Source organism: Indicator indicator, chromosome 5, assembly GCF_027791375.1.
Source record: "Indicator indicator isolate 239-I01 chromosome 5, UM_Iind_1.1, whole genome shotgun sequence".
Taxonomy (NCBI): domain Eukaryota; kingdom Metazoa; phylum Chordata; class Aves; order Piciformes; family Indicatoridae; genus Indicator; species Indicator indicator.
In genome coordinates this window covers 19922265-20061190 of record NC_072014.1, presented here as the reverse complement: position 1 = coordinate 20061190, position 138926 = coordinate 19922265, and the positions used below count along the sequence as shown (strand labels likewise).

The 138926-nt window shown below is 38.4% G+C and overlaps 1 protein-coding gene across 2 annotated transcripts; it reads right to left on the bottom strand.

The window, feature by feature from the left end:
- Window positions 1–38771: 38771 nt before the first annotated feature.
- Window positions 38772–137433, bottom strand: OLA1 (Obg like ATPase 1). 2 transcript variants are annotated; one of them, XM_054381037.1, is made up of 11 exons: window positions 137414–137433; window positions 137016–137116; window positions 135188–135331; window positions 127254–127381; window positions 91900–92075; window positions 78205–78285; window positions 77820–77917; window positions 46218–46358; window positions 45431–45527; window positions 43212–43334; window positions 38772–39280 (listed from the first exon to the last, which is right to left on the bottom strand). In XM_054381037.1, the coding sequence occupies exons 2-11, from the start codon at window positions 137114–137116 to the stop codon at window positions 39179–39181; spliced, it is 1191 nt and encodes a 396-aa protein (XP_054237012.1). In that variant the 5' UTR covers window positions 137414–137433; the 3' UTR covers window positions 38772–39178. The 2 variants fall into 2 exon arrangements, with proteins under 2 accessions (XP_054237012.1, XP_054237013.1); XM_054381038.1 differs by lacking the exons at window positions 127254–127381; window positions 137016–137116; window positions 137414–137433 and having other exon boundaries at window positions 135188–135281.
- Window positions 137434–138926: the final 1493 nt, after the last annotated feature.

Below are 138926 nucleotides of genomic sequence, written 5' to 3'. Positions count from 1 at the left end.
GCGGGAGAGGGGGCCCGGCCGACACCGCCGCCCGCCCGCCCGCCTGCTAGCCCGGAACTCCCGCCTACGCCCGCGCGTTCATTGGTTGCGCGGAAGCGCCGCCGCTGCTCGCAGTGGCTGCCCGGCCTGCCAGTCAGCCGCCAAGGGCGGGAGAGGGGGGGTGCCCCATGCCGAGGCGGCTTCCTGTTTGCTAAGGCTTGTGCGGGGAACAATGAGCGGGACCCGCCGAGAGCCCGCGGCCTGCTCCGGCCCGGGTCTGCGCGGCCCCGCCGCCGCGCTCTCCCGCTGCCGCACACCGGCGACGCGGCCCGCGATGCCTGGCGGATCTCCCGCGTCGCAGGGGTCAGCGCAGAGGCACAGCTGCGCGGCGGTGGCGCTCGCCACCCCCCCGACCCCCCGGGCCGTGTCCCCCTGCCGCGCAGACGGCGCGGTGCGCGTGTGCCCCGGAGGCGCCGGGCTGAAGCCGAGCTCGTTTGAAATCAGTCTGATGTGGGTGTCACTGCCGGCTGGCGACAGCCACTGGTCCGGACGGCGGCTGAGTTATGCTCGGCGAGCCGCCGCGGATGCCGCCGCGCTTTGTGCCCGCTAGCCCCAAGGGAGCCCGCCCGCCTGGGCAAGGCCTGCCTGGCAGCAGCATTGCACCACCGCCGAGTGCTGGAGCCCACAGGGCAGGCCGCCCCTCTCCTGTGAGACCGAGGGTCCAGGTCAGCGCCTGCCTCCGGACGGCCGTGGTACGGCCCCAGGAGCCACACCTCAATGGCCGACCCCGTGGGCTGTTGCATAAGCGTTTTGGCCGTCGCCGGCTCGCACCTGGGTGACCGGGGCGCGCTAAATCGAAAAAGCTGGTTTGCCTATTCTGTAGAATAAAACCCATTGAGGATATGGCCACCACTGAGATTTTAGCGTGACACATCCTTCCAACAGCAGTGTCAACAAAAACAGAATGCTTTGCTCTTATCTGGGGAGCCAAACCGCAGCAGAAATCAAGCGTTTATGCCAGCAGGTTTTATTTTAGTCATGTTAAGGGAAATTACTATGATTACCCTCAGCGTCCATGTCACCTTACGCAACACAAAGGAAACTGGGAGCTGTTGGCTTGCTAAACTAAGGCACAAATTATGTTTAAAGTGTTATACAAGCATCTGGTGTTAAAAATGAGTATTAGTAGGGCCTATTTTATTTGCTAATCTATGTAGCTTTTGAAAGATTCCTGTAAAGGGGAAAACTTCAGCTTTCATTGCATCCAAATGACATGCAGTGTGATAGGGCAATGCACAGGCCAGGGCAGTGATTTTAACCAGTGTAAACTCCCCCGATCAATTAGGGGGTTTTGTTACCTTTCATGTGCTGTTCTAGGGAGTCAGTGAATGAGGCTGAAAAAGCATTGGACTGAGAAAACTGGTTTGTTGTTAAAATATTTACTGTAACTGTCATTGAGAATAACCTAGGAGATACAGTGAGCATCATCTCATATGTTTGTAGCTGTGCTGAGCATGGGAAGTCAGGCTACCCAGCTAAACCCCGCGGAGGAGTTAGTAATTTAGGAAACCCAGAAATATGGTCAGGATTTTCAGCATCCTGTCTGAGCAGAGAGAATAAACAGTGCTTTTTAATAAGTCCAACACTATGACCATGTAGTAACTGCCCAGGCTTAGCGTAGAACCTGTTGCCCAAGAGAAATAAAAACTCAGTTAGAAAATGTGAATTTAATATCAGAAAGTTGTGGGGGAGTAAGACTGCAGTATCTTCTCTGTCATTGAAAGACTGCCCTTACAATGTAGCGTGTAGTCTTTAAGCCCATTTACTTTTAGTCAGCACATGAACAGTGCCTTCAGGTGACTTTAATAGTAAGTTATAAATTAAAGCCAAAGCAGTTTATCACAATTTGGTTTTTTTCCAGGGTAGTTAAAACAACAACAAACAACCATAAACCCCATTTCTGTTTTTAAAATGTTAATATTTGTTTACATAGTCTCTTGTCATTCTACTTTAGAACCAGTTGCTGGCATGTTAAATAACATAGCCATAAAGGAGAAACTTATGTTGCTATTTTTATTTTAATACTGGAACAGTATGAAAAACAAATGTTCTAATTAGGAACAAAATTCACATATATTTTGGCATAATAATATGAGAAATTATTTTTAGCCAGTAAAAGCTAAAATACACAACCTTCAAAAATGAGTCAATATAAATACATAACAAGATTATGTTCTCCACAAGACTACTGAAGTATCTAAAAATCTGCAGCTGGTATAAAGTCTTCAATTTGTTTTGCAGTATCAGAAGTTGTTAGTGAAATCCATGTCATCCTTGAACCAGAACTGTTACAGGTGAATTTAGACTTCCAGTAACCTAGAAAGTGGTTCATGTCGAGATTAATGTATAACAAAAGAAATTCCTGTTCATGTGCTGGGAACGTGGGAATTATATTAAAAAACTGGCCCTTTCTGATTATCAGGGTATTGCCAAACATCCATCAGTGGCACTTTGGTTTAGGAAGATTATGTTGTTTGAGATTTAAACTATGAAAGGTGGTCTTATATATTTGGATGTATGTTGAGAGCTCTGTGATTTCATCGAGGTGTTGTCAGTAGAGTACTTCATGTGTATGGGTCTGATTGCAGGCTTGAGACCTAACTGCAGTGCTTTGGGACAGGATGATTTGAAATACCATTATTAAAGAGTTTTTCAGTGCAATAAAACTTGCATGTAAATAAGCTTCACAACACTAGCTGACCAACGTTTTTTTCTAGTCAAGTGCCTAAAATAATCTGGACATTGGTAATACTACATTAAAATTAGAAAAGAAGCAAACCATCATAGAATTATTAATAGACTATTAAAACATGTACTATTAAGACAGATTACAACAGAGGTACAACAAAGGTATGCTGTTATTAGAGGTATAAAGAAGACGCTTACTCAGAAATGTCACATAGAAACTGATTGGTAATAATAAAGTGTGTTTTTTTTACCACTCCCCAGTGGACATTAAGAACACAAAAAGCTAAAAAATCGAAGGAAAAAAGGAAATGAGAACAAACATTATTTGTAGCTTTTTAGTTATCAGTGTACCAGAATCAAGACGTTCACTAGAAAAATCCTGGATGATCAGGGAGATCATTGTATCCATACTGGATGGAAGTTCTGTCTGGTAGGTGGTGGTCTTTCTACTGAGTTAGTACTGTGCCGATTTCCCCACAGAGGCTGAGCTCCATGCCCAATTAGAAGAGCCATTGTTTCCACTTTCTTAAGATTACCCACCAGATGTACTGTATCAGTATGTGATCTGAATAAACTAACCATGACCAGTTTATTATTGAAGAGCCTTGTCTCTTTAAGCTCTTGCCACCTGCTTCTGGGCTGCTTGTGGTAAACTACAGGTCCTGGGATGAATTCTCAATCCATTTGCTGAAAATGTTTTGTAGTTTGAGCCGTGTAGATACAGAGAAAGCAACACCAATCTAAGAATACCTCCTCCAGCCACCAAAATACAGCTATTTTCAGAACTGAGATGCACCCTTTGCACAAAGTAGCAGTAGAGTTCAGGAGAGGGAGTGATGTGTACCAGCCTATGTTGAAACTTCAGGGAAGGTTTTGAAAGCTCAAGATGGCGAATTGGAAAGAATACTAAAACTTGATATCTAGCCTGTAGTTAAGTTGTAAGCTCAACACCACATTTGGCCACTGTAACTTGTATCTCATTGGTTTAAGTCTTGGAGCTCAGTCTCTGTGGGGATATCAGTTCAGTACAAATTCAGAAGGAAGTACGTCACCTAACAACTTCCATCCAATACAGTGCCTGCTATACTTGGAAGTATCTTTTCTGTCAATATACTCCTTTGAAATTTCTGAGTTATGACATACTATGTCTGTGTTTAGTGTTTCCTGCTATTGGTAACCCTGCATTTATTTAGAGAGGCGTATTATTTGAGGGTTGTCGGTATGTTGTCCTGTTCACTTTTGACATGCATGTTACTCTGTTCCTCTGTAAAGTGGGTTTTTTTGCCGTGCTGAAGCCAAGAATGCAGCTGGACAAGATGAGGGGGAGTGCTTTCTGCTGTGGTGTGCTCTGTAGCACTGGGAAGACTCAGATTCTGTTCGTTTAAAAAGATGGGTTTAAAATTACATTGAAGAACCAGTAGGGATTTGATTGAACAAGCTACCTTAAAATACAGCCTTTACTGGAGGGACAACAAGCAGAATTATCTGTAAATCTCATGCCTGAAAAAGTAACTAGAACACAAAAGCCAACAATTCAGAGGAGGTACCCTTCTGAATTTGAAGTACCTTCTTTTACTTTACTCATCTATTTACAATTTCAGTATGCCCTGGAGGACTGTATGTTTTGGTTTGTAATGGCCAAATATTTATTTGGTGCTACAAAAACCAAGATAACTACAAGGTTTTGAATCAGATCTATTAAACTTAGTAGAATGCAACTTCATTCTGAATTTAGTCCTTCCTTTCCCATTTATTTAAGTCTTAGGAGACAAGAAAAGGAATCTAGTCACTAGTCCTAGACATCACACTCTTAATTTCTGCTCGTTTGCTCAAGAATACTGGGAGGTCTTTACCTAGGGCCACAGGCAGGACAGACGGGTGGTTGTATTGTGAAGTTTCTTGAGTCAGCACATAGTAGCTGGAGATAGTTGCATGACTTGATTTCATCTCTTCAGAAATCAAGAGAGAAATGAAGCCTTACCTGGTGTAAAATCAAGGAAGCAGCAGTGGTCAGACAAAAATGTTGGCTGGCATCATGTCATCATCCCCCATAAAGCACTTCCTTATGCTGAGGTGAGTGGCTATGAGAGCACAAATTTTGCAAGGCGGGAGCAGGCTTGAGCAGTAGGTGTGGTTTGACCAGAAGAAGCTGAGCCAACCTAATAGCTTGTTCACCTTGCTATAATTTAATCAACTTGCACAACTGCCAGAAAACAATCCCTGCAAAAAACTGCTCCCCGCATATTGAGTCAAACTAGACACAGTATGGGGGACAGGGCTCCATGCATGGGAGAGGTAAGACTCCCTTCAGCATTAGCAAATAGATTAATTCAGGGTGTCAAGCTTGCTAGCTGCACAGGAACTTGCTTTTGGCTGTGTTTGTATAAAGTTCCTGTTGGTAGCCTGCAATTCTGAGCCTCTGGAGGAGCACAAACAGTACTTGAGAGCATCTGAATTACCAAGGCATTTGTATAATTGTCTGAGTAAGTGTGAAGGTATCCACATATAAGACAAATAATACTTACTAAAAGTTAAATTGGATTTTAAAAGAGCAATTTTTCTGCTTTAAATGGGAAGGCAATTCTAAAAAACTGGTGTCTGCCTGAATCAACTCGATTAAAGAGAGGTCAAAGAAATTTGTGGTACCTGGATCCAGCGGTTAGCAGGAGAGATACTTGGTTCCACTATCTGCTTACATCCAGTGGAAGCTGGGATCAGGAAAGACCTAGCATATTAATGGGCAGGACAGCATTCACAGCAAGAACATGCCAGTTCCACACACTTTATGCCCTTGTCTACTTTATGCAACGTAGTCAGAGAGAGCAACCTGAGTATAAGTAGTCTAGTAACCCAGTCAGTGCACAAATCTAAAGGCTTGTAACTCTCTACCAACACAGATGACAGATCTTGAAAGAACAGAGATGACAGAAAGTCTGTCCAAGCTCTGCATGTACCAGTGTGTGAGGACAGTCCTCTCAGAAGATTATTTCATACCTAGTCATTGTATTTAGGAAATTTTTTAAGCAACTAGGATATAAGTCATGTTCCCTTTTAGTCAGAAATTCTTGCTTGTTACATCTACAACTCTCCTTAGGTAATATACTTTTGCATATTTTGCAAATTGTCAAATTCCCTGAGGACATCTAAATTTGACTGGTAAACAGGCTCTGTCCTTAATAACATGTTAGAGAAAACTAATCCTGTTGTTTTTTCTTTCTCATGTTAAACTATGTGACTAAGACAGGAGAGTAATTTCAATATATTTGCATAAGGTGCTTTTCTCCCTCTCCCATTAATTGTATTGTCTTGTTTTGAGTTGTGTATACAAATAAAGAATATATCTTATCCGTAAAATTTGGGTGGTTTTTATTCTTACTCTAGGTACAAACTTTTTTCATTAACAAAATTTGTTTCAAACAAATTAATCTCATTTGAAGAGAGGTGGTAGGAAAAAGTAGATGAATACATAGCTGAAAACTTGCCCTTTGGCAAGTAAATCACTGTAGGCAGTTCTTTCATTTCACCTTGCTTAAATGAGAAATACTTCCTAAAAGTTACTGCCGTTGGGTCCCATCCATTATGCTGTTTGTCCACACTCAAGTCTTGCCCATCAAGTTCATCGCAACAAATACAATGTAACCATAATTGAAAAAAAATAATCATAGATCATTTAGGTAAGGTTAAGAAACAATGTTCAGAGGAAGAATTCCATAAGCATGACTTGCAGAATCAGTAATATGGCATCTAAGGATCCTTCTCTGTAGCCTGTCACTAAATTGGAATGAAAATAAATAAATAGACACATAGATGAGTTCACTTGAAAGAAAAAAAATGTGTCTTGTTATATGCTTCCTATCTAGCATAATTCTGTCTCTCAATTTGGCATTTTACTTTTAATAGTACTGATAGAAAAGTAGGCCATTGTGGAAGTGAAAGAGAGTGGCAAATTATATACATAAACACATGTTTACTGAAAAATTGAAAACTTAATAGCAGGAGTTATGTATTCTGAAAAGAAATATTTTTAGAGGGATTTAATTTTAGGAATCTCAGTCTGAATTCCCATTCCCATAGCAGGAGCAAGCAGGACTCTATGGCTCCCTCTAGGAGAAGGAAGTCTAGGGTTGCAGTCCAAACCACATCCTGTGCTCTCTGGCAAGTCTGCTTTCCAGCAGTCTTAAGGGGCACAGCGTTTTAAGGTGATCTGAACACTGATAGGTCAAGAGAATGCCCATTTTAGGAGATTCATAAACCTGGATGACACCTCCCTATTATTACATCTATTTAGGTGGGCTGTTTCTTTAAAAAAAAAAATCCTTGACAGAATTTGAAAGCAGGCTAGGGGGGTGCATGTATAGCAAAAGAACCTTCCCCTGAGGGTTAGAGGAGGCATGTACAGCAGGAGAAACTTACCCAGGAGGTACCTGATGCAGAAATATCCTGACATCACAGGGTTCTCTGCGTTTTGTTTTAGCTGGCACTAGGGGACTGCACACAGTTCAGCACATCCCTAGACTGGCTGGCTTGGATGCTCCCAAGGTGCCTCATCTACACTCACTCCTCTGTGAGGAACCTGAGTTGTTGATTTCTGTCATGTCCATGGTGGCATAGAAAGTCTTTGTGGGATTTTCTACAAACATAGTTCCACCAGACAAAAGCATTAAGAGCAACAGAGCAAATGAGGTTGGTGCCTTTATTAACTTGGAAAGAGGAGATGGAAAGTTCTAGTGTTCATTTCAAATTTTTCTGCCTTTGTGTTGCAGAGAAGTCAAAATTTAAAATTTGGACAAGACCATCATAACAGATATGTTCTCCTTACCTTCTTGCAAAATGTCACATACAAGTGGAATTGCACCACAACTACCAAGGAAGAAAAACTGAGTAAGAATTGGAATTCCAGTTCTGGTCACAGAAAAATCTGGATTTAAGGGAGAGAAAAATTATACTAATGAAAATTTATCTAAGAAATATCTCAATAAAAGGATCATCAATGTATTTCAGCTTAAGTCTGAAAGAGGCACATTTGAGGCTCAAAAATTACCATAATTAACACACTGATGTGCTGGCATAAAACACCAGTAGACATTGTTTAGCTGCTAGTTGACCTCTGGCTTCTATAGACCTCTAAAAAGTGCACGTCTTCATCACCATTTTTGCAGCTCACTAGCAATTGGATAGCTCACACTACTTGTCAGACCATACTGCAGATCGCTCTTGGTCCTTTTGACCTGTTATTTCAGCATTGCTGTGCAGCTTTCCCAATCTATGACACTTGCAAATGTCTATGCTTGCTGCAGGTGTCCTTCCTGTTTCTAAAAATTAATTAAGGGAAGTTAATTATTTTTTAATGTATTGTTTCTCTCTCTCTCATGTCAATTAATATCTGAATTATTGAAGTGGATCATTGCTATTAGTTTGTTTTCACAAAGTTGGAAAACTCAGAAACTCCACTATCATCTTAATTACTTACAAATGAAGGGTAAAATGCCTTAGTTTCATGGCAAAACTCCAAAAGATGCAATGGAGACAGGATCTCATGGCAAGCCTATGTCCCCTACACATGCCTTCAGGCTCAGCAAGAGGTATGCATGCCATGAATAAGCAGGAGCATGCAGTTCCAGGACAAGGGTCCTGCTACGTATTTTATTTTACAATAGTGCTGAATTTTCAGCAACACATTATGTTTAAACAGAGTGGTAATAGAATATTCTATCTGCTGCATAGGGGGAAAAAAAAAAAAAAAAAAAAAAAAAAGAGTTCATCCTCCTTTTCCTCTCCTAAAGAAAAAGCATTACAATACTTCTTTTCCTAGCCTGGATTCCTACAGAAATTAAAAGGGTTTTGAGATCATTATCTCTTCATATGTATAATAAATCTCTGTGTGTGTGCGCATGTGTGCACACATACGTGCGTGTACATGCTTGCACGTTGTGCAAGAGAGAGAACAAGAACAAACAGTAGCCAATTTTAACCACATCTGACAGAGCAATAAAAGGCTAAAAAATGTTACATTCCTATACATTTCATAAAAACAGGCTGCTAAGTAAAAGAAGAGAGACCCACTGCAGCTTGAACTAAACTTATTAAACACCAAGAAAGCTGCAAAGATGAAAGATGTTATGAATACCCACCCACAGCAAAAGCTGCAGTCAGAGCTGCTAGCTATGTAGACCTAGGAGAATCCAAACAAGAGATTGCCCAAAGGAAATGAAGGCCCATCAGATCTGTAGCTTACAAGACTACTGGTTTGTGCTGGATTTCTAATCTATCACTGTCCAGCTTTGAAGATGGCATACTCAGTTTTTGCCCTTTGACTTTGGGAAATAAAAGATTAGGTTTTTTTCATGTAGACTTCTTAAACCTGATGAGCTGAAACCCAAAATGAAAAGAAGAACCAGAATTTGTTGTTAAAGACCCCGTGGGATATTCTCATTAGAGTCGCCATGTGTAGCACACTAGACAAAGAGAAGATAGTGTCTTCGTGGTTCTCGGACCCTGGAGCCTGGAGAAAAACTTAGTGCCGCAGTAATCAGGATTTTGGTGTTAAATTAGCAGAGGCAGTGCTGCTAAAGAGCCTTCCATCCCACTCTGTAACCTGTCATATCACTGAGGTCCAAGGGTTTAACCATTCTCAAAAATTTGGTGAGGGACACACATCTTAAGTCTATTGACCTTCCTGATTTTTCTGTAATCCATGTGTGGTATCCATGAGGAGGACACAGCTGGAGGAAGGAGTAAGTCAGGCCTCTTGTCACTTGTCCTTTGCCACTGCAGTGCAGGGCCCCTGGCTCTGCTGAAGACACACATGCTAGCGTCAGGTAATCTTTGGCATCTCATTTTGATGCCAAAGGAAAATTGAAAGCAAGAGAGGGTCCAAACTGGGTTCTGCATAATTACTGGTAAACACACCACCTTCAAGACACTGACCCATGGCAGTGCTTGGCTCAGTCACATTTCCTCCCTGTTCATGGCTGGGGTGAATTTGACAAGGTTTGCTGATTTCACCCCAGGGTTGCATGTTCATCACCAATCAGTCACCCATCCAGAGACAAACTCTGGTACTCCCAGCATTCACAATCTCCTCTGGACGAATGCTTGCCTTTTTCTGTCCTAGAACTCATCTTGCCTGTATACATCTCTTTTACACTGTACACTAGACACACTCACATCTCTAAAAATATAATCCTGGAATTTTTTATTCTTCATGTTGTGTAGCAAGGAAACTTGGCTCTCAAGCTCAGCAATCTTGCTTGTAGGTGCTGAGGAAATCAAGGCACCTAGGCTGCCTTGGATGCCTGTAGCCATATCTAGCAGTGCCCTGATACCCCACACAAAGGAAAGAGATAATGAAAGAATTCTGCAGCCAGATCCTGCTATTCCACTTTTCTTCCCAAAGAGGTTTAACTCCCAGAAAAACACAAGTACCCATTCTTGTCACAGGGTGACAAAGGGCTGTGCGTGGCTTTATTATTCTTGCTGCTATGTGTATGTGAGGTTAACCTGAGGTATTCTTGATGATTTTTTTAAATTTTATTTTATTTAAATCTTCTGGTGCTCAGAGAGTAATAATTATCTAGCACAGTAATAAGAATCTCCCAGGGTTGGAGCAATAAAGTTACAATCTTCTAAACTAGCTACATTTTGTAATTTTACAGAAAAAGAAATAACTGTTCTCTTGAGTGCATTAATATACCTGTCAGTTGGTTTTCCCTACACCAATCTAAAATAAGTTAGACAAGTACCCATATCTTTGTGCTCTGTCACTCATTACTTAAGAATATAGAGAGGAAGTTAGAACAACATGTTTGTCAAATAAATGTTCAACAAATCAGTTGATTCATTTTAACAATCTAAGGGAACAGCATCATAAAAATCTTACTAATTTGGCAGTACTCTTAATATTTCTTTTTTAATGCAACCCTCAAGTTAGTCACTGGAACCATTTTATTTCCTGAATGAATAATAATTTGTATAGTAGGACAAATCAACATAAACATCTGCAATAAAACAGGTCAGTTAAATCTGCAAGGTAATTCTAGGCCAGAGTGAGAAAGTTGCTTTATTCTTATTTGCTATTTGTTGAGAGGTTAAGGCCTTGGGGCAGTAGGACTCTGCACGAATTAGAAGATAAACAGATGCTTGGGTTTTGAGTTTCTGTGACCCAGACCCTCACAGTTCTGTAATTCATTATAATGTTCCTAGTTGGAAGTGCGTAGTCAGAAAGCACTTCCTTATTTCCATGATTTTCAGGCAATGAAGGAGGCAGGCTGGGAAGTAGGTTTCTAAAGGCCACAGAAGACACAGGCATGACAATTTTAGAGGTTTCCAAATGGTCTGTAAAACTTCGTAGTCTGCCTCTGAGCCTTCCATGGGCAAAGGAAACTTATTGGCCAAAGTCAACATAAAGAGCCCAAATCTGGCATCTGTACAAAGTGTGAGTTAGATACTAATTTTGTCAGATATAAATTATTTTAACCATCTCCCATGAAGGCAGAGAGGCAGCCAACTCATGCAACAAAAAAGTGGCAGCCAACACGGCAGTGAGCTAGTGCTCCTTTCTCTTACTTCCTCCTTGGTTCTCCTACCATTTGTTGAGATTTGATACACAAGTCATCAGTATGATAATTATAAGCAGAGGCTTCGTAGGGATCATAACCATCTATGTCCCGTGTGAAAAGGCCTCAACCTGCCCAGTATCGCATGTTTAATTCAACTCCCTGTTCCAGTCTTTAGCAGACTGTTTGGGATATATTAACAGAATCTGAGAACTCCCAGCTAGTGACTATGCAGAATGTTTTCATTGCTGCAGCTAATCTACAAAGACAAATATTTTCATATTTACACTGTGAGAAACAAAATATCCTTATCTTCTGATACAAAACATTTGCTCTTTGTTGGATACTAACTCTCTTCATCTCCAAAACAGCTTGAAAGCCTGGCTTGTTGCTTATTCCATTATAGGAGGAAATGAGAGAACTCCCTCTGATAGTTTCTACCTCCCTAAAGACTTGGTCCATTGAGGATGTTCTCATAAAATCTCTCATGATCATGGTAGAGCTTATACCCATTTCACAGGCATGAGTGAGATGTGCAGGAGCATCAAGAGCCCTGCCAAAGGTCACACATGAAGTCTCATGGCAGAACTAATAAACACCCCTTTTTAAAAATCCTAATCTCCTTTTCACCATCTTCTCACTTCAAAGAAGAAGCATGGAGCAATATTCTTCATTATCCTGTTTTGAGTAAGAATCTTACTATTTGGCTTCTGCTCCAATTTGTTCTTTGGAAACTTTTTCCTTCCTGTTGTAGATTTTCCATATGCAAATGCCTTCACAATTTCAAACTGCTGCCACACAGCATCAGTTAAGGTCCCTGTGAAGCAGCAGGCCAGCTACAGATGCAGCTCCTAAGCAGCACCAGCACAGACTCCTCCTGTACAATTCATCTGTAGTTATGCAGAAGGAAAATGACTCAAGGCGTTCATGGTTAGAGTGTCTTTGAATTAAGCAGCAACTCAGTGTCCTCTTTGGTGCTTCAGTGTCCAGGTGGGGAATCTTGCAAATGGAACCCTCAAAGCTTACCTAGATCCTACCACTGCCTGACCTTGTCTCTCTGCTTTGCATTATTTCATTCATGCTTATGTGCAGAAAGCTTATCATAATAGCCCCTGGGTATTACATAGTCACCTTGAGCTTATCAGTGTGCGTATTATTAGAAGCTATTCCCAACATTTTGTCAATTAGTCCTATTACCAAGATATTGGCTGGAGTTTAGTTAGATCTGGTTTTCCCTTGTGGGTTTTGTTTTGTTTTATTGGGGGGGTTTCATTTGTTTGGGGTTTTTTGTTTGACTGTTAGTTTGGGTTTTTTAAAGGTTATAGTGTACTTTAAAAAAAAACTAAAACCAATTTTTTTCTAAGTCCACCTGTGCAGTATTAATAACTGTATCCTTGAGGAACAGTGCCTTTCTCTCAATCATCTCTGTACGGTTTTCAAGCCTTACCACCCACCCATCGAAGTTGTTAATTCTCTCTGACATTTCCCTGTACCTTTCTTCCAGCGAAGAAAAGGGCCATTGAAGAATATCGTGCAGAGTCTCAAGCAGCTCCTGAGTTGATCCCTCAAGTCTCAGGCTGGTGAGAGGGCAGCACAGCTGAGAGGCAGAGCCTGGCAGAGTTTGTTGAGGAACATTTGAGCCAGCAGCATGCTGCTTGAAAAGCCTTTCTCCTTCAGACAGATCCGTGGCTCGAGTCATTACCAAATATAGAATGTATTCTTTAAAAGATACTACTTTCCCCACATGAGGTATCTAAAACTGTTGAAAAAAGCAAAGCTGAAAACTACAATGATACCCTTTGCCATAGATGAAACATGATTAAATCAAAACACCTCCACAGCCTGACCTGGTGGTCACACAAACCTTCACTTTACTTGGCCAGGTAAGCACATGAGATGCAACCAGACTCCTTGGGGACATGCACACATTTGCACACACACACACACCCCACCATAGGCTGGGCTCTTTGCGTGCCACCGGCGACGTGACAGACTGTGCTGACACGCCTGCAGTGAAGCAGCCTGGTTGCTTGTGTCCACCAGGATCATTGTTAATAACAGGCAGATATAAAAGTAACCAAACCATAGAATCATAGAATCAGTCAGGGTTGGAAGGGACCACAAGGATCATCTAGTTCCAACCCCCCTGCCATGGGCAGGGACACCTCACACTAGATCAGGCTGGCCAGAGCCTCATCCAGCCTGGCCTTAAACACCTCCAGGGATGGGGCCCCAAGCACCTCCCTGGACAACCCATTCCAGGCTCTCACCACTCTCATGGGGAAGAACTTCTTCCTCATGTTCAGTCTGAATCTCCCCACTTCCAGCTTTATTCCATTCCCCCTAGTCCTATCACTACCTGATATCCTAAAAAGTCCCTCCCCAGCTTTCTCGTAGGCCCACTTCAGATACTGGAAGGCCACAATAAGGTCACCTCGGAGCCTTCTCTTCTCCAGACTGAACAGCCCCAACTCTTTCAGTCTGTCCTCATAGGAGAGGTGCTCCAGCCCTCTGATCATCCTGGTGGTCCTTCTCTGGACATGTTCCAGCATGTCCATATCCCTCTTGTAATAGAGGCTCCAGAACTAGATGCAGTACTCCAGGTGGGGTCTCACCAGAGCTGAGCAGAGGGGGAGAATCACCTCCCTTGACCTGCTGGCCACACTTCTCTTGATGCAGCCCAGGATCAACCAAAGCCATAACATCCCCTTGTCCATATGCACTCTGGGCCTCAGAGTTGCTGCTCTCACTGTCATCATATCTGGCTGTCCCAGAATGGTCTGTCCCAGTGTTTTGCCTCTGCCACATATGAAATAACATTACCAGCTCCTCCCCTTACCAGAGCTCCGGACTCAGGCGCTCAGTGCCCCCTTGGCCCCTTGTCTCTTGGAGCACTGAGCACTGCAGGGTAGTGGGTAAGGCAGTGGTGCACATCTGAAGTGAACACACTTGCCCAAAAAGCCCAGAAAGAGCCCTAGCAATACATTTGTGTTTAGATTTGAAGTGAAATCATACTGATTTTCAAACCTGCCTGGATGTGTTCCTGTGCAACCTGATCCAGGCAAATTTGCTTTAGCAGAGGGATTGAAGAGGCCCCTTCCAACCCCTACAATTCTGTGATACAAAAAGACAGTTTGCATGGTTTACATGTCATGTGCTTCCATGAGAAAAGGTAGTTCTCCAGAAAACGCTGAGTAAAAGAAAGACAGTATCCTTCCTCCTGGTACTTTTTAAACACCTTCTTGCTGTCTAAATTTCTTTTTCCCATTCCAGGAAACAGGCTTGCATTTTAGTGGCAGTTCTTGATCTAAAGTACGTCCTAGATTATTTCACACAGAGAAGAAAAAAAGGCAATTTGATGCTTGTGCTGGAAAGTTGTTTTAGTCCCAAAAACTGTCCAAAAAAGAGGGGTAATTCTCCCTCACTTTGTTTCTTCTCCAGTTTTACCCAGTCTTTGGTCTGGTCTGCTTCCCCTGTGGCTGTTCTCATCTCTGTGTCTTTCTCACATCTCTTGTGAAATTTCTCACTCCATCCATTACCCGTGTGTTTGACACACATTTATTTTCCACAGACATTTGCTTCCTTTCTGAAGTCCCAAGTGAGCTCTGTTATACAGCACAAACCAGCTGCCTATCAGGTGCCCAAAACTGTGGTCACCTACCTTGTGTGCCAGCCCTTTTTAGACTTTCTTTTCAGGTGTGTTCTCGATATCCTTCCCTACTCTTCAGGTAGGGATACAGCTTCAGCTTCTTGTAGCTCTTCTTCCAGTCATGCACAGTGTTCCAGGCTGATGGAGGCTTCCCTGTGGAGGCCCAAACCATTCAGACATGGTGGTCCTAGCTTTGCTCCTTTCCACCAGTGCTGCCCTAAATCACCTTAAGGCACTACACTCACCATGGAATGGTGACCCTTGAGCGAATACACTCACAACTGTTGCACCATAAGATGTGAAAAGCAAGATCACAAACACTGCTGTGGTAAGATTTTGAAGCACATTTGTTTCAATGTTTAGAAGCCCCACTTAATCTCAGGAGCTCTGACAGGCAGAAAACATTTGCCTTGGTGTTTCTTTCCCTCACCTGTAAAGACTAAACCACGTTAGCCACTGTTCAGGCCAAAACTGAAGGCTACACAAGCAAATGGACTGTTCATCTGCTGTGCAATGAATTGAGCCCTAAGAAAATGGCAGCCATTCACTGGGAGCAGCACTTTTAGAATTAGATGAGGAGAGTCATAGTAACACGATGCAACATACATAGCAGAAAAGCCAACGTGTCTGTGGCAAAATACCACCTAAATGCTGCAGTGCTAAGTGGTTGTGCTGTTTGGTTGAAAGAAGGGGGAAAAATGAAGGGGAAGAAGGAAAGCAAACTGTCACCACTCGTTGTGCTGGAATCCTGATAGTCTCCCCACTGGGTTGCTATGCCTGAGCACCTGAACGTTTTCCTGCTTGTACTTCTGAAACACAAACACAAAGACATCCCTTAGATGCTGGCCAGATGATTGCTTCCACCTTGCAATATTTTGCATATTCATTTTGGTATCCTTTTATTACAAGGCTGATAAATCCAATCAGGAATTGAGGAAGCAGGAAGACTCAGTGTTCTTCCACACTGACACTGCATTCCTAGAAGGTAAATCTAGTTACGACAAGTCTTACCCCCTGCAGGAACTGAAAAAGGCCCCACATACTCCTAGCTTACATCTTTGATCCACTGACTTTATACATGGAGCACAGCATGTCTCCCATGGAATTTTGCTGAGGGCTATTTTCTCCCTGTGCTGCCAGTGAGACCCCAGGAAGTACAGCATGCGTCTATTACAGCTGCAGGACAACAGCTGTGGGGGTCAAGAAAATCAGAGACATAAAGGGCATCACAACTATTTTCTGACTTATCACCAAAAGCAACAGAAGAAAAAAAATATGCAAAATCCTTTCAAGATGTTTTCATACTAAACATTGAAAGTTACACAAATGTGAAACTTACAAGTCATTCCCAAGTAAACAACTTTGCAAGCAGCTACTAGAATACTACGTGATTTGTAGTAACACTATTAAAGTCCCCTAAATATTTACAGTCTTCCCTTCTAACCCAGGGGTGTGCCAAAAATGCAAAAAACAATTCTGGTAACAAGAAGAATTTGAGACAAAATGGTCTTTCAACATTTCCCAAAATAGTGGAAATGCATTGGGATCCTGCTAGTTCACATATAGCCATCTGAGCAGAAAACGTCAGGTTTAAATATCACATCTTACCGTAGAAGAGGTGCTCTACAGCTCCTGCCTGCCCTCCAGCAGTGGGCATCTCCCACCTTTGTCTCAAAGAACTTAAAGGAAGCAAATGAAACAACGTGTCACACTATCCAGACCCTTATTAACTGTTTCTAGCTGCTGACTGTTTTTAGCTCCTGTAAGTTGTAAGTCTCAAAACAAACTGGAGTGATGCAAAGGAAACCAGTATCTGCTCAAAGATCAGTGCTCAAGGCTTAGCGCTAACAGAGAAGCAGAAGCTATAATCAATCTGTTTCACTATTACAGTGAGACCATGTCTGGGATTCTGGGAAACACCTACACGGCTTTTTCCTTTCCAACACAAGGCAAAGATCCAAGTATCTCCTAAGTGAACTGTGTCTTCGGTGCTGCCTTTTTAACTGCTATATTGTATTACCCATTAAAGGCTGCAAAAGTGTCCCATTCTGTTCAGGCCCAGTTGAGCAGGCAATTGCAGGACTACAAGAGTCATATCCAACTGGCCTTGTAGGTAAAGGCATCCCGATGGGGCTGTGCCATAGTCAGCATCACACTAAGCCAGACCAACAGTGGGTCATCCCATGATGTCTTATGGTTTCTTCTGTCTCACCCCAAAGTTCTTTCTTTACTTTCCTGTCCTACAATATCTTTTTTCTGTTCCATTGATCCCTAGATGTGTTTGGTATTTATAGAAGTTTTACTTCTCTTTTCTTCAGCTTTCTTAATTCCGATTTCTTGTTGTTTTCAGTATTTCCATCCAAAGCTACATTGTTCTGTCCTTTCAACATGCTCACTGTGTGAGCTCGGTACTTGTCCGTGCACTACCAAGGATGAGAGGGGCATTGAGTAGAAATGAGAAAAAGCAACAGGGAGAGAGGCTGACTTCTTGCAGCCACTGTGCTGCCTCTGAGCAAGGCTAGTCCTCCGCTGTGACTCTAAAGTCACCAGCCCACTTCATACCAAAAGCAATGACTTCAGCAACCCAAACATCACAAGGCTTTGCCTCCTCCTACCTGACAATCAGCTAGTGGAGGGCATGTGGGAAAGAACTCATCCAATAAAGTATCACCTTCCCTGGAACTTTCCTGGACCTGCTGAAATGCCAAGCAACTGCAGTGTTTCTGACAGTTCAGTGCAGAAAACGCATGGCTCCCTGGGATAAATCACCTTTGTTCCCAGCTCTTCTTTTTCTTAAGTTCAATGAATCCTGGTGGCCTTGATATTGCACCCCATCCAAGGGCAGTTCCACCTGGCTCCCTCCTACTGTGCCATTGCACTGCGACCTGCAGAGTAAGGGTCTATGGGACCATGAAAGGTCCCAGTGCCTTTACTATGCTGATGTGGGGGAAGCAGGTTCTTGCCTTTGGCCAGTGACTTCCACGTGCTCTTCAAAATCCCCAAGGAGATAAATGGGCCTTGTGAGCTCTTGCATACACCTACCTTGGTATGATTTTGGGAATTGTAGACTTCAGGGGAAAACCAGACCAGTTCCTCCCTTCGATCCCTTCAGTCAAAGTAGTCTTAGAAATTCCTTTTAATAACAGTAAGCAATTTTTAAATAGCTGGCACCTTTCAATACTGAGTGATAGCATGTATTCAGTGTCACAGCAAGGTTTTTGTCTTGAAAAAGCTTAATTTCCTGAAGCACATATCAAATTCCCACCCTCTGGATCCTTTCTGTGCAACAGACCTCTCCTTATTAAAATTCTGCACAAGCGAATTTACTCCCTACTCCCTCAGGTACCATTCTCTCTATGTACACTACAATAACAACTGAGCCTTTACTGAGATTGAACACAATAACCAGGTTTTTGGAGAGCATAATTAACAGCCAGCAGTGAATCTGAGCATTTATTCAATGGGGTATGTATGAGTTATGAAAATTCTTTTTTGCTGGAGAGGTAACAGGATATTGTTGCCTTTGCATACGCTTTGCCTCTCGCGTGATAGCATATTTATGGAGTTTACAATTTAAAGTCAGGAATACGTACACAGATACTATGTGTTTGTGTTCAGGCAGTTATGCCTCTATGTTTGCTTCTCTTTCTGTCATTAATGAAATCCCCACTCCATCTGCATCTAATCCAACTTCCTTATGTCCATTCTGAACAGGATGAGTAGACCTGAGCCTCTCCAGCTGTTCCTAAAGACGCAAAGGTTCATTTCTGGAATTGAATTTCCACAGTCTTATATAAACTGTGTAGATTAGTGCCCTCACACAGGGGACTTCAGAGTAGTGGGAGGTAAATACAATGACATTACACAGTTCTGAAATACTGCAGCCCCTGAATTTCATAATAGAAAACTGCCATGTTGTTCTGTACTACTGAATAGTTAAGTATGTGTTAAAAGCAGCACCTCCCATTTGGAGTAGTGAGGATATACAGAGCATATTTGTTTATGTATATATGTTATATAAATAACATACAGAAATCTCCACTGACAGACTGAAAACCAATTGTAGCACAATTTAAATGAGAGCATGGTAGAAATACTAATGACATGTATAAAGCCAAAAGGAAGAAAAAAATGTCCAGAGGCATAAATAAATAAACAAACAAATAAATAAAGTTTTCCTAGGACTGTTTCCAAACCCCACAGTTTCAGTTCTCATCGAAGCTACCAAGAGATGACTAAGAAGAGGGGACTCAGGCTGAGAAACACTTCCACAGCAGATTCACAAAACAGCTTTTCCCCATTTTTTGTGGAGCCCAAGAAATGGTAATGTTCCAGAAGGTACAGCAGAAAAGTGCTCTTACCTGGCTGTGCATTGCAGGTATGCTTCTGTGTCACCAGGGCGTACTGAGATGTGGCTGCTTAGGTACGGTGGCCAGACTGGGATGTAGTGAGCTTTGTCACTGCTGTTCCTTTGGTTTGCATTGCTAAGCACACAGGAAAAATGGGGAATGCTGCCAGAAAAAGAGCATTTTGATCTGACCTTGGGGCTGTGAAATGGCTCAAAAAGCAATAATGTGATTGCTGATATGCCAACAAGTGTGTGTCAGGCAGGCTGGGCTGGTGTAGGAGTCCCCCGCTGTAAATGGGCCACAGTGGGAAGTTCCCATCGCCTGTTTGCTAAAGCTGGAAATGGCCATGCAGGAGGCACTTCACACCAGCACTGCTGACAATGAACTTCACACCATTTCTGTAACTGTTACTGAATAGGTGGGTTTTTTCCTTCTTCCATACAACCTAAAAGTCCCTTTGCAGTCCAGCCAGACCTTCACATTGAAGGTATGTTTCCAAAACCATGATCTTAAGAGAGGAGGAGGAATAAAAAACATCATGGCCCTTGGCAGCAGCTCTCCAAGGTGACCTCCAAAGGCAGCCTGTGACCTCCCATGCCCTTTTTATCATATTTTAAAGGAGTCTTGAATGTTTTTGTTTTTTTTCATAGAAAATTAGCAGGGAGAGATGGGAGGTTCTGCATAATGGTTTGCTTGTTTATTTGTTTTCCCTTTGAAATGTAGGTCTTCTCTCTCCCAGAAGGGGTTCTGGCTAACTGGGCAACTAATGAAACAATAATATTGCCTGAAATGAGGGAGTAAAATTCTAGAGGGGAAAAATGCACTTTTTGTTTACTTTTTTTTTTTTTTTTTTTTTTTAAATCTGACTGCTTAGCATTCCTTCTTCCTAGGTAACATTTCTTGGAGTTCAGTCATCAACTGATATTTTTAAGAAATGAGTGTTTTGTAAAACATCCAAGAGCACCACGCCTCCTAGCAAAGCCTCTGTACTACACACACAGCTGCCAGCACACAGAGTGGCATTTCATGCAAGACCAACATTTAGTTCTGTGCACATTTTAGGGGTTAAACAAAGCATAAAAAGGAGAGTTGTCTTTTAAGCATCTGCCCACTGCCTTTTTAACCATCATGCAAAGGAAAACAATAAAAAGAAAAATAAGAATTGCTCTGTAAGTCACCTGTGGGCAGCAGACATGACAAGCTGGAGATATTTCGTTCATTTACAGTGGTTTCTTCTACACCTTGTAAAACATGTGCTCTGTAGGCTTTAGCTAACAGATCCCACATCATGGTATAAATGAATGTGCAACATTTTGAAGTGCTGGCCAGAAGGCCACTCAACAAGTACTGTACTTGAAGTTATTCATTGCAAAGATGAGTTAAAAATGAGTCTGGCATCTGCACAGGTGCAAAAAAACAAAAAACAAAACCACTTTTTGTGGGAAGGGGTTTTTGACATGAGATGAGGTGCAGTAGCTGATAATGGAGATGGTACATAATGATTTTGTAACTATGGGGAAGCAAAACACTTCTGAACCAGAAAAAAAAAAAAAAAAAAAAAAAGACTGAAGCTCTTTGCTGGTTCTCCCTGGCTGGCAGGAGTGCTGCCCACCCAGACAGGGAGAACCACAGCCCCGCCAGCTGTGCGGTTGCCTCCTGGGGCTGACAACACTCCAGCACCTCGCCCGGCTCCAGCACCCTCATCACCACGACAAGCACGAACACGGATTACTACACTGAACACGTCAGGCTAAGTCAACAGTTTAATAACCATTATTAGGGCTTTTCCAAATCCATTTAACAACTGTAAATTATTCCAAAATAAAATAGGCTCAGCCAATCAGCTGTGCAGTCACTGACCCACAACTATGTGCTTATTTCTCAATTAAGCAAATCTCCACACCCTGGATGGCTTTACTGCTTTTGTGGGTTTGTACATTGCAAGAGCCAGTGTATAAAATCCGTCCCCTGCCTGAGAGGCTCAGCTGGCTGTTTCCAGCCCAGGTACTGCAGCTTCATCCTCACTGCTGGTGATGCTGGTGCTGTGATAAACCTCTCAACTGTTTCATTCCCAGCTAAAGCCATACCCTGAAGACCTATGACTGCATGTGCAAGGAGAAGGGTGACTCACTGGCTGTGCAGTCCCTGAGCTCCCCAGGACTGAGCTGAAGCACCTGCCCTCACTTCTTGGAGCAGCATCTGAACTCCAGTTGGGCTCCAGGACTTGCTGCATCCTAGGAGCTCCCGGGAGCCCAGGTGGACAAGCCTCACTGCCTGGGAGGTGAGAAGGTGGAGGAGCACAGCGAGGCAGTGCTGTTAATGAGCCTGTGGCACCACTCGATCGTTTAAAGCCAGAGAGTTTATAGTAGCCAATCAGCCCATTGCGGGAAGCAGGGAGAGCCCATCAGGCACAGCAGGAATAATTGGAGGGAGCTCCTAATTAATTTGATAATAAACCTATCCTGTACTAACACACTCCACATGCAAAACAGGGTAAAAAGTGCCAATTAGCTGTGGAACTGAAAGGAAATGCAAGATGGAGACTTGGAGAGCTTTGCAGCCAAGGCCTGATGGCAGGCAGGTGTGCTGGGCCCTCAATGGCACTGTCTTTCCTCAGGCACTGGAGTGACCTGCTCACATCTCTTATAGCCTTGCATCTGCTATAGCCTGTCTCTCCCACAGAACTAGTTAGAACTTTTTATTCAGTACTCACATCCACCAACCAGACATAGATGGGCTCTCAACACATTTCAGGGCTGCTCTGAACTGTTCTGGTCAATTTTGCAAGACCAAAGACTTATCCTCCTCAAACACATGGGATCTGCTTGCCTGCAAGCTGTGGAACAAGGTACAGCCAGCAGAGCTGGCCTTCAGCTCCTTCGAAAGCAGGGCTGTAGCTGCATGGCTGGCTCGACATCAACACGTCTTCAGCCTTGCACAGACATTTCATTATTTATTTTCATTTTTCTCTCTATTCATCTAACCTATCATGAGGTGTGAGATGAAGAGGGCAGAACAGCCCTCCTTGAGATCCCCTGCCAAGCTTGCACTGCCGCTGGGGTAGTGCCAGCTGAATCAGCCCGGAAGCCACCTGCAAAATTCACAGAGAGCCAAGACCCCACAGGAACCCCTGAACTGCCCCTCACCCCCCACCACACTCATCACAAGTTGCTGCTAGTCTGTGATTCAGATGTAGGATTCAATTTCTAAATAACTGATACTGATGTTGGCCTGCCACCAGCATTTAAGATAGCCTGTTTTTAATTTTCTTTTATTAGCCCGTATCAAGCTGGTTTGTATTTTTACTCCTGGATTTTCTTAAAACTCTCAGAATTCTGTATTAGAACCCAATCCCAGGGCAAAAGTTTCAGAAATAGGCAACTCAAATCTAATTGTATATTGTCAAAAATTTTACCAGGTATCTCGTACTCACCATTTTTAAAGTTCCCATAAAGCATGCAGCTATAGCAAGCTCCAACTTGCTTTCTGGGCAAATATGAGAGAGGACTTTTTTACTAATATTTGTAAACACAGACAAAAGTCCATGGTTTGTGGACACTATTGTGATTGCTGGAACAGACAGGCAGAGTTTTACTTATTTCCTAGTTTGTGCCTTGCAAAGGAGAGGCCACATGCAGAAATGTGTGTATTCCAGGAGCCTCGCGATTCACAAAGCCAGCAAGTTGCTGCAGAGAACAGAAAGGCAGCGGCTACCAGCTCCTGTCAGGGCAGGAGCAGAGAAAGGGGACCCCGAGTCCACCAGCCTGTCTTACAGCAGCTCTGCATTCAGAGCAAGGAATGACATCCAGTCACTCAGTACTGAGCGCTTGCTTTCAGGCACAGGATAAAGACAATTGGGATGAAGTGGCTGCCCCAAACGCAGTGCTGCTCCACATCCCAGAATTAGTCCTCAGGGGCATCAGCCAGGAGATAAATAGACAAGAAGGTAGCTGTGGGGAGACTCTTGCCTGCATGTGATTGCCTGTGCCTGGTGTGCCAGCAGGGGCAAGCTGTGCCCCAGGACCCCTGGCACATCCATATGTCTTCAGCTGGGCTGAAATCAGGTTTAACAGAGCTTCAAAGGTACCCCCCACCCCTGAGAAGCCCCCTCAGCCTCCCTCGAAGCAAGACTCAGTGGAAGGAGACCAAAGTCACAGTATGGGCAACAGGGCTTGTACCTGTGCAGAGAAGCTAAGCAAAGATTTCCATTCTCATGCAGCAATGCCTTTAACATTATGGCCAAAAATTGGATGTAAAATAAAGCCAAAAAAAAGAGAACCCTCCTCCAACATTCATAAGCCTTTTTTAAAAACTTCAGTTTAAAATGAAAGAAAAACCTGGCACCTTGCCACAAAACTGCACAGCTTTTAACTGACCCCATATGTAAAGCCAACCTGAGGGAGCTGTTAATAAATACTTTAATCCAGCCCTCCAGCCCCCACCAGGCACCTTCCTCCCATGAACTCTGGAGCCAAATCTCTGCAACAGCAAGCTTTAAATCTGGAAGCATTAACTACCCTCCCATCTCGTTAGAGAATAAAAGCATTCAGGACACAACAAACAGTAAACCAAATTCCCAAGTCAGGGACAAGGCAGACTGTGTGTCTCATTGCTGTGGAGGAGGACCATTTCAAACACGCACAGCTTTGACACATGATCATACATCTCTCCATCTCAGGTAAAACTGAGCCCAGCTCAGACTCCTCAGAATTTACCTATTCCTTTCTCCTATAAAGCACTCACATTGGAAAGTGTTGTCAACTATTAGTGGTGACCATCAGTCACCCCAGAGTCTACCTTGTGATCAGACACCAGTATGAAGAGGTTCTCCCCTTCGTACCACAGGCAACAGAGGTGGTTTCGGTTGTAGAAGGCATCCCAGCCACTGCTGTCAGCTCCCAGCCATGCACATTGCATAGGAAGAGGGCTCTGCTCATCCCTCCCTGGGAATTTATTAATTTTAGACTGCATTGCAGTAAAGCAGGTTCAGCCCCCAATAGAAATAAGAACTAAAACACATTCCTTCCTTAGAGCAAAGAGACCAAACCTGAAGCATAGGGACATACTCAGTTGAATAAAAATAAAAAAACCCACACAACTTTGATGTATTTGATGCAGGAAATGGCATGGTTTCTCTAGCTGCATTGCTATGAAATCTTAAGTGAAAAATTGCTTCCAGCAGAACACTAAGGTTAAATCTGAAGAGATTAAAAAAAAAAAATATTTCAAGGCCAAATTAATTTTCTTATTGAGAAGTCAAGATGAGTAAGGTATTGGGAGCAGCAGCTGAGATGCAAGTCTTTCTCCTTGATTATGCTTCTGTTCATTAAGAAAGTTATAAAAACCAAGGTACAGGAGAATGAAAGGCTGACCTTTGATGTATGTGATATGCCATAAACTAGAACCAGTCCTCCAGATTTTTGCTTGTCAGCTTTGCCTTTACTAAACAGAAGTTGCCTTTAAAGATAATTTAACATGATTACAGGTCTCTCTACAACTGAAGTTCTCTTAAAACTAGCCTATATACATTGCCCCTTCTTCCTTTATAGTGTTAAAAAAAAAAAGAAAAAGAAAAAAGCCTGAAAGGCTTAAGAACCAATGCCACCTCCTTGTCTCTTTTTCTTGGCACCACAAATTCATGCATTCAAATCTCATCCTTCCTTTTTTTTTTTTTTGCTAGAGAAATTTGTAGATAATATGGACTTCTCCACATTATCATTGTGCAGTCTTTAAAGAAAAATAACTCTAGTAGGAGAAAGGCAGCTCATCACAAAAAGAGCTGTTCTTGTAACTGAATTAGTAACAATCACAAAAATGACAACAGTTTAGGTAAAAAACATTTTTGGGTGCTGAAGGAGGGTATTACTCACTTGGCAGAAGTGAGCCCAGACAGCCACAGAGCCTGACAGAACAGATGTGCCTTTTAAATGTTTAAAAACATACAACTGGAAACCAAAACCCTTTCCAAGATCTTCTTTACACAGTAATAATCAAGCAGCACATTATTTTCAAGGAAAAATTACTAAAAATAACTTCTGCAGAACTATGTTCCTAAGAAAATGTGAACTTCTGGGTTAAAAATTTGACTAAAAAGAGGGAAAACAGCCAAACCGTTCCCTGTGACATGGAATTTAAGTGACTTCTTCATGCCCAAATCAGTCACATACAAATTCTAGAACAAGGGGTTACCTAAAAAAATGAAGGGGATTAAAAAAAAAAAAAAAAAAAGGAAAGAAAGAAAGAAATCACCCAGGAGTAAAGTCAACTACACTGAGATACCAATGTACTGCAGGCAGTGAAAATTGTCTAACCCCCTGAAGTTTGCAATCCTCATCTAAAGTACTGTATACTCTGTAAGTAAAACCTCCTGCCCCAGAAATCCAAGGGAGGGTGAAAGAACTCACTTGAAGGTTTACCTCTTTGAAAAAGACCTGAGGAAAGAAAAAAAAAAAAGGTCCATTTCAGGGCTCACAGTATAAGTGTATTTAGATACTCCTCCTTAAGAAAGGACCCAGATGCAAGCAAGGTTTGTGCCATAGTTTAAATCCAGGTTCCCAGGAAAACTTGCTTACAGAAAGATCAGAAGATCTGAGGATCATTACTGCAGAGGATTCAGAGAAATTATCTCTTAATACACAGTTGAAGACAGGACTAGTCTTGGTCTCTCTTTGGCTTGAACCTCTGCTGAAATTTAATGCTGACAAATCAAAAAGTGGTATATCCAGAATCTGTAACCCTGATAAAAAATGGGAAATCTGTATCATCTTAATCAAAGGATATGCCACCCTGAGCTGGATCTGTGTCTTGTCCCTTGGCCTCATATGACTCCTGTGTGCTAGAGGTTAAGGGTTTGTTAAAGAATATCGGTTTTGATTAAGTGTCACATACGGTGTAAAACATCCTCTTTATCATTGGAAGTGAAGGTTGGGGGCCAGACAGTGCCTTTTAGTGAGCTTCTAATATAAATTAGGTGTCTTAGGTAATGGGTGGTTTTCAGACAGGATTGATCTTTCTATGGTCCAGTGAAAGTAGGTGTGTTTGGGGAGATGTCACAAAAGCGAGCTTCCTGGCACCTATACTAATGGGCTGGTTACCCCGTTTGGAGTAGGACTTGAAAAATGTAGCACAGGAATCCCCCCTCCCCCTTCCTAACTTTTTCATTTTCTTGATGTAATGGGCAAAGGTCTATATATCCTTTACTCCTTTGGTATTTCAGTCCTTGTATTTGCAGTATCACTCAGTGAATCTTAAGCCACTCATTCTTTTAGTCACTTAGAGCTCCCTAAACTTGCATGAACTTAAAGATGAAGCAGTTCTGAGTAGACTAGGTTACTTACCATTTTTATCATTGTACAGTCTTGAAAGAAAAATATATCAACTACACCATCACCACCACAACCAAATGATTTCTGTTCCCCATTAAGTCCTCCCTGGAAACTTTGATTGCACAGAGACCTAGGAAGAACTGTAGAGATGTTAAACCCTAAGTTCCCCTGCCTCAAAAATAAGAGCAAACATGCATTTCTATAGACATCAAAATGTGTCTGTATTTTCCTCTTTATAAAGCAGAAATTCTCTCAAGCTTTGTGCAAAGAGTGGCATGATCAAAAGCACAAACTGAGAACATGAGAGCCAGAAGCTCTAATGTGGAGTCTAACCATGGACCTCAGGTAAAGAGGGTATATACAAAATAAACCTTTCCTTTATAGTTCATTGACATGTTATAGTTAAAACTTTTCAGGAAAGTTTCCACAGATTTATGAAGAAGTGAAAGCACAAACGCACAGTCGGGGTTGCAGGCTCATAAACCCAGCCAATGAACAAAACCCATAAATCTTTAAATACTTATGCAAGAATATGTCACAAATTTTAATATTTCACTGTGTTTCCCCACATACCCACTCATCATTTGAGCACTGGTAAATATCAAGTTGGTTAAAAATACTTAGATAATTAAGATACAGAAGACTCTTCCAATTCTGACCCAGAAAAGCTTCCTTGATCCCCAGTTTAACTAACCTGGATAACCAGGATTTAGAGCACAAATGACCCTAATTTGCTTATAAAAATGTACTTGTCTTTAGACAAAGACTTAGGTTTAGCTGTAACTCTAAGCAGAGAATAGCTTCACTGAATACAGTGGGGTTATTATGATTAATGTTGCATTTGCCTGCAAACCATAACAGAACCAGCCTGAGACACTGTCTTCCTTTCTGGTTATTTCAGATACGAAGCATAAGAACTCTTCTGTTAACATGGAAGACCTAGACAACATTTTCTCTCTCCTATCTCAGGACTTCTTGTGCTTATTTTTGCTTAATCACTTATTGTTATAATGAGATAACTTTGTCAAATGCTTTTAAATGTCTTTTTTATGAGAGAGGTTTTCAAAAACAATTAACCAGTCAAGGTTTGTGGTTTTTTTCCAGTAGCAGCTAAAGAAGTTACATGCCGTGTTCCCAAACTGCTTCTTAGCTGCATCTTCTCACACTCAAAGGGGACCAGTAGTGTGACAGATGGGATCTCCTTGGTAGATTGCATACTGTGGGGACATCTAAGGAAAGAAACATATACCAGGCACTGGAGTCCTCAGCCAGGCCCCAGGCATGAAGATTTCTACTGCAAAGAGCCCCTAGGTTCTTGTCATCATCCCAGAAATCATATTGCCTATCCATGATCACCACAGCAAACTCTTGGGCTTTCTCTCACCTCCTTTCATCAATGAGCTTGTTATAGGCAAACTGAAGGGCAAATACCTTTGGGTTCTTGAGCTGGTCTTTGGGCCCCCAAAAGAAATCAGCTCTCTTACTTTGAACATGCCTACCTGGATTGTCAGAGATATGGTACATCTTTCTTTGTAACGTGTTTAAAGACATTTCCTCCCAATTAAAGACATCGAATAGAATATCAATAACACAGGTATTTTTACTTACTGCTGGAAATAACACATGAATGCTTCTAAGATAAATTTGCCATAGTAATAAAATGCAAGAGTCATATAAACAGACCTCATTTGCCTTGGAAAACAGAACGACTAATATCAGAGTGAATGTACCTATCTCAGAATGGCTGGAATGCCTAAGCCCTTCCAGACCACTCCAGGAGCTCTCTTAGGAAATAAACTTACATTTTATGAGGCTATCTTATAGAATACCTAATGTTATTCCTCATGGAAGAGCTGAAAAATATTTTAAAACTGCAGTTTGCCAAAAATAAGCCATTTGTCCATCAGAAGTACACCTGATGCTGCAGGAACAGCAGCCCAGTAGCGAAGTAAATGCAAAACTGAGCATCACTTAGCTATGCTAATTTGTTGCCATCATGCCATGAGGAGCACACAGGACATTTATCACCAGGTTTAGAATAGCTGATGCCAAAATCAGAGGAAGGAGGGAGAGCAGCAGAGCCACTTCAAGCTCTGCAAGCAACCCAAGCAACCATAGGTAGCCTTTCATATTGTTTCCTCCTACTCCCACCACCACCTTAATTTATTTTCTTTCAAGTTTTTTTAATGACTCAGACAATTTCAAGGTGCTCCTGTCTCCTAAAACTCATGTTGAATGTTAACTGTTTTAGCATTAGGCTTGGTATGGACTCAATGATCAATTCTATGATTTGTTACTGGACCACTCGCTTCTCACTGCAGAAACAGAGGGAGAAGGTGGGAAAGAGCACAGACATGCCATGCTCCCAGCTCCTCTCCCACACATTGGGCTGAAGACTGGGATGAAGTTACAAGAGGTTGCTGGTCAAGGTGCTTCTTTGTCCTTTGCCAAACACACTCTCTCACAGTATGGGAATTACCGAACAGGAGTGTTTCTGACAAGGACACACTAGTTTATTCCCAGCTCACCCTGTGTAAGTGTAAGACAGGAGTAAACAGGTGGTTTCTAGGACCAGAATGTCTTGAAGCCACAGCATGGGCCTCTCTGCTGCCCCATTTATCCAGCAGAGAGTGAAGCTTGCCTGAGATTTACCTTTCAGAGTCAGGATGGCAGCAGCATCACAGCAGGGCTTTCTGTCCTGCCATCGTCCATTTCCCACGGACACCATCGGTGGCCCAAACCTCCTGTGTGGGTCTGTGAGGAGCACAAGCCACAATCCAGAGAATGGCAGTCAATTTTCTGTGTGCCACAGCAAAATTACTGCAAAGACAGAAAACAGATACACATCACTGCTGCAGAAAAGCAACATAAAAATATTGGTGACATTCCACCTTATTTCACACATGGAGATCCTGTGCCTCCCTGGTAGTATTCACTTTGGCAGATAGAAGCACTAGAAGGGTAACACTGATCAGAAGTCGCCTGAAGGATCAGTTTTACATTTATTACTTTTTTTTTTTTTCCTGGGCTGATGGAAATATGAATTAATAAAAGTTTTAACCAAAAAAAAAAAAAAAAAAAAAAAAGAGAAAGAAAAGAAGGTGATTTGATTCCTGGGATTCCCTCTTTTATCTTGTGGCCATCAAATGGTAAGCATATCTCCCAGAAATCTGAAAGCCCTTGCCTGAGGCTCAAGAAAGGGGAGGTCCAGTCTGTTTGGGGACAAAGCATGGAGAGAGTGGATTTAAGGCCCATTGCCAAAGGGAGTTTGTGGAGCCCTGCTGGTGGTCCTATTAAAAGTGCAAATGCATGTCCTACTTGAAAAGCAGGTGATAGATGTGAACAAACATTGCTGCAGGATACCTAAGAGGCAAACAAAGTCCTTTGGAAATGCAAGGCTGCTATCAGAGCCCATCTACTTGAAGGGGTTATATTGAAATCAAGAGAAGATGGTTCCTCTTCCTTATTCTTAAATACTGATGTAACAGAATACATCTGAAACGCAATTTGATACCACATGCCTTCTACCTATTCCACTAGAGGAGCAGTTCTGCAGACCCTAATGGTGCAAAATCTCTCTGTACAGAAGTGACCCCTCAAGAGTTTGACAATTCTTCACAAGCAGAGGAGGCAAAAAATAAGGCAAAAAATCCTTGACCTTTAAAGAACAGACTTGTCAAATTCAAGGGACAATTTTCATGAAACAGAGTACTAAATTGTTCAGCATTCTCCCTAAGCACATTATTATCCTGCACCTCTGGTTTTAATAGTTTCTAATTCCTATTAGTCTTTCAGTGGGGTTTGTGTGCTGTGGCACCTCCACCTTGGGGACGAAATGGAGAACATCCCCACACCCATGGGAGCCCTGGCTGCCCAGCCTGCTCCCCATGCACTGAGCTCAAGAGGTCAATGCACAGAGAAGGTCCTCCTGAGCTTCCTCTGGGATGCCTGGTGCTTTGTGCCATCCCAGGGTGTGCCAGGCTTTGCCTGAGGCTCCTGCAGTGGCGAGTGACAGATGAGCCTGACAGCCTGTGCTGCAACCAGGTGACCGAGCATGAGCTCGCCAGCGACCGCAGGCGCTAAGTAAATCTCATTCCTAATCCAAATCACTTTGGATAAGAACAAAAGCTGTGTGCAAATTAATATTTCCATCTTATTTCAAATTCTAGGTTTCAACTGCAATATTAATGCTATTTTACAGTGTAATTTACTTGTAATAATATGTCATTATTGCCATTTTACAGTTTTCTCTTAAAGTATTGAAGAAAATGTTTTAAAAGGCACAAATAGCTGCAACACAAATCTCCATTCAGCCTAAGAATCCGTGCTCTCCCATCAGAATGGCACATAATTGAAAACAATGATATTCCCAATGGGCTAAACACTCCAGTCATTAGTGCATTTTTATTTTGGAATAAAAGAGCACACTTACAGCTTTTTTCCTAAATAGTAAATATAAATTAAACATTTCTCTTCCACTCCCAGAATGGTATCTGCCAGTGAAGCCAGGCTGACCTCAACACACCTTCCACAAGTGTCTCTCAAATCAACATGCTGGGTTTAGACATGAACCTCCCCAAGGCAAAGGGTTTCTTGTGACATGGCATGTAAGAGACAGCCTGCAATCAGAGAAGTTTCTTTATCTGGTGACAACTTCCTGTGCACCAAGTGACCGTAGCGCTGGATTGGGAGGCTACATGCAAAGGGGTGGAGGTGTCTCAAGAAGCAGCATCACACCACTTGTGTTTCCATCTCTCCTGTACACCTTCAGATGAAAACTGTTGTACTGTTAGGGCCCCTTAATGAGTGAGGGAACCTGTCCTAGAGAAGAGGTGACAGTCAAAGTCTTTGCTTTCTGAAAGACTCTACAAACATGAAGGGCAGAATTCCACTGATGCTCATTAAAAATATGTGTCAACAGCTGGGCTTCAGTATTATACATCCCTTGGTAGGAACTTCAAAACCCCATTGAGGTCTTGCCCACTATTTACATAGCTTGTGGTAGGAGGGATGGGAGCTGTGGCTGGCAGGAATGAAGATACAGCCACTTCTACCCCAGGGAAAAAAATTCCTTTGTTCTGTCTACAGGACATTCCTGTGCTGTGACATGGAGAGCTCAGACTCCAGGCAGCCCAGAAAGCCCCAGCCCTGTAATCTACTGGAAGACCATGAGTTGGACATCACTACTCCAGGAGTTTGACTGAAGCCTAATGAACAAGAAAGACTTCAGGATTGGCTTCCAGTCAGGAAGTAAAAACATCTTTGCATAAACTTTTTCACCCTAATGTGCCAAGTGAAGAAGGGACTTAAATAATTTACAATTTTTATTAGTCTTTATCCTTGCTTAGTGTACCTGTTTGCACAGCCAGATGATTGCAACCATTTTGATCATCAGTGTGGAGGCCAGGATCAGGGAATGGAAGCCTTGTGGGAAAGTCTGAAGACTACCACAAACTTCTGGTCTTTCTTCCACCACTCTTACCCCATCACAACATGCCACAGACAGAGTGAAGACTACTTGAGAACCAAGTGGTGAGGGAGGTTGCAGATTACACATCAAGATGTCTTCTGACCGCTAGGAGTTTATGCCAGCGCCAGCTTCTATTGAGCAGCTATGAGATTTGCTTCACATTCCCAAAAAACAAGATCGCTCAGTGTGATCTCTACCAAAACATGGTGGAAAACTATTTAAAGGCTGGCAAAACATTAGTAAATAAAAGCAGATCAAAAATGATGTTGTTACAATAATAGATTACATTACTATTCTCTATCCTTAGGAAAACCCTGATTAGACCAAGATCCTCACAGGGTCTTATGAATAAGTCAGGAACAGGCTCTAATGACCCTGCATAAGAGCTTGTGAGCTGCAGTGCAGCCAGCAAGGTGCCAGGTGCCGCTCAGAAACTGGCACTAGCCTGGATGACTAACAGCAGCTATCACAGAGCAGTTATTGATTTTCTTCAATAATTTGGGCCAGATTTTCTGCTAGCATAAACTAGCACTGCTCTATTGAAGCCAGGAGAATGCTGCCGATGTATACTGGCAAAAACTGACCCATAGTCTGTTTTTAATCCCTTAACCCTTCACTACTTTACTGAAGAATTGTACCTCAGATGGAATATTTCCCACTACAGGGACAGGCAGCAGACTTCTCTTATTAATCAACTTATGGGAAGCTCCAATAGTTGAAGCACCCTTCCACCTCTGCAAGTGCACCTAGCACTGGTTGCTGATCTTAGATCTTGAATTGCATAATTACTGAACTAAAAGAAAATTACTTTTTGCTTGTGAGTGTCAGGACAACTCTGAATTCATGAATGACTCACCCTCAGGCACTGGTGTTTAATTTATGAGCTATTTATCTCCTTGCACACACCCCAGCACAAACAATTATACTTAGTAATTTGTTGATCTTATCAAGGCTGTTTGATGTTACTACTGCTACCTCCAATAATGCTGTGCTTTGAAACTTAAACAGGATTTATAACCAAATTTGGATACTTTGCACACAATTCATATCTCAGAGAAGTTTAACTCTTTGGCAACTAAAAGGTTTTGTGTGCAATTTCAAAGGAGAAAAAATGTTTTGGTGGCAAATTTGGCAAGGTGGCCTTCCAGCAGCATCAGAGCCTCTGGTCAGAGCTAGTTCTGTCCTTGCACAGTGTGGGTGAGTGAGTTTTCCTAGCAGAAGACAAGAGAGAGGAATGGGTTCCTGTCCTGGGCCAGTGCACACACATCAGCTCTGTGTCATCTGCACTCCAGGCAGGCTGCAGTGCCTGAGTGCGATTAAATCCTCTGGCCAGTGTTCACAGCACAAGCTGTGGTGTCTTCCCTTGGAACCTGTCCTGCTTCTCTGGCTTGCTCCTGGGAAGCTTTTTATGTGGGCAACAGCCTTCCTCATTACTAAGAAAGGACTTTATTACCCTTTAAGTTATTACATATTTACCATAATTCAAACTTTATGAACCCTTTTGTGCCATCAAAATCTGTTGTTGGGAGTGGGTACCAAACCTGGGCCACATGTGCTTACCTCAGGCTATACTTCACATCCTCTGTGCATCTGTGGCCGTGAGGTGGTGAAGATCCTCACAAATGGGTTTCCCATGTCCCTCTCACAATCCTTTCCTCCTCACATGCTGCTGAAATTGTTAGGCACACTGAAATACAGCAAGTGAACTCAGAGCAAGAAGTACAAGCAGTACAGTGAGTTACCTCCCCACTTTCAAGTCCTGGCTTAAATTAGCCTCAGCTTCAGACCTGGAGGCTCTGTCACAGGCAAGGTGGGGGATTGCTGCTGGGGGCTGTGGTGGCTGGGGGTCTGCAGGCAGCACTCCCAACACCCAGCTCTGCTTGAGCTGAAGAGTCTTCGCCACTGCAGGTAAAAACATCTCAACACAGAACACTGCTTCCACCTCTACCCTCACCAAAATAGCCCTGGGTATTATCTATCTATGTTTGGTCACCCCACCTTAGCCTTTTCGATTTCCCCTTTTATGCAAATCTCCTGCCCTGCAGGAGCCAAAGCCAAAGACCTTCCCCTCCCACAGCAGCAGTGGAGCCACCAAGGGCAGGAAGACTACCAAATTCCTGTTCAGCCAGCCCAGGGTACCAGCCCACTTACTCTATGAGACTCAGGTGGATGTATTTTGCTCGTTTACACATCACACTTGCTCTTGCAGCAGCCACAGATTTTATTTTCTGTATGCTTTATTTATAAACCATAAATCATGTTTTTCTGTGCTAAGCACATACATTTTGCACATAGAAAACAAAGCACTACAGGCATTCTGTAACTGCACAGCACCATAATGAGCTCTGATGTGCAGGCACCTACCAAATCATCGGTGCAGGACAGCAGGCACACACATGTAACTGATTCCACAATATGCAACACGCTGCCATATGTGTCTGTCCCCATGGATCAGGAACGGGCACTACCTGTAGCGAGAAGCCAAGAAATAAGTGCTTCAAAGAGCCTTGAAATGCAGAATTTACTTTAAAACTTTCAAAGCCCAACCAGCACACCACTATTTCAATCTGCTGGGATACTGAGATGAATAACTACTTTGATTATTTTTTCAAAGCCTCCAATGTCATTCCTTCTTTAAGTGAGCTTTAAGTGAAATGGTGGATTAGCATAATCAAACATAAGAAATTAGCATGGGGGGAATAAAAAAATAAAATAAATTACTATTAAACATTGATTTCTAATGATTCCCACACCCCTTCTCCCATCCTCTGTGAGCAGAGTTCATGAGTGGAGACAAATGTTAAAATATATCTAAAATTTTTCACACTGAAAGCCTTGACCATACAGAGTGCTTTTTGAAAACGCAGTTTTATGATTCTACCTTGTACCTGGAAAAAGAAACTCTGTGTTTAAGTCACCTAGTGGCATGGACTATGCAGCATCACTGCCAATCACTACAGTAAGGACCAAAAGAGCTCTTGAACAAGCCTGGCAGCCACAAGAACATGAAGCACTGCAGCAAGAAAGCACGTTCCTGATACTTTTAAGCTATTAGGCTACCTGCCAACTTGCTGGTGCAGAGGTAAGAGGAGCAGAGCACGCTGCCACAGGGCTGAAATTCTGCTGCTTGTCTGGGAGCCCCATCTTGGCAGGGCTGCCCCAGCCCACAGCACCTATAGCTAGGCAATGAAAAACAGCATCAATAAAAGGCCAGGAGGCGTTCAGCTAAGCTATCCCAGCTACAGCACAGTCATGCCAACTGGGGACTTCTCCCGTGGGAGATGAGGAAGGAAAAAACAGCTTACAACATGGTATCTTGTTTACAGACTCCTTGACTAGTCAGACACTATTCTGGGAAAAGATCAGGGTGAATTTGACTGATGAAGGGGAGAAGGTAGATGGAAATCTGCAGCTGGTGAGAAAAGATGCTTCAGGAACGGTAAATCATTTAAAGCAATTCTGGTACATCTACCACCACTACAGTGCTGGACAAAGTCAATGAAATAACAAATAAACATGAAATTGAGAAACACTTGCCCCCGCCCCCCCCCCCAAAGATTTTAATATTTAAATGCAGAACCAGGAAGCACATTAAAGAACATGCTCTTCACTGATGTTTGAGGATAGCCTTTGAAGAAAAGTTGCTTTGGAGAGGAGGCAAAAATGATGGTACTGGGTCAGATCAGAGGCCCATCCAGTCCTGTATCCTGGGGTCTGACAGTGGTCAGCAGATAGCCTGGCAACAACAATGTACACATACCAGTTTTTCTCCCAGCATCCTGCAATTTCTGCCTTATGGACACTCCAAGTGCAGTGGTGATACCTCTGTCTCAGACAGCCTTTTTTTTTTTTTTTATTTCCCCTGGACTTTGTCCAAGGCATTTTTGAACCTTTACCAACCTTAAGCATCTACATCCTCTTGTTGCAAGAAGTACACAGCTGAAGCCATGTAAAATAAGTACTTGCTTTAGCTCATCAACCACATTAGCCTCAGCACTAAATTTATGAAGACATGGAAATACTACACCTCCTCTGTAGAATATTCCATCCTCAAAGATGCTGAAATGGCAGCTGAGAGATAGCCAGGTACACCTGGGTGGCTCTTATCACACTAAAATGTCTACTTCAGTTTTCAAACAGCCAGATGAACACACCTGAGTTTCAGGCAGTTAGTTTCTAGTTCCTCACTGAGCACACCCACTACCTGTTTAATATACTATGGACACAATACTGCTTTATCTGATATAATAATCCCCATCACTTTCAGGCACTCTCTTTTGGTCTGTGTGGAGGCAGGTAGCAGTGACTTAACTGTTCCACTAGCATGTGTTTAATCCCAGAAACATGCTGTCAGTGCCATGGTTATTAGGCACTGAGGAATGCAAGAGGAAGGATTAGTACTCCTCCTCAATTCCCTAACTTCCATATTTCTGAAGAGTAGTGCCTACAATGTTTTCTCACCCTTCTCCAGCTGGAGAAAAATAATGTCATCATCCCCACTGAGCACAGACCACTGAGTGAAAAGCATGCATTTCAGTTTCCTTTTCTTAAACAGTAATGTGAGTGGTATGGATATATTGCACCTGGAGTCACCTGTGCAGGTGGAAGTGCATAGGTAATGCATGCTCAGCTTCAGTTAAATGACAATTCTGTTTAAAACAAGCACTTGAAACTTGCTACATGTATCTACAAGTTTTTAAGGAGCTGTACATCTGAAATGCAGAGACCCACTGAGAGGAAACACAGGCTGCACACAGTTAATGCAGCAGTTGCCACAGTGATAGGAATAACAGAATTTATCAGATTATTCTCTCTCTTAACAAAACTGGTTTTATTCTGGAATAATTTATTAGCTTCAGCAGTTAAAAGAACTTTAGTTAAAACAGCTGAAACTATTCAAGTAAGTTAATAGGCCGAAACATTAAAAATATAGAGAGAGTTTTAACATGTGGCAAATATTTTATTTTCTATTTTCAAAAGACCATAATCACTTCAAACCCCCCTGTCTATCAAGAACAACTTAGTTCAATTTTTAATTATTTTTATAACAGGGAGGTATAACAAAGTGCACACATTCAAATCTACAAACATGGCTTAATAAATGGAACTGAGATGTAAAGACACGAAGCAATCCATGAACTGTGCTGTCCTTTCTAACAGCTTCTTCACTGACATGTAATAATTAGGGAACAGGGGAACATTTTGGAAAGCAGAATGGATTTCAGACAGGACAAGAGAACATGTTTTAGTGGGTATTAATGCAGTAAAGAGGTTACTTCTCTGTCACAAACACATACACTCCACTTCTCACTCACCTTTCATTGTGTCTAAAACCCAGCATGAGCCCTTCTCTGTTACTAGCACCTTGCTGACTTCCAAGTGAAACAGACAGGCTCTGTTTTCTTTTGGATTTGACTTTTAACACAAGATTTGGTGGCCTTAATCTTTTCTCAATTATGTAACATCGAAACAATGCCAAGAATAAATACTAGCTACACCAGGGAGATGATACAAAGGAGAATTTCAAGGGTTCTAAAACATCTGATTTCCCTGCTTTACAATACTCTCCCCCCTCCTGCCACCATGAGAAAAGGAGATGCTCTTTAAAACAAAATCAACAACTACGTATTGAAGTCATCTGCCCTCCCTCTTTCTCCTCAGTGCAATTAAAGGCAAGATGCCAACTTTCCAACAATGAGCCTCGTGGCTCTGGCTGACCCATGCCTTCATTCTTTCAGAAATGAGCAATGAAGCTCAAAGGCAGCATCTCAAGGCAAGCTGCAGAGCAGGACGCGACCAGCACTCCCGATGTCTTAAAACACAAGGGGAGGTTAGCCAATGGTAAGTTGCCTTTCCAAATTTATAGCAAGCAAATTTATCACAGTGATGCAAGAGGTCTGCCACACCAACAAGCCATAGGTAACATCAGCATCTCTCCCATCCCTAACGCCACTGAACTTGCAGCTGAAACCACAGGCACAGACCCTTAAGGAAAGGTCAAGCCTTTTTAAAATGCATTAAACACATTGCAAGTAAAAGCAGTGCTACAGCTTGCATTAAAAGTATAAACTTGGGTTAATTTTTGACAGCAATTTGTTATTCTGTGTTACCCAAAGAGATTAGCTCTCCCCCATGTTTAAAGGGGTAAAAAAAGTACTCACAGCTGTGATCTTATTACAGGAGAGCGACTTAACTATCCAGCATAGCTGATCTCTCTCCGCAACAGTGTCACCCTCCATTGGCATGAAAACCAGACCTGAGAGAACAACACGCAACATCAAGTGCTGCTGCTCTAGCCTCTACAATTTAATACTTTCTAGGCAAGAAGGAAGAAATTTTTCAAAATTATTTGAACTAAAAAAAGCTTCACACTCAACAATAACATGATTTTTCTACATATATTCCCTCTCTCCAGTAAAAATCATTTATGCTGCTACTATCATCTTTCAGTGAATGTCCATCTACAAATTCATTAACTTTTTTGAGACAAATCATTGGCATCCTAATCTTCTGATTCCCATGAAAGACTCACTTTTGAGATACAATTGCAGCTGCCCCACACTGCCAGTTACTGTATCATACACGTCTTAAAATTCTGTAATCAGCATCCACCAGGTGCCGTATCGCATTCAGCACACCACAGTCAGTCAATACAGACATCCCCAAACACACCAAGGCTGGTTTTGTCAAATGTTTTATTGAGTGTAGACATCTGGAGTACTGTAAAACATGCATTATCTGTAGATTCAAAAAGGAGCAAGCCACATTGTCCTCACTGTCAAACGTGTCAGGCTTGGCATACATGATGGAGATTAATGAAGTATCATGAGAGTAATATGGTTCCTGAAAAGCTTCTACAATTTGGAGTAGGGTCTTAATCGTTTGAAATGCAAAGCTGCTCACATTTAGTGAACTTGCATGTTTGCTGGAGGTGCCATATTTTAATTCAAAACAAACAAGAATAATTTCACTGGGGGGGGAGGGGAAGTTCCCTAGGTAGAAACTGTATGCTTTTTGTTTCCAGATATTCCACCCTAAATAAAAATTCATATGCTTTTTGAAGTAGCACAGTTTATTTCTGAGCAATGAGCAACATCTGATATTCATTTCTTCTTGGGTTGTTGAGGTGTATTAAATTTAAAGAAGATAATATCTCCATCCTCCACTATGTAATTCCTGCCCTGTTGTCTGTATTTTCCAGCGGCCTGTGAATAGAACAGACAAAAGGGAAATGGGTTATCTCATTAGACATTTTATAGCATTTTCAAATTATAATTATTTAAATACATTTTGGTAAAGAAATAGTGGTACCTCAGCCTCACAATTTTACAGCTGCATCACCCCTCAGTTTAACATAAATTGGTTTTGCATACGTAAAAATAAATACAAAATTAATTTAATCTCCACTCTATCAGTGGTGCTTAAATGGTATCTGCATTATACAGTGGTAAACCTTGGCAAATCTTAAGATAAAAGACACTATTTTTTTTTTCCTCCAGCTTTCAGGATTTCTTCTTTTCTTCATCTAAAAAACAAACACTGGTGGCAAGAATCTAAACTGGAAAGGGCAATCACAGCAACGGTCTGCATGATGGTTGCACAGCTATTGCTCTTGAGCAGCTAGACAAGCAAATACTGTCAAAACTGAAGATGGGCACACTATGCACAAGTCACAACTGTACATGCCCCTCATGCCTTGAGCAGGGCTCTCATCTGCTTGTGCACAGATAATGGAGGACTGAGGAACACAACGTACAGGCTCGAGTTTTCTGCCAGAAATTTCCTTTAGGACAAATTTGCTTCAGAAGGACAGATATAACAGCAGATACAGGGGGAAGCACAGAGGACCAAAGCAGTGAAAAGGGAATAAATTAAAAAAAATTTATAAAATTCATTATAAAATACTTGAGGAGAGCAGAAAATAGGCAAGGAATCTATTAAATGGCAGTATTATTCACATTAGCATTTATCCTTATCTTTTTCTGTCTTTAGCTCATTGTAATTAAATATGGTATTACAGAGGCTGCAGAGAAGCTGCAGCATTAGGACTGAGACTGGGTAGGTGGTGGTCTGCAGTAGCATTTATCTTGAAAAGTGATCTACAATATGGAAAAGTTGAGAGCTCCTGCTTTAGTTCAATAACCATTCCAGTTTTGAAGTTTCCTCCTGCAGGAGAAAGTGCTTCCATGCAAGACCTCACTGTGCCATTGTCGTGAACGACACTACCACAGTGGTGGCACACTAAGATCCTGTTACAGGAGAGCTGTTAACTAATTCAGTAGAACAGCTCAGACTAATGGTACATAGCTATCCTAGACACCTTTCTTTCACAAAAACCTACTCTGTAAAGCAATGTGTTTCCTCATATTGCTGTCTAGGAATTTACAGGCTCATTAAGGTTGTTGATGTCATTACTTATTTAAATGTTGTCAGGAGTGATGCCAGCCTACAGAAAACAGCAGATAAAATAGCCTCAACAATAAATACATAGTGCAATAGTAATTGACCTTAACCCATAAAACACTATTGATAAATAATAAACAGTACTTTGCAAACGCTTTTGTATTTTCCCCTTTGGAAATCTGTTTAGACTGTAAAAGGTTAACTTTCAAGTAGACTTAGTAGTTCTTCCCTTTGAAGATCCTAATAATGCTCAAAGTCAAGAGTAATTAGACTAATTGATGGCATAAACACTAATAAAACAGTGCTGTAAAAATCATCAGCAAGTGTAAGCTGCAGGCACAGGTACAGAGACGTTTTACAGTCGAATACATTTATTACTTAAAAATATTTGTTGAAAAAACTGACCTGCACAAAGTAACAACGTGCATTTTTTAGCACACTATTGTATGTTGTCAAAACAGCATAGACTTCTTTAATTAAATAAATTTTGACACACTAATGCAAGTTTGTGTATTTTTGTTACCAGTTTACAGTTAATTAAAAGTGACAGTGTTCCTTTAAATTCTCTAGAGACCATTTAATCCATTTCCATTGCTATCAGAAACACTGGTTGAAAAAATCAATACCCATTTGTGAATCTTGAGTATGTATTAAACAAGACACGTCTAACCAGTTCATTTGCACTTGAAAGCAGCCATCTGTAGAAGCCAGCTTTGCCTAAGCAGATATGATTGCTAATAATGTGATATCCCTGTAGACTACAAAGCCCACACAGAGCTATTCAGTGTATAGTTCACAGCACTGGCATTAAATTAGTTATGCTGTACTGGTGTTAGACACACACAAAATCAAACTTAAAAATCGATCAACTTGATAACATACAAAGCAAGCAACTCCCATTACCACTGTTATTTCAGTTGACTCCTGAAAGCTCCCAAATTTAATTTTGAAATTTACTAGCAATATAAAAGTAATTAGTATTGTGTATGGCATGAAACGTTATATTAAATGCAAATTAGGAAAGACTAGAGCAATATAACACATTTTTTGAAGAGCAAGGGGCTTTTTCTAACCTTGATTTAAAACCTGAGTAACAAATACAAATAATACTTGCTTTACAGATGCTTCAAAACAGTAAAAATGTAATCATTAAATATAATTTGAACACGGAAGCTTGGTATTTAGAATCTCACCGAAAGCCAATAAAAATATTCAAGCAAAATATTTGTAGATTAATAGTTACCAAATGATACAGGCTCTCAGGGAAAACACTTGGATTTGAGCATGAAAAAACTGTTGCTGGCAAAATTTGCATCTTGGTTACATAAAGTGGTTCCTGACTGCAGAATATTAGATTTATTTATAGCTGTGGTTTCACTTTACAACTACAACTCTACTTCCCTTTTCATAAGGCAGTTCACATGCCGCAACGAACCAATTATACTGGGATTTTTTTCCCCTCACTTCCTGGGGTTCAAACAAACCTATTAAAGTCCCGCTGCTCAGTATGATCTTCCTTAGTGATACCACTGAGAATAAGCTGAATTTGAAATCATAGTTTTGCATACCTTTCAAGCTATCAAATAGCAAACAATAAAGCCGAACCTTTTAAATTCTTTAACACATTGTAGTGTGTAGGAAGCTTCAAATACTGAGACTGATTAAATCAAACTAATGTGCTTCGTAATTGCAATTTTATAAAAATATAAATCTTAATAAAACATCCAAAATGCCAAATGAGAAACCAATGTGTATGACATAAAGGGAAGTTTTTCTGCTTAAAGAAGGTGGAAATAATGCAATTGCAACACAGAGGAGAACAGCTTCTCTTATGACATTTATTTGCCAGGTACAAGTTAATTTCTTATTCAATAAATTTAAATCAGATATAATTTGTCAGCTACAAGAAGGGCACAACTTTGGGCACCCAATCAGTCTCTGCCCTCTAGTGTTGAGAAAGCAGATAAAACTCTTTTTAAATAGAAGTGTCAATACAAAGAAGCATCAGCTCAAAAAAAAAGTTTTTCATTAAATATCTTCACTATCTATTCAGTAGATAGTAGCTGAGAAACTTCACCTACTGTAATATATTTTTGTGAACTACATAAAACTATTACTGGCACTCTGAAAAATCAAAATAAGGCATGGCATTTTTAACAAGACATCAAAGGGTGACTGAATTAAATACTGAAATAGTAGATTTTAAAATTCAGATTATGCCTATTAGAGCCTAGGAATGTTGAGGGGAAAAAAAGTTATGTTTTTAAAATGTAATATTTTCTTCACATTTGTAATACCTTCAATGCAAACTTAAAATGACATGTTATTAAAAGAAACAGATTTTCTGTGTTTCTTGCATTGCATTTACAGGTGATTCCAAAATAATTTATCTTGTCTTAAAAATTTTATTTTTCAAAACCAATTTCATTTTACGGCTTATTAAATTCTGAACACTAACACAAACAGAGAAAAAAAAAAAATCCAGCATACCATTTGGTCCTAGTGGTGACACTGCAGTCACAAACTGTCATATCTTGGACACTGAAACAGTTGCATTCCTGTCAAGTGGAGTTGCTGTATTTGTATTTCTTAAGTAAACTGATTTTAGTCTATTGCTAGAGGTGACTGTTAAAATTTGCTTAGCATCAAGAACTTATTCCCAGTGAAAAACAGACTTGAAACGGACAAATGGCACATGTGAAGGAAGGGAAAAGAAAAAGATGGGAAGCTCACCTTGACAGCAGCTTCTGAACCTCCTTCTTTAAAATCTTCGTATTTCATTACTTCAGCCATAATGAATCCCTTTTCAAAATCTGTGTGAATCTTCCCTGCTGCCTGAGGAGCCTTCGTCCCTTTCTGTCAAAGGAAAGACCGGAAGAAAATTAATTGCATTTAAGAAGATTGATTGCAGGAAAGAGGTTTCTCCTTTTATGATATGCTGTTAGGATCTCCTGAAAGTTTGTTTCATATCAGTTAAAATGTCATGCATACAGCCAGGTAACTCTCCATACTGGGACAACATAGATAGATGCCTTCACCACAGATAAACCAACTGATCTTGAAGAAGGGCAGCTTTGTTTTTCCTAATAGGTATCAGCAGCAGTATTGATTTTAGAAGCCATGATTGTGTTTTGTTGCGAGATTCACTTTGATCCCTGGCTAACCACACAGTAAGTGAGGAAAATAAAGATTTTTTTTTTTTTTAATAACTTTAAAATCTGACTTACTCAAGCCTTCTACTTATGTCCAAATAATTGCAAATAAATGATAACGAACCACACTGGCCCACCACATTTGCAATCAAAAATGATTTATGGATCTGAAGCCCTACATATTAGCTTATTTTTATTTCAAAATAATTTCAGTGAGTCTAATATAGAACAAAATGATGTTTCTTACCAAAATGTCAACAAATGAATTGTTTAAAAAAAAAAAAAAATCACAGCCAACTATTTTAAGATAATTTAAGTTTATGCAATAGAGGAGAATGCATTGTAACTGGCACGCTTTAAATTACAGGGACATACATTCTGTGCACATACAACCATGGAAAGAAATTTGAGAAATAATGGTGACCTAAAGGCTGCTTAATAAAGCATGTTAAAGTGCTAAGGAGTCTGACACTGTAAAGCACAGTTTTTACAATAAAAGATGTATTGGGTTAATATGGCTACTCACTGATGCTTACCTGACTAAATATCTTTGCACATTAAATCAAAGATACTTACAATCAGTCTTAAGATAAAACAGCTTTCAAATTTTCTAATAAAGAGCAAGCATTTCTCCTACTGAAAACAGTGGAATTTCAGAACGTGCTTTTAAAAACTATGGCAAGATTCAGAACAACAAAAACTTCTGCTTGTATATTATTTTGGTAGCTATTTCAGTGACCTTAGCAAGCAGTTAGGATGAAAAAAGAGATGAAAAGGCTAAAAAAAAAAAAAAGGTGCTTTTAGGAAAATAAGTTTAAAGTGCTAAAATAGACACACAAACATTTGTAGCAGTATTTATAAAAATATATATTTACTGGAAATTATGCTGATTAGTGAAAATAAATTAATTCCATTGAACGAAATTAAATACAGCACTGAAATTCACTGCACAGCACTAAATACACTGATGCAAAAAATAAAAGCTCATTCACAAATTTGCACCTCCAGAAGTTGATGATTTTAAATTTTTAAGATAGAGAATTTGTAATTACACACATTTCAAAATAGTTTTCAATACTAACCTTTATATTATATCATGTTTATATTCAAAGCAAACCACTACAGCTCAGCTCTTGCTGCTGTCCTCTGGGAATAAATTAGTCAACCTCTATGCCTATAATCATTCTACATCAACATTTACAATACATAGTATGATTTTAGGCATTACATAAGTTCCTGGATAAACACTTAAAACTTCCAAAATAAACTAGCTCTAAATATTGAAGACAGTAAAAGACCTGAAATACTGCACACTGATTTGAGGGTTTTGAGCCCAACTGTGTATCCATGAGGAATATAATGATGTTATATTGCTTTTATTGCTGAAAATGTAATCCGAGCAAAGCAAAGGAGGAATGAACCATCCGCAACCCAAACAAACTTAGTGAATACAAAATGAAAAGCAACATCAATTTCACTGCAGACAAACCCAGTCACACAGATTAAGCAAGCACAATACTGGTACGTCTTATCTCTGACCACAGGAGGAGGGTAGACAGATTCTACAGGATGAAGAAATTCAGACTATGTAATAGGCAGAATCAATTGTTACCTGCCTCAATCAATGCAGCTCCACTTTCACTGTTCAGCAGCTCACAAATAATTAAAGTTATCCTGGACAAAAACCTCATCTGTAATGACTAGCTAACCGCCACCATGACAAACTTCAAAGTCAGTGATATCAATCTGAATTCAATAGTGTGGAACTGGATATAGCTGATGAATAAGTATGAATCTTACCCTGATGGTCCATGCACGCACTTCATCTGGGCCTGCAGTGAAAAAGTATTCTAGTTGGAGTGCTGCATATCCAGCCTTAATGATCTTTGCCAAAGCACTGAAGAAAAAAAAAAAAGAAAGAATCCAATTCATTCCACATACACACATGAAACAACTAAATGCCCCAAGTAATCGATTTACATGGAAAGACATCATGTATTTTGAAGACACCAGGTCTACTTTTAAACACAGCAACAATCACAGTAACCTTTTTCTTTGAACTCTCTTCAGGAGAGGTACTTTTTTACTGCAGAATCATAACAACAGTATTTTGATTTGTTTATTTGGCAGGCTACAGAAATATGGGATAAATTTAAATCTCTCTATCAGGCAGCACTTTTGGTCTCATGCAATTTTCAGGATTCCAGGTCATGAAAGCATAACTGCTTGACTGAAATTCAGTATTGAAACAATTTATTATAGTTCTTCACACAAATTATGGCAAAATTTTCTCCACTGTCCCCATTCTCCATGGATGACGAAACAGTTTTGGTGATCATTCCTTCTCAAAAATATACATAACTAATACCTATGTTATAATTAAAACACTGTACAGAGATGACAGATGACAGTTAAAAACTTAATTTAAAATAAATCTTTTCACTCTGTCTCATGGTAAAGAAAGGAGAAGATTCTCTCTTTATAATGGTAATTACTCTGTCATTTATTATTCTATCAGCGCAAGCAATTAAATTACTGCAAGGAAATAGTTGATAATAAAGTGTAGGGAAAATGAATGCTAATTAACCTTTGTGTCATGTTCTCTTCCAGATACTTCTGTTTCTCCTCAGCACTCATATCTTGCAACTTGAGTTCCAAGGCCCCACTAAAAGGAATGACCAAAGCACCCGGGTCATGCTTGTCCACCCACTCTTTAATTTTTATCAACCTGTAGACAACAAAGGGCACAACATTATCTTGTAGTGCATGCATGGCTGTACCACATTCATTATTATCAAGTAGCACATACATATTCATAAGAATTGCACGGTTTTATGATGCCATCTTTTTGTGTATTGCTTTCCAAGGTCAAGGCATTAACAGGCAGCAATTGCTTCAGGTGTACTCCATTAACATTTCACTGTTTCTTGGTTTCTGTTTGGCATTTCATCTATCAGAAACAGGCATAATTTGAGACAATAACTAGGTTTTTGGTTGAGGTTAAATACTTGCCATCTAAAGTACTAACTGCGGAAAACTTTGTAGATATGTGGATGCACGCTTTTCTGAGACTTCTAAGAGTGATATTTATCAAATGCAAAGTAACTAGGGGCCTTTAGGTTTAGCTCTTTTTTTTTCCCCTCTCTTTTTGTTTGTTGTTTTTTTTTTTTTTTAAAGCAGTGTCTGTGGCAAGCTGACATTAGCAGATAGCAAAGAACACTCCACTCTATAAACTCCTGGATAGCAAGGAACAACCTACTTCTTGTGCTATTGATCTTGGAGTATGCCACAGCTAACAAATAAAGGGATGTTTCTACTAGTTTCTCTCACCTTTCTACCACCTCCCCAGGACAAAGCTTCTAGGCATTATATTCAAATTATTTTTACATAGACAATCAAATTTCCTATGTCTCTTAACCTTCAATAACTGGCAGCATCAGTAATAGTTTGCTGTACACCTAATACATTTTTGTTAGTTGAATGAAACTACAAATTGAGAGCTACAGATTTAAGGTCTTAGTTTTGAACAGCCTATTAACAAAATCTTTACAGCAGTAGCTGAAGTTTAACCCATCTTTACAAACAGGCATCGCTTTCATCCCCTTCAATTTGAGGGAGATATTAATAAATTACCTGTAAGGAGGTCAGTGTTATTTATAGGGCACTATCTCTGAACAGGTGTGAATGGTAGGAATGACAATTGTCTACACAAGAGGCATGGGAATTCTTCTTGTACACTAAGAATCAAAGTGAAAAATACAGTCCTTGGGGTGTCATAGATGTTTCAGACCTGAAGCACCCATCCTACAGTACTGGGTTTTGTGCTTGCTGGGTTCTTTTTCTTAGTCCTGCTAATCTGCAAGGTTTAGACTAAGGTTTTAACTGCTATTATACTAAAGTGCTTTGAAACTGTGGCTTGCAAACCTTTAAATAATCACTGCAAATGTCACTTCAGAAAACAAAAATTAACTGAACCACAAGTTCATCAACACACATTTGTCAAGTGAATAGCAGGGGATCAGAGCTATTATGAGATTAAGTGCACGGCCCACTGAGTAGAGTTTTAGATGGGACAAAGAATATAAAAGTTCACTAAACAGTTTTCATACATGTGTTATATAAGGTGGTCTTCCATCATTTACTTATGTAAATACCCCATCAGTGGTTTTCAATCCTCATTATACTAATCTTATTTCCCCCCACCCCAGTTATCCAATGGAAATACAGTTTGGTATCCAGGACTGATATTGAAACACCATTGCCTTCAGAAACATCTGAACTGAAAATCACAATTAAGGTGCATTTCTGAATGTGCCATGTGACATTTCACAGCTCTTCTAGAACTGCCATTTGTAGTTAACTAATTTATTTCAGCTAACAAACAGGATATCAAAGCTACAAATGCCGATCTTTTACAGAAAATATATACACACACGGATCTGCTATTCAGACCTGTACTTCAGTGTCTGAGCTTACTTTTTTTTGTATTTATTTTTAAGAAAGTATCTAGCATTGGTCTCTAGACTAATGAAATAACATGCCAAGTGAAAGAAAGAATGAAACATTGTAACTTGAAAAAGTGAAAGGAGCCTGAAAGTAATGTCAAAAATTGGATTCAAATTCTGTTTGGTAAATATGGTCATCGTAACTAATAAACTAAGAACTACTGTGGAACAACAAGATAAGAAATAATTACTTTGGCTAAAACACCAATTCAGAATAATAATAGTCTTAGACTGTCATTTTAACAGCTTTTCTATTGAGTCCTTAGAGAGATTATTTGCATTCCTCAGGTATTCTATTGTACAATTCAGATGAATAAAGACTTACAAATCATTCCTCTACCGCCAGTGCGAGACTTTGATCCAGTGAATACACCATTGTACCTTAACTATAATTGGCAAAAAACCTGACAGTGTAGAGCATCACAAGCTTAATAACAAAGGAGAATATCTCAAAGTGTTGACAGATGATCTTCATAATGCAGGAGCAGAGCTGGTACATTTTAGCAATAAATGAGCACCGAGGTCTAAAGGTCTCTAAAGTGACTGACATCAGACCTGCTACAGCCTCAGTTAAAGAATAAGGTACTGCATCCCACTCTGTACAGACAGTCAGGTTCTCTGCCTCAGTCTTTCACTTCTGAGACTTTCAATGTCACAGGAATTACTAAAAAGTACCAGGAATTCCCCTAATGGTGATCAAAATAAAGAAAACAACAACAAAAAGAGTAAATGCTCAAATATAAATAGATATTTTCTTTTTTGTTTTCCCCAAAATGAAAATGATTGACTAATGAAGTAATAGGTGAAGGTTTGCTTTCCTGTTAGGGCTAAGTAAGTCCACTAAACAGAACAAAATTCTCTTAACAAATGGTAAGCATTGAGTGAGCATTATGCACTTGTGTGCATAATTTTTCCACCATAATGCTGTGTCTGTATAAGGACAGCATTAGTAAACTTGTTTGGGCTTTTGCTAAGGTAAGGAAATACCGAAGTATGTCTTCATTATTGCATGCTGCATTTGGTAATGATGATGAAGGGTACTGGATTTTAGGCTAAGAGAAAACTAACAACACTTAAGAAAAATCTCAATTAAAACAACAACAAAAAATACACAACGGGACGGGGGAGGGGCAACACAACAAAAAAACACCACCACAAACACCACAAAAAAACCACCATACAAAACCACCACCACCAAAAACCCCCAACAAAACAACACACACTGAACAAAATGAAAAGCTACCAAAACCCCAAACAGGTATAACAAATACCCATGATTAGCAGCTGAAACTACTTTCAAGAAACAAGAAAATGCTCAAGATGAGCACTTGACAAAGTAAACTGAAAACTATGTGAAAACAGTGCACATGCTAAAAGCAATTAAAAATATCCTCTATCATAATTAGGTTTCTAAAAGTGCTGTTAATAGTAGAGTCAAAACTAAACTCTTGTTACAAAACAAAGCAGAAAGAGGAAAGGCTTATCCTAGTACTACTTAGTAGTAGGGAAGGATCTTCCTGAAGCATTTCTGGACATCTAACAGCCTTCCCCTATTGAGGTGGCTTGGTTCTTCCCTCCAGGTGGCTCTGTGGTGTGCCAATGGGCACAGTGTTCCTAAAGTTAAATTTTATTCCATTTCCCACAAATGGACAAAACATAATTTCTGGAAAAAATATAGACCATAGAGACAGTAAGACAAAAATTCACTCTGTGATAGCAAAAATAAAATGTTAAATACAAGTTGAATTGAAAATTCAATTAAAAAGACAACTGTAAAAACCTGGTCCAAGAACAAAACTGAGACAAGAATAAAACCAGATCTGAACAATTTGCAAGTGAAGGCAGCACTCAAAATTCTGACCCAAGAAAACGGCCAAGATGAACTAAGTTGCTTGCTTCCACCTAACACTGTTCTGTTGGCTGATGAGGAGATAAAGAACCATGTCAGTGTATCTACTAACAACTCTGGAAAGCTGTGAAGAGTAAGATGTTTTCTTGCCACTACTAGATTCCAAAATTTGACAAAGGCACCACTTAAGGGCATTCCAGTTTTTAATTCTGTATCAGCCTGAGAAAGAAAAATTAAACAAAAGAAGCCAGTGACTTCAAGTGCAGAGTTAAGCAGAACAACTACCAGAGTTAGTTGCATCCTGATACTAAATCAGAATGCAGAACAGACTTTGGATAAAGGTTTGAAAATAATGGCACTCACTGAGAAGGTCAATAAGCAAAGAGCACCAGAAAGGGCAGTTGTGCAGAAAGGAGTGCCTTCTCTTCAAAATGATGACGGTTCCTGAGGCAAAAGAAACTAAAGCTTACAGACAACCAAAATAAAGAGGTACAAAAGTTGCAGAATGTACATTAACTACAAATCGATATTTGACAGAGTTTCACATGAGAGATCCAGCTGGGAACAGAGACAGAGTTCAGATGGAAATCAGAAGTAGAGATGGAATAGTGAAGCTGTAAAGAGAACGTAAGCTCAGTGGACACCTGCAAGACAAAATGAGCTGAAAAACTGACCCCTGAGAAGAAAAGGGATTTGTTAAAGTGCACTTTTGTACAAGCAAGACCAAAAAAAAAAAAAAAAAAAATCTCCATCTAACTCATGGAAGAGAAACATTTGTTTTTCTGTTCTGTGTCTGAGCTGACTGGAAATCATCAGAAACAAAACAGCATGGAAGGGAAGAAGAAAATACCAGGCAGCACCATAAGAAGGAAAGAAGAAAATACCAGGCAGCACCATAAGAGGGAAAGAAGACAAGATAACACCAAATTAAGTGATCCAAGTACACAAAAAACCACTGAAAAAATATTCTACAGAGAGGAGTAATAAGAGGACCTAGCAATTCCAACAGGCTCTTCCTGTTGGCAGCTCCGGGCAACCCTAGATTTTTAAAACCTTCCAAACAATCTGTTTAGTGCTCTGCCCCTTACTGGTAAGTGGTTTCCATGTGTGTAGGCTAACCTGCCTTTATTTCCATAGAAATGCACTATTTTAACCGAGTCTGTACAATACAGCCTGGGAATACACACTCCCTACTTCTTTACAGCAGTTTTATGTACTTGGAAACCGAGGTGGCCTTTATTTTGAGCTTTCCTTGTAAGCTATATATTACTTCTAACTTTGAACCTTTTTCTGGACTCTCCTCCAACTGGTCTAAAAGCTCCTGGAAGTACACAATACACCATATATACACGTCAGAGTTCTCAACGATAATGGTTTATAAACATCAAAAATAGCTAGGGGGTTAATTCACACATTTTCCAGGTGATTCTCCTGTTTATAAAACCCAGTATAGCATTTGCTTTTTTGTGACAGTACTGCGACATCACCTCATGCTCAGTTTATAACTTACTGTATGACCCTTCTTAAACAGCTATTCTTAGTACTATATTTGCATGGTTGAGTATTCTTACATAAAATCCTTCTCAGAAATTGCACCTAGATTTCCTCCCCCACAGATCCCTTAATGATTTCTTCTACTTTTTGAGATGCTCCTAAATTTGAATTTTGTTCTACACACCTGGACATCTCCTAGGTTGAGGTCACCTACAGATTTAACAAGAACGTTCATCATCCAGGTCATTAATGGAAAAACATAACAGCATTCAACCAGCAGCCGCTTCTGCAGATCTTGTAATGAGGTATTCTGCCATTTGGAAAGTGAACCACTAACAACTATTCTCTGTGTATTATCTTCCTACTAGGCTTGCATACTCAACTTCCAGTAGTTACCATCTAGCCAATATTTCCTATCTTATTTATGAGAATGTTGTAAGACACCAAAACTTTTAAAGGCTAAATAAAAACCCCAATACGCAGTAAAATGTATTTTTTCCATGTATGCAAGACCATAAAATTATCACAAAATACCAGACTCATCTGACAAATTAGACAAGTAATAAATAGGCAACATATATTTGTGAAGAAAACCAGGTTGCTTGTAGGAGATTAAAATCTGCATTTGTTCAAACTTTTTTTTAATTAAAGTAAAATTCATGATCTTAAAAAATGTCTTGTTTCGTCTTTCCTCTTTGTGGGTTTGTCTTTTGAAGCTTCACTTGTTATTCACAAGTTACCTAAAACAATGACAAATCAGGCAAAAACTGTATCTTTGCCAGGCTCCAAAAACACTCTGAGTACCATGAGGTTTAGTTGTTCTGGTGTGATAGGAGAGGAAGATCTAATTTAACTAAGCACTAGTACTACATGACACAGGTCATAGGTGATGTCCTTCCCTTCTCTTCTGTTGGCATGCACAGACTTCACAAAGATCAGATCACACTGTTCTCAGTGCTGTACATATATATATATATATATATATATTCTATAAATGTATCTTCTATAAATAAGAAACATTCACAGCCTCAGTGAGCTTTCATTATAAATTTATACAATCAACAAAGAATGAATTGGTGAAAATGATGAAACCAAAGTATATAGTAACTTTGTACCACAAAATAGGTCAGTGGCAGAAGTTAAGAACAGGAAGCAGAAAACACAGGTGGTACTCTGCTGTAACAGATTAACATGTTGTAAGTCTTATTGCTTCCTGCCTTTTTTTTAGGGTATCCCTTTCTTCTTGCACTACATAAAGAGAAAGGAAGCCTAAACAAGTACCTTTTCATTCTTTAATGTTTTCCTTCTTCCCCACCATGACAGTCTGCTTTTTTATGAAAATGAGTCTACAGAAGGTTTGGCAGTACCTCTTACTGACCCAGGCAGTTCAGTTTCAAATCAGTGACATCTATGAATTTCTCTTTTCACTTCCTGTTCCCAGATGGTCAGAAGGAACATCGCAATCCTTATATTTCAAAAGGCTCCTTCCTACTCCCTACCTGCAAATACTTTCTAGTAACACTCCAGAACAAATGCAGTTCCTCCACACACTGGGCTTCTCCCTGGCCAGAAGACTCCTCTCAGCCCCGCATGACAAGAGCTTCAGGAACTCAGAAATTCAACTATCCTGTGCATCCTGAATGGTTTATGTTCCTCAATACCTTCCTACAGTCTGATGTTTGTATCCCTCCAGTGTTTTCTCACTGAATCCAGATGAACCTTACCAGAGGCCAACACAGAGAAACCAGCTCACATCTTAGACATCACTCACATCTCCAACACAGATTGACTTAAGCCTTGAAACATGCAGCAGGATAGTCCTTAAAATTCTTTACCACACCATCTTTGGGTACCTGTGACATCCCACGATCTCAGGAACCTTGTAAGTCAATAGGTATACAACTATCTAATTCCGCCAGATCTGCATTTCACACGTTTAAACTTCATTGTAATTTCGACTAATACTATAACAAGAAAAGAAGTTCCTGATCAGCACTGTCATTTGCCATTTATTGTAGCTTGGTTTATAACTTTCTTTAATGTTCTCCTTTGAAATGTAAGTAATCCCAGGCTCTCTGCCTCATGTGTGTCAAAGCAAGTTTTCACAGGGCCTTGATCTCTGTCATGGCCATTATCTTAAATCCTCCATAATTCTGCAAAATTATTTGCTAGATGGGGTGACCAATATTCCACCTATTTTATTTCATGTTGCACCCCAGATTCTAAAGAAACATTTTCATAACCTGGACATGAACTTCTCGTCTCATTCCTTATCCACCCAGATGTTACACTTGCTTTTCTGCTACCAGCTGCACATGGAGCTGGGACCCTACCAGAACTCCCTGCAGGCATCCTTGAGCTGCTCACCAACAAAAAATAGTCCAGCAAAAAGATGCCTGGGGAAGGAGGAAACGAGAATTAATTGCTTTCATGCCCACTCTCCCCCACTTTTAAGTTTGACCAATTCACTTTCTTGTGCTGGTTGTCCCAATATAACTAAAAGCAAAGACTTAAGGATGGGAATGCTTACCACCCCAAAAAAGATGCCGAGAAACCAAATTCAATCAGGAATTTTGGTGGTTACTATTAGAGAATGTTTGCATATGGCATGATGCTGGAGTAAAAATTGTCCTATATGAGATCACTTAAAACTAGATTCTTCAAGGCAGAAAGGAATTCACAGGGGCAGCGGGGAGGAACCAAAGCAATACTCTGAAAATTCATATGAAAGCATTCAAGATACAATTCTGCTGACGAACTGTCAGACAGAATGTGGTAGTAGTATACAGCTTTCAGTTATCTGGTCTAGAAAGCTACATGAGGTACTTGCTGTTTAATGGTATGTTAAAAACACAAGGCATAACACTTCACATCTTTATACTACTGACCATTTCTTGCATATATTTCTTATAAAGATTTGGCTTGACTGACATGAAACTTTCTTAGCTGTTTTGGGTTTGTTAGATGTTGGAACTGTGAAAGAAATAACACCAGCAAACATGGTATTGTAAATAAAGCACAGACAGTAGTTAATGGACAAAATACTTCTGCAACTAGGAGAAATAAAGTATGCATGGTAGAAAAATCAAGTTGATAAACTACAACCAAGTTTGAACCTAAAAAATGTCAAGATGGTAGAAAGACAGAAACAGTTAAAATAAGTCAGTGTGCCTTTTTTTTTTGCTTATCTATATAGAGGTCACAGTAAGAAACGATTTTTCAGTACCTTGTATAGTAAATCCCATCTGACAAAAGGTCAATCCAGGTAATCCTATTTTAAAATCGGTAAAAAGCATTATTCATGAAGAGTCTTCACATTCGTTTTTAAAGCATTTATGTCTGATCAAATTTTTAAAACTTTAGTAGTATCTCTTTATCCAAATTAAGGTCTCCATTAAAGTGATGAAAGCCAATTATGACTTAATAATGAAAACAGTCCTACACTGCTGCTGTAGCACCTGCTGGTACATGAAAGGCTCATAGTCTCTACTTCTCCTCGGTCTGCCAACTCTGAAAATTAATTCTGCCTTAACTCAGAAAACCCCAAACTGTTTCTGTCATCATGGATAAAGTAGTCAAGGCCAAACTACTGATGAAACTGTGTAACAACACAGACTGCAACAAATTATGCACATTACATTTCACAGTTACAGGCATAATAGGCTCCACCTGCAGCACATATACTTTGCTCAGGAAAGATGCCTCTGGAAAGTCACACCATGTCATTCCTTCTGGTATAATTCACATGCAGTTTCGAGAGGTTATCTTAAACTATACCAGATTAATTTAACAAATGCTTATTCATAAATCACAGTAGAAAGAACAAATCTCAGCCAGAAGACTTACATGCAAAATGATATGACTAAAATACTATTACAGATCAGTAGAAAGAATTTCTATTCCTTAGTCAGGGTAGCATGATAATTTTAACTTTTGTCTCTTGACAGGGCTTATGTCATAGAGAAAACTGTATTATTAAGGGTTCTGTACCAAAAAAGGACAATACATACAAACGCTACTAAAGTAGTCTCAAATACGTAACTCCATACAAAACTGTAAGCCATGCATAAAGAGAGTATTTGATCAAAAAAGCATGATGTCTTAACAAAAGAAGCTTTACATGAAATGCACAATGGACAACACTATAAATTTATATTCTTTGATTCGATGTACTCTGCACACATAAGCAAACACAAGGCCATATTCCCTAACACATGTTCTACATAAAAAAATAATAACAGTGAAATGAAACCAATGTGTATTAGCAACGCTGAAATTATGACCATACAAAGAGTAACTGGGAATACATTCAACTAGTGCTAATTAAAAAACCTACAATGAGCAACACAAAAGCAGACTGTAACATCTTAGTTTTGGCATTTATTCAATGTCATACAACAGTTTAATGAAACCTAAACAAACTGGGTCAGAATACTCCTCTCCAGATCTTAATGAAATACCCTTTCCTGCTCACAGATAAGAATTAGTCTTCTCCAGAATTAGGCCATGGGATCTTAACTGCAAAGCTTCTCCAGGCCACAGAATTCCTACAAATGGCTCTCTTCCTCCCTCCATCCACTGTTAAAAACTATTTTATTAATCAAATTGTAAGAGTCAAATATCATCACAATAACAGCATTAGGTTTAAAATAATGAACTCTGCTTATCTCCCCCATCCCACTGGAGCCTTATCAAGTGCTAGTACTTTGTGATCACACAATAGCATGAGCAACACTCTAAGAAACAATGTTAATGAGACAAGTAAGAAGAATCACAAAGTTGGTGATACTGGAATAAGTTGTAGGGGTATTTTGATGAAGAAAAGGTGAAACTTGTTATTAGACTGGAATTCTACTTGGTAATTCAGAAATTAACTTTGATATTTATCAAGAGAAATATCATTATCTAAGGTTTAACAATGAAAGACTTTAGTCAATGGTTAATGTTCAAACTACAGCACCTCAAAGAATGTAAAGCTTCTATTCCAGACACCTGACTTGGATGCCTAATCTTGCTCTGCTCCCTATCTACTTAACGAAGAAGGAAGGTGCTCTGAGTGCAGTTCAGAGCACTTGAATGAGAGCTCCCATTTTCACTTTCTTCTTAAAGCACCTTCCCTCTCCTCTTTTCACAGGATGCTTTAGGAACTAACCCTGCTCTTAAGTGCCCACACTTACATAAAATTATGTGGTGTCCCCCAGTCTTACCTCCTGATGATACACATCCCCAAAATACACTGCCTATTAAATGCGACAGCATACACTATACTGCAACACGAACATGTCCATGTCCAAGTAAAACACTAAATGAGTTTGAGATTTTCATGGTGTGCAGAGATGCCTTATATAAAATGCACTTCACTAATTTGAAAAGCTGTCACCAAAAAAAAAAAAAAAAAAAAAAAAAAACCCAAACAAAAAACACACGATTCTACAGACAGTCTGTTTACTATCTAAACTATGGGGAATTGGAAAACAAAAATAATGGCTGAATTATCTACTAAAACTAAAATTATCTACTAAGTGTCCTAGGGGAACACTAACTTCGATTTTTTTTTTCAGAGGTGGGAATAAGTGTCTGAAATCATGCTCCAGACAGTAACGGATTTGACAGACTGTAAAGTATCTGTTAGACATGAAGATTTTTATGGCTGAAAATGGGATGACAAAGTAGGTTTCTGTCAGAGATAAATACTCTTATTCTGTGGGTGGGTATGTACAAAATATTTTTATTTGCACACACAAAACTAAAATTTGATTTAATATCAAACTACTAGTTTACCTATCTTCATTTTCTTATAGATTATGCAGTTAGAATGCATCCAACGCCCCTAGCAATTTTAACAACAATTACTGACTGATAACAGTGTGCCTTGAAGTTACAGTGCCCTGTAGTATGTTTTACCCTTACAAACACTAGCATTTACAACAATAGGATCAAAAAGCAAAACCTAAAATGCAAGCTACTTTCATTTTCACGACTTATCCCAAAACCCATTTTTCAATAGAAAGTCAGAATATAAGCCCAAACCCATACTAATTCATGCTTAGCCTCTCCTGAGTAAAGAAAAGGCTCCCTGTGTGGCGGCATACATGATAGTTGTCAACATAAATGAAAATGGTCATGAATAAAAAACAGGCTGTATAAAGAGCTAATTATAATATTACTATCAGTTGCTAGCTTGCACTTGCAAATCTTTCATATCATATAAATGCACTGTTTTTGACATTCCTCTGTAGCTAAACATCACATCATTTCACTTTTTCCAAGTAGTTCAAATATGCATGGGATGTGGTCTCACCTACTGAAAATAAGAACCCTATGACATACAGTGCATTATCATTAAAAAGTTAATTTAAAAATTAATTTAAAATATTAATCCTTTCCCAAGTAAAGAAGCCCTAGACTTCTAACAACCTCTATAAAATTATTCCTACGTTCTCTATATTTTTCCTTTCTATTCAAAACAGCAGTAGAAAACACCCAATCATGCAGCTGAAGACTAAAATGATACAATGCAGCCAAAGCAATAGTGAAGTTATTCAACTTGCATCCAGATGTGTTACCATTAAAAACTCTCTTTAACTGCCTACAACAATCACTTACAACTCGTGCTAAAAGAGTGTAAGACAAGTTTCAGTAACCAAGGAAAAGTACCATTTCTATTTTAATGCTCCAATGGATTCTTCTTCTATTTCAGAAGTACCATAGGACTTCAACTTGGAAAAGGCCTGCTCAACAGGCGAGATGTAACAGCGTGAGAGCTGAAATCCCCCTCTCACACTGACAATAACCAGGGTAGCTCAGTCTGGAAGCAAGTGAAAGCTGTATTTACAAGCAAAACTACAACCTATGATGAAGTGCAATGATTATGTACAAATATACACTATTCACAACATTTACAAATATGTACAATCAACAGAAAAGCACAACCAAGCCCCCTTTGCTTCCCCCAAGGGGCCTCCCCCCCAGCCAGAAGGACTCCCCCCAGACCCCCCCTGGCAGAAGGCAGAGAGTCAAGAAGCAGTGAGGCTGTTAGACTTAGCTTGTCAAGGTCAGAGTGTTATCTTCAGCCAGAAAAGAAGAACCAAACAGGAGCCAAGCAAGCTGAGACTGCCCAACTCCCCAACCTTGTTTTGAGTAGAGATTCTTAAACATTTCTCTTTCTCCAATGGAAGTGTTTAGAATAATCATTATTTTGTTTTCTTACACCCAATAGTGATTTATTTACATTCTTTCACTTTCTCTGCTTGAATTTTGTGAAGAAAAATTTAAAAGACAGTCTTAAAACCAGCACACGAGAGCCCTGGAAAGTGTTATATGGTTAAAAGCAGACCTATCAACAGAAAAATACTAAAAAAAAAAAAAAGAAAAAATAAATCATAGTGAGCAGTTATTCTGGGATGTGGGACATGATACTCTATCTACTTCTTCAGCAAAGAGTCAATCAATCCACAGATACAATGCTATTTTAGACTTGGTTTGGTTGAACCATAACACCATCAAAGAAGAAAGGATCACAGAAAATAACCTTGGTAAACACAATTAATTTGCTTTAAAGGAAAAAATAAAGCATGTCCTGACAAATTAATTCTCTCACTGATATGACATGATTTTGCATGCAGGAGAAATACATAGTGTGCTATATGTGAAACTACTCATTCAGCCAGAAAACAGGGGGAAATGGATTTGTACAGGCTTAATACTGAGTAATGCACAGGGATCTGTTAACAGGAGAACAAATTCATGTTTAAGGATGCAGCTAAGTTTCACAAGGATCAAACTAACCTTGTTTAAATACATTAATGACCTTGACACAAACATTAGTTGCATGTAAAGTTTATGTTCAATACAAGAGCAGAAGACATTTTCCTCAAGGGTAGTCATCATTGTCATCAATTGGAAGGGACATAGAAGGGGGATGATGATGGGTTAGCCTTCTTCAAAGCAACTCTAAGACACTAAAACAATGCAGCAGGGAAAAATGCAAATGTAGTCTACAGATCCTACTGGAAATGCTCCACCTCCTTTAACAGGATGCATTGTGCCTGCATATAAGGTATTTGTGAAAGCATATGGAATAGTATGTGCAGCTGTGGTCAGCTAAGTTCAGAGCAGGTCTAAGATTATCAGAGGAATGAGGACCTATGTAAATGACAGAGACAAAAAGAAAATTGATAATGCCTGCTTTAAATAAGTGCTGGAGATAAACATCAGTTAGATATTTAATCTACAGGACAAAGCTGCCAGAACCACCAAAGAAATAAGTGAGTAATGGAAAAATGTAAGATGGAAATCAGCAAAACATTTTCAACCCAAGCAAACAGTGAAGTTCAGTGCAAAACAATCAGCTACTGTTGAAAAAAAAAAAAACCTTAATTAACTTATGAAAGTCATTATACTGTGTAGCTACCAACAGTAACTGGTTCTGTGCTGAACACAGAGGAGGGATTACAGTAATTTAGGGATTACCATGTAGTTACAAGGAAGCACTACACTTTGTGAATTCAGAAGTACTTATGCAGAAATGCAAAAGAGAGACAAAAGAGGTCTCAATCTCATAACAAACCAAGTTCCTACACATTTTGTAAAAACCAGTACCTCCACTGGGCAAAAGGTATGAAGAATTCAACCACCACATATTTGACTCAGAGATAACCAGCTGACCAGGCTGGCAGACTGATCATTATGCCACAGATGCTACCTGCTGTTCAGTGCACCATGTCACTGCTTTTCAAAGAAGCATAAATTAGTAATTACTGTTTTAAAGAAGACTCCACCTCTTGGAAAACTAGACTTCAGGAGATCTGCTCTTCCAAACTAAAATAGAAGTCAGAACTAGTCCACATGTATTTACCAGTTCCATTAAAGAGAATAGCATGGGCAAAGCGGAAGTGGCTGCAGTACTTGTATCACAGCCTGGCAATGAGGAATTTTAAAATTTGAGCAAGCTACATATTTTTAAGACAGCACTAATGAGAACACTGTACTTAATTATCCTAAATGTCCAAATAAAGCCAATTAAGAATGTGATAATTTTAAAATGTGTTAACATTTTAATGGAATTTTCTTACTTGGCAACAGAAATTTTAAAAAAATCTGTAAGAGATAGAAATAAAATTCAGTTCTCCATCGCCAACCTCCAGGCATGTAAAATGCCTAACACAAAGCTACCCCATGTCCTCCTCCAGTTCTACATCAGCATCAAGTTTTGCTCCAGAGGAAAAGAATCCCATCAGCACAAGTCTCTTATCCTACCTAACCTCACTGCACCCTCGAAAGCAAGTTTGTCTTTTACATGAAAGACATCTGTTTGGTACATCCACACAGACAACCCTTTGGGGCAGGACATGGATTCTGAAATGCACTGGCAACTTTAGGTTCTAAACTTTCTGATTACAGACTGTTTAAGACACTTTAATATAGCAGTAATTTACAATTTCTAAAAAAAGCAAACAATAAACATGCTGAATTCTAAACTGGATGCACTCACGACATACCATTACACAGATCATCTTTGAGCTAAAGGAGCTGCACAGTGAGTTTTTGCCCCTCAGCAGACAAAAGCTGGGAAGATGTAAGGAGTTCTGCTATAAGATGTCACAGATACTTGCTAAGAGCAGAGAAACAAAGACAGCACACCTCTGAATTTCATCCTGTGCTTTTGAGGAAGAAAAATCTAGCGAGTACAGTCTCTTCTGATGCTTCTTCCTAAAATCTGGCCACATTCCTATTCCATCCAACATCCCACTCTGGATGTTGTTGCTCACTCTAGTTACTTCTCCCAGTGTCATCCTTCAGCCTTCAAAGCTTTCTATCCTGATTCAAGAGCTCTTTAGCAAGATGCTTCCAAACACAATCCCCAAAACCTCTTAATTCAATTTGTAGCTCCCTCCTACCTTAGCTTTTGATCACTCCCACACTCTTACTTTCTTTTATTGTATTTGCAGGATTAAAAGTTCCGGTCCTTGCCAGGGACCCACCTCCGATTCAGTTTCCTTTATTCCTCAACATACAAAGGCAAATTTGGGTCAAAAGCACTAACAAATTTGTGTTACATCTGCTGAATTCTTATGTTTAGCAACAGCTATTTTAAAGAAAAAAAAAATCTTTGGCCACTGTGTATCTCAGTATTCAGGACCACATTAAATATTTACCATTGTACTTTCTTACATTTTGTTTAAAATATGAATATGAACCACACAACTACTGAAATTGTATCATTTGTGTTCTGCACATATCCAATGCCATTTAAATAATTTTTCTTACTAGAAAGAGGTCAAAGTAATTATGTAATAGCCTGAAATAAACTAGATTCAGGAACAAAATATGAATTTAAAAAAACAAAAAGAACCCCACCTCATAGGTAGGTAGCTACCTAGGTACCAGAGACACAAACCCAATTCAATAAAGGTATTATAACTTATCAAATACATACAGCAATATTTGTTTTAAAGACACATTCCATACGACTCCTTTGGTAGAGGCTAGGAAAGCACAGACTGTGCGTGAAATTTCTTTACGCAGGCAGAGGACAAAAAAAATGGGAACTTAGAGCAGACAAACACAGTAAAGCTAACAAACATTGCATCTTTCCTAAAACAGAAATTTCTCTCGGAGAAAGATGCGGTTGATAGTTTGCCGAGCACATTCACACAGCTGTTGGATGTTGTACTCTGGGTACAGGCCTGTGGAGTATGCAACAAGAAATGCCAAGAGCATAGGAGATTTTACATGACCTAACATGGCAGCCATAGCTGCACATGCCCTCATTTTGCTATTTACCACAAAGAAACCACAACTATATATTACATATTAATCAGAAAGATACTTTTATTTTATGTTTTAATGAAAATAATGCAAAGTATGGAACTTCACAGTGATGAGATGCCTAAACCAGAATTATATTCCCAGATCTATGGCAGTTATGAAATACTGATTAATAATCTTCTATGGAGAAAGTATTTCCTGAATTTGTGCAAAACTCACATGCTAGAGTTTTGAGCAAAGCACCACACTACAAATGCATTACTCCATTCAGAAGCAACCCAGATTCAGTACTATAGAAGCTGAAGGTACTGCTCAGTGCAATGATTCATAGTTTCCCTAATAGAAAGATTCAGCAGTTTTCAGTCGAGACCTTTATTCCCTCTCTGAATAAATGATGCCTGAAATTTTTATTCTTGTTCTAATGGAATTTCAATGGCCTTCACTGCAAATCTACTGGAAATTTTCGCATATTAAGTGGAAAAAATTAAATGATGTTAACCACATTTTAATGTGATTAAGGCTGACAGGGTCATTATTTCTGCTAATCACTCAGTTTAAAAAGCTCAAACAAAACTTTGTAACAGCCAACATTTTTTCTGTTTTTCTGCATGTCTACTGTGGATGAAAACTAAAGCCACTCCAGAATATGAAACACAGTATATATCATAAAAAGGATATATCAAGTGTTTTCTGCAATTTGTTCATGGATTTCATTATAATTAATTTCAATTACAAAAAAAAAGAAAAAAAAAGAGGGGGATTCAGTCTCACAATACATACATCTCCTTACTTCTTTTGTCTTACTCAAAAGACCAAGCAGAACAAGATTATATGTGTGCATAATATATACTAATATAAATTACATTATTGCAGACACACATGTACAAGGCATTTGTAGCTCCTATTCGCTAGTGAAAGAAAATACTTCTTTACCATGAACCAAAAGGCATGTGGAATCACTAAAAACAATTCTGTAATGTCTGTTGGGCTCCGCAATTTGAGTTTGCTTGTTAACATTTAGGTTGGATAAACTGGAAAATGGGCATAAAAAAGTGCAAGAGGCAAGCAGTAATATGAAGAGCAAACAGTACATAGTTTTCACAGTACCTTGTTGTTTCCTCTCATGGAGGATCAAGGATACAATAGAAAATTAAGGAGAGCACTGCTATTGACACTAGCTCAGCTTGAGAGCCACAGCCTTACAGCCAGCCCTACTTGCTCCGGCTCAAAGGTCTGCCACCACCAGCAGCACTGAATCCTGATAGAGTAACTCGCCTGGATCAATAACAGAACACAGAAGCCTTAAGGGTGATCAAAGAGGGTGCAATGATTTATATTAAAAAAAACAGACAACAGTTAGTCTCCTTCACACTACCAGAGGTGGGGGTACCTTGTTTGTAAAATTTATTTTTTGTTTCTTTTTGGGTAGGAAAAGGTTGTTCAGAGGGTTGCTTTTTTTTTGTTTGTTTTGCTTGGGTCATAGGCTTTTTGCAAAATTATCATTTAACATAAAGGCCACCACTGTAATGCTTATTGCCTGCTTAGTAATTAGTATCAACCTCTGCAGATCCTCATTTGTGGAGGACCTCTACCTCTCATGTCATGTTATCTCTCTCTTCACAAAACCAAAACTTATCGATGATTAAAATGAAACAGGAAAAGCATTTTAGCATCCAACTTCATTTTTCTACATAAATAACTGTGTTTGTACTTAAGTTACTTTAGAAGTGAAAGAAAATGCAGACAGACTGATTCACATTGATCATTCCCATCTGGTTTAATAGATGCATTTCAACCTTACTGAATCACTAAAAATAAAGATTACATTAAAGCAGCTTCTTGAATTACAAAACTATTTAAAAAAACCCAGTAAACAAGATCGTTACTTTCTTAACCTTAAGGTATGTGAAATTTATCTGAAGAATATTTTATTCCCTTCTTATTCTTTGGCAAAATATCCAACCACATACACAAAGATTTTTAGATCTACTTCATGATTATAACAAAAAGTGCTGAGAAAAAAAAAGGATGGCAATTATTAAACACCAACCTTTTCAAGTAAATTCTACCTTCACATCTAGCAGGTACTGCTTACTCTGTATTTCAACAGCCAGCAGTTTTGCCCTTTTTTTTCCTGAAGAACATTTGCTTCCCACCTGAATACTTTCCATAACAAAGAAAAAACCCAATGAGATTAGATCATTTACTATGAAGCAACAAATGGTGTTAACTTCAATATCATATTACAGCTGCAGTTTGTTCTCAAAAAGAAACATTATTGGTATTGTTGGACTTTCTAGTTTTAGTATGAAGCCATGCACTAGTGCATCAACTAACAACCTCACTGAATTCTTGTGCTCATCTAAGAAGGGTCCCTGCTGAATGTCCTAATGCATCTTATTGTGAATCTTCAGCAAATAAAACTTCATGTATGAGCTCATGATGTGCTTTGCTGCTGGAAAGTCACAGGCTCTGTGGGAAGCTTTTTATCTTCCCAGCAGTCAGTTCTCTGAGAACATCAGTGCAGCTACTGTAGTTACCTGTAGATTACTTGTATTTTCTCACATCTGTGTCCAGCAATCTAAACCATGATGATAAAGGGTCATTAGGTTTTGAGTGAGGAAGGGGATGGACTAGACAATTTGCTCTGATAAGCTCCTTGTTGTGAGTGCCGGTTTAGAATGCGAATGCAGGGTTATGTACATTCTTAACTTAGATCCAGTGCTCCCGGAGTACCAATTAAAAACCACACTCACACCATCTTAAACTACATAAACACATTTTATCTGAAAAGTTTTAGAATTAGTAATATTGCAATAAAATAATTCTGTTGTGGTAAGAAAGACATCAACTGTCTATTAGCCACAAAAGAATTCAGGTACAATTACTAAGATAACTGCTGTTTGGAGCACAGCAAAGCAATTTCCCACAGTGGGACTTACAGTTCAATTTACCAGTTGGGCAAATATTTTGTGCTCTGTAGTGGTCTACAGAGTTAACAGTTACCTGTAACATTTGAGCAGTGTTACAGTTGGTGAAAACTTTCTTCAACCTAAGCAGGTGTTTCAGCTTCATTTGTTCCCAGGAACACATTTTTTTTTTCCTATCCTAAGAACTATTTTAAGACTTTTCACTTAACATTAAATGCAAATTTATAAAAGAGCTAATGGGTCTATTTTCTCTTGCCAAGCTACTCACAATGAGGTCTTCTAACTTAGATGAGAGTAAGCACAACGTCACGTAAAAAATACTGCTTGTCTTCAGGTAACTTGGTGGGGTGGTACCAGGCTATTGTTCCTTAAGGGTTATTCTTAATTCAGTAAAATCATTTAAACAAATGATCACTTGAGTAAGACAATAGTGTCACAAATAGAGAGACAGGTACCCGGAACTGGAAGAAGGCTGCATTCTCATATGCAGCAAAACCAGAGTATACCACAAATAAAGTATACAATGAGAATGTTCCACTGACATGGTCAGTGATACAGCTGTAAAAATTCTTTAAAATAATTATAGTGAAATTTTCTAACTCCAGAGAGTACTAGACAAATACGCAGAAGGACAAAGGAGTCACTGAGTATTTCTTGGTGCACATATAAACTGTCAGAAGAAATTTAGAGACCTAAGAGTAGGAAGAATGTAACTACTACACTTCCCTCTTGTCAAAATTAAAGATTAAAATAATTACCATTCAGGCACTAACTCATCAGTTCAGATCGTTCAAAAGGGGTTTTCTCCCTTGCTCTTGCAGAGATGATGATATCCTGCTATGTTGTTTTTGAGTCTTAATTTCAAGTCAGTAAAGAAAAACAGAAGACTGATCTTTTACACAAAAAAATAGGTCTATTTCCAAAGTAGAACAGTAGTTACAATAATGCTCATAGTGGATTTTCCACCAAGATTCAAAGAAAGCTTTTTTTCATTTCAACAACTGCTTTTATTTATATTTATGTCTCCTAGTTCTGACTTTTGCAAGAGAACTAGCTACATGCACCCAGCTTGTATTTTATTTTTCTTTTAATACATGGCCTTTAATGAAAATGCAACATTCTCAGAACTAACATTAAGAGTCTGCATCATGAGAGAAAATGAATCCTTAATAATTATTCATACACCAAGTAACTGTAAACCCAAATCATTTCAGAAGACCTGAATGTGTCAAGAACTTTGACAATTATGACTGGAGCCAGGAAACTGTAGCACTGCAGAATTTCTTATGAATTTTTCTAGTTACTTTTTATAAATGCTGTCCTAGATGACAGCTTAATGTGTACCACATGCAATATTTATTCTTCTTCAGTGTCAGACTGTCTAGCCATCCAAGGGAACACAAAGAATGTCACTTATTAGGATAAAAGCACAAGGAAGGTAATCAAGGACATATGTAACATCAGCCAATCATGCCCTATTTCAACATCCTATTCCATTCATAACAGTTCAACAATTATTTGCTTACTGATAACTTGCTTTCAGGCTGTTTGTGTTCACCATAATGGTGGTTTGCATTTATTTTGCTCTTTAGAATTGGACACTTGCTGTGCCATGCACGTTTGTCAAAACTTTGTATCTTCTGTCAGAAATAGCTTTAGCATTATCAAATAATTTCTGTTAGTCAGAAATCATTAATAGAACAATCTAGTTACCCTCTGTGTCATTAGGGCACCAACATACCTAGAAATCAAAACAACAGGCTATCACGCAGCCACACACTACTGCAACAGAGGCAGCTACAGTCATATTTCTGTTTAATATACTTTGGGCATATAGCTGTACCTTCATGGAGAACCCAGCAGAGAAATTAGACTTTGACCAGAATGGAAAAGTGTCTCAGAAACATACCATCTAAGCATAAAGATATTAACCTTGAGTTTTAAGTCTGAATAGCAAAATTCCTTACTAGTTCTCCATATATCTCTTTACCATACTATTCATTTATTTGCCCAGACACCTATATATAGTCGCAGACATCTTATCTGCTGATTCCAATCCATCTGATGGATCAACTTATGAAAAGTATTAACTCAAAGTCAAATAGAGACAGGCAGAGGGAGCTGAAGACAAATGTTTACCCTCCTAAAGTTGCTTTTAAATAACTATAATTTTTTTAAATCCTATGGGAAGCTGAACACGTATGTGCATGCACACACACTTCATTAATCTGAGTATCCTGGGACAAAACTTTTATGAAATAAAACCAGGTATGGATTTGATGAAATAAAACATAAGCTGGGAAGAACCATCACATGTTTTAGATTGACAACGTTGAGCAGGTTTTCAATGTATTAGGTGTAAGAATGTATTTTCTTTTTTTTCCTTTTTAAAAAGAAAAAAAAAAAAAAGCCATTTGTTTCAGATTTACATACATCTTCACTTCAGAAGTGTAATACTGTGCCAGTGCATATAGCAAGAGTAAGATGTGATATACAGTGAATCTGATCACTGGACAACGAAAACGTATTGAAGTACAAAATCAGTACATGCACTTACTTTTAAAAATATTTATCATCTAAACACCTCTTCAGGCTTTAGAAACTACTTTTAGAGCACAGTACATCCCAAACATTATTTACTTTAACTTCTCTCCAAATTGAAAATAATAAGGTCAAGCATTGGTAATATAATAAAGGATAAACAAGATACTCATACCAAATGTCTCATTTGACAGTTCTTCCATTAAACATACATAACTTACAAACTTTCATCTTAAATTTAAACCCAAAGAGCCACCTATTCCTGATTTCAAAACAAGAATACATAGTTCTGTTCATTGTAAAACTAGTGATTGTCAGCATTTGAACATCAGTCATTAGCACTACTTATTAGAGGAAACTCATGATTTGAAAAGAAAATACTTTTGCAAAACATTATAAGGTTAAGCGATCTTTCTTGAGAAAAAACAAGCAGCTAAATGAAAATGTATTTCCATAAACTTAACACATAGAACTGAGCTGCAAATAGCCATAAAAGATTAACTATTTTAAAAATAAAAGGCATTGGATTTTAAAAATAATCAATGAAAAACGTGTCTGTCAACTGTGAAACAAAGAATTTACTTCAGAGCAAAAGTAAATGTGAAAAATGGGTGCCATAGCAGCCTGTATTTCCAATTCCTTCTCAAACATTTTTTTAATTTATAGTAAATTATTTCTGATAGGTTGCAATTTCAATTTAGCCTCAATTTGTAGAAAACAGAACAATAATCCACAAAATATTCCCCCGAGGTCCTGCAGGCCACTCATGAAGAACAATTTCAAGATAAGTATTGTTCCTAGGCCCCTTAAATATCTCAAGTATCATCTGCAGTGAGACAAAGAATGGTAGGTGAAATAAAATTAACTTCAACTATGAGAACTTAGAGAGTAAGAGAACTCTGTAGCATGTAATAGCAAGATACGTTTCAAGACATGATGCAGACACAAATTTCATAAGGTGAATTTGAGAGGTACTGTCTGCAAATCAGACACACTGAGAAAGATTATGAAAGTTACTTACTAATTCGGACTTTAAGAGATAGTTATGGTGATACTGACTGCAATGTTCAATACATTTTTTTCCATAAAGAGAAGATTTTGCAAAAGCTATTCAAGTAATCATCTTTTTATTTCAGAATAGGAGCCTCTAGTTACAAGCAGCAAGGAGGTGTCAGATCACAATAAGAAAAGGAGCTACTTGTGCTCCTCCCATCACACCAAATGAGACTACAGCCACTCACGACTCAACAACATTCCTCTTCATCTTCCACACTCATGACAGGACTCCCACAAGAATAACTGGTAGGTTTTAAATGACATTTCAGATATAATAATGACCTAACAGATGCTAAAAGCTGGTGACACATACCCAGAGTATCTATTTTTCCCTTCATGTGAAAGAGGAATTTATTTGCTTTATAGACTCTGCACTACTTCTGTTTCTATGCTGTCTATTTGACAAAGGCTAACAACACTCATTCATGCTGAAAAGCACTGAGCTCAATAATATGTAATAATAAATAAAATACAATAAGAATAAATAGTTACTATAAAGAATAATCTCTTGCACAATTCTTCTAAACTGAAGCTAGTATGGATCTAAACACGTAAGACATGAAAAGCAAGATGAGCCACTCTCAAGCTAAAAAATCTCACTTGAGAGTATCCAAAAAGATACCACACAAAATTCCCAAACCCATTTTGCTGCCAGTAAAACTAAAATAGCAAAACTACACAAAACTATACATTGTCAAAAGCTATTCTCTAATCTACAATAAATACGAGGTAAGCGTTCTGAAGAATAATTAATTCAAAGAACTAGAAATCTGCATTCAGGCAAGAAAGCAGCACATGGCTTAGCCACTTCAGCCTGTGACAGCAGCATTCAGTGAAGGACCATAACTGCATAGAGTGCACACTTAGATCACTCCAAGCACCTTTGGAAAGCCTTTGAAAAAACACATTGACAAAACACATAGTTTCTTTGCAGACATCATTCAGGAGACAAATCACTGATACAAATTGCAGGGGGAGAAAATGCAGTTATTCAACCATACAAATATTTTTATTGGCTAACTTGATTTTAAAGTAGAGAGCATTTCCCAAAAACAATGTCTATGATTTCACCAGCACCAAAACTTTTAGGAAAATAGTAAGGAAGAGTGAGGCATAAAGCAGAACTGGGAAATCAGCAGCAGCAAACTGAAGTAAGCCCTTTGCAATGGGAAGAAGAAAGAAGAGCAGTTATTTGTTAGTCTCTGCTTTCTCCATATCCACTACACAGTAATGAAATCTATACTCAGATTATCTCTGCTTATCGTGTTTATGAGCAGTTTAAACTCTCTTCAGACCAAAGTTTGAAAAGGATGTTGTATCTCATGGTGCACTGCAATGTCTCATTGCAGTGATTTTGCAACAAAGCCTACACCATTGTCTTTGACAAAGTCACCACATACCGTTTCTCTGTGAATTCTTCTCTTCACTGCTCATGTTAGCTATACACTGAATAAAGCAAAGTTCTGTATTTGACTTGAAATCTAGTACCACATTATTCTCTCCCCAAGTACTACATATCTTAAGTACCACATGTTTAAAGGTGATAAAAATATTTATTGAAAAGTCCAAATTCCAATGAAGATCAAGGAAGAAAAAGTTTCTGAAGTGTTCAGATAGTACATAAAGATGCCACTTCTTACCCATCACCGGTTCGTGTAACTATAGCATTTGTTGAAAGCTAGCATCTATTGTTCTAGATTTTGCCTATGAAAGTTCAAGTGTTTAAATAAAATACCACACAAATTACTTAATACTCTGAACAGCCATTTTAGGTACGAATTCACAAGCCAGCTACAGAGCCTGGTGTAGCATTCAAACTTGAAGCCGTGGTTGTTCAATATCACAACTGCATCCACAGAATTGTATACAAACAGATCAGAAATCACGGTGATGACAGACAAAAAAAACCCAAAACAAAACAAACCAAAGACCAAAACAAAATAAAAACCCCCCAAACAAACACCAAGAATAGCTTCTGGAGGAAGAAAAAAAGAAACAGAAGATAGGAAGCAAACTAATTGTTCAAAAGGAGATTTGGTATGACATGCAGCTGGTAAGACTGGGATCATACACACAGAAGTGAGGCTGAAAAGCTACTTATAGCTGCTTTCACACAGCACAGACATACTGATAGGAAGTATTATTTCCTAGTCTAATTTGCATTACTCTGACAGTACAATCAGCTGGATGCACATGGATGTTCTCAGAGAATACGAGAGGCTCACTGGGGTGTGGAAGTGTTGGGCTGGTGTGTGGTGTTGTGGCATGCTGGGCTGTTCTTCATTACTCTGGTCATCCTGCTCTCTAAAGTCTGCAGCCTTTGATGAGTTGTAAAATAGCTCGAAACTACCTTTATCTGTTCAAGACAGGCCTTGCCCAAACCCAGGATGTTCCCCTCCACCACCACACTTTTTTTTTTTAACCAGTTTCAAAACTCAATATATCCTAAGTAAATTACTGAGGCTTTGTTTCCTCACTTTGCAACCCACACTGTAACTCTAAGTGCCATATTTTATCCAGGCAGACTGAAATTTTTGAAAACTGCTTCAACATGCAGCACTCTGGCAGTGTTTTTAAAAATCCCAGTAACATTTTATTTGAAAAATTTTACTGTCCTCATGATTAGGAACCAAGACTTTGGCACAGAGCAAAAGCTGAGTCAGAGAGAAACCATCCTGTTCATACAGAAGTCCATCCAAATCAGAAATTCATGTTCTCAGTAGCTAAATAATTCAAATCTAACACTGAAGAGTCTCAGTGATTTAATTTTCTTCTATAATCCACAGCACTTGTGTGCAAACAGCACACTGGATTGAAGTCAAAGTTCTCCTGGAAGGTTTTGTGGATGAGGTTACACACTGGAGATGAGAGCAGGGACCCATCTTCCCCATGCTTAGAGACATGTTCCCAGTTCCTGCCATTACCCACACAATATGCATTCACATTCAAACAGAGACAAGACTCCAGAGGCTGAGGCAAAGGAAAGCAAAGCAGGAAGTCTGGTGAAAGAAATCATCCAGACCAAAGGACTAGACTGGAACTAAGCCAGCAAGAATGGGATGAAATGAAAGTGGGGGAGACAATCTGCCAAAGACCCATGGAGAACACGTTGGCTAGGAATAGGGTGGGGAAAAAGGCCTGGGATAGAGACAACAACTAAACGAAAAGTCACTGGCATTGGTAAGATTACAAGAAGTCAACTGGCAATGTCAGGCAAAGGTGCTGGGGAAAGGGAAGAAAAAAAAACACAAAAAACCCCACAAACCACACCCACCCATCCATCAGGTTGATGGATGATAAATTAATTCCTATAAGACACAATATAGAATAACGGTTTATTTAACAGCATGCACTATCCCCTACTACAATGGGTAAATGCTCTGTGGAAAACCACCTGAGCTGTAAGGTACACACTCTCAATCAGGAAGCAAAGGTGAAACAGGAAGTCTAAATTCTGGATCTTTTTAACTCTGAATACTTGACTTCACAACTTGTGTGTGCAAAACTCAATTTATAAACAGATAATATAAATAACATAATAAAGACAGTTTCAAATCATCACAATATTAAAAAAAACAGCAACATTGCAGTTGAATGGCAGGGACAAAGAGTACAAAATATTTTAAAAATTAGAATTTTCCAAATTTGTCAACATAGAAGGCATCTTTAAAATTATTCAGCAGCCATTGTCAAAGAAACACCTCAATACAACGATGGCATTACAACTTACGATTAAAGAAATTCTACATCAGACACATTCTCAAATGTATTTATAAGAATAAAACAACGGTATGATCTATAGCATATTTAAATATATACTTAATGCAAATCAGAAAATAAATGTAAGGCAGTGAAAATTACATCCTGCCCACACTCAGGTAATGTGCTGGTATTTGCCACTAACTGGGCCCTAAGTGATGTAATTCTGTTTGTCTCTGCACCGCACAGATTCACTAACAGCAGCATCTCCCCTTTTAGAAGAGGAAAAACCTTATAGGCATTTGGTCCAAATGAGAACTATTTTTGTTTCCAAAGATCATCTATATCAAGCATTTGAAAAGGGCTGGAATTTCAAACAGTGAAAGGAGTCTGTTTCTGTGGGACTAAGATGGAGATGATTCACACACTATTTATGGTGTCGAGAAGATAGAACTGGTCTGCAGCTTCTCCTTCCCTGTACTTCCTGTGAATTTATTTACTAAGCTTCTTAAACACACCACCTGTGAAATCATATTTTGCTTCAAGGTATGTCACATTATTATTAGCATTTCCATTAATCTTTGTTCCTTATGGTTTTTAAAATGTCTTTTTGAAAGGTCGCAAACCAAAACACAGGTAAAATGTTAGAGGAAAAGCTTCCACCCTTTTTTTAAAAAAAACCCAACACAATAACAGATCAAATATTTATTGCTAACCAATTTAAGAAAAGTCTGTATAAAAATAGTATCTGCAAGACTTTTCTAAAAGCAACCATTATGTAAGGCTGGAAGTGGAGGTTTGGGAGCACAGGGATTTTTACTGTTGAGTTTCTTTAATTTTTTTCTTGCATTTAACAAGAGCACTGAACCTATGAAAACCTTCTGGGTACTATTTCTTCTTCTCCTGTCACCATCCTCTTGTTCTGCCAGCACATGACATTGACTTGCTCTTCTGCTGAGATGGTGAACATACAACTGTTAGATCTATACTACCACTGGACACATACCCACAGAAATACAACCCAGAACCACCCAGGCTACACTTTTCATGAGGTAATAACCTTCTTTCCTAACTAGTTTACAAATGAAAAACTAAGCGAAGTAGACTATTTCATACTCAGTCCAGTAAGTCCTTCACACACTTCACCCTCAGTATATGTTTCTTCATGTCAGATTTCCCAGCCTGCTCCCCCCACCTCCTTTTTTCTTTAATATTTGGAACATCTGAAGCAATATGGAAAAGATAAATAGAAAAGGATTATTCACTCTCATAGTACAAGATCTAAGGAACATCAAATCAAATTATGATGTGGCAGATCCAAAACAAGCATAAGGAAGTACTTCTCCACAAGCACATAGTTAAACTGTGTAAGTCCCTGCTCCAGGATATTGGGATGCCAAAAGTATACTCGGGTTCAAAAGGTCAGTGGCTAAATTAATAGAATAAAAATAAGTCAAAAATTATTAACCACAAGAATATCATATCTTGCTTAGTCAGTTTTACAGTAACAGATTGCAAGAAGCTAGACACACACACTGTTTAATGTGTCCCTATAATCTTCCCTAGACATCTGTTAGTGGCCTGTCAGAAACATGATACCAGAAAACCCAGACCTTTCATCTGACCTAATTATGCCCCTTCTATCTTAAGGACATTAAAAATACTATAAAAATTAATGGAGGAAAGGTTACATATACCACCTTTCAAATACACAGGAGTAAGGTACCTCAGGAGAGGTACCCCAGCCCATCAACAATCAGCTTATTTTTGTCAACATCTACCGTAACATTTTGAGAAACAGTCCCTTGAAAACAATGTTAACCCACATTGGAACACACAAGTCTGAACTATATCAGAGAAAACAATGTTCAAAAATCTGTATCAAGCGTCAGACGACTTAGTTACAATGCTACAGATGTTAGTAAGTCTTTAGCAGCATAAGCAGCTCTTTAAATTACAGTCTATACATAGGATGAAAAAAATCACTTGTTTAGACCTGAGAAGTTGAAGCAAAAGATCAATCTATGCAGCTTTGATATATACAGTATTTCTGGTGTTCACTGCAACGAGTAAGTCCAAATTACTAAACCAAACAGTACGCTAAGTATGGTCCACTACATCCGCTCCTTAATTAGCTCAGTATATGTCATAATTGGAATCCATATTATGACTGGCTAAAAGCACCCTGTTTAGCAAGACTAAAATGTAAACCTTTAATTAGGTGAAGGGCTGATAAATCTCGTGTCCTGGATTTACAGGACATTCTGTGATTCAGAAAGCAGTTCTAACTGAAAATTAGACTTATTTACACTACTTCCATGGTAAAACTGAAATCCATGTATACCATGTTAAAGTACTACATCCACACAAAAGCCGTTAGGAATTATTCTTAAAAGAACTTTATCTAATCATTTATAAAAGGGCTTCATTTAGAACACAGCAATATGTAGTAAGAATGTTTTCAGTGGATTCCCTCATACAACATCATGATTACTGTCATCTGATCACAACACAAGTGCGACTAACACAGCTGCCATGTCAGCTTCTCTTCAGGGGCTAGGTCTTAATCATAAATCAACTGAATGACTAATTCAACATTGTTAAAACCAGCAAGTAACTGCTTGGAGCCATTCCAGTTTTTACGTCTTTCAAAAGGTCAATACACCTACTCAAACACACAATAGTCCTATCTTTCACAGTGTTTCCTTCTTTTCTTGGATTGAAAAATAACATGTTAGCACTTAAATGTAAGTGTGTTTCAACTATTAATTAAAATGCTCATTAATTCTGAAAGAGTGACCCATTAAAACAAAGACATTTTTAGTTTTCCTCTCTACCCACAACTCAAAATCCTCTCCTCCTCTTCACTGTTCTAAGCACTTCTATAGTCGTAAGAGTCTTATGAAAACATTTTACTGCTGAGTATTCCCCACATTAACCTTACTTTTCTTATAGCAATATGAATTAAGCTCAGAAATAAACTTTTTCAAGTCAAACAACTAGTCTAAATGTGGCTTTCATTTCAAATATCAAGTTCTAACTCTCAAAATACAAAAAAAAAAGAAAAAAATCAGAAACTAAGTGGCATCTAACAGTAAAATATATTCTAATCATTTACATCTGCTTGCACCACACAAATGACAAAAACCTCCCGTTAGCAACCTTCATAGAAAACATTTATTCTGCTCTTAAATGTAAAAGCTATGTTGCATAAACAGAGGATTTAAAGCTGTGGCAGAGTGGCTGAATGAAGGAAAATGGCAATCTTCCTGGTTCTAGTAGATGCCTTTCCCTATCACACAATGTTTCCCACTCATAAATACATGACAAATACTTCCTCAATCATTTTTTACGAGCAGGGATGCACAGGGGGTAGTCAATGGCTAGCTTGAGGGAAAATAGGAACAGCAGGAGGCAGAAACTGTACTGAAAATGGCTATGTGGTAAATTCTCTTCTGGAACATCACTCAGCTACCCAGGCTTTGATCTTTCAGCTACAATTACACTCACATCCATGAGATCTGGGTATATTTTTTAAAAACTAAATAATTAATTGTAATCTAAAAACGGTTAAACCATTCCATTATAGGACTCCTCAACTCAAACATCCGATTTTTTACAAATTAAAAATTGCAATTTATGCAAGAATTTGCTTTCAATTGGATTTAACTATGTCATCATCGCAACTAGTCCCTCAAAAAACACAGGGTGACTGGCGACAGCTAAATCACAGACTGGCGTCTCCTAAGTAGTCTGCCTACCATTAGGGTCTGAGAAATGGTATTTACTGTACAATTAGAGCCAGTGAGCTCTACCTGTAATCATCCAAATACAGGTGCGAGGATCCTTTTTAAGGTGGGGAAACCAACTCATCCATTTTCACATAAACTTTCATGTCTGTACTGTTACAGCCAACCTGAGAAAACCTCAACATTTGTATCTCGAGAAAAAAATCAAAACCTGACAATAACAGAGCAAATACGAGCATCCTGACTTTAAAGACTTCCTTGGGGTGAGTCACTTTTAATATTTAAACTGTCATACCCAAAAAACATTCAAAGAAGGAAGAAATTAATATGAAATTATAGAATTTGGCCAAATATGAATAGCATACATTACCGCACTGGTTATCAAGTTTATTCCAAAGTCTGTGTTTTGGCTTGCAAGGGTTTGCTGTTAAATAGGTTAAATTTTGTTCTTTAATACTAACACAAAATGTCTTGGATTATCAAAAGGACAGTTTTAGTTGCAGTAATTTCACAGAATTTATTCTAATGATTTATTGGAGTTAACCATCTGACATTAATTATTGTTTTGGCTTCCAGTCTATGAATGTTTATTTTTCAGTTTAAAGCCTTCTCACTCTTTGATATCATATGGAAATGAGAATTTTTAATGGAAAATTGAAACCATGTGCATCTAAGTACTTAATGAAGTACAGGGAGAAACAGAGGCGAATTCAGATATTCCACTTTAGATACTTCTGATTTATTTGGATGAGTTACATGCATATATCTGTTCACAAACATAGGCTTATGCATCTTCAAAGTATCTCACAAGTACAGGGTTTAAAGATCTGACTACTAAGAAAAGGTTTTCTATTTGGTTGGGTTTTTAAACTAAACATACTGCTGTACATTTTTCTTCAATGTATCCTTAACACAGTCTATTCCCTCCTCTATGCGCCAAATATTTATCTCATCTAGAACTTCCAATGATGTGCTAAATGCTGTACTTCTCAATGGTGGATTTCCACCATATGCCTACCATGTTAGGACCAGATCTTGATCCAGCTCATTATATGTCTGACAGATTGATTTCATAGCTATCATGTACTTAACCCTGATATCAGGAATACTTGACTAAAACCTGCACTGTGCATGGCATCAAAGCCCATCAAAACAGGCCTATAACCATACGCAAAGTGCAAGCAGTGGCAAGGAAGGCAAGCACCAACCTGCAAACAGAACAGTAGAGCTATAATGTGCAACTCTGCAGATGTTCTTCGGACAATCAGCATTATATAACACGATAAAACTGGATTTTTATTTAAATCACTACTTCTAAATAAAATTTCTGTGCTTCACAGTTAGTGGATTCATATAAAAACATAAGTAAGGAAAGCATATTCTTTTCTATCCTGCACTTTCATTCAGAGGTTTGCCATATGCATTGTACTTAAGCAGCACGTCAAAAGAAGCATAACAAGTTACAAAAGTGCAACATTAGTTTTTATTTCTAGTTGAATTAATAGCCTTGGTGATTTTAACATACAAGGATTTATTCACCACTGAAAAATATAAAACATAAACATCAATTTAGATATTTAACCTGAAAACACTCACCACTTGTTTTTCTTTCTAATGTAGTCTTTTTCAGAGAGGTTAACCAAGTAGATCATCGGTTTTGAAGTAAAAAACAAATGTTTGTTCAAAACATCAATCTAGAAATGGAAAAAAAAGGAGGAAAATTTTATAAAAAATGATACCAACCTGAGTCAATTTTATGACCATTTTACTCATGGCATGTCTGAGAACACAACAGAATTAAAGTGTAATACACGAATCACTGATAAACACAGAAAATATATCAGCTGATAAATTTAACATTCAATACAGCATCAATAGGAATTAAAAAAAAATAAAACAAACCAGCAAACCACCTTCAGAAAAAGACAGTAACAGGTAGCAAAATTAGAAGTCAATTTATGGGATTATATTTATAGCCTACCTCTTTGTCATTCCAATCATGATAGAAGCGGACAGCTTTCTTTTCATCTATTACCCATGTCTTGATTTTGCACATTACATCCTACGCAAGATCAAGGCAAAAACAAAGTAAAAAACTCAGCTGGATATCAGACCATTCTCTTCCATAAACAATGCCTGTATATATTAAGATTCAAAACATACACAAATTAAAAATTAGATATTACCTTTACAATCAAATTTTTACTCTCCCAGAAAAACAGAAATTGCTGCTTTATAAGTCACTAGAGAGCAGTATCAATTATTAGAGGGATACAAATCCCATAATTAGGAAGTTAAATACATGATACTCAAGTATCATCTCTCACCACCACGAAAATTAGCAGAGCTCATAAAATATATGTAAAAATCTGTATATTTTAGATTGTTTTTCAAACTCAGTGAGATGAGACATTTCAGCATCTAGCGGGAGAGACCACGTACAATATAAACATGCCATTAAGAAAAGGGAATGGGTGGGAAAAAAAACAGAGCAAACATCTTTTTTTTTTAAATTGTGAGCAAAAGAAATTGAGCCTATTATTGATGATCCACCCTTCAAGAAATTAATTCAAATGGCCAAAGCCCTTTTTATTCCACATTAATTTTTTGCCAACACCTTCTCCCTCCCCCCCAAAATGAAACCTGCCAAAGCCTCCATTACACAATGGCAAGAGCCTTGCACTGGTGACCTCCAACCAGCTGCATTCACTTTCAGAACATCTCTCTCGGCAGGAAATCTAAAGGCCTTTTAGTTAGCAAGCTAGTGTGCATTCAGAAGGAGTAACTGCAGGAAGAGCCCAATGTGCTTTGTTTCTCTGGCCTTTCTTCACAGAAAGATTAATCATCTGTGAAATGGAAACGGCAAACAGCAAGTGACACAAACTGAACCCTTCAAGCCTTTCCTCATCAGTTTTGTGGTCGTGAATCCAAAAGCTGCGTGTGGCACGGTTCTCCTTACAGGCAGGTGTTAATAAAAGGCTCTTGGGTCTGAAAGGTCAAACTCTGCTCTTCTAGGAGTAGTACATTTTAGAGTCGCCTATTTTTTGTTGTAGATAATTTATTATCATGCTTTAAATAATGCATTTTTTTAGGTTAGAATTGCTGCAACTAAGAATTAAGATCTTTAAAATACAAGAAAACATTCCCTAAACGGTTGAACATGTAACATTTTTTGTGCTTAATGCTATGTGGTTGAAGTACATTTATAAACAACCACAAATAACATCAGTATTTACTACAGTCTTTTCTAGTCTTGCAGTTGCTTTAGTGAGGGGGAAAAGAAAAAAAAAGGAAAGAAAAAAAGGAAAAGCTCTTCTAAATCTTCAGATCCTGATTTGAAACCCTCCAGGAACAGGACTCCCCACAGATTTTAACAAGGAAGGGGCAAGCTAAAACTTTTAATGAAATCTAACATGTTCTGCCTAAGAATAATCACTTTTACTCTCTTATAACTGAATTTCACTCATAAATGTTTAAAAGTGGCTAATATAACACCATTTCCTACAAGGAGAAGATCAAAGTGCTATATTACAAATGCATTATGATTAAAAAAGCACTGTGCAGCTTTGCTATTAACTGTTCTTTAAACCCTAAAAGGCTTCCCATAGATCTCACTTGGCACTGCATATACAACCTTTGACAAGTAATGTAGACCATTTTTATTCATTGCCTAAAATTGTAGGCAATTATGTGCGTCACACTGGCCACCTGCAAATTCTGAATGCCTGCTCCAGTTGTCAAGAGCAAAAAACTAATGTCGGAGGGGATTAATCTAGGGGGAGAGAGTCCTCTTTAATGGCTCCAGCAGGTGAAATGGCCCAGCTGGTTACTATGATGAGTGGCCAGAACAGCTTATGTAGAGACATGCAACAAGATTACACACGAAGAAGAAAACAGTGGTACCATCTTATCTTTAACCCTATGTGCTTCTTATTTTTTAATTAATCAGTACAAATAAGGCAGGGGAATAAATTCTACCAACAGGTACTTTTCATTTAAGATCTTTATCTTCAGTTTGGTTTTTTTTTAATAGATAAATAAGAATCAAAACAATCTCCAAAATTCCTGTTCAGCAGTGAAGGAATTCTGATACACACTATTCCAGGTTTTAAACCAATTTTGTAGGTACCTACCGTGTCACTTTCAGCATTACAACTCTCCCCTCAACAACAATGTATTATTGTGTATAAACGGGAATTGGTTAAAAATTGAGGGGAAAAAATGTTACATCACAAGTTATCAAAGCCAAATTTTTAGGCTTAAGCAGCAATGACGTGGTTTTCATTCACACCATAAGGGAAGCTACACAATGCAGAACCTCAAGAAAATTTCAAGCATCAACACAGCAAATAAAGCTTGTTCTTTCTAAAGCCTATCTAAGCACATAGTTGTCAACCAGAACTGTTGCACATTCCCCTGCTACCTATGGTGACACATTCTAAATCCATTTTGACCTAGACAATTTTTCAGAGTTCTCACTTAGGTACCTGTTTGCAATTGTTGTTCTATAGGAGTAATGCATGGCTAACTGCCACAAGGAAGGCTGGGCAACAACTGAATATGCTAGGGAGAACAAACAGCTTGTACACTTAGGATTTTATTTAGGCTTTACAGAGAAGGTGGCAAAGTATATGAAAATTTTCTTAAGTAGGGAAGCTTAAAAGCACATATAGTATTTGTGTCTGAGGCCTGTGATGCAGAAAGACAAAGAAAAAATATGGAAATAATTATTCAGTCAAAGTCAAATTTTCTCTGATGGACTATGAGGGCGCTACAAAGAATGTTAAGACAAACAGTCTGTGAACAACAAAAACAAAAACTTAGGGGGACAGATGAACTCAAATTAGCCTGCGTCAATGGAGATGTCCCATTTAAAAGATTACAAGAAGTAATCAAGAAATTATTAAAGAAATTATTAAATATTAACAAGAAATCATTCAATACTAATGACAATATGAAAAGAAGTATCTATTTCCACATATTTCTTTTTCACTCAGCTACCTCAACACTCTAAAACACACAAAACACAAAAAGCATGTTTTCAATTATATCTCATGCAATACCATTTTTAGTTTTACTGATTGCTTCCATTAGGCCTGATGAAAAGAGTATGAACTGATCTTTTTATCTTCACCATCACTGCAAGTCATTTAAATACACTTATTCACTACTCTAGTTAACTCCAAGATGCTTATTAACAGGATACAGAGCAATGATCCACTTTGTTTCATTAGATCTGGCCTTCCCAGTTGCACACTTCAAGGTCAATCTGTCACAAGCAAAATGATCCACTACTACTTGTTTGATGAGATGAGTATTCTTGTTATTTTTCAGCTAGCGACATTATAACTAGGATCATTTAAAAAACCACCAAAACCAAAATCCAATTTACTTACAGATGTCAATGCATGTAATACACAGCAAGCTTCATGAATATCAAACACCATTGTATTAAACATCAGCTAATTTCTGACTATATCCTTGGCAATATACTTAGCACATGTGAATAACCAGTATATTTAGCCATATGCATGCAATACACTGAGTCCTGCTCTCATTTTCCATAGGTGGAAAGTAGTCAATTCAAAAATGCTAAGCAGGACTGTTTTGTTCAAGTCCCAGCAGTATAAAATACTATAAAGAAATACATTTAAATTGCATTTAGGAGATTTGTCAAGACATGCTCATGAGACACTAGCGTGTAGAAAAATGTGCATACATTAATAAACTCCCTGGATGGGTGATAGTAATAACATGTGCCAATGCCAAATTCTTCTTACAGCATGAGGGACTAAACCGAATCTTGGAAAACTCACTTGCCTACTTGGCATCAGAGAATTGTGCCTTTTTTGTTGTAAATTAGCAGGGCGTGTAATTAACTTCCGCAAATTTAATAAAGTAGTAAGCAGTTGTGAGGATTACCCCTTCACACTTCAAAGTGCAAAGTGAATTTTCCATGATCCTGCAGAGAGTGCAAAAGTCTCTGCTACTACAAAGAGTAACTGTGAGCACAGTAGGTCTCACTTCCCCTCCCCCACAAAGGGAGTTGTTTCTGCAAAGTATGGAGTGTTTCTCAGCAACTTATTCATAGATTCCCTTCAAAACTTCTAGATGTAGTAACAGAGCAGTTCCCTGCAAACACTTCAAAAAGTGAAATACTTTTTATTAAAATGTTTCAGTTGTCAAAAATCTTATAATTGCTCTGCTCCTCGGAAAAGCTCTAAGAAGTACCCAAAACATTACCTGTAGCTCTTAGCTCCTCTCATTTCATGCAGAAGTCCAACAGCATAGCACACCAATAATGAAGGTATAAGTGTGTAATTAATATACTCAGACTTCCCTAAGGTATCAACACACTATTTCCCAGGTAGAGGACTTCCTTTACCATGCAAGAGTGACTGAGAAGACTTGAGGGTCACAAGCAAATGAACTCTACTGTAACTAAAAGACTAATACAGTCTTTGGCTATATAAATAGACTAATATCCAGTGTGAGTAGTTCTACACTCATTTCTGTTGAAATACTGAAAAACTGGAGAAAACGAAAATGCTTTGAAGTGCTTAAACTTGATTTGCGTAATTCTTTTTTATTCTTACTGCATTTCATACATATTAAACAACAAAAACATTATAGTAGAGGATTCTTCATACTAGCATACAGAAATCAAATGGCTGAAAGTTGAAGATCGACAAGAAAGCTTGACCATCTTTGTGCCAGGGAAGATCATGAACAGATCCTCCTAGAAGAGCTGATAAGGCACATGGAAGAGGGAGGTGATTTGAGACAGCCAGCATAGCTTTAAGGGCAATCTGCCTGGCCAATCTAGGGGCTTTCTACAACAGAATGAGTACATCAGTGGATAAGGGAAGGACAATGGATATCATCTATATGGACTTCTGCAAGACCTTTGACATGGTCCCCCACAACATACTTCTAAGTTGGAAAAGTATGGATTCTACAGATAGATTGTTCAGTGAACAATAAATTGGCTGGATTGTCACATCCACACAGTAGTGGTCAACTGATTGATGTCCAGATGGAGATGGGTGACAAATGGTGTCCCTCAGGGGTCCGTATTAGGACTACTGCTGTTCAATATTTTCATCAGTGATTGAGACAGTGGGATCAAGTGCACCCTCAGCAGGCTTGCAGATGACACCAAGCTGAATGGTGCAGTTAATATGCCAGAGGGACCTGGACAAACTGAAGAAGTGAGCCCAGGCGAACCTCATGAGGTTCAACAAGGCCAAGTGCAAAGTCCTACACCTGGGTCAGAACAGTCCTCATTATCAATAAAGGCTGGGGGATGAGATGATAGAAAGCAACCCTGCAGAAACAGACTTGGAGGAAGTGTTGGACAAGAAGCTGGACATGAGCCAACAATGCATACTTGCAGCCAGAAGACCAGTCACATGCTGGGCTGTATCAAAAGAAGCGTGGCCAGAAGATCAAAAGAAGGGATTCTGCCACTCTACTCCACTCTGGTGAGACCGCACCCGGAGTACTGTACCCACCTCTGGGGCCCCCACACAAGGACATGGACCTGATGGAAAGGATCTAAAGGAGGGCCACAAAAATGATCTGATGACTAGAGCACCTCTCCTACAAAAGCAAGCTGAGGGTGTTGGGGTTGTTCAACCTGAAGACAGGGCTCCAGGGAGACCTTATAGTGGCCTTCCGGAAAGCCAGCAAGAAAGCTGAGGAGGAACTATGTACAAAGGCATGTAGCAATAGGACAAGGGGCAATGGCTTTAAACTAGAGAAGGGTAGGTTTAGACTGGACATTAGGAAGAAATTTTCAACTGGGAGGGTGGCAGAATGTTGGAACAGGTTGCCCAGGGAGGTGATGGAGGCCACATCCCTAGAGACATCCAAGGTCAGGCTTGATGAGACTGAGCAACCTGATATATAGTTGGGGATGTCCCTGCTTACTGCAGGAGAGTTGGAATAGATGACCTCTAGAAGTCCCTTCCAACCCAGTGCATCGTACGATTCTATGAAATACGACCAAAGCTGCATCTTATTTCTAAACAGAAAAGAAATTAATCCCTGGCACAGCTTATGAAAATTACAGTAGTTTAGCTAGAAAAATATTTAAATAAATGTTACTTTTCCCCCCCATAAAAGATAGATTCTCTTTTAGCCACATTGTGAGAAAGTGAGATATGCAAGAGATTAATCAGGTTAATAATTAGTATTCCATCTGGCCTCCAAAATACAGAGAGAACTACACTATCAGAGGGAAAGAGTAGTTACAACCAGTTAAACTGTGCTGCAGCAAACCAAGTTTCTTGCGTGCACACCAATTTCCTTGTTAATGCAAGGTCTGAATCCTGCCCAGTCCTTCCATTCATGGGATTTCCTTGCATGTTTTTTCAGTTCTGTTTAGCAAAGCCTCAGCTTTCTACTTTTCTTGAAGGTTTTCTAGCAATTTAAAGGAGGCTGAAGTAACAAAGAACATACTGTAAAAACGATGTTTAGAATCAGAGGCATTTTTAAAGAACAATTAAGACAAATTTTACATCTTTTAAGAAACCATCTAGAGCATGTTTTCCAGTTAAGTGCTTAAATAAGCTGTAGCAGCTGGGTGCATGAAAGAACAAGTCAGGTACTGCATCAACTGCAGTGACAATGAGCTCCTCTGTGGTACAAAACAATGTCTAATCTCTTACAATTCCCTTGCTTACTGACTTTAATAAAAATACAATGGGAGAAATAATGGATTTAGGACTAGTGTATTATCCCTTCTTCTATTCAATACTTTCTAAATAGAGCCAGTACAAGCTGTACATGATATAAGATTTACTCAGAGGTAGAGGCCAATAGTGTTTATGAACCTTAGCAAGTACTTGCACCCAAAACATTCTCCAAGTATTCCAGGCAACATAATTCATGTCAATGATCCCCAAATTCTCCTGTGTGGGTTGCCCTTCAGGGTTCTAAAGCATTATTCATAAAATGATATAGTCACTTGCAGCTTCTCAGAGAAGAAAGCAGGCAGGAATACAGAAAGCAATCTATCCACAAGTGATTATTTCTGGCAGTTCAGAAACTCAGAACAGGACAAAACACATATAACACATTTACCATTGAGTTCCACTAAACTCTTCTTAATGCATTAGTCTACACACCCTTATTTCCAAATAAATCTCATGTGCAAATGCATTTTTTCTAGATATGCATTTTTTCAAGATAAGCCAATTGAAAAAGATGTCCTTGTTGGAATACAACTATTTGTATCTAACTGGACTTGTGCAAAGTATTTGACACTTTCCCACACGACATCCAGGTCACCAAATTGAAAAAGCATGGACTTGAGGGGTGGACCATTCAAGAGATAAGGAATTGGCTGGACAGCTGCACTCAGAGTTGTGGTCAACAGCTCAATTTCCAAACGCAGACCAGTGACAAGTGGTGTTCCTCTGGGGTTGGTACTGGGACCAGTCTCGTTTAAGATCTTTGTCAGCAATATGGACAGTGGGATTGAGTGCACCCCCAGCAAGTTTGCAGATGACACCAAGCTCTGTGGTCCAGCTGTCACGCTGGAAGGAAGGGATACCATCCTAATGGGACTTGGAGAGGCTTGGCAGGTAGGGCCAAGCTAACCTGAATCTGGTTGATTCTATGATTCTAAGTTCAACAAGGCCAAGTGCAAGGTCCTACACTTGGGTCAGGACAATTCCAATCACAGATATGGCTGGCCAAGGAGTGGCTCAAGAACCGTCTCAAGAAGAAGGACTTACATATGTCAGCTGATGAAAAACTCAACACAAGTCAGCAACGTGCACTTGCAGCCCAGAATACCAACTCTACCCTGGGCTGTAACAAAAGTGTGAGCAGCAGAACGAGGAAGGTGATTCTGTCCCTCTACTCTGCTCTGCTGAGACCCCACTTGGAGTACTGCATCCAGTTCTGGTGACCCCAGCAGAAGAGGGACATTGAACTGCCAGACTGAGTCCAGAGGAGGGCCACAAAGATGATCAGAGGACTGGAGCACCTCACCTGCGGAGACAGGCTGCAAGAGCTGGGCTCTTCAGTCTGGAGAAGAGAAGGCTTTTGGGCAGACCTTGTAGCAGCCTTCCAGTACCTGAAAGGGGCCTACAAGAAACCCAGGAAGGGACTTTTTACAAGGGCTGTTTGTGATAGGACAAGAAGGAACGTATTGAAGCTTGAAGAGGGTAGATTTAGGTTGGCTATTAGAAAGAAATTCTCTACAGTAAGGGTGGTGAGACACTGGAACAGGTTGCCCAGGGAGTCTGTGGATGCCTCCTCCCTGAGGTGGTCAAGGCCAGGTTAGATGAGGCCTTGAGCAACCTGTTCTGGTGGAAGGTGTCTCTGCTCATGGCAGGAAAGATGGAACTAGATGATCTTTAAGGTCCCTTCCAACCTTATGAATGTATTACTATATGGAGCTACTTTGGTATATGTGAATACTAATTAAAAATTACACCATGGCTTCAGCTTAGATCTAGACCTATTCAGACAGATATTATTTACAGAAGTAACTACTTTAAGCCACTGTTCAAATCTATACGGGAAAGATCAGCTTTGACAAAGTATTTAAGCATTGACTGTCTACTGATAATATCAAAAGAAATCCAAAGGTGTATTTACACATTATGTACTTTTATGCTAAGCTTTACTACAGATCAATTCACAAACATCTGCCATTAATATTTTCCTGTTACATACAGAATGTTCTCCAGAATGAACTTTAATTTCCTCTAAACACCACATTAAGCACAGTAAATGGTCCACTAAAGATTTTACTCGTAATTATATGCATTAAGAATATAAATATTTTCTCGATTCCCTATGATTTAACATTTAAGTTACTAATTGTAACCACCATCAGCAGAAAATACATCAACAGTGTATACACACACTGCTTCTTTCCTTCCATCTCCAGCGGAACAAACTGGCCTCAAACTCTCCTCACAAAAGGAGACCAAAGAAAATGGAAAAAACACCAATCCACTGCTGTATTTATCTTCAATTTGGAACGAAAGAAAAGGTGAAAATTCCCAACTGACATCATCAGTTAAAGGAAATAAGAGTTCATCCATCCGTGAGAACTCTGGTAAGCACTTGCAGCACAAGGTCAGCAAATTCTCCTCTGCACCATCCTATTTATCAGAATATTGCAGGAAGGAAAGATTTTCACCCTGTTTTCACCTAGTGTATATTGGTAATGAGAAGAAACTGAATGTATCAGCTCTGCTGTTTGTGAAGTATCTCTCACACTGCATCAGTAATTTTAAACGAACAAAAATCATCCTTCAAACAATTATCAGGACAAGACCAAGACATTAAACAGAAGGGAGGAGAAAGGAAGGGATTCAAGCTATCAAAAGTATCATTAGGAAGATGTTTTGCTTTTACATATATGCTGACTGATACTTGTACTCTATGCCTATGGTCATCATACCATTAGTTCACTGCCAATCACAGTAACAAAACAAAGCTGGATGCCTCTCGTGTAAGTTAAATATGCACTAGATGGTTCTAGTATCATTACTTTAATAAGGAATTCATAACTGTTCTTTTCATAATTGCCATTACTTTTGCTCTTATAAAACGTGTTTGATGTGAAAAACCAATCTCATTTTTAAACTGACTCACGATATCAGAATTTGGGTGTCTCACAGGACTTGTAAAAGCAGTCCTTCCAGCTGAAAGCTGGAAGTTCAAATGCCGTGAACACGATCCTTACCTACTGTAAGAGTCACCTTTCAACACAAAATTGGAAGCTCGAGCACTGCGGACATTGATACTGACCTGAAGATTTTGTCTTCGTATCACCAGCATCAATAAGTTGTGTGAACTCAACTATAAATAATATTCTTGTGGTCATATCTACAGATCACAGTACCATTATCACTAAGAATTATTCCATGCTGGAATTCAAGATTCAGTGCACTAACCAAGGGCTGAAGGAATAGTTGTCTGTTGCAGAGGGTCAGTCTCTAAGGACAAGAACTGAATCATGTAGGAAGAGTAATAGAAGGGAATCCTGCAATAACATTCACTTAACTACATTGCATTGTATTAGCTTCAAGGCTTTTGTCTCCATGACTGAAAATACTGTAAATTAAAAATTGCAGTTTTTTTTAAACAAGCTTTAAAGTTTGTACATTTTCATCTATAAATTCATATATTGAATTTTACACTGAAATCTACTGCTACCCAAAATGATATATGAATAATAAACTAATAACTAAGTTTAACTTAATATCTTTTTCATGTCTGTGCAGATATCACCAGCACCAGACAGATTTAAAACCTAAAAAATCAAAATTAATCTGCTTTCTAAATCTATTTTCATGCATGCAAACAACAGAAATATTTTTAGTCTATAATGACTCTTCAGAAGGTTACAGCCAAAATAATATTTGAAGGTACACTGAGTCTGAAAGAATAGTAGCCTTAATAAAAGCTAAGAGTCACTGCCAAGACGACAGTGGAACACTTGCAAAACAGAAAAATATACATGAAAAGCCTGTGTCAACATTACATCTTGCTGATGTGTCATTGATTTGTAAGCAAAACTTGAAAATTATGTCATTGATGGCTCTTTAACAGCAGTTGGCTATTTTATTTCTGCAGACAGGGAATTGAGAAATCAATTCTTTGGAGACAGGACAAACAGTTAACACTGTATTCAACTGCAAAGACAGGTCACTGCACAAAGGTGAACTTCCCAACTGTACGCACTGTGGGCTTATGCCAAGAAAAAATTATAATTAACAAGTTAGAACACATGTTTGAGAAGGTGGGAAAGCAAACAGAAATCCCAGATTTAAAAGCTGTCGACTGATACAGACAGAAAATTTTCTTTTTTTTTTTTCTTCCTCTGAACCTTTTGGACATTTCAGACTATTGAGTTAGAGTTGTGGAGACCTACTGATAAAGAGTAACCTCTAAATCAGACAATTCATATGTATGAAATAGGAAGAATTACTTCTACTTTCAATTAGCTTCCATGAAACACACAATGAAATCCCCTTTGATGCCTCATGAGTCACAAGGAGATCACAGCTTCTCTGAAGTCAGTAACTTTTCCTTGACTTTCATACTGAGGTTATTTGTTATATTCAACCAACTACCAAAGGAAAAAAACATACTTGACTGAGATAAATATTATTTCCTTTCTTTCCTCACTGTTTTCTTCTTTCCCTAACCTTATATAGTGTTCTTCCTCAATAGATCTCAAAGTGCTGTCAAAAAACATGGAAACAAACAAAAAAGTGCAATTCAAGTACTAAATGTTTTGGTTCAGCAGGCCAATGAAAGGTCTGAAAGTGATACAGGTAAGAAAATTTGCAACATCTTTATCTGAATGAATCACAGAACTTCCACATCTGTCAACCAGTTAAAACTCTTAAGAAATTCACACGTGTCTTTACCTTAAATTATTCTCAAAAGGATGGAAAAAAGGAAAACAATGAAAAAGAGAGCAACTAAAATTTTAATTTTGTGCCTTAAAAAAAAAAAAACACAAACCCAAAACAAACAAACAAACAAACAAAGGAAAAAAGAAGGGGAAAAAAACAACCAACCACCCACCCACAAATACCAAGTTCTTTCCTTTACAACCTCCTACTTTTCCTGAAAGGAAAAATAACTGGTAACACTCAAAGCAATGGTAAGAGCCATTTGTTGCAGACCTCTGCTACAGAAAGAATAGAGTATTAGCAATGGCTATGCATTACAATGGTAAATAACTTTAAAAGGGAAAAGCTGAGAAGTCACTCCCAGCCCCTTCCTCTCTCCTCCTCCCCTTTTATTGAAGGCAACCTGTTTGAAAAACGAAAGTATTAATTCCAGTCTATACTATCTCTTAATGACTTTCCTGCCCTGGAAGGAGAAACCCTTGAACAGTAGGAGCAAACTGAATGGGAACAACATTGCAAATTGTACTGGACAAGAAGATACCTCTGCTTAACAAGCTAACTGTAAAACACAACAGACTTGGAAAGCACAGAATGATCAAATGGCTAATACACTCCTATTATTTGGCTACTGCTTTAGAAAGGTATAATCTTTACTTGTTGCAGGGAGGGGGAGGGTTGACAGTCCTGTATGGTGTCTCTCCTTGACCCATAAATCATTTACCTCAGTTAATTATGCAGGATACTACAGAAATACAACCACAGGCCTTCTCTGAAACACAGTACTCTAAAGAGCCAAGTAAACTATATAGGAGTACCTCTTGACCCAGTGACTGAACAGCTAAGTAATCCTATCTTGTGGCTGGATAAGCCCAAGAATTACTGTTCCCATCTTACAATCTATTTGCAAAAGCTGTGTAACTAGGTCTAGGGATTGTTTTACCAGGAAAAGAAAAAAAAAAAAAAAAAAAAAACAAAAAAAAAAACAGGCAAAGCTTTCACAAGCCTTTACCATCAAAAAAGGCCATTTTACTAAGGTATACCTTATAATTCAAGCATACAAGCCACAAAGGAAGACAAGCAAGAGGATTCAAAATCAGCAGGATTCACAGACATGATGCCCCACAGCACTTCCCTGAAGTGATTCCCTAGTGACTGTAAAATTCCTACGTGTAGCCTTTGTCTCAAGGGGAGCATTAATTTGCCCTTCTCCATTCTGTTCAGCCAGCCCCTTCCATGAAACAAAGGAATTTCATGCCTTTGAAACCTCTATTGTTGTTGACAAATTCAGCTGAGACTGGTCAAGTGTAACAGTTGTTACTGATAACAGAACTGGTGTATTAACACAACTTCAAGAACCTGGCATTTCCTGTGCATGTGTTCACAGAGAGAACAGAAAGCCCCAAGGAACCGACAGGAAGTGTAAGGTACAAACAAGATGACAAAGTCACTTTGATGACCGAACTGCAGACAATAGGAGGGAAGAGGCAAAGAGGGATAAGAAACCGAAGCCAAGAAAGACAGAGAAAGATGGGAGCAAATGGCAAAACTACTTTTAATTGTCAAGCATAAATACTCTATTTCCATGCTGATACACTGCTGTAATAATTAGAGAATGTGCTTTGTATACCACATCAAATATTTAATAGAAGATTAATAAAATAAAGAAAAATTAATAACTAGACTACTGTCAAAGTGTAGCAGAGTCAATAGAGAAATGGCAGTAAAATCTTCATTTACAAAAAATCCTTTGAAGTTGATAGTTATTATGCATCTCTCATTTACAAAGAAACACTACTACTACCCTGTGATAATTATGCTCATTTAAATAGCTTTCCATAGCACTTTAGAGGTAATTTCAACTATGTAGTCTTTGTTTAACATGCATTAAAAGACAAAAAGCAACCACATCAAGAAAACATATTCATTTGGTGGCTACAGGAATGCTAGGATCAAGATCAGACTTCACAGCAAGACTGAGAGATGACTGCTAGACTTATAAGCAAACACTGATCTACGTTTGACAAAGTATTGATGATTCTCATATAAAGTTGTGTCTGCAAGAAAATAAGTTACATGTACAAATTACTATTAGCTTTATCAGTGATATCTTGCACTGTCAGCACAGCAATCAATTAATTTTAATTTTTCATCTCAATTACAAAAATAATAGTATTGTTTGATATTATATATGTAGAAGACCAACAGCAAATCCCAGTAACAGGAATCTTTCACTTCGATACAGACAGTATTTAATTACCCACTTTTGTAAGTCATATACTTACATATTCAGGTTTTAATTTCTTGTCTCCTCCTCTTACAGCTACTTTTTCAAGCTTGTCTATACTCTGCATGATAAGCTCCTCATCTTTAAGTCTAAGCTCCTCATGTATTATTTCAATGTCACGAACAGGATCTACACTTCCTTCAACATGAGTGATATCATCATCTTCAAACGCTCCTAAAACAAAAAAATATTTAAATTATAAATTAAGCTAAAAAGATAAATAAATAGTTACAACATACTATTAAGAATCACGAGAGTTTAACAGGCAAAGTCAGTAGTCTGTCCTAGTGTCCATATACATGTGTCACCTGCAATATTTCAGATCATACTGTTTTAGTCTGTTGATTTACACAATCCACTCCAGAATCCAGAGCTTTATATGGATACATACAAAGCGTAGCACTTTGGAATTTTAGTAAAGCACTTAGCACATCTTTAAGAGTTTCCTCTAAATAGAGCCAGGCTAGAGTTCTTTCCTAAAAATAGGTACCACTGTAATTAACAATATTTAACCTAGCAGCAGCAAACAGTAGCTAAATTGAACATCACAGAACATTTTAATACACGCACTAATGACTAAAAGACTTGAGGAAAGAAAATCTTACAAATTACCCTGGCAGCCCTCACTGGCCATACAATTCTACGCAATAAGAAAAAAAGAAGTTCTAGACAAAGAATTCTGAAGTTCTGAATGACTCTTAGTGTTTCCAAGGGAAACGGGGATTAGAAAAAAAAGGCCTGAAATCATCTGGCAGACCTTGTCCCTGTTTCAATCTACTTTATCACTGTGGTTCTGACGGTGATTAGATAATGAACCACTCAGACACACAATTTACACAGCAGCTAATTTCATCGGCCTGATTTGAGGGTATGGTTTTTAGGGGGCCATCAAAGAAGCAGATGAAGGTGCATTTGTCATATGTGAGTGACAACCATTCACACTATCTGAACAAAATGGTGCTGGCCCTTATTAGAAACACATGCTATTATCACATATTTAAAGTGCAGTTGAAGCCATAATTTCAAATTGCCAACTGGAAACATAAGGGTAAAACAACCAGATATTACTGAAGCATGTGTGCTGACTTCATGCCCTTCTGAAGACAGTCTGGCAACATAATTCAGCTAAGATTTAAATTATCAGATAAGCAGCATTACCAAAAAACCCCAAACCCTCACATCCCAAAAAATCAATACATATTTTAAAAAAATATATATTACATATATATATATAAACTATTAAAACTAGTTTATTACTTATTCCTGGATCAATTTTCAGAGTATTTGCATGCCTATCCAATAACATTAAAGATATGCTTGACAAATCAACCACAAAATGAATTTTTTTTAATATTACCAAAATAAAGGTCAACTTATTTTTGCTGGGGAAAAAAAACAAGGCATTTGTTGTACTAAATAAGATTGGAAAGAGTACACTGCAAACAATTCCTTAACTTATAGATAGGAAGTCTGGGTTCCTTGCTGTCATGCTTAATTCCTCGAATATACTGAAAGCATTAGCTTTGGCAGTAAAGACTTTATATCAAAACACAAAGTACACAAGTTCAAAACACTGCTGACAGTCAAACCTCTGCAAAGTCTTTAAAACAGTAGCTACCAGAATTTCCCTCCTCTCCCATGGGCTGTCTCTCTCTAAAGATCCTCAATGAGCTTCCTTACTACAAGGGGAAAAAGAAAAAATGAAACAACACAAACAAAAACCACCACAACACTTCAGCAATAGATTCAACTCTGATGCTGGTCACAATGGGAGAGCAGACTGCTCTGGCAAATGGAAATTCACCACACTAACGCATACCAATAGCAGGCAACTAATGAAGAGGTGAATGTAGCCTTCACCTTCCATAAATCCCTATCTGTACACCTGACTTAATGGGACATAGGCTATACAGATCAACAAATACTAGAAAATAATTTAAAAGCTCTGTTCTGATTTACAAGGAAAATACTGAATTAAAAGGGGGGCAAAGTAGAAAGATGTTACCATACAGACCAAAGAAAAGTCTACCTCCTCAGCCTTTTCAACAGTACTCAAGCAGCCATAAAAGAAAGAACTTTATCTTTCTTCCTCATATCAAGAAAAAAGTGCCCACTGACATCTAAATAATACTTTCAGGTTGTTTACATTCTCCTTCTGCATTTGGTGTCCATGAGTTTAAAAAACAAAGAACTCCCAGACTGTTAGAATCATGAGAAATGCCCTGCAATTATAAAGATCTTGCATTTAGAACATAAAAGGATACAACTTGTTTCAGTCTTCAGGAAGAATGAAGTTTTTCTGACAAAGTAATTAGTGATAAAAAAAAAAAAAAACCACAGCTTATATATATTTTTCATTTTCACAGTATATCAGAGGTTGGAAGGTCCAGAGATTATCAGGTCCAACTCCCCTGCCAGAGAAGGATCACTTAGGATAGTCTGCACAGGAATGCATCCAGGGGGGTTTTGAAAGTCTCCAGAGAAGGACACTCCACAACCCCCCTGAGGAGCCTGTTCCAGTGCTCCATCACCCTCACTGTAAAGAAGTTTCTCCTCATGTTGAGGTGAAATCTTCTATGTTCTAGTTTGAACCCATTGTTCCTTGTCTTATCACTGTGAACCACTGAAAAGAGCCTGGCCCCCTCCACTTGACACCCACTGCTCAGATATTTATAGACATTGATCAGATCCCCTCTCAGTCTTCTTTTCTCAAGACTAAATAGCCCCAGGGATCTCAGTCTTTCTTCATAGGGGAGATGCTCAAGTCCCCTAATCATCCTCGTGGCTCTTTCTTCAACAACAGTAAAATACTGCTTCAGCAATTGTCTTGATTTATTCATAGCTTTCCATTGCTTCTCACCAAAAAAATCCAGTTCTTCATTCCTTTAAAACAAATTATTTCAGCGTAATTCCACCCTTATAAAACTGAGTCTACACATTTCACCACTGCTCTCTTCTTAGTCCACTGACCACTTAAATCCATGAAGACTTAACATTCTTCTGGTTTTCTTCAAGTCTCACCTCAGCACCCGTTCTGCAACTTATTTCGGCAACATCAATGACAAGAGGCCCATATCTGGCAACACACATTTACTTAAGTCATGAAAGGAGGCTGTTCTCCTGAGCTGATGATTTCCCATTCAAAGCAGTAATTTAGCCTTCTGTCCCCTCCTCACTTGGTTACTTGACTCTTCTCATGGAATGAATCAACACTAGTTGCATATTCCATAAACCCCTTGCAGAGGGGCAAACAGAAAGCTCAAAGACTGTTTTAAAATACAGCAAACAGCAGACTAACATCTTTGTCCAGTGAAGGATAGTGCACCTCTACAATGAACAAGGTGGACACAAGCCATGAACCTTGAGTAAGGAGTAGTATAAGCAGTTGATACTGAGTACTGTATATAAAAGCAGCCTGTGGAAAAATATGCGGAAAAAGAAGAAGCAGGGAGAACTGGGAGATAGCTCTGGAAATGCAAGATGACAGGAAACAAAGAAGAATTTCCATTTTCTGAAAGAGAACCAGTTAGTTTATAGATATGTAGCTCTGTGAAGAAGGCAAATGAAAAAAACATTGACAAAAAGACGGTACTGGCTTGGTTGATACTGATCACCAACAGAATCTGTGAATAAAAATAATGGGGAGGGGAAAAAAAGCATATTTGATAGTCTTTTTTGGGTCTCAAGCTTATTACTAGCTCAAGAGAGCTTGGTAAGAAAAATGAAGGAAGAAAGGTTCCCTGATATCATACTACCAGGCATCCAGATGAGGAAAAGGACTGAAATTGGGTAGTTGCAGAAGAACAGAGAGCAAATAGGGTCACCTGTCAGAGGTAAACCCTATAAGCAGCATTTAAATATGGTATATCTCAGGCATACTGTGCCCGTCTTCTTATTGATGAGGGTTTAACTGCTGTAAATATGAAGGACCTTTCCAAGGTTTCCACTATCCTCTACAATGTACTCACACCTTCCAGGCTACTAGCTGCTGAGCTCTGTGGTCTAGCTTGGAAAGTTTTTGTTTAAAAAACATCAAATTTTCAAATTTGTGCTTCAAAATCTGTCTTTAAAAAAAAAAAAAAAAAAAAAAGGTGTGGTATACTTGGATTTCAAACAATAAACTGATCTAACTATGTCACTATTTATTTACAGTTTCGGGGGGGGGGGGGGGCGGGGGGAACTACTTAACTTCTCCAAAACTAGCCATACCACTGAATTCTCAGGAAAGCTTGATCTATGGACAACAACCTTCTCCAATGAATATAATGAAAATCTATTATTCTTTCCTTTCTTCATCAACTGCATTTGCTTTTAGAAAAGAAGGACCCAGCATTTCACATGCATTACCCCAAACTACAACACCTTCCTTCTGCCTACTTCCTAAAGCTATACTCTCTGTGCTCCCACAATGCCCTCCTCATAATACAGGAAACCAGAGCATATTACTATAAGAGCAGAAAAGAGTCTGTTCACCATTTGGGGAGGAGAATATATATACATGAAATAGACTTACTGAAGAATCTCCCCAAAGAAGCATTTGTTTGTCAACAACTAAGCTATGCATACAGCAATACCAGAAAATCAACTAGGAAAGCCTAATCAGTAATTTCATCATTTAAAAAACAGATTATGACTTCTTGAGTGTCACATTTCCCACCAGAGGCAAAATGTATTTTTAATCAGAAATTAGTCAAAAGGAAGTTGAATAGAATCCACTTCTCTTTTTTTTTGATATTTCAAGTATCCTCACTATAAACCTTTTTTTTCAAACAATCTCCCAGAAAACACTGATGGATTTGCACTCTAGCTTGAAAGATACACCCCTGCTACTTTCTGTAGTGTAAAAGAACAAAGATACAGAGTTTGAAGCATCAATCTTGCTGTAAGTAAACAAATCTGCTGTGGTAAATTCCCATAATGTTTTAGTGGCATGCAGATACTGCTATTAACACAAGGAAAGTATTTAGACAGAAAAATAGTAAACCATAAGAGCAGCAGAAATCATTTTGCCATCTAACAGCACCAAAACTACCTTGAATGACTGAAAATGAGGAACTTGGAAATGATCACTGCAACATCCAGCTCCCTCTTCCATCACCAGTGGGCCCCAATCCAAAGGATTCTTCAGTTGCAGAGAAAGATTTATCTTTGGCTAAGCACTTTATCTAGGCTGTTTGGGTTCAAATGTGGTGGGCCAAAAAACATTGAAAAGCAGCATTAAAAAAGTAATGTGGGGATAGCTGGTTCTACAGTCAGCTTACAAGTGATACTAAACAAAAAAGATACAGAAAATGAAATGACTGGCTGGAAAAGACGTGAGACCCAATCCTGGTTTCTCCCTGAGGAAGAGCAAAACTTGTCTGTTTGCCAGGTCTTGATGGCATAGAGACTACATGTTTTTTTCACATGCAAAAGTAAATAAAGATGTATTCAGCACAGCAGTAAAAAATGCCACATTTAATAGCATGCATGTTTCTTTCCATTTCTTTCAAGAATCAGCTTCAAAATTCTTTGACAAAATGTATCTCTCAGCCTCCAGAGATTTTTGCATTGCTTATGTTATACCTGTCAAGATCTGATGACTGTATGTTATGTATTCATCTGAACAGAACCACTACACTTAGTTACAGGCTATCATCAACCAATTCATTCTCTTGCTAAAATCAAGTCATCCAATTACTCCTTGACTAATCAAGGCTGTTTTGGCTTTTTCTTTTTTCAAAAGGTACTCAACAGCATAAACAGTTCACTTACAAGAAATGGAAAGGGGCTAATCAGCAGAATTATTGTTTTGCTGCCACAATTTGCAGTATTTAAATGTAGTTGCTGATTGGACTGGAAGACTTATGATATAGCACATAAAACTAGTTTGACACAAAAACGAAGCTGGCTATAGCCTAAACTTTATTGTTTTTAGCTGCTCCAAACTGCCATTAAGATGCTAAGAATCAAATCAAAATAATACTACTTGGCTTATCTTATTCTGCTCCTAATTGCAATTATGGATATTAAAGAATATCTTCAAGATTAATTTATATTTGATATATCAGTCACTTCAATTCTTTATTTACCCTTATCCTTGAAGTAAAAAGGAACAAAATATTTGGCTAATATTAAGCACCACATAACAGCATTTTGACATCTTACATTCAGTGACAAAAGGTAAGCAACTGCTTTTGTGTATGTTATGCTGTAATTAGGAGAGATATCTACAATTTGATCAGAATCTGAACTGCATCACAAGCTGAAACTTTCATTGGTATTGAGGGTAATGACCAACCTTTTTTGTCATTAAGCTGTAACATTTAATAACGCCACTGAAAATCAGACCTAGAGAATAATTGATACTTGCACTTCCTCTCTAGCACACTTTCAACAACTGTTATTAAAAAGAGCTGCTCCTCACAGACCGATGTGGCACATCACAATTCACATACATACCCTGTTACAAGCCCTGGAATAAATGAGCAATAATATCTATCTGGCCACTTACTGGGAATGGGAAGAGAGAACAAAAAGACATAACGTAGAATAACTGGGGGGATGGAGGGGGCGAGGGGAGCAAGAAGCAGAGTATTTCTTTGAGCTATCAATAGAAACAAGACTACAAGTGTCAAAAAACATTAGATTATAAATAATATCTGTACTTAGATTGGCTTGCCACACCGTCATCAATATCATGAAGTTTTAAACAGTAAAAGATACTGCTATTTCTGATAGTGGTACATCTAACATTATAGAATGTATTAAACTTTGATGATGGTACAGTTTTACTACGCATACTCACGGTTAGAGTTAGAAGGGCAAAAAACTGTCATTTTACAGCTTCCTAAACGTACCACATGTTAACAAAGAAGCAACAAATAAAGTAGGTTTAGCATGTTTTCCTTTGCAAGCCAATTCAAGTGAAATTAATCACCTGTAACACAAACCTAATATTCTTTAAGCAGAGTCATTTTCAGTTGAAGAAGGTGCACCTGCCTACATCTTCAACATAAGCAACATCAAGTACAAAAACACTAAATAAAATGCTGTAGTAAATCTTGACTTCTGAAGAAAATTTTTTTCAGACATCTTTTGTGGCTTTGTTTTGTGCTACAGCCCTTTAAGTTTTGTCTTCATAAAGCCCTAACTAGTTGTAATCACTTGCAGTCTAATTGTGGACATTTATCTGCTTTTCTTATGCATAGAACATAGCTATTAAAGCTGAATGGTGATGGTGTGAAGTATAGGTTAAATTGGGTGAAATTAAAGCAAATTACTCTGTGATGTGGAACTCTGAAAATAGAAACCGCCAATGATTTGCAACCCTCTTGATGATCAGCTTCACAGAACCCTAAATGACAAGAAAACTTACATATTTTAAAGTTAACTAGATTTTTTTAAAAAATGTATAAATATATTCAAAATGCAAGCAGTCACTGTGACAATAATTATTTTGTTTTATTTCCATCGCAGAAATATAAGGAAAGGTTTTGATTCATGTTAAAAATACTTGGGTTTATTCTCAAGTTTAGCTGATTTTTAGCAACAGAAAACCAGTTCAGAATATTAGCTGCAGCGTTAATTACTTTGAACACAATGTTACAGTTTATGTGCACCATATGGCTATACAGACACAGGATGGTAAAAGCAGCTGTTCTGGGCTCTCTTGACTGGTGTGGTATTAGGACTCAGATTCATTACTTACCTATATAATAGATAAGCAGCTACATTTACCCTGCTGAGCCCTAACACTGCATCAGTCAAGGGAGCGCAGATCAAGCACCCCTCCCCAAAAGTCTGAAATAGCAGCTGAATGGCAGTCCTTTCAATATCAAATCTATTGGGAGACTTTGACAAAAAAAGGGCAAGTCTATTTCTGCACTGCCAGACACACAATGAGAGCATGCAGCAGCAATACAGGATTTTAAACGACTGTAGTATCAACTTCTTGAGCATAAAAAGAATTTGCATTTGCATAAAAGTACTCGTCAAGTGCATACTGCACAAGGTCAGAGATGAGAATTAGAACCTCCCAGGAAACACTGGGGCAAAGCAATGCACTTCAGGACATGTTAAGATGGCAGAAGAAACCATGATTCTGTCCTGGTGGGAGCATTTTTAACAGAGAAAAGTTGTTACCAAGACAGTCACTCCGAGTTTACCTGCAAAATCCTGTTCTAGAGGCCTTACCCTTGAGCCTGACAAGTGTTAGTGATTTATTTCAGATGTAAAATGTGTTTACTTGCCATTGCTCTTTCATTCTAGGACCACTGGGATGTAGTCAACACTCCACAGGCAAAACCTTCTACCTGCTGAGATTTGCTATCAAGTTAGTCATACTGGGTAAAGAACATTATCTGACAGCTGAAGGAATAAATCTTTGAAACCTTCATGCTTCCATTTGCAGAGTGCTCACTCTGACTGCCCTTGATCATGTATTTGAAATACTATCACTGTCCTGCTCACCAAATAGTGTGTGAGACAAACTCCTTGGCCATTCTTCTTGCAACATATTTTACCCAGGATCACAGCACATGGTAATCTGCATGGACTCACTATCAGAAGGCACTAGGAAAGACAGCATTCAATGCAGAACTTCTTGAGGTGGCTGACATACCATATGAATTGTTTCAAGTAAGAATTCCCTAGGAAAAACTAGCCTCTGTTCACATTTTTCCAAAATACAACTGTTAACTGGAAGAAGAGGCATTTGGAACATAGCCTAGACAACTACAAAATGCCTGTAAGCTGAAGGCTAAAGTATGTGAACGATTGCTTCTGAGAAGTGATCTTTTTCAATCTGAGCTCAGCCACAGTCTGCTTTTTGTTACTTTCTGTTCTGAAAACATTGTGAGTTCAAGTCATGAAAGGAAAAGCAAAGGAGAACAAGGGAGAGTTCTCCACAGAATCACTCTCCCTGGTGAGTACTCCCATGGCAGCACTGCCTGCATAAAGGTCAGGACAGGAAGGTCTGACCACAAACATCAGTGGATAACTTTTAACATGCCTCCGTGTACCACACATCCTGACTGGAAAAAAAGGATCCTACTCAAAAGTAGACTGAGTAGACTGAAAGTCATGTATCTGCAAGCTGATGGCATCTACCCTGTTCTAAAATAGCACTGCTAAGCAGAAACAGTTTGGAAAGCAGAAATATGCCTGTATGTATAACAGTGTATTCATGTTAACTCCATCACCATCAACTCTGCGGGTGCATTTTACTCCTCCTTTCTACAGGTTAGTCATCAAGGTCTTCTCTTTGGAATACTCAGTGCCAAGCTCCAAGGTGCCAGTCTTAACTAGAATCTCCACAAATCAACATAATTGCTAAAACTTGCTTTGTTTTTAAGACAATGTATTGTCTTAAATACATTGTTACCTACACAGATCATGAATAGCAACTAACAGTCATCTACAGAAATACTCAAGGTAGTTCTATCTGGCCTTGAATGACAAGATATATAAGGAAACATTTAAATTACTCACAGACAATTTATCTGGGTCACAGATTGACCATGCCAAAGATTTCAAAAATCCCAATTGAGCCCTTAAGTTTTTATGTGGTCTGGCACAGCAGCTTCCACAACCATGCTCCTCCTGAAACGCTTTTGATACCTAGTGGTGCCACAAAGTCCAAGCCATTAAACATTGCTGAGCAAACCTTGGCTCCTGTGCAGAGCCTAATCAACTCTCTTCTTGGAGTACTAGTCTTCAGAAAATAATAAACAAGAGAGTGAACAGTTCATCACAGATTGCAAAACCACAACCCTCCTGGAACACACAATGAAGGGTGTAAAATGGTTTCAATAAGGTAACTTCTCTTCAGAAACATTTAAAGCAATGTCTTAAGCTATATAAATACATAGGTAAAACTCAGGCAAGTTTTCAGCTACGAGAGCTTAATGTCTAAGCAGTTCCCAAATATTCTGAAACTTTAAATTACATTGTTGTTAGAACAAGTGTTACAAAACTGTCCAGCTTCTGCCTCACAAAAAAAGCTATAAAAAATGAATTATGGAATTTTTTAGTGGGGGGGAAAGTAATTTTTACAGATCAATAATTTTAGTACAGAAAGACTGAGTTTTTAGAGGAAAGTTATTTATAGAGTTGTAAACTCTGCTCATCAGCATGTTAATAAAGCACATTTTTCTCCAGATCTGAATGTTTCTCCTTGGAGGACCTATTCACTGCACAATGGACATGAGGAGGAATAAACATACCTGAGGAAAAAACAGTCAACATATACCAAAACTGGGAGTTGATAAACTAAAACAAGTAAAAATTGTTTTATCAGTGCTGTTACATGTGCATAGGTCCTACATAAGCTTTTAATGAAATGTTGTGTTGCTAAGTTAATAAAGTATCTTTAAAAACCAAAGCAAAAACTCTTCTTTAAGTTTACCTTATAATGAATGTGCCTCATCACACAGATATCCTACCCCACATTCATAAACTTTAATGCAAAAGTAGCAGTACAGTTCATCCACATTTACCCTTTGCAAATCAATTTAAGAGCGCTACTCATTTGCTTCTACTAATAGAAACGCTGTTAGTGGTAATTTTAAAAAGTTAAAACATTATCTGTTTATGAGAGCTCATCCTTCCTATATGATTTTTTTTCCCCACACACAACAATTACTTTTCAACAAATTAAAGGTGGTATCACTGTTCTTAGGGTCTTACATAATGGTACAAACTTAAAATCACAATAATTTTTTTTTTTTTTAGAACAGCACCTGAAATACTGAAAAGAGGGAGATATATATATATATATATATATAAATATATATATATAGATTGCATCTTATTTGAGATGCTAGGTCTGGGTAAAGAGGGTCTGCAGTATTTCTTGTTCAAAGTTATAATCTTAAAGTAACAGTTAACCAGATAAAACTCAATACTAGTATTTTACTTTGGATGATAGTCCCCTCCTCTTCCACGTAAAACTCAAGCAGAAAACTAAGCACATTACTTGTTATAGATTAGCTGACCAGTTGCATTGAAAGAATTCATTTTGGACATTTCAGTAAAATAAACCCTAACACTCAGGGATTTACTTGTCCTTCTAGCAACATTTTACCTCAGAGCTATCTGAACATGTCAGTTGTATTCTGTAACTATCTGGCACCATCTAGTAGCCACTGTCCTCTTCTTTACTGAATCCCACTAACAGATTGTGTTACAAGATTGTGACTAGGGTGATACTGAACAAATATACAAGAGAAACTTCTTTATCTGAACCTCATGTGGTCAAGAAAATGTTTTATGTTGAATTAAGTACAGATAGCTACAGTCAGTAATAACTTGTACACTGAGAAAGTTACTTCTTCCTTCCTTTAAAATGACATTAAATGCTTATGCCTTTGTTCAAGTTTCCAAGTAATTGGAGACTGCTGGCAAATTTTAGGAACAGTTGAAACACATTGCTTTATGTTTGTATGTGAACATTTTCTGTTTATTCCCTTTCCCTATCCTGACAACACACAAGCAACACAGAAACCAAGAAAGAAAATACATACTTTAATTTGACTCCTTAATTTGATTAAATTGACTGTGGGTATACACAGTGGTGTTGGTTTGTTTGGGGTTTTTTTTCCTTATTGTCAAAGCAGAGTATCTGGAAGGCCCTAAAACTGGGGGTTAGGGGGATAACAGCAGATGAGGACAGCAGTATCAGCATATCAAGGTTACTTTATTATGTTTCTGAGGCGTGACTGGGTAGAAATCTTAATTTTCAACAGCATTACTCCTTTACCCTGCAAGCAAATACAAATACACAGCTTTGCTATTTTGCTCCATGCAAAATAAATATATAAATGTGATACTTTCACAACATCTAACCACAGCTTTAAACTGAAACAGTTCTTCCCTTTTTACTTTAGATGTCAAATCTATCACAGAAAATAATTTTGTTTTTAAAGGACTTCTTCAATGAAGCAGTTCATTTCTCTGCCATTTAGCTCACTGTATTTTCACAAGCACCAGGCTGAGCAAACTCTGATTGAGAGAAGCCATCTTATGCACATTGCTGTTGTCCCACATCATTCAGAACAAACCTTTTTAGATCGTTAACTACCACAGGAGTGCTGATTACACAGGCACCAGCAATTTCCTAACCAATGACCACCTGAACAATGATGTGTTCAGCTTCTCAGACCCTGAAGCCTTTCAGAGGTGAATCATTTCACAGTTTGGAACTAGATCTCCATAGCAACTTCCCTTTGAGGGTTTTAGAATCACCATTCCGTAATTCTATGATCATCAAGCTCAACCATTCCCAATGGTTCTTTTCACAGCAGATGGAAAAGGAAGCCTTGAAATTTTACAGTCTATTTCAAGCAATTCATCTGGCAGCCCATTAGAATTCAAAATATTTCGACCTTCAATCACAAAGCATGTTATCTGAAGCTGTGGTGATCTCAAGTCAAGACAAGCAGACGTTTTAGTCTAATCATCCATGATGAGAAGAGACTGACAAAAACTCTTAATTCAACCACCATCAAAATGCTTATTTTAACTGCATGAAAGTCTTTCAACAGGCAATGAAAACACACCATGTACCATTTTATCACAACCTTCCATTCAAGGGAAATATGAATTCTGAATATTGGCATGGATCTTTGCACTCCCCGACTGCTTTTGAACAAATATCTGCTTCCTAAAAGTTGGTATAAATCCAATTCCAACACATTATTTTCAACAGCTGTCAAGGAAAATGATGGTAGTAAACTGCAATTAAACTTTTCACGACTGAGTAGAATAATGCTGTAAAATGAGTTACTTATTGACAGATCCAGTTTGTTATAGGCATCCTCTAAGAAATCCAAGTCAGTAACATCTGAGAATATAAACACCAATTATGAAAACATAGCATTGGTTAAAATCTCAAAGCAAAGCTCAATTTCATGATAATCACAATCAGAGGGGAGTTTAAAGGTTTTTTTTTTTCCTCCCACTCTGTTCCAAATTCTCAATATTTTCCTTCTCTAAAATCTTTCAGTCAACCACTGAAATAATCCTATCAGGGATACAAAAGCTTTAAATTCAAAAATGACCTAAGGACTGGGTTGATTCACTCACATTTTTTTGTATTAACCTTAAATATAAGTTAAATTAAAATGGGTTTAAAATCTCAGTTGTACACTATTATATTAAAAGTGGTGGTTCATCAAACTCCCAGGCCCTCTCTCCCATGCCCCCACAAGACACTCTTCCCCACCCCAAACAACTCTGTAAGATAACTCTAGAAATACTTTTTCTTGTTGCTACATTTTCGTTGAAATAAAGGAATCAAAAATGCTTATCTGGTGACTAAAGACTCCAGAAGATTTGTAACTTTCCATACAAAAATGCCACTGATAACATTTAATGGGATCACTATTAAGTCAGTTAGAAAACAAACAGAAAATATCATTTAGTGATTCGCCAGTGAGACTTTGATACTTAAAACAATACCTGCTATAAAACATAATCAAACTTAAAAGAAACAAAAAGACCCTCGTGTATCAAAGCTCCAGTGTCTAATATGAACAGTGAAGAAAGGGAAATTAAAAGGTATGTTACATTTTTTAACATTTGTAGGGGTGGGAACACCTCATTGTTTTATCTTCTTCAAATGAAAACAGAAATGTGCCTTCAGTGTCCCTAAGAAGTTACTTAACTGTGAGAACAGCCACAATTGAGACCCTCTCTACAGCACTTAAAATGCCTCATTTTATTAGGCTACAGGAAAAGCACAGCCAACCCACTCCTGCAGCTAACCTTATCCTCCTAGGTATCAACATTGCTGAGCCATACTCTTACTCTACATCAAACAAAAACTCCTACAAAGGAGAAACTTATGAAGAAACCCCACAAAACTAAAAGATCTTGAATATAATTGGTTTTTTACTGGTTGTTCATTGAGGGTTAGTATTTTTGGCAAAGTCATTTTGAAAACATTTCAGTAAATGAAATGCCAAACACCTCTGGGAAATAAACTGGCACGGTACAGGATTACCTTCATGTATTTTGCATCATTTGCAAAGTCAGCTCATGATCAGAGCTATACAGCTCTTTACACCGAACTTCTTGAAGACCTCAGGTGAAGCGTGTGAACATAACCACAAAATTTAACTAGGGATGTAGCAAGAATTTGAGGTAAAGCAAAGCTAACGAAAAACTTACACGTTGACTGAAAATGTAAACTGTTTATTGCTATGTACAATCAACAAATGCAGATTTTTTCAGCAATTTGAGAGACATAATTTTTAAAATGTCTGTGTATTTAAAGCACCATCTCCTGCAAAGACTAGAGATGAAGGCAATTGCACATGAACAGTATTGAAATTCTTAGCAGTTTCCCGTGTTAGATCAGTTATGTCAATGGTAAATATAAAAGCTACTGTAAATATCCTCCTGAAGGAGACAAAGTTCTTACAGGGTACATTCTACAATACTCAAGAATTTGTTTTAAAAAAAATAATAGTATGGAAAGTAATCAAATGTACCTTTTATCAGAAATTTTAATTCATCAATAAAGATTAGCTTACTTTTTTCTGCCTGACAACCAAACACCATAACCTTTAAGTCCAACTTTTTATTTAGTGTTGTTCCATCCAAAACTGAATATAAACCTGCCCACAAACACCAAGTTATTTAAACATCTTGTTAATTAAAAAGTACAACTGTTACTGCAGCAGTACATACATACACGTACAGACAGCACTGTACACATGCAATTTATCTACTGGTAATGTAGCTATTACTAAACATTTTGAACAGAAGCATATTTTAAAAATTCTTAAGTGGTAGTAAATGATAAGTATCTCACATTGTACAATTAGTCTGTCAGCAAAGGATGACTATTAGTAACACACACAAATCATCCAAGATTACATCTTTACAATCTGTTCTATGATTATGCACAGTTATGATTCAAAGTATTTTCATGGTATCTTACCAGATATTTCTTGTAAATAGTAATTTAAGATCTAGAAGGCAATTCTTAAAATTGTCTTCATACATTGAGACTGCATTCTTAGCTTTTCCTCCTCCCAATATCCCTACCATCATATCTGAAAAATTTCACCATACAGGAGTTATGTATTAGCTCACTGTTTAACAATCTAGAACAACCTTAAGTTTATTTCATAACATATAATCAAGCAACATACAGTAATTAAAGCACATGGAAAACAGCAGTTACTAGCTAATTAACATTACAGAAACACTTTTCTTAACGATAGAAAAAGACAAAGATGTTATAAGTACCTAGCATGAAGAACAGTTTGTTATAAACCATTTTAAACATTGAAAACTTCAACTTAAGAATTACAAAGTAGAGTACTTAATTAATTAAAAACATCAATGAAAGTTATGCACAGTTAAGTAAGCAGTTTAGGGACTACCCTTTCATCACATGGTTCATACAGGGCAAGCACCATTAATACAAATTGCTGCATCCCTGAGGATGGCCAACCTCTATATTATCATTATTCATGCTGAGTTAAATAACCAATAGTATTTCACTATTTTAATGGCAGTAAGATACATTTTGCTATCACCACAGCCCCTGAACTGCTGCTAGAGACAAGCAGCAAACAACTTGAGCTGTGATGATGGTGGCACCCTGGGCTGGAGTTAGGCAACAGACGCCACGAAAACCGCTGTTCTTTCAAATGCACTGGTTTGCAACATCAGTTCAGTGGCACACTTTGTTAGATAATTGTTTCACGTCTTGTAAATAAATTGCCACTTTAACAATATTTGACCTTTACATGCTATTTTTAAACCCACCTTCTATGCTACACTGTATTTTATGTTTCATGTTTGTTACTATTAAGAGTAAGGACTGAAAACGCTTGCTAGGTAAAACCGTGTGCACCCTAGAAAGTAGCCTCTTTGGATACCAACTTTTCATATGAAGACATCATCTAATTTCCCACACACCTACTATTTGTATCTCATAAACGTTCATCAGCTTCTATATATGTTTCTCTCTTATTATATTTGTTTCAGATAAGTTTTCAACATCAACATTATTTTGTGTCGCTCATTCTTTGCTAAGTTTTCCGAACAGCACATTTGAAGATGTATTAGCTTTCCCCAGTTTCATGATTACTAGATGAGCAAACAAGGATTAGAGCTGCAAACTAGTTGGTGGCTAGTTATGAACAAGATCAGGCCTTCCACATAGTTTGACACACAGCCACGACTAATTTTGTACGTGTACAGGTACAGGTCAGTGCACAAGGAAAAACATGTGGCCACCACCAAATGGACAGGAGACTGCCTGTCTCAGTGGTATTGCCTAGTACTTATGTATTTGAAAAACAAACATTTTAGGATAAAAGCTAATCAATACTAATGTTTTCATTCTTCACTATGGTGTTTTTAAACATCACTGCTACCACAACCTTTTGTTGTAGGTTTTGATACAAACAGTAAAATTCACGGGTAGTCAGAAAGGACTCTGAAAAAGACAATGCTAATTCCAGCATCCAACACCTTTTGTTCAAGGTCTCATTGGACATCGGTATTAACAAAACAACCAAAAAACCCCAAATATCACTTTTAGAAAGAATGAAGACCCTCTCCATCTCAAAACACTCTGGCTTTCAAACAAACTCTCCAGAAGAAGAGGGATCACACTGGCCATCATGCTTCTGGCAATTTTTGGAGTCCCAGAAGCAAGTCCTTGTTCATCAGCACTTTTATCTATATATAGAGAACCCAAGCAACTTCATCCAATTATTGTAGCAAGATTTCTTGCAATATTTTTCTCCAAAAGCTGTCATGCAGCATTTGCCTTGGACCTTGTCTATCCTGAAGAGGCTAGCATTTAAATAAAAATATATGGAATTATTCTAGGGCTTCTAAAACCAGTACATTCTCAGTAGATGTTATGACAGTACTTGCACATTTCTACATTAGATGAAAAACAAATGACAAGCACCCTACCCCACACTTCAAAGGACATGCAAAAGGCATACACAATATTTAAGTGCTTACATAGACAGCTGTAACACTAGTGCTATAGATGGCTCCCCACAACAGCAAGTCAGGAACCACCACTACTTCATGAAGTTTCACTCAACTTGCAGCCTGCTTGCCACTTGCCCACAGGAAAGCAGGGTAAGAGGAGCAAGCCAGAGGCTAGAACTGTCCTAGCAGACTTCACATCACCTGCTAATTGAAAGAAGAGAATCTGACAGAAAAAACAACCTCTTAAGATTTATATCCTATTTTTACAACAACCTTACAATTTCAAATTGGTTTAACTTTGTTATGAAGACACAGCTCTGTTCAATTTTTCCTTTTTTTGTAACAACTATGACAGAATACTATATATACCTTTTAACATAACGAAATGTTTTAGCCTAAATCAGATCAGAAACAAAAAAAAACCCTCTATCACATAACATAGAAGGAAAATGCTACCCATCTAAGATTCTTTCACTTTCATTTGGTAGGAAAACCCTGATTTCCAGACATTATGTAATTATTATGCAGAAACTTCAAAAAGGTTAGAAATACACAAATCCAGAGAGTTTTCTGCCCTCTCTCCCCCGGCCTTTTTTTTATACGAAGCATAGCTGCTACAATAGTATGAAAACAGGCCACATTTTACTATCAGCACACCAGCATTGCTCAATGCTAATTTTTCAAACAATTTTTTTCTAGGAAATAATTTTCTGAAGTTTTATAGGATACAGAATAGAATAAATTCTAAATGGCTATAAAGCTGTTAAGTTTCTGTTCTGTCATTTATTTAATAGTACATACATATATATGAAAACTTTCTTTAAATAAAATGGTATGCATTATAGCTAAGAAAAAACACACTAAGTGAACAGAAGATGGATTACCTTTGACTAGGCTCTCAATTTCAGTGAAAAATCAGAATCATTTTCTTCGCGGTTTGCCGATTACTAACCTTAAAAACGTTGTATGAATCATTAAAATCATGTGTGTCTTTACAATGTGCTTTCAGTTACTGGTTTCCAATTCTCAACACAACATCGCTGATAATATTACAATACCCCCTCCTACTAAGAGAGGCCTTCAGAGCCTGTTCGCATTCCACAGGAAGACGCTGCCCTGCTCCCCTACACTGCCATCCACAAGCCCAGCTCACCCATGTAGTCACTCTATTAAGATACAAGAGCTGGTGGCACACCATACACATGAGACTGATTTACGAGTTCAGACTGCATCAGAATCACACAAGTAATCTTTTTCCTTTACTGAATATTTCCAAAGGGTTTTTTCTTTTTTCTTCTTATTCATGCTGAATATTTAATTCTAGCTACATGGCTATATTTCTATGCAGTGCCTGCATAATACAAAAATAATGCACTTCTGCATAATTATGCTCTTTCTGAAACAAAGAACAATTTGTTCTCCAAGGCAAAGTTTAAAACACATGGGAAAAAAGTAACTTCACACTGGCTTTATGCGTAAGAGTTGAAATTTCTTTGTGTTAAACTGGAGTTTAATCTATTAAATGCCACCAAATTTAACATTTCAACTTGAAACAGTTTTCTCATAGTTGCAGTGGTTCCAAAGATACCTTTCTGAGAGTCAGGAAGCTTTTAGCTCTTTGAGACTGCAAACAAATCACTGTTTCTCCTATTTTCCCTGCTCTAGTACAGTAAGTTAACAACACTGAAGTAAGTAGTACAGTTGATGTACAAAGATCCTGTTAACTTAGGTCACTCTGTTGTTACACAGCAAGAAAACAATAGGCAGGAAGCCAAAAAAACCCAAACCAGCAATGTGCAGAGGAATTCTGAAAAAAAAAAAAAAAAAAAAAAAAAAAAAAAAGAATTCCATAAACAGAAAGATGAGAGAAAAGCATAACTTGAGGTTTTTAACTGAAGAAGGCAGAGCTTCTCTCCAGCAGGGAGAGAATTTGGATGTTGCTTATAAGAACCAGATGAAGGGACATGAAGAAGACTCCTTGTGTGATTGTGACACAAGCTGGAAACTATGGGAGTCTTCCACAACCTGTAGGTCTGCAGGCAGCTCAGGCAGCCTGAAGGCACTTGCCAGGGAGGCAGTGCCTGGCACCCCTGCAGGCTGCTCCCAGTATTACTCTTCCTGGGAATTCCACGCTCCCTCTCCTGAATATGGCCTGACACATGACAACAGAGCTAAAATCAAGTAAGCTGTCCACTCACAGTAGCTAAGACCAAGTGCAGGGCAGACAAGAACAAACTCATACAACGTAAGGTAATCACCCTTACTACAGGGGATACAGAGACATCTGTGTGGCACAATGAGAACTGAGAACCGCAGCTGGCTCCACTAGTACACACTGCATTTCTGGACTTAATTATTTTCTCTATCATTAAGCAGCAAGCTGTACGCAACAGCAAGACTAGGAAAAACTGAAATACTTGTCTGAAACAGCAGCTTATCAAAAAGAGCAGAATGACAAAGTATCTACATTTTTAAATGTCTTATTCATCATATTATTCAACAACAGTGCTCAAATGAGGCAATGAAAATACTTTAGCAAGACAACATTACACTGACCACATGGAAGGAAGATGAAAACTTAGTAACAACTAACACTTAAAAAAATAGGACTTCATTTAAAACAAATTATTAAATAATCCTGAATGTGCTTTTTTTTTTTTCCTTCTGTTAACTGAAACCCTGCTGAGGTTTAGTGAGCAAGACACCTGAAAAGTTAAGTAGCTAACTTGCCTGGGAGGTACCTTTGTTCTGCAAGGCGTACTCACGCTGCACTCTCCTGTTCTAACAATGGCTAAGCAAGTCCAGGAGTGACACTAACGCTTCTGCATTAAGGAAAACACATGAACGTAATGAAACTCCCAAATTATTTATTCAAAGAGTGTAACTGCATCCACTAATACTCAAAAGCACCCACAGTGAAAACATACAGAGAGGAAAAAAAAAATACACAAACATACCACTGTTATTTTATTTCAGTATAGGATACATCAACTACGTTGAAACATTCTACCCCTTTCCACACAAGAAAAATACATGTTTGTTAAAGATCAATTTAAATAACTCATCTGCCAACTTACTCATTCTTTGTGGCACAGACATACTGCATATGTAATGATTACAGGAGAGGGGAAGGTGTTTATTATTTTGTTGTTTTGGGTTTTTTTTTTAATATCAACTAATTTTAGGTTGAGACCAAGCCATCTTTATTCACACTGAGCAGAGCTTGACTCAATTCATGGAATTTAAATCACAAGCACAATATGACTAAGTAAAAGAATTGTGCCCTTGGAAAGTATATACAAGTATTTCAGAAGGTCACTTCTGTTCTCTCTTCCTACTTGCTTACACACACATTCCAAGAAAAATGACTACAGGAAGGCATGTGAAAAGGTAAGAGCAAGAATCAGTAATTAGACAGCAGCTTAGAATTATGATAGAACAATAAAATAAAAAACTTTATCTTAGTAAAGTGATTATTGTTAACAGTTCATCATGAAATATGAGCCTTAAAATAACCATATTCTTATCAGAGCCACTACATGGGAAGAGATACTATACGAGTACAGATGCATTTGCATGGTCTTCAGCTTGCCTTTATAGCTTTTCATATCCCATCACTATAGGATTACTGTTGGAACAGTGCTGTAATCATTATTTGACTGTAAGCTACTTCTATTTTTATTTGTGGATCGGAGGATTAACTTTTTTCCCCTTCCCTTGTAAAACCTTTAACTAGCATTACAAGAAACCTGCCAACATCATGGTATCTGTCTTTAAGAACTTTAGTATCAAGCTTCAGTAATCTTTGTCCCAGTTGTAACCAGTATGAACAGACTCCTCGTTCCACTAGAGTTATACAAAGTGGTTGGAACACGTGAGCAGCCACTTTGCCATCAGCATAATGGGGAAGATGTTTGAGGGGAGGAAAAGGGAAAAAAAAAAAAAAAAAAAAAAAAAAAAAAAAAAAAAGAGCTGCAATGGCAAGCAGTTCCTAACTTGCAGTATTCCTCAGAAAGATAAGTTACTAGAATCATTATGTGAAAGGATAGGAAAGTTGAGTTTACATGCTCCTGTCTCAGTTCTTCCAGCCAATGGAGGAAGGGCGACCCTAAAGGCAGCCTTTAATGCTCCAGAACTAATATGCAGCCACAGAGATTTTATCATGAATTCAGTAGAGCCAGTAACTCCTATATGAAAATTACTATAGAATTACATAGTTGTCATGTATTTACTACAAATATAAAGCATGGAAATTTCAAAGACATTATTCCTTTCCTCAGGCCACATGGCACAAGACAAGCTTACTGCATACTTAACACACAAAAAAAAAAACTATACTTGCTTTGCTTCCTTTATTGAATTTTCCACAAAAACCACCCTTTATTCAAAGCTACAGAATTTGAGGAGGACACCAGTATTTTCCACAAATTTCTATTGCAATGAATATGTTTTAACACATGGAAAACATGTTAATATTAAGAAATCAAAACCCAGTCACATGCAAATTTTTCCCATTTACTTCAGGTGGAAAGACAGGTAAATAATAAAAATAAAGCAATAACAGAGGAAAAGAACAGCACAGATTAGATACTTCCAACAGAAAAAGCCTTTCAGTAGGTAATCTACAGAGTCATCAATAGTGCAGGGTCAGAATAACAAAATCCTGTGTGTTACCAAATCAGGGCTTGCTTTTGAGTTTTGTTTTAAACTCTGCAAACTGAAACTATTCCATTTGTCTCAAAATGTGTTCATAATGGAACAAAACCTCTTCTGCAGTCCAGATCACTTTACTGCAGGTCTTTTATCATTATTGCAGTATCATCATGTGCCATTAATTTCCTAGTTGGAGAAAAAAAAAAAAAAAAACCAAACCCACACAACCCACAACCCTGAAGCCTAACATGCATTTATACCTACTTGTTGAAAAAGTACAAGAAAAGCCTGCCATAATGGAGAAAGGAGGAGGAATGGAGGGGGTGGGAGACAAGAACAGGACACAAAAAAAATACCTTTTCCAAAGATTGTGCAAGGAAAAAGGGACATGTCATGTTAAACACTAGTCAATAGCTGTATACAACCAGTAAACAAATTCAGCTCTATGAGAAAAGAACTACATCACCATTTAGTGGTTGCAATTTAGATTATTCTAGCGTGTAACACTTTAATTGTATAAAACAAAGCTGATGTCACAAACACAAAAGAACTTCTTGCAAAGCATGCAACACAAGTAATTTTTATGCTGCCACTGATGGTTGACAACTGATGAGCACTTTGTTCAAATTTATATATTATGCGTCTAAGGCAACAGGTGGCTTACAAAAAGAAAACAGCAAGAGTTTTTTAACTCTTCATTATAGAAAATTTTGTAATATGTTTTATCATAATGACAATCTCTACAAATAAAAGCTCAACACTAACTACAAAGATTAACTAGGGCTCAGGGAAAAATACCCATTATTTTGATAAAGGCAGAAACTGAAGTAAGGTTCTGGATCCCATCCACTTGAGCTCTGCTACATTCACAATGCTTTGTAATCACACAAAGCACTCAATATTTAAACAGTGACTTATGGTATAGAAATTAAATCACTTTAAGACAAAAATTTTTATATTCTCTTGCTGTCTTTCCTATCTCCATCTCAAACAATACCTGAATGTTGTAAGCACAGTTGGAAGGAAATTTTTACTTTCAGGTCTGTAAACCAACTGAAAGTGTGATTTTTGGGTTGTTGCTTGACATAGTTTAGGGCCAATAGTGGCATTACAAAAATGTGTTGGTTTCTTTTCAAATACTGCAGAGTCCAACAAACAGTGTTGTTTTCTTTAAGCAATTAGTTACAGATAAATAATTAAATGTCAACACTACACAGAACACAAGATAATACATCACACTTGCCTTTAAGAGCAAAGCACTTTCAGGAAAACTAAAAAAACATCATAAACACACATTCAGATTTTGAAAAAAAAATAAGAGTACTATTGACTGATTAAAAAAAAAAAGAACCTGAGCAGGAAAAAATGCAATAAGCATACCAAATCAATCTTTATATTCTGCCTAGTAATTAAACTATGAAATAACCATCTGCTTATGATTAAAACATTCTAGTGTTTGCTGTTTTGGACAGATTAAATGCACATACTGAGATATTAGACTTTTTTTTCCTTTGCAAGGCAATTTTATCATACCATCCTTGACAATTAAAAAATATGACACACCAATGTTTTTGTCTTGCACACTACATATATACACACATACAATTTCACTTACTAATCTTCCTGCTTTATGACACTTGACAGCAGTGCAGAGCATCTCAACCCAGAGTCTTACACTGCCTATCTTTCAGATTCCCTCTGCTTCTTTACGTATTTTCTGAAGGCAAGCAATCCATCCCAGGTAGCTATACATTTCCCCCCTTATGCAGCTCTTTCACACTTGACTTCCCATTCCTACTGCTATTTAGTTTTGAGACATCAATTTTCACATCAAATTACCAAAGCTTGGTGCATAAAAACATACAATGAGCCTCAAGGAACTGTTATCTCAGTAACAGCTATCTCAGTAAGTACTGAAATGCAAACCTATGCTCAAACGTATTTTAAAAGTTTAATTAGTAAAGTGAACTTGAAGTAGGGAAGCTTATCTGCCATCATTGTTATTGGGAGAAAAACCCATATGACCAAGTGGAGGCAGATGGGGAGAGAAGGAAGAAGGGGTATTTGGTTCTATAAAGCTTTTTAAACTAACTTTAACAGAAAATAAGCCATAATGTTTAGTACTCAGAAAATTAATCTCCTATCTAAGGATAAACACTGAGGTGGACTACATGTTAAAACTGATTAGAGAAACGACCTATTTTTAAAAATAACTCAGCAAGAAGAATGTGGAGAATAAGCCTATTTTCAAAACCCAAAAGCCCTTAGTTACTACATGGTTCTCCAGTCAGTTCCAATAGCACATGTAAGCACGTGTAAGTGAGAAAAGAGGCTGACTACTTCAGCTACTGAAAGACATACTTATCCAGTGTACAAGTTAGGCACAAAGTATGACTCAGGAATGGGCAGACACCTATTTTTCTAGAAGTGGCGTTTTGGTCATTGTGAAAACTTGGATTGCTTCAATAAACAGCAATTCTGAAACAGAACTGAACCCCATGTTTTTCTGTCAGTATATTAAACAGTTTCAGACTGAAAAACGTTGCATCTGAGCTGGATTTCTGAACTGAACTTTTGCTTGGGTTCAATTCCTAAAGCAGGCCCTTTGGTACAGGTAAATACACTCTTTGGTTTTCTAATGTACAGCAACTGATGCCAGCTACTTTTAAGCACCTGTGGTACTATGAGCAATAAAAAAGGAAGTACTCTAGACATCCCAAGTACCCCAGACAGACTTGCTTGACACACAAAAAGCTAATTCAAGCGTGCTGACAAACAACCAGCCACTTAACTTTTTCTTTTTACGAATTCTTAAAAAGTATTCTTGATTTTACCTTTACTCAAGTTGCCTTCCTCCAACCAACGGGAAAAGGAAAACAGGCTTTCATATATCATGTTACAACCAGGGGAAAAATAACACCACCACACACAAACCAACCCTGCAGTATTTTCTCCTTCAAGCTTTCAAGAAAGTCCATGGCACAACAAAGAATTACTTATGAAGTATTAAATTATCACTGTCTTAAAGCCAAGATACCCTACAGCATAAATGACTTCCACTAATACAGGTGTTTCCAAAAATTCACCTGAACACACTCACTCTACATTAATAATCTCTTTTAAATGTTACAGGGGAAAAAAAACCAAAACAAAACAAACTTTGTCTCATCTGTATTGCTTAAGTAGCAATTCTACACCAGCATATGACATACAATTGTAACAGAAGTAGTTGTAAGTCAAATAAAGTAAAGATAACCTGCCTGGTCTTTATTCTCAGGGGAAGGGGGGGTTTACTGGTCAAGTACTTTATGACTCACAGTACAGTATATTAGAAATTTTCTATGTATTCTTTAGAATTGAGAGATTGCCCTCGTAGCTCAGTAGGTAGCTCTCCTGTTTCTGGCCTACGAGGTCATAGCTTTAAGTCCCTGCTGAGGGAACTTAACAAGTTTCATCTATAAATAGAATGACATTAGATGCTACTACTCTAGGAAGGGTGGTGGCCTTTAGACAAGAAATTTTTATGTTTTCATCTATTCTGATAAGAAAAAGATACTGGACAGAGAAAGGCACAGGATATTAGGCTAAAGATTAATGACAAAGCGGGCTACAAAATCCACTGTAACTTCAATTAGCATGAGACAAATCTAGCATTATCAAACTACATAAAGGCTAGGAAAGAACGCAAGAACAATAATTTTCCTTCTCAATGAGCGTAAGTAATTAGCTAAAATTACAGACTTTACAATATTTGAGACTGAAATCTCCTAGGTGGTGTAGAATCAAAATGACTTGTGACATCAAGGGGCAAACTCAATTTAAAACAAAGTTTAGAGTTTTTGATTAGTAAAAATAACATTTGAACATTTACAGCTCTCATCTTACTGTTTTTGAAGAAGTACATCCAGGAGATACATTTATTTCATTATCAGGGATAAAAATTATAGCACTCTGCAATGTATAATCTTTTCCTCCTCACACCCATGTATTTGGGGGATCTTATTCATCTCTTGGAATAACAATTACACTAATGAGAACTGCATATGCCTTCCGAAGCTGCAACAAATCTTTTGTCAAGACAATAGTTCCTCGCACACGTTTAAGCTGACCGGCCCCACTAGGAGGGACAGGGGATGGACTACCTACCCCATCTACACAGTGGCACAGAGCAAGCTGGAACATATATTTACACCATGCTCATATCATGCCCACTGTATGACAGGAAAGGGGTTGCCCAGGGTTTATGTCACCTGAATACATTCTATAGTTTGTAAACTTTCCTGTTCTGGATATTTTGTGTTTCTTCCCTGGTTTCCAGGCTGAGGTTCATCCCTTTTGTTCCTATTTTGGTTTCCATGTGGCAGCAGTTTGTGTGGTTTTCTCTGCTGGTACCTCCTTGCCTTTTCTCCTCATTTTTTTTGTTTGTTTTCCCCATGCGTAATCTGATATCCCTGCAATAAAGTAGTAAATCGTCCTTATCTCAACTGACATTTTGGCTTTCCCAGATCCTTTCCTCCTTGCTCACCAGAGGCAAGAGAAAACTCCTCCATTGTAACTGGACTGCCGGGACTCAGCTGCCAGCTGAATTAAAACCAGGACAAATACTTTTATTTATTGGGCATTTCGTGGGCTGGGGTTTTTTTTCCCCTCAAACTCACTTCTGTGCTGAAAAGAAAAAAAGTTTTATTCAAATGTTCTCCCTGTTGTCTGTTTTGTGTTATGGAAAAAGGGCAAGACTTCTATGCATACAGAATTCCTCTATACAACATTATTTCCTTCAGAACTTAACTTCATCTGTTTTCAGAAGGCATCTTCCCCAGTCTTGATCATTGCCACAGAGAACGTGGCACAGCCTTAAGAGGATTGCAAAGGCATGATTAGATTCAGCTTGTGCTCCTTACAACTGCAATCCATTTCTGCTTGCAGGTACAAAAACACTGTACAGAGGAGAAATATAGCATTTTGCTGCTTCTGCTTGTAGCATCTACACAAACAAAAGATCTGAAGTAATGTAAAGCTGAACAGACTCTCAAAGATCCTCTTCTCCTGTGACAAAAGCATTTTCTTTTCATATGAGGAAAACCTAATGATAAGCAAAATTGTGTGTATCTCTAGGAATATCTTTATTAGCTTCTCTTCTGTTTCAAGCCCACACTGGTATCTAAATTCTGAGAGGTAAAATTCAAAGGCAGGTAACACATGGCCCAAGACAAATTACCTAAGGGTGAGGGTTTTTTTTTGCAGTCTGATATTCTGAAATTGTAACATAAATAGTCCTATTAATAAAAATTTCAGCTTTGGTGATGAATCTGATAAAGAGGGTAGAGGAGTGCTATTTTCACAGCTCTGTGATCAATAGAAAATCTCTAATGCACAGCCTTATCCAGAATCAAAACACAGTATTTTATAAAAGAAACAAACAAAACAACACAAAAATCATCCCCAACAAACACAACCACCAAACACAAAAATCCAAACCTTCAGGCATTAGGTTAATACAATTAAATTATTCACGTGTCCACAACAGCAACTTTAATTTGAAAGCTTTCACAATTTCTAGTTTAATATGAAGAAGTCACTGTATGCTAATTGAAAGTTTAGCTGAACTGGGAGCTACTCCAAATATTTTATTAAACATTTAGTTACCACAACAGCAAACAAGGAGGAAGATCTCAATAAAAATTATTGTTTACTCAATAGCATACAGAAATACATCTTGATTGTGTAACGTTAACAAGTTTAATATGTGCAAACTACTTCTAAAGTTCTGTAGCTTAGCAGTGAAATGTCTGTACTTGGAAATGAGGACCCCCCAAGTTTAACAGATGGTGATTACGGTTAGTAATATAAAAAACTCCAAAGCATTTTCAAAAAGCTGAACTAAAATTTCTGAAGACAATAAAATTATGTAGGACAGCTACGTTTTCATAATTTCAAGGTGAATTCCAACATATTATAAAGATGAAAAAGCACTTTCAGATATCAGAAATGACACAGCTGAGCTACAGCTGCATAAACAGAGCCACCAAGGCTCCCAAAGCACAGAATACACATGCTGAAGTAATGAGATGCGACTCATAGTTTGTTCACTGAAATGCTAGTGCAGTGGAGTGTAGCTAAGTAATAACATCATATGCCTCCTCTCTGTTGCTGCTCCTGCAAGCTGACTGCTATCAGCAGGTATGATTTCTTCATAGTGAATGTGTGGAAAAGAAACCAAAACATTAAAATGTATCATGCCTCAAACATGTAAAAGCTACAGAATGATTAGCATCTCAATACTGAAAATATACACATTTTATAAAGTAAAAAATTTAAGTCTGAACAGAAAGTGCATCTTATTTAATTAAATAACTTGGTTACTACCACTGTGATTTTTATGGGCAAATCAAAATGCTGGCAGCATTAATGCAAGTTCCCAATAACTCTCACTCTCAAACAAGAGTAAACCAGACTCAGCTCACAATTCATATCTGAGTTTTAAATTACAGCAAATTGGTTTAAAGTTACCTAAACCCCAGAAGGAGGCAGAACCAGGAGGCGTAGTAAACGTTTCCAGTTATAACAGGCATAAAACTGGAATAAAAGCAATTACAAAGCTTCTTAGGAACCAATTCATGTTGGTCACACCAGCCACTTCTATAAGATGGCAGGGGATGTTTACCTAGTTTCGTGGTTCTTTCACTCTTTGTCACAAAGAACAACATTTCATGCATCATCAGCTACCGAACTCCTCATCCTGTCCCTAAAAGGCTTCTCTTGCTACGGAGTCAGTTCACTTCCAGGCAGAGGACCTGCCTGCACTCCCCCAGCAACGTGTCACCCGCTACAGAAGTCTCACACTGCCCTGCAGGACTGGGAGAGCAGGCAATGGAATACAGGTGAGCTCTCAATTTCTTCCACAAAAGCCAGTGTTGCCTGTCCTACTTCAAACATTGGGCACCAAACTCTAAGGTTTTCTATTTATTAAAAAGGAGCATTTGATAGCAAGGTACTTTTACTGACAGATTTCCTTCCAATTCCTGTATCTTTGAAGAGAAAGACTGGATTTCATTAAATAAACTTGAAAACAAGACAAAAATGTGAAACATATTTTCTAGAAAACTAAGACTGTGGGATATCAGTGGGAAGACAAACTCAAAAGACATGAAGAGCTCTGGCTGTTTAACATTCAGTACATTCAAAAACTGGACAGAACTGTAGCAGAGACTAAATACTGACATCTACCATTTTCTTCATTAAAGCATTATTTAAGAGCAATTTGTAAATTTGCACATATAACAAGATCACCATTTTTAGGCCACCATATGAAGAAATTAATTTTCTACACGTACTTCTGACAGATACGTCATAGAACTTGAAAGGTAGTTAAAACCATACAACTTAGGAAGAAACACTATTACAATCTTCAAACACTCTGCCTTCTGCCACTGTGAAAGCATTGCTGACTCAATTAAAACCATAATATGTCTGAAACATGAAAAAGAACTGTCAGAAATGTTTGAAATTAGAGTGCATGGTGATGGTACCAAACGGGCCCAAGATAAACCCAAAACAAGTCCTGGAATGATCCCCCTCTCCCCCTCCCTCCTGCAGGGGTGCGGGGAAATGCAGGAAAAGGACAAAGCAATCCAGGCACCAAAACGTCTGGTAAACAAGGGATATGTTCTCCCTTTATGGTGAAAGAGCTCGTGCACTGGCCATGCTTCTCCTAGACTCGGCCTATGTCTTTGCCTTTTATGGTCACGGCCTGCCAGAATCCCATTTTATTGGTTAACTTTTCTGCTTGCTTCAGTTGCCCTATTGGCCAAATTGAATCTCGGGCAAGTGATGCCTTGCCTTGACTTGCTTTGTCTAAGACCTGGGAGAGAAGTCACGAGCCTGACCCTGCAAGCCAAGCCTTGCCCTGCCCTGCAACTCAGAGAAGCCAAGCCTTGCTTTCCTTGCAAGTTAGAATCTGCGCCGTGCCTCAGTTTACCCAGAAAGACACAAGTGCCCTTCACACGTCGTAAAAGCCCAGGAACAGACAGAAGTGTCTTGCCAGGCAGAAGGGACAAAGCCAAGGTTAGCCAAGCCCCTGAGCATTGTGCCCTGCAGTAATAAGTCACTTCCAGCCTATGCACCCACTTTGCAAAACCAGACCTCGTTGTGAAGACATCAAAACAGGCTATTTGTCTAAGAGCCTGAAAGCCCAAGACAGCCTGTGAGATCCTGGGAAGAAGCCTCAAAAGCCTTACCTGCTAACATACAGCAGCAGCACCCCTCTAGGTGGGTGGAACTTACTGTGAGTAATTAGTTTACCTTGCCTCTTTGTTAGTGGTTCTGTCTGACTCACCGTTTTGGCAAGGTCCTTCTGGAGTCTCCCCTAGTGGTCAAGCACCGTACTGCACCAAGGACTCTCCCAATTTCCCCTACCCCGTTTTGCCTTAAATTGTTAAATATTGCCTAAATATTGTACATTCCCGTTGTAAATATATTCCAGCCATACACTGAAACTATTAGTAAGTTTTTTGCAATTTTTCATATTAATAAATATTAATATTTGTATTAATATCATACTTGCCTTATAAATTTTTCATAAATCATAACACAGTGAAACTTCAGAGCTGAACAAAGCTGTGCCAGGTTACTATGGTACTAATGCTGTAGATGTCACTATCCAGGACATAAAAGCAGTTTTAAAATTAAAATTAAATTTCCCATTCATTCAGCCAATAACCAAGCAAGCGTATCTGTTTGAGGTTTCATCACTGGCTTTGACCAAAAAGAAACCACTGAATTGTCTTTTAAGTGTACTGAAATCATATGGTTTATTTTAAACATCAGTAATTAATTTTCAGTTTGTGCATTTTAACAGAAAAAAAAATCCATAGGAACTATCAAAATTCAAGAATGTATTGCTCTATTCTGCATAGGAAAACTTATTTACCTTGCTTGCTAAGTGAATACTTCATTCTGTTACTAATTGTGTACAAAAATACAGTGATGCTCAATACAAGCTTACCTGCCCTTTTTCTTGTCCTATTACCTTACCATGTTCTGTTCACACACAATTTTGTTTCTTTTGACATATTAAAATACACCTTAGACATTAAAACAATGTTTTCATTGATTTAATGAATTCTGTACTTACTTTAGTTAATTGAAAACAGAGAAGCGGAGAAATAGCCAAACAGAAATAAATCTTGGTTGTCCTCAGTTTTATGCCACAGAAGAAACAGTCTAGGAAAACACCACCCAGAACTTCCACAATTCCATCAGAAATGTAATTGTAATTACTTTGAGAGTACTACAGCTGCAGTTCACCTATGTCCCCTGTGGTGCATAAACTGACAGGCACAACCTTCTCCAAAATCCACCTCATAACACAAAGAGGTAACAACAGTAAATTCTGTTATGGCAGCTAAAAGACAAAGCTTCTTCCCTAAAGAAAATACAATTCCACGCATTCTCAATAAATAAAAAAATGGATCAAAACCTTTAGCCTAGGACTACAACAAAATACCTTCAGTGACATACCCAAAATTTGCCTCATCATACTCAACCAAAGCTCCCCAATCCTAGCTAGCCACTTGCTTGCCTAACATTACCTTAATACAACTCGAGTAATTCTCAAGCTGCTTTTTGTAAAAACACCAACTGAACCAAGATAAGTCAAAGTCTAACAAGCCTTTCTTCAATATACTCAGGCATGCAGACCTTGAAGTCTGCCGCACAAACCCCACAACAATCTGCTTCTGACTTTCTGCCTGGCATCCAGAAATACAGCAAGACCAGTTCTCCAAAGGGTTCTGCTTCACATGTTAGCCATTAACACGGGCAACAGTACTGCACACTAGAGCACCCACCCTAAAGACAGGGAACAATGGTTTCAGTGTTTAAAAGTGAAAATTTGTTCCAGAGCAACAAAAACTTAATGAAAACGCTAAACTTTTAATGCTTTGGAAAAGCACAGTACCCAATCATTTCCTAGTGTACCTTTTCTTAAGAACATTTTATTTTCATCTCCATCTTCAACAACACCTCCTTTCCAGATTAATGGCATACAAAGCCTCACCTTCCAATCTACTCCCCATTTCCTTTTAACAGGAGCAACCAGTTTATGTTCCTCTTAAGTCAGCTTCTACACAACTGCAGTACTTCAGTGACTACCTGCCAAAATGAAAAATGATGGTCTCAAGATGCTAAAGACACACAACCCAGTAAGAACTTGGGCCAAACCATGGTAAAATGCAACAGACCTTCACACTCTCAGGCTCTGGAAAGTTTAAGGTTTTGCAAAAACTATTTAGTTTCTACAATATGAAAGAAACTGTACAAACTCCAGGTACGCCACAGACTCGTTGTTGAGGGGTAATTTCAACCAATGTGAGGCAAGGAAGCAAAAAATGAAGCTATTTTGGGTTTTGTGGCATTTGGTATACTCTGTCTTAAGTGTGATGCTTTATAAATGGTTTGTTTCTATACTGATTGACCAAGTCAGCAGGTACATTGTATATAAACTAATCCTGTGGTTTAGAAACAAGTTACGGTTTGGTGATTACTGCCTTGGATTTGTTGGTTTAGGGGAATATGGCAATGTAACTGTGAGTGTTCCTTCCAAGTTTCTTGAATTTAGTGTTCCTATAACTGAGAGTTATCTACGTGATTTGAATCTTAAGATGGTCTGCTTACTGTGCCTAAATTTGCTATTTGTGGTGATAACAACAGGCCTGTTAATAGCATTGTGCCAAGAGAGACGTGCAGTCAATTGCTCTGCCTCTAAACAGATATCTGGGTCTAATGCAGGTGATCCTAGTAGTGAGGAAGAGGCAGAGGCAGGAAAAGCTGAAGCAGTGACAGGTAGAAGCAGGCAGGCAGGAGTTAATGGGAAAACTGCTTTGAACCACAACAAAAGCTGTGACAGCCCAGCTAGCTCAGTCAGTAGAGCATGAGACGCTTAATCTCACAGTCCAGCTTACCCCTCCTACTCCCTTCCCTTCCCCCTGTACATGGGACAAGAGAAAGAAGACCAGAGTAGTTTGTTAGGACTTAGCCACAACAAAGCAATGCAGCCAAGGTCAGCAAAGCCAGCAGAAGCCAGAGCTAGTATCTGCCAGAACAGAGGAAGCAAAAAGACTACTGCCTAAGCAAAAAATTAGTTTTATACACACCAACTTCGTTAGATAACTGTCCAATGGGATTATTTAGACCTTATCATTATTTTCCTTTTTACAACCAATGGTGATTTATTTACATTCTATCACTTTCTGCTCAAGATCTGTAGAAAACTTTCTAAGCATAGCCTCAAACTACCACACTTGTAAAAAAGGATTTTTAGATTGGAAATAATTTTGACAGAAAGGTGGGTTAAAAACATTACAGCATATAAAAAAGGTTTATACGTTTTTGTAAATTGACATGGTATGTTGAAAACTTCAGTGGGTTATAGATTTTGTAACTAGAGGTTTTGCTGTGTAACCAATATTCTTTTTTTTTTCCCTTAAATTTACTATTTTTATTACTAGCGTTTAGACCCAAACCTTCATTATTACAGTACTGTGGAAAAAGGGAAATAGAACTAGTATGCGTTTTTGTTTGCCCCACAAAGTAGGTTTACATCTCAAAATTCTGCATTAGCTTTTTTATGTTATTATTATCCTTAAGCAATATTTCAAAAGATCTTTGTGTTTGTTGGGCAATGAACACAGGATTTTTATTTCCGCTTGCATTCTAGGTAAAACATCTAGCAAGAGCAGCATAAGAAGCAAGGTTGAGATTTTCAGAAGAGAAAGGAAAAAGTGCTATTCAAAGTGATTCCACTACTTTTTTTGCTCCCAAAGAAGAAAAACCGGAACAAAAACTTCACAAACATTACAATTCAGAATCCTTGAAATAAACTGAAACACGTGACAAGTAAATGCAAGACTCGATCAGAAAAAATAGATGTTAATACAAAGTATTCACATGGTTTAAAACCCCACAATAGACTCATTTCCCTTTCAGTTACCAAATACAAATGCTATTTATTAACCCTTATAATCGCTACCTGAAACAAATTCTTAGGATTATTCAACACCTAGATTAAATAGCACCATCTCCACTGGCTAATATATTAATCTGTTCCTTATCAAACACTTACGATACAAGTATCAAAACAAAGCAACTATAAAGGGTTTATCACTTGTTCTCAATTGACAACAGGCAAAACAGTAATTACAATTCCAGAACAATAGATGTGCAGAAACTGCCTTTTTTCAATGGACACTGTAGCAATGGCCCTTGGCTGGTTACAAATATTTAAAACATACTGATCGGTTAAATCAATGTGAAGGTTACTTATACTAGTTCTTAAAAGATGAAAAGATGCACAAGTTCAAAAGAATTACTTCACTCTACCCAGTAAGGACCTGGCCTTGCCTTTTAAAAACCATCTAGTTTTAAATACTATTGACTGCTTAGCTACAATCGATAGCCCATAGTTTTCTACTCTGCTTAAAGTATGTGTTAAATTACTTCAATAGAAAATGGTAGTATTAGATATAAAATAGAAATAAGGACAAGTTTTCGAAGAAGTGATGCTCCACACATGCATGAACAGGGATAGATAACTTGTAGTACTAGAAGATCTTAGAAAAGGCCAATGATCCCGAAAGCACATTTTGTTTTACAACAGTATAAGCACCTAAGAACACAATACCGTTCCTCACAAAGTCTGTTATCCTTGGTTGGAAACAGTACCAGCCCTCTCCACCAAATCAGTGTCTAGATATTTCTGATGTATAATAAATTGCCTTTGACTGAGGTGGCATACTTACCTATTCACCAAGCATGCAGAATGTAGAGGCACATCAGTACACTACACTGCTCTGTACAGATATGCTTCGAAAAACAAGCTCATGGGAACAAGGGTTCTAAGTATCTAAATCAGTACTGTAAGACAGTAACATTCCACACCTTTGGGTTTTGTTTTAGAAACACATTGCCCACTAAAAACACCAACTCTTTTACTCCCATCACCACAAAAAAGTATTTCTACTGGATTTACTTTATTTTATTTCATCAGTCACTGTATAATAATGGCCAACCAAAAGACAGCAGTTCAGTTTCCTCAAATTTGCAAACATTAAGTTCAATCTTTTCAGACCAGAAACCTTTTCTCCACTCAAAGTATACTCTAAACCAAGATACACTTTAAACAAGCTTTCAAGTGCCAAGTTTGCAAGTGCTGTTAATATGACTCTGAAGGCCTATCCTGGATTGTGGTAATAGCTGATGAAGGATAGAATAAAAAAAAGCCTTTCATCTAACTGAGAAATGTTCAGAAGTCAGAGGAGATGTGAGTGGGAGGGGTTTTCAAGACTCAGTGTAAGTCATATGGAAGTCAGGAAAAGGAAAGAAGTAAGACTTGCCCTGTGTGGACCAGAACCCCATAGCTTGCAACCACGTCTGTATTTTCATTTTCTACTGCCTTTTACTAAAACATTCCATTTCTCTTCCTTTATAAAACTAAACACATCAACTGTCATGCACTGCTGGAAAAAAAAAATAAAATAAACACACCAAACAAACAGACTTTCAGAAGCCCAGCTCCTTTTTAAGTCTCCACCACAATGGTAATGACAAAAGATGTACCTGTTTTATAAGCATTTTCTTGGCTAGAAAAAAATCAAAACCTGATGAGTTTGAATTGAGCAGGAAAAGTTGAAATTATAATGGATATTTGTTCCATAGTTCTTACAGAAAGAACACATAAATAAGTATACGTACGCATCAGATGAAAGATCCCATCACAGGCATTAATATGAGACAAGAAGGAATTTCCCAAGCCTTGTCCAGTGTGGGCTCCTTTCACTAGGCCAGCAATATCCACCACGTTCAGAAAGGCTGGAATTTTGCTGAAACATAGAAGTCAAAGTTTCATTACAGAAGCATATTAGCCCAAACTTTTGGCACAGAACCTGAAAATCCAGCATTTTGTTTTTCTAAAACAAATCATACATGATTTGTTTCTTCCTTATTTAATGTGCAACACATAATAAGGCAAGATTCCCTCCTTTCATGTAAAACATCAACCATTCATTAATTTCTCTATCATTATCCATGTAAAAGGTTTAGGTTGGAAGGGACCTTAAAGATCATCTAGTTCCAACCCCCCCCCCGCCATGGGCAGGGACACTTCCTACTAGACCAGGTTGCTCAAGGCCCCATCCAACCTGGCTTTGAACAGTTCCAGGGTTGCAGTCTCCACAATTTCTCTGAAAAACCCATTCCAGTGCCTCTCTGCTCTAATGGTGAAGAATTTCTTCCTAATGTCTAATCAAATCTAGCTTCTTCCAGTCTGAAGCCATTACCACCCATCCTGTCATACATGTCTTTTTACAAAGTCCTTCTCCAGCTATCCTGTAGGCCCCCTTCAAATGCTAGAAGGCTGTTATAAGGTCTCCCTGGAGCCTTCTTTTCTCTGGGATGAATAACCCCAGTTCTCTCAGTAAACTACTTTCTAAGCATGGAATCATACTTACAACTCTACAAGTAATCAACTAGGCCTGGAACACTGAAGCATGAAGCCAGTCATCTCCAATGAACAACATAGTACCAAAGTGATAAGACATACATGGCCATCACACTATGCTATCAAATACCTCCAGGGCTATTGTTTAGTTCAGTAAGTGAAGCAACTTTCTCAGAAGACAAGGCTTTTTTTTTTTTTTTTAGTAATATGGTGGTGATTAAAATTAGCAGTGATCAGGGTTATGGCATGCATTTGCAAAAAAAGCAGAAAAATTGAGATGAAGCTGAAATTTAACATAAACAGCTATGATGTTTTTCACAATAGTTAACAGCAATGGGTCAGCAGACATGTCTACATGACATTTTATATAGCAACAAAAGAACAGACATGAAGTTCAAATTAACAAAACCAAACCAAAAAAACAAGAACAGCAAAAAAAAAAACCCAAAAAACTTTTAGAACTACAGGAAGCCCATACAACTATCTATAAACGGCAAGCCTTTTATTCTGTGCAGACTCTCAAGTTGTTTTTAAATGAGTGAATAACTTAACAGGTATTAACCTGTTCAGGTATACTCTAAAGAAAATTATCTCTCAAAATCTAGATGAATTAAGGAAACAAAACAACACACACAACCCCTAAGAACTGAAACTTTGTGATGGTGTGTTGACTAAAAGCACCTTTATATGGTCTGTGCATACAGATCATTCTACAGGTCATTCTCTCTGCTCAAAGCAATGGGTTTAGGTAGAACAAAACAAGTTTCCAACTTGCTCTTTTAATGCTGTCCCATTTTCATTTCACTGCAAATAACACAACACAGAGTTTAATATTAGCAGATGCGCTGCCTCTTATCTCCCTAATTTGGGAAGACATGATAAATTAGAGTCTGTTTTACTACGCAACATCAGTCTTTCTGGAAGTGTGGTGACCTCAAAGCTACAGATCTTATTCTGGTTTTGTTTTCGATAGTCCTCTAACACTCTCCAACAAAAATTATTTATTTTGAGTAAGCTAATCTCACAATACAAGATATGAACAAAATCTCTTTCTTTGCCAAGGTGGAGTTCAAAGTCACACACCTGTCAAGTGTAATAAATTAGGAACTTAATTACGTTTCATGTCATTAATACATTCGTACAAGCACGAATAGAACACAATACCCAGAAGAGTGAATTTAAAAACAGAAGCAAGAAAATATTTACAATGTAGCATGAATTACTTAAATTCTGGTACAAAATATGTTGACTTTTAGCTTTCAGCTTCACTAGACCCAGGAAAAGAGGGGCTCATCTTTGGAAAGACAGACGTTGTATACTGCAAGTTGACACTGCTGAATGCAGGAGAAAGAAGATAAATACAACTACAACCTGAAGTAAACAATCTTTGAAAAATGTCACTTTTTTGTCCCCCTATGGTTTTCTTAGCAAGCATCCTTTTTTTTAATTTACCAGTACATGAACTCAAGCAGAAACAGCAAATCCTTAAGGTTAAAACACTACCAGGAGTAATGCGGACAGTGAAAAAAGAAACTAGGAACTAGAACCACAGCAGAAACAGCAGCAGCTTCACAGTCAGAATTGATATCATTCCTTGCTTTTGACACATAAGTAAATCAACAGCAAGGTACTAAAAACACCACTCTTTAAAGCACTTCTCCATCATTTTAAATTGTGTTTTAAGAAAAACAAAGGTGGTGTTAAAGATGTCCTTCTTCCATGCTCCCCTCTCGTTATTCTGGCAGGATTAACTTCCTGGCCAGCCGTCAGAAGAATTCACACTTTCACTACAAAGATGTCACTTTAGAGCAAGACAGTATCTTCATATGCAGATAGACCACTCTGTCATCAGAAACAACCTCATTTGCTAGACAATGGAAAGGAAACCTCAGCACATTTATTTCACAACTGACTAATGTAAGAAGAGATCTTTGAAGATGAGTATCCGGGTTTCCAGATGTTTTCTCACCTTCACCTTGGGTACCACAAAGCTAACATTACAGTCAAAATAAAACTATGCCCATGCTCGGCAATGCCCTTCCCAAGCTTAAATCTCTCTTTCATCATAGAAAGATGAATACAGAGCAAAGCAGACAAAAGCACACACCAGTCACATTCACCTATGCTTTGAAGGGCAAAGGGTAAACATTATAAAACTAAACAATATCCAATTAATATCCATTTCTTAAGATTCGTTAGTCAGTATTAGCATAACGTCATTGAGCCTCAAATGACCATGAGGAAGAGGTGGCATCAACTGATCATTTGTACATATCAGTGCAATATCAATCTATCAGAAAGCACATCCCAGGAATTTATAGTATGAAACAGATTACCAAATCCAGAAGCATCTCCACATTTTAAGCATAAATGTAATACTTGACCAAGGGGGTTTTTAACTCACTTTACAGCAACAGCAGTTTTGTGCTAGCACACTGCCTTGACTGTACAAGCTAATGTGCAAAGAGCACAAGACTTAATTAGCCAAAGAAAGTACAGTTTTGTAGTGCAGTGATTACAGTACTTATTCAGGAATAAGGGGCTTATGTATCCTTAGGTTTATGCATTTTGCAGAGGAGGCCCATTTCTCATCAACTGGTTTCAAACTACTGTCCAAAACAATTATTTAGACAGGCAAGAAGATTTCTTTACCAGACCTGTTCAGTATAGTCCTGAAGAGTACAATGCAACATTACCTTTGTTCTTTTAAAATGCAGACACATGCGGTATCTGCAATTTGTTGTCTTTTTTTTTTAATTTCAAAAAACTTGGAGGAGGTACACATTTATTTCTCTAGTTTCTAACATTTTTTTTGTTGTTGAGAAACCTCACAGCTAACATAGCCTGAAGCTTTGCCTTAGATTGAAAAAACGTAACCAAATCTCCACTTCTTTCCTTGGGTTTTTACCCAAGGGTTTCCTAGGCTTCCACAATCTCTCTTCTTCAATGAAAACAACACCCCAATAACTTCTCTGCAGCATTTAATAGTTTACTGAAATCTCACAGCCGCCAGGAGAGCCTAGAAATATACACAATGCCTTCAATTAAGTTCCAAATAATTGACAACCTCATAAAACATTCATTTTTTATTAATTTATTGAATAGTTCAATTAATTTCTCTCAGCTTTTGAGAGGCGTACTTGACCCTAGGTCCCACATACCAAAAAGGCCAGATTCTTCAATATTAGGATACAATTACCAAAGGGAAAAGGAAAGCTGGAGAAGTCAAATGTGCTACCCATCTATCTCCTGGTTCTAGCCAAGACAATTCTGCCTTTAAACGCAGAAAACTCATATAATTTAAATAAGAGTCATCCATTCAGAGTTCACAAATGACCTTAAGTAGCAACATAGAAGGAAAACATGTATTGTGACTTCTTAGAAAGCCACCCAACTCCCAACTTGCCCTCACCACTACTTTTGGCTCATTTCCAAACAGAAAAGATAGATGAAAACCAGTCTAAGTTAGAGAGAGACGTTTGTGGCTCCAATAAGCATTGTCTTGTGAACACATACACACAAGGCAACACACCTGCTTACAGGTGAAATCAAACAAGGAATTAAATCAGGTAGCTTGAGAAAGCATGAACCAAACTATTTAAATTTTTCTCATTCCTGCTTATAATCTCATTTGATTTTAATCAGAGGAGGATGTAGAAACAGACTTTAAACCCACATTTTTTTATTAATGTTTTTACTCAAGTTGATTACTATCATCCAATACAGTCCTTCAGTTCTACCTATTTACAGTTAAAACACAGCTTAGGTTTACACTGCTTTGAATCAAATGTCATTACTGACACACATCTCCTGGACAGGCACTGTATGCTACAGCTGTGGTAGTAAGCAGGATCATATGGGTTAAGCTTGGTGGCTATACATACTCAGAGGCTTCCATGATTTGGAGTTACAACAGCAATCACTTGTCCAAGTGACATCATTTGGACATGCTTAAACTAAAAACGTTTCTGGCTTAAGGTGATTAAGGCAAAAAACCCCACATGAGAATAGCTTTATTAAAGCTTTTATTATCTGTGCTACACACAGTTCTTTTTTCATGGAAGGAACCCATCACTTCTAAAATGTCCCATTAAAATATTAACTGCAGCTAGCAGAGCAACTGTTTCTGGCTTCCAAGTTCCAATTTTCAAGGCAGAAGCTAGTTGCTGAGATGAAAAAGTCTCTTTTCCATTTTGGAAAATCAGATTTTGGAATGAACAGATCTCATCCTCTGCTACCTGCTTAAGAGTCATAGATTAAGGGAAAAAAATAAAATATATGTTTTTGCTTTAGTACCTGCTGAGTCATCAGTCCGAGTCATCAGTCCAAAGAAAATATTATCTTCCCAATTACTAAACTGGAACTAATTCAATCATTAGTCTGTCAAATCTTGCCTGAAACTACCAGAGTTGGGGAAACAGGGGTAGAAAGCAGACAAAATAAAAACCCAATAGTCCTTCCTTTCTGAAAATTTACATGAGGCACAATGTAACAAATGTGAGTCTTCACTGAGTATCATACACAATTTAGAATAAACAAATAAGTAGTTCAAATACATAAGTTAGTAACAGAATATATACTGAGACTTTAAAACAAGCATTCAGAATTATTTTTCATATATTAAGGTCTCTTGTTAATACCCACAATTTCACTCACACCAGCAAGCGAACAACAGGTAACATTAAAGCTCATGGAAATCTGCTCAGGTAATTCATTTGGCAGTGACACAGCAGTTTCTACTGGAAGTTCTTGGAGCCCACCTTCAATGTACGCTCTGCATGACTGAACTTACTTATACACTCATATACATCATCCACTGCTGCAGAAAGAGAAAAAGCACATATTGTAAGTTCCGGCAGCATAATTTAATCTATTAAGTAGAGACTTACCTTTACATAATAATCTCTAAATTGTTGCCTACATGATTTCATTTACAATTAAACAATATCACTCAGCTTCCAGTACAGGCTATCAAGTGACAGTCCCATGCAAGCTGAGGTTTTCTTCTTCTGGAGATGGCATCTCCAAGCAATCAATGGTACCTGAAGAGCTCAACTCTTCCTCCAATGGCATATCAGCCACAAACTCACACTAGCAATACTCTCAGCAACAGAGTCCACCTCTACACAGCAACAGCAGAAATCTCAGCTCAGTGACAGACAGCAACTGCCAGCCCAGTTCCACTCTTCCCTCACTCACAACAAGCATCAAAGCAAGATGACTTTTGTCTTAACTAAAATGAGTTATAGGCCAAGTCTCCTATTTCTTTTTAACACTTCCCAACAATTACTTGAGTTATATGATGACTAAATGTAACATACGGGAAATAAACTCCATGCCTTAGATTTAAAAGACGAAATCTAGAGGCTAGACAAGAGTCTAATTTAAATAGATCTCACTGTTTATAAAACATTATGCACACACAGATTGATTACATCTACTAATCCAAACAAGTAGAAAATTAAAACAGTACATATTACATAAAGATGAAGAATAAAATCAAGACTATACAAGAGAAAATTAGGAATTTAAATTATAATTCAGTTGTGTATCTTCATAGCCGCAGCCTTCTTTTCCTGAGTTAGTCTCAGGCAGACAAGCACAAACACCCCAACAAGTTACCTCAGTCTACTCTGCTACTGAATTATCACCAGTGTGTCACTGCATTATTACTGTTACAACAATATAAGCACTATTAAGTCAACTCAGGAGCTGTAACTACTCACCAATTCCCACATCCATTGATTTTCAGTAACGAATACTCTCTTAAAGTCAAAACACCATACAAATGAAAGCTGATTTACTATTTATAGCCACCTTATTATTCAATGCAGTTTACTTACTGAATACAGATTCAGTAAATACACTATTTTTATTAATATTTAAAGGTGATTTTTTTCCAGAGAGAGTTGGGAGTCAGAGAGCATGCATACAGGTATTTAGCATCTTAGCACTCCTTGTAAGGAGAGATGGCCAAAGGCAGGATGAGGTAATCTTTGTCACTTCAACTACTAATTTGAAGTAGCCCATCATAGCTAAGTGATAGGGCAAAAGCAGCAACAATATTATAACTTAGAACAATTTTGTCAAAAAAACTTAAAGACACACCACCATTCTGGCACAATCAATAGCCAAAAAGTTTTCTCTCAAATTTGGCAGGTTTGATTTATGATCCATATAGTAGCAAGTACACTTAGTACCACCTTAAGCAATAAAAACAAGATGTTTTAACAAACCACCTAAACAAATAGCTCCATATTAATGCATTTTTCAATATATAAAAAGCACACAGAAATTAGACAGAAGTAACTTGTTCAGACATGAAAATTAAGTTAACAAATGGCTTTTTGATCAGTGAATAACTGTGGATGTGACCTGGCTCTAAAACTGAGGCCCAAGCACTGAACAAAAGCACAGACATGTATGCTAATTTCCCCTGTGATTTACATACACTCGCGTTATCCCAGATAGCTCTGCAAGTAGCTGCAAATCGAAATTAACAAGTTACAAGTGTCTATTTAAGACCTGAAGTTTTGCTGTTCAAGCAAAAATCACTTCCCACACTGAATATATAGATTACAGAAATAGTCAATAGCAAAAAAAAAAACCCACAACACTGATGTAACAAAATTAACACACTCCTAGAATAAGGACACTATTAGAAGAAATGTATTGTAAAAATATCACTGAATATACGAGGTAACAAGTACCTGAGCCTACGAAAGGGTCAAGGGTATAAAAGCTGCCCATAAAGCCTAACGTGAAAAGACCAAGAACATAGGTATGTTGGTATATGTTTAAATACTTATAGCATATACAATATTCTGAACAATACAAAATACAGGGTGGAAATATTACAAATGAGCAACCTCAAGACACATTAGGTACGTCCATTACCGCTCATTTTCCAAACTTCCTCAGAAGATCCTCCAAGTCACTTGGGAGCCACTACCTCCTAAGTCGGGATCACCACACACCAAATAATGCAATGACTACCAGCTCCTAGATTTCTCATTCTCATGCTACAAAGGTCATACTGGAAGTAGAATGCATATACATACACAATTTCAGATTCTAAAACAGATGTCAGTAAAAGCTTACAGTTGCATTAAACTTATAAGAAAACTCTGGGTTCAGCAATACTGTCTTAGACGCTTAGTTGAAGAAAAGTATCGAGAATTTGAGTTACCTTGGGGGTTTGTGATACTGGCATAGGAAGTCAAATCTGTCATCTGGCACAGGTACTCGACTCTCATTTGGATCAATAGTACAGAAAGGAAAGTTTTCTGCTGCCGCTTGACTCTTTGTTAACACATTGAAAAATGTTGATTTCCTATAATGGAAATACACACATTCTTAAAGAAGTTTCAATCAGAAGCAGGACTGAAATACCTCCCCTTCCACCCATTTACTTCAGTGCCATTGCCCTGATTCTAGTACAAGACGCTTTCAAATATGCAAACAGAATGTCCCATGGAAACCCAATGATGCTTATCTTTCTTCTTTGCACCTGAAAATTCCCCTAAGTGACTATATTGCAGTCAGTCACCAAGTCAAAAGCAAAGCACTCATTTTGCCACTACTCATTTCCCATGAGCACGAAGTGACAGCCTTATAAGGATGTTTGAAACTTATTCTGAATGAATTAGTTTTGCCAACACTCAGCAGCTCTTCACACAATTGTTTCTTCAGACATATTTACATATTAACACAACTTTAACTTAGCATCTAAGCAGTAAGCAATAACCAAAAGAGGAAAGAAAGGGCATGGAAGGCAAACTACATCAGTGAATCAATTACAAGTAACCTTTTGTGCATATTAAAATACAGTTCCACCTTACCAAACTGTTTCCACCCTTGTTAACTATCAATGGAAAAAAACCCTGCAAGTGGTATCAGGCAAAACAAAACAAACAAAAAAAAGCGCACCACCAAACAAACCAAAACCACAGCCCACAAACAACAAAAAAAACCCACCCAAACATTTTTGCTTAAAGCAAGTGAAGATTACAAAACAAAAGTTAGCAACAATCAATCAACTCGGGAATCTTCTATCTGCTACCATAAATATTATGGGTTGGATTCCAGGGGTTTTTTTGTTGTTTAACATAACTTCTCAGCCACTGGAAAAAAAAAAAATCTGAAGCTGCCCTGAATACAGCCAACATGCAAAAAAGTCAGTCACAGTTTTCTTTGAAAGTGACATCGCAACATAGCTGCAAAAATGCTGTTTTTCCCCACTGACATGTTATAAAATGTTACTGCTACTTAATACCTTTCTGGTGTGTAATTTACCTACACTCTAGGAAAAAAGCCCTAAATGATAATGGAAAGAATGCAGTACTTACACTGAGATATGCTCAAAGACTTCCCCTCCAATTTTTTTTAAGATACAAAGTTTGACAATGCTAACAACTGCTCTTAGTAAATAAGATATGCGAATTAGTACAAATAGTTTCACACAGGTAATCTCCAACATCTCTCCCAAACTGTAACTCACGCAACTTTTTTCATTACAAACTCTGAAGAATTGACAAAAACGGAAATCCTCTTCCCTGCTAATGACACTTATGGTATCATTAACCCCTTCCTTCACACGATTCTCTCAAAAAAAAAAAATACCACGTAAAACGAATTTCGATGCAAGTGCATAAAAACGTGTATTACACATTCAAGGCAATGGAAAGAAGAAAACACAAAAGACGTAATGTTTTATAAAACTGAGCAATTGCTAAGGCCCGGCCTCACAATTACCGAATGTTTTACATCACTCCACCTGTAAGTGTTTCAAGCTAAACATCTTAAGTCTGTGACTGAGCAGAAAGGACTTGGACTGTCTCCATCCGCTCGAATACACATACACAGGCACCTATCTTCACCCAGAAACTATGTCAGGTCACTCTACCTGAAGCAGAAGCAAACTCCGGGAAAGCGAGGAGCGCTGCCCTGGCAGACGGCTCCGACCTGCTCCTCCACCCCGCCGACAGCCCAAGCCCCGGGCTCCCCTGACCACCTACCCAACGTTTGGCAGCCCGACGATCCCGATCTTCAGGGACGTCCCAAATCTTCCGATGATCGGGTGCGACTTAACTCCGTCTCCTCCCTTTTTTGGGGGCATCTGAAAGCACAGAGCGAGGCACGTTTAAGGCACCGCGACAGCCCCGAGACCCGCCGCTCACCCTACACCCGTTTCCTCCTAGCAAAGCGCGGCGGCAGAGCCGGGGCCTCCACCTCGGAAAGGCCGGTAAGAAACACCCGCCCCTGCCCCGCGCTGCCAGCCGGAGGCGCGGCTGCTCGCAGGCCCCGGCAGCCCCTCAGCCTGGCCCCAGCGACTCTCCCTATCCTCCCCCAGCCCAAGGCGGCCCGGCCGAGCGACACGAGGCCCGAGCGCGCGGCTGGGCTGGGTTTGACTCACCTCGGCTGGCGGAGCCGGGCTGCGCGGCCCCCGCAGAAGAGGAAGAGGCGCGAGCGGCCCCTTCCACAGGACACGCCGGCGGAACAGGCGGGGCTGAGGCCGCTCATTGGTCGGGAGCGGCACGATGGGAAAGGTCGCCCCGGGAGGGCGGCGCTGGCGAGGCGGACGGGGGTCTGCGAGGTGGGAGGCAACTGCCTGAGCGCCCGGCAGCCCCCAGCGCGGAGCACAATGAGCCATCAGCGCTGCGCTTTTCCTCCCTACAGCTCGCAAACGTTAACTGTTATCTGCAGCCGGGACTCCCACCTACCTCACAACAGTGAATATTTGCGGCCTTCCTAGATGAAGAAATGGAGTATGCGGTACCCAGCTGAGTACTTTAGGCACTTGTCTGACAGTTAAAACGACAGAAGAGAGTGTCCGGAAGTTCCATGCTAATAATTTACAGCTCTATAATCTTGTAGTTCCAGAATGTTTGTAACCTAAGAACGTAGAGCTTTGAATGTTCTGGTAAGAAAAACATCTTGCTTACCTGAGCACTGCCTTTGCCGAGTACCTGGCATTTTGAAGAATCAGGCCTGAAGTGGCTGCAGGATTCAAGAGTTCTCGTGTACTTTTACAACTCTGAGTTTATTTCCGTTTTCTCATCTATCTTCATTCTAGTGACACGCTCATTTCAGGGAGGGTTAGAAGTTTGTCAGATTCTCGTATTCAATATGGTGTATGCTTAGTGAAGTGGTGGAGTCACCATCCCTGGAGGTGTTTAGACATGTGGATGTGATGCTTAGCAACATGATTTCCTGGTAGACTTGGCACTGCTAGGCTTATAGTTGAACTCCATAATCTTAAAGGTCTTTTCCAGCCTAAATGATTCTATGAGTCTATGAAAAGCCATTTAATTTCCCAGGACCAGTGACTCAGAGCTGGGGGCTAGAACAGCACCCCAAGGACAGTTTGTGCAGATGAGGAGCCTGATGTCTGCCTCCAGAGGAGCACTACCACCCTGCTATGGTGGTTCTGTCCAGCAGAATCCACCAAAACAGGCCAGAGGAAGTAAAAGGTCTACAAGAGTTCACAGTTGTGACAGAAAAATTATCTCCACACAAGGGTTGTATTTAACCTGTAAATAGAAATTCAGAATAATGAGTGATCATTATTATAAGAACCTGCACTGTCTCTACAAAGTCAGTTTGCTGTCCGTAAGAAGGACACAGGAATGCAAAGCCTATTAATTCAGTCTTCAGATTCAAAACTGGATTTGACACGCGTGTCTGTTCTGGGGAGAAGTGACAGTTCCCAAAATTAGTATTGCTAGGCAGTATTAAGTAATACAGCATGCACATTGGGGGATAAACTGACAGTTCTCAGAATAAAGATTTTTTTTTTCATTCTCTGTTTCAAACAAGTATATAATTTTAATCTGTAAACAGAATGAAGATAGTTAACCAGCTGTAAGAGTCACGGCAATCACCAATACTCCTGCACAGCATTATTTTGATTTTGTACAGAAAAAAAT

What these genes read in the sequence shown, in the direction of transcription:
- OLA1 (XM_054381037.1), bottom strand. Translation starts at nt 137,116, where the DNA reads ATGCCCCCAAAAAAGGGAGGAGACGGAGTTAAGTCGCACCCGATCATC. An exon ending in GAAGAGAACATGACACAAAG is followed by an intron (nt 45,528 to 46,217) that starts GTTAATTAGCAT and finishes TTTTTTCTTCAG; the next exon opens with TGCTTTGGCAAAGATCATTA. An exon ending in GTTCAGAAGCTGCTGTCAAG is followed by an intron (nt 39,281 to 43,211) that starts GTGAGCTTCCCA and finishes TTCTATTCACAG; the next exon opens with GCCGCTGGAAAATACAGACA.